This window comes from Meriones unguiculatus, chromosome 7 (assembly GCF_030254825.1).
Source record: "Meriones unguiculatus strain TT.TT164.6M chromosome 7, Bangor_MerUng_6.1, whole genome shotgun sequence".
In the NCBI taxonomy this organism is placed as follows: domain Eukaryota; kingdom Metazoa; phylum Chordata; class Mammalia; order Rodentia; family Muridae; genus Meriones; species Meriones unguiculatus.
This window is the reverse complement of record NC_083355.1, coordinates 59,994,965-60,116,860: the sequence shown is the minus strand read 5'-3', so window position 1 is coordinate 60,116,860 and position 121,896 is coordinate 59,994,965. Positions and strand designations below refer to the sequence as shown.

General features: G+C 42.8%; 2 protein-coding genes and 1 pseudogene across 5 annotated transcripts; all 3 read left to right on the top strand.

The window, feature by feature from the left end:
- The first annotated feature begins 736 nt into the window (after positions 1 to 736).
- Positions 737 to 82,927, top strand: Baz1a (bromodomain adjacent to zinc finger domain 1A). Of its 3 annotated transcripts, none has more exons than XM_060387503.1 (27): positions 737 to 751; positions 1,287 to 1,429; positions 10,582 to 10,860; positions 24,391 to 24,534; positions 30,335 to 30,436; positions 32,669 to 32,756; positions 35,245 to 35,379; positions 38,044 to 38,143; positions 38,916 to 39,082; positions 40,621 to 40,716; positions 42,071 to 42,209; positions 43,465 to 43,611; positions 48,626 to 48,721; positions 48,843 to 49,067; positions 49,501 to 49,666; positions 50,291 to 50,398; positions 54,314 to 54,438; positions 56,161 to 56,760; positions 60,595 to 60,758; positions 61,902 to 62,053; positions 63,906 to 64,054; positions 72,533 to 72,780; positions 72,861 to 73,096; positions 75,401 to 75,867; positions 78,861 to 79,003; positions 81,421 to 81,508; positions 81,996 to 82,927. In XM_060387503.1, the coding sequence occupies exons 2-27, from the start codon at positions 1,317 to 1,319 to the stop codon at positions 82,190 to 82,192; spliced, it is 4,674 nt and encodes a 1,557-aa protein (XP_060243486.1). In that variant the 5' UTR covers positions 737 to 751; positions 1,287 to 1,316; the 3' UTR covers positions 82,193 to 82,927. The 3 variants fall into 3 exon arrangements, with proteins under 3 accessions (XP_060243486.1, XP_021510903.2, XP_060243487.1); XM_021655228.2 differs by lacking the exon at positions 737 to 751 and adding an exon at positions 810 to 944; XM_060387504.1 differs by lacking the exons at positions 737 to 751; positions 48,626 to 48,721.
- On the top strand, positions 24,202 to 24,299 carry LOC132655692 (small nucleolar RNA U13; annotated as a pseudogene).
- A 20,216-nt stretch (positions 82,928 to 103,143) lies between the features above and the next one.
- Cfl2 (cofilin 2) lies at positions 103,144 to 105,722 on the top strand. Of its 2 annotated transcripts, none has more exons than XM_021655233.2 (4): positions 103,144 to 103,298; positions 104,174 to 104,481; positions 104,594 to 104,670; positions 104,772 to 105,722. In XM_021655233.2, exons 1-4 carry the CDS (start codon positions 103,296 to 103,298, stop codon positions 104,882 to 104,884), a joined length of 501 nt encoding a protein of 166 aa, XP_021510908.1. In that variant the 5' UTR covers positions 103,144 to 103,295; the 3' UTR covers positions 104,885 to 105,722. The 2 variants fall into 2 exon arrangements, with proteins under 2 accessions (XP_021510908.1, XP_021510909.1); XM_021655234.2 differs by lacking the exon at positions 103,144 to 103,298 and adding an exon at positions 103,483 to 103,591.
- The last annotated feature ends 16,174 nt before the right edge of the window (positions 105,723 to 121,896 follow it).

Below are 121,896 nucleotides of genomic sequence, written 5' to 3'. Positions count from 1 at the left end.
TAACATTTTATTGGATGAATATTCTTCAGGATTAGACTCATCCTCACGTTAATATGCAAATAAGCAAAGAGCAGAGTGATGGCAAAAAAAGATTATCAAAGCAAAGCTGGTGAACATTTTGAACGATTCCTAATATAGAATAGTTTTTAATTCAAAAGTTCCAGGTCTCATAAGTATTAAAATTGTTTTCAAAAGTGAAAATTACTGACACGGGGAAATTGTTTTATGAGATATTTCAGCGGTAAGTTCGACAGTGCTAAGATTCTAATTGAACTAAACATTTTCCTTAAGTTACTTACAGAGGCGTATATATTACTTTTTAAAGTGTGTGCTTAGTTTTAAATGTGTTGGGGATCCTGTAAGTGTGGTGACATTTCAGACTCTTGTCTTTACCTGAGCTGTCCAGGTATTTGAGTTGTTTTCAGTATTAAGACAGACTGGTGTGTCAGAAAAGATATTTTCTTCAAGATGGATGTTGACGCGTGTTTGAGCAGTTTCGTTTGCCGCGCTTCCTGAGGCGCAGTTAGGTCGGAGCGGCAGCCGTCCCCGGCGCGGTGGCCGAGCGGGGCGGTGCCGGGCAGCGCCGCGTGCGGGCCCCCGCCGGCCCGAGGTGCGGCCCACGACCGCCAACATGGAGGCCCCCGGCGCCGCGCGAGGGGCCGCTCTATTAATTAATAACGCAGCTCCGCCGGGCTCGTCTCTTCCTGCGTCGGTGACAGGCCGTGAAAGTCACCCGGGAGCCAATAAAAAGGTAGAGGCGAGGAGCGCCAGGCTCCTCCCCGCCGCTCTTCCTCCTTCGGGGCCCGGGGGAGCTCACAAACTTCCCGGGAGCGCCGAGAGGCGGGGAGCGCCGGCGGGACGCGATCCCCGCGCGGAGCGGCGGCGGCGAGAGGCTCGGGCGGGCCTCGCGGGGAGCGCGGCGGCGGGCGGGCGGGCGTCCGCAGGTGAGGGCTCCGGGCAGCCGGGGACAAAGCGCGCCGGCGCCCGGGACCAGCGGGCGCCGGACCCCGGGACGCGCCGGGCCGGCTCGGCGGCAGCCACGCCGCGGCTCCCGGAGCGGCGCCCGGGGAGGGGGCCGCGCTCCGCCCGCCCCATTGTGAGGCGCCCGCCCGCCCGCCCGCGGGGCGCGCCGGGGCCGCCCGGCGAGGGAGTGGGCAGGCGGCGGCGGCGGCGGCGGCGGCGGCGGCGGGGAGGACGGGGGCTCGCCGCTCACACAAAAGGCGGCAGCCGGGCGGCCCCGGCGCTTCCCCACCTTACCGGCTTCTCCTTTCCCTCCCATTTGCCAGGGACGCGGGGCGGACGCGCGCAGCCGGGAGATGCCGCTGCTTCACCGAAAGCCGTTCGTGAGGCAGAAGCCACCCGCGGACCTGCGGCCGGACGAGGAAGTTTTCTACTGTAAAGTCACCAACGAGATCTTCCGCCACTACGAGTAAGGCCGGCCGCGGCGCGGGCGCCGGGGCGGCGGGCACGGCTTTTGTCTGTCCGTGTCCCCCTGTCCTCGGCCGGGGGCGGGTGGCCGGGCCGCCCCTCCCCCGCGGCGCTGGAGCGCGTGGGCCGGCGGGGCCGGCGGAGGCCGGGGCAGCGCTGGGGGCGCCGCCGCTGCCGCCGCCGCGCTCGCCGGGCGGAAACTCCGCGCCGCGCCCCTCCCCGCCGGGCCCGCACGCGCTCGGCCGCCGGTTCCGGGATCCCTGCCGGGCCGCCGCGCGCCGCCGCGGGAGGGGGGAGTCCCTGCCCCCCGGGGGCCGGGAACGGGCGGACGGTGGGGACTCGGTGTCCGCGGTCGCGCGTGGCTCCTGACGTTGAGCGGGGGCGGCCTGCCGGGTGGGCGCTGGCCGGGGCGCGGGCAGGGAGGCTCGTTCCGCGGACGGCGGAGGGGGCTCGTCGCCCGCGGCCGGGCCGGGCCGGGGCCGTCGGGGCACGGGCGTCCGGAGCGGCGGCCTCGCCGGCGTCCCGCGCCGCCTAGGCCCGGGGAGCGTGCGACGCCGCGAGCCGCGCTCTGTCACCGCCTCTTGTCGATGACTAACTCCCGTCCCTGGGGCGCTCGGCGTCTCCGCCCCCGGGAGACCGGCGAGGAAGAAGCCGGGACGAGCGTGGGGAGAGGCGCGGGGCACGGCCCGGGCGACGGGAGAAGGAGACGGTACTGAGCAGACAAGTTCAACTCCAGCTTCAGTCTGCCGCCTCCTTATCGCCCGCACCCGCCACCCTCCGGCTCGCGCGTGTGAGCCGCCTGACATGTGCCACTGCTTTTGTTTTGATAAGAACCCGAAGCTGCTGCCGAGGAAGCTTCAACTCTCAGATTTTCAGCTCATTGCTTGGTACATCCAAGAGCTTCCCTGGCTCAGGGGTAGGGAGCCCTGGGGTACGTTTCAGCGACCCGTGTTTAAACAGGGTCTCTAAGAGAGACCCTTAATCAATCAGTCACAGGGACAGCCTCATCCTCCCCACTTTTTCTCCTCCTTTATCCTCCACGCAGACTCTTCTTTGTGGCTTAGAAACCATGAGTTAAAAGCAACCAAATAGGTTGTGTGTAGGAGGATTTCTGAATGGGGCCTGGAAGAAAGGCTTGATCCTGGGAGGTCTTTAGGTAAACTGCAGCTGCTTGAGAAAGGAGTAGCGAGAGGAGAAAAGTCAGTTCAAAGTAAGACCCCACCCCACCCCTTCAGCGCCCTAGAAGGGGGGTTACAGGTATAGATCTAGAGAAGTAGATAGGACTTTTCATCAAACAGTACCTTTAAGTAGGAGCGGCTATCTCGCTGGGCTTCTGTTCAGACTTGTTTTATTACTTTAAGTGCACTCTTGTAACTTCTTAAGTGGATCTGAGTTGGGTAACTGTGCAAGGGTGATGTCTTCATATTGTCTTCCTAAGTTTAAGCTGAAGTCCTTAGCAACATTTCTGATTGTTTTTGAACTTAAAGAGTACCAAGGAAATAGTAAAGAGGCTTAGATCACAAACTCTTCTTTGATAAAAGCAGTCTTTTGAAAAGGCTTTTCTGTCACAGCACTGGGGAGACTGCAGCAGAAGGTCTGCAAGTTCAAGGCTAGTCTGGGCCAGTCTGGATGACGAAGTAAAGACTCTAAAACAAACAATGCCTCCAACCCACACAACAAAAGGGGCTGTCCTCACTGTAGAGGGCAAGGAAAATTTATCTTTTATCCCTTGTGAATTAAAAACCCTTGGTGTGCTTTGATTCTAATCATGGAGAAATCTGAAATGCTGAAATAAAGATTTTTGGCCTCTGGGTTCCAGGCCAGGCTGGTCTACAAAGTGAGAGTTCAGGACAACTAAGGCTACACAGAGAAACCCTGTCTTGAAAAACAAAACAAACAAACAAGATTTTTGGCATCCCAACACAAAGGGAGGAGTTGTGTGCTTTGTAGTCTTAAGATATTAAGACATTTTAAGAAGCTTAAAATAAAACAAAATAACCCTCTATTTTCTCCCCAGTGCTGAGGCATTTGAGGTTTTGGAAGTCACAGTTTAATAGAGATGATTAATTTGGTTACAGATATTTGATCATTTTCCTTAAACAAAATTGTATTATGTCCTTACATATTTAATCCTTATTATTTTTGAATTGGCTGTGAAATAGAAGAATGCCATTTAGTTGTGTTAAATTTTGAATTATCTCTCCATTTCCTTGATTGGTAAAAAGTCATCTTTCCAAAAATGCATTTAGAGTGGATGGTATATGATGATCTGTAGAAATAGAAGGAAACCTGTTTCAACACATCTTAAATAGGTTTATATGGCTTCGAAGATTATCTTATTTTTTTGAAAAACAATCTTGTATTTGAATATTTATCTCTGCTCACCCAATTACTTTAGTTTTCTTTTTATTTCTTGAATGTAAATTTCTGCCTTAATTAATGTTAGAGAGGTTTTTTTTTCCAGCTTCTAGCCTTGCTCACTCCCTAACAAACCTTACTGGTTAGTGGTTTGTCAGAAACCTTTTCTTGTGGAACAGTGTTCTGTCTCTGTCATTGTTAAAGTCTCTCATCATCTCCTTCTGGAGAGTGTGCTTGGTTTCTCTCTCAGCTCTTTTTCTGTGAGACCTCATGTTCCTGAAGACAGAGAGCATGATGACCTGGACGGATTGTAGTGGATGTACAGCATAATTTCCTCTGCTGAGATGGTGTAGACTGCATGTTTCTGAACTAATTGCTGGCTCATTTGACCTGCTCTCTGAAAACCTATTATAAATGGCACATTAACCGTGGCAAATGTACGCGTTAAAACACATGATTTAGTTTCAAGTCAGATAAAGAGTTGTACTATAATTTTGATTGGCTCAAAATTTTTACTTTTGGTTGTGAATTGTTAAAAAAAAACACAGTTGGCTCTGAATACTAGAAATTATACATCTTAAATATAATGTAATTTGTTGTATTAGCCAGTAACTTAATATCTTTGGTTTTTTCTGTTTGGAATTGAAATTTTACATCTTTGAATCCATGTAAAGTTTAAGAATCTCTTCCACCTCAGACTGAGGAGGCAGTCCAGCTTATTTCAATGTGGAACAAAGTGAGATTTCCAATAAAAAAAATCTATGGTGAAAAAGATTTGACTAACTTATATAGTACAGTGTTTGTATTGTTCACCAGCTCTTTCCTGTTAATTCAGCCCTTTTCATAAATGAGGGAAGGTTTCGGGGTATTGATTGAGCTTCAGGATTGCAATTATAATCACATAGTTAGCACTTGACGACACTAGAATTTCAATACATGTGTCTAAGGCCCTTGACTCTGTTTTTTTTTTGCCATTTACCATCATAGTGCTTGTATGAAGAATAATTTCTGTTGTCAAAGTTGTAGAAATATGCACAAAGAAACTAGAATTACAAGCTATTGGAGTCAGCTTCCTAGGTGTTTTTAGGTGACTCATCTCTTGCCAGCTCAGCCTTGACCTTTACTGTACCCCTAGATGATTAAGCTCTAGGTAGTAAGTGGACAAATCAAAGTGCTATGTGTTTGTCTATGAATGACAAGGTTTTGCAGTGTAGCCCAAGCTGGCCAGGAGCTTGAGATCCTCTTGCACTTGAGTGCTGGGATTACAGACATGCCACTACACCTGGCGCCATCAGTTTATCGTGGGGTAAAATGCTTTTCATACCAGCCAGTTCCCACATTGGTGAGAGGACATATAAAATCTAGTTGTAGTCAAAAGCTATTTGGTGAGCATGTGCTTTTCAAGGGAATGTGGATAGTCTTTCAAGCTAATGTCTTCAAATTAGGTGTGTTTAGCCCTTTTTTGGGAATAAGTTGGCCACATGTTCCTGATTGTTGCCTTCACAAGTCATTTTTCCTAGGGTAGAACAGATTCATAAATGCTTTTTCAGCTTTCTTTCTTTTTTTGTTTTTGTTTTTCTTTGTTTGCTTGTTTGTTTTTTGAGACAGGGTTTCTCTGCCTTAGCTGTCCTAGAACTCAATTTGTAGACTAGCTGGATTTGAACTTAAGAGATCCACCTGTCTCTGCCTCCAGAGTGCTGGCATTAAAGGCCTGTGCCACCATGCTCAGCTTTCAGCCTTGTCTTTCCTGTGCTTAGCAGGCTATGCTATTTTATGGAAACACATAGCTTTCTTCAGTCAAAATGTGTGTGTCAGTCATTGTAGCGTAATGGCCTGCACTAACACTTAGTGAAGTAGTAGTCCATTTTGGCTCACTGTTGTATGGCTTCTCAGTTTGGTTTTGCTGTTGTTCCCTGGGCTCATCCACTTAATATGGAGGCAAAGCTCGTCTTGAGTAGAGTAAGCAACGAGCTCTGACACATTTGTGGGGTTTTGAAGGGATGATTTTTCTCATCTTAAGAGTAAGAGGGTACCCTGAGGTACTTGAGAAGGGAGAGGTCTCTGGGTCATCTTTGTTACGTTGATGAGCGCACTCCTGGATTCGAGGAGTGATGAACTCAGACTCTGGCTAAGAAGACCAGTGTTGGGCCTGGGGAGCTAGTATAGTTAAGAGCATTGGCTGCTCCTCTAGAGGCCCTGGCTTTAATTCTGCTTACTCACATTGTGGCTCAGAACTGCGTGGAACGCTGGCCAGTGCCCTCTTCTTCTGGCCGATATGGGCACCAGGCACACACATGAAAAGCAAAATATCCACTTACATATTTAAAAAAATAAAGTCATAGTTCAAAGGATCAGCACATCTTTAGCTTCCTTTGCCAATGAGTTTTAGGTTATTTTTTATAATCTGATGTTATTAATCAAAATACAGTGAAAGTTGGGCTGGCGATATGGCTCAGCACTTGCAATGTGAGCCAGAGGACCCAAGTTTGATTTGATCCCTGGAACCCAGAGTAGAAGGAAAGAGCTGACCTCGACACATGCTTGATGCGGCATTTGCTCGAGTGTGCTTACACTGTCAATACACGGAACACACACACACACACACACACACACACGCACGCTACAGATTTGTAAAAATTCATCCGAAAAACTTGTGGATGTAGTTTATTGTTTGTCCTTGTCCTTTCCATAATGATTGTGGCTCTGCCGCTTCTTTAAAATTTGTCACTCCTGTACCTGCCCTCCAGGAGCTGTAGGATGAAATTCCTCAGACACTCAGGCCAGTTAATCCCCACTCCTCCTCCCAGCGCTGGACTTTCTCTCTTTATGTGTTCTCTGGCATGGTTCCTTTACTGTCCCAGAGATCTTGTTAGGACAGTGGTGCTCAACCCCTTAGGGGGATGGATGACCCTTTCACAGGGGTCACCTAAGACCATCACAGATATTCACATTAGTGTTCATACCAGTAGCAAAATTACGTTTATGAGGGAGCAGGAAAATAATGCTATGATTGGGGGTTGGCACAATATAAGGAACTGTATTAAGGGGTCGCAGCATTAGGAAGGTTGAGAACCACTGGCTTAGGATCTTGTTTGCACATACAATCCTTGAACAATAAAAAATCCACACTCGTTTTTAATGCACATATCCCATGGACATTTTTTAGAATTACCTCATTTATTTTTTATATAAAAAATTTTATGAAACGTATCTCCATTTTATAGAAGGTTCAGAGAGATTATGTAACTTACCCAAAGAAAAGTACGAAAGCTAGGTTCAGACATTTCCCCTCTTCTGCCTAAATGCATATAAAAATGAATGTGGACCATCCATTGATAGTATAGTACGTGTGTTTACTCTTGATATTTTTCTTTGGAGAGACTTTGAAAATGCTGAGATAATCTGTCTCCCTAGGGAGCAATGTCTACAATATAAGATGCTATTAGTTACGTGTTTCTTAGGAGGCCAGCACAATGGACAATGGAAATGTCGAAGAGGACGCTGGTTCCTGTTTGCTGGAGTTGGGGAAGCCCTCAAACAGGAGAATGTCTAAACTGGATCCTGAAGGATGAAGCTTGTAGGACAAGTAGTGGAGCAGAGAGAGATTCTAGGCAGGAGACCTAAAGGACTCCTTTAAAGCAAGGGTCAGCACACCGATTCGTTAGGGAATAAGAAAACTAAAAGCCTGGTGGATTTAAGAATTAGGGAACAGCACGTACAATTCAGGTGAGCACAAAGTTGCTTTACTTAAGGACTGAAACTTTACTAGCCAGATACAAAATGTGAAGAGCTCCAGAACAATCCAATAACAAAGATCTAAAGCACTGCCCTGCCAATAATAATAATAATAATAACAGTAATAAAATGTTCTTCACTGAGAGGGTCATAAGAGCAGATTAGAACATGGGCATGACAGAGTTAACATGCCTTATATTATAAAGATGCCAGAAAGATGTAAAATGTATTTTATGTCATGTATAAATAGCCACGGATAAAATAAAATTTCACTAAAGTTGTTACATCAAAACATACTTCAAAAAAAGGTTCTTCATATAGACTCAAGGTCGTCCAAGTTGGCATGTGTAGTTTTTTTGTTTGTTTGTTTGTTTGTTTACTTTAATTTTACTTACATGTATGTATGAGGGTAAATGCACATGAGTGCAAGAACCTGAGGGGCCAGAGGCTACTGGTTCCTGGGAGCTGGAGTTACAGACAATTGTGAGCTGTTGATGTGGGTGCTAGGATTCAAACTCAGGTCCGTTGCAAAAGCAGTAAGTTCTCTCTCTTTTTCTCTCTCTCTGTCTCTCTGTCTCTGTCTCTCTGTCTCTCTCTCTCTCTCTCTCTCTCTCTCTAGGTTTCTTTGTGTAGCTTTGGTTGTCCTGGAACTCACTTTGTAGACCAGGCTGGCCTCAAACCAAACCACCTGACCTTCCCTCCCAAGTGCTGGGACTAAAGGTGTGTGCCACCACTAACCAGCTCACAGCAAGTGCTCTTACCTCCAAGTCAGCTTTCCAACCTCATGTATCATCATCATCATCACGTTGTTATTATCATCAGCATTGCCTTTCTCTCTCTCTCTCTTTCTCTCTCTCTGTCTTTACTTCTTCCCTCCCTCCCTTCTTTCTTTCCTTCCTTTCTTCCTTTCTGACAAGGTTTCCCTGTAGCCTTGGCTGTCCTGGACTTGCTTTGTAGACTAGGCTGGCGTCAAACTCACAGAGATCCTTCTGCCTCTGCCTCCCTGAGTGCTGGGATTACAGGCGTGTGCCACTGCACCCAACATTATTGTTATTGTTTTCTTTATTTTATTCTGATTGGTTTCTCTTGGTTTTCATAGCTTTCTTTCTTTTTAAAAAAATTTTGTTGCTATCTTGAAATGTATAAATGAAACAGCCTTAATAGATATGCCTCAAATGATCTTTGAAGATCTGAGTGTTTTTAGGGATAATATGTAAGATAGATACACTTGCCAAGAAGTAGACACAGATCGCTTAAAATACTTTGAGAATGATAGGAGAAGAGTTCAGGAAGGTGAAAGTTAAAAAGAATGACTTCATACTGATTACATAGTTACTGAAAAGTAGACCAGCGTATATTTTTACTCTACAGAGGACCAAAGTTTACCATGGCTCTTCCAGTTGGGTGCCTGTTACTAACTTTTTGCATATGTCTAATAGTTTATATTTAGAACCTCCTTATAAAATAATTCATGAATACATGCTTAAATAACAATTCAAACAATGTGGAAATGTTTAGAACCATGCACATTTTTCTTTTCTTTCCATAGGAACATTTATTCTTATAGTGTGTCTATAAAGACACTTTTTTGTGGTTATAATGTGTGTATGTGGGCTTTTTTTTATTCAGTGTATTTTTTCTCCTAATCTTTTTTTTAAAGTTTTTCTATTTTATAGGTTTCTTGCACTTTAAAAGAAAGTAGGTAGACTTTTAGATAATAAAGGCTCATCTTAAGAAATTACTGCAGTTCAAAAGTTACTGTATATAGAATGGTGGTTTTTATCCCTGTCCCTAGCTGTTACCCTGGGCTGTTTGTGTTTCTTAGCTAGGATCCCAGGTAGCTTAGACTAGCCTTGATCCTCCTGTCTCTACCTCCCACACGTTACATTTGCATTTGCTGGCATATGCCAGCACTCCTAGTACCTTGGTTTATTTTTTGAGACAGTCTTAAACTGTAGCTTAGGCTGAACTAGAGCTCACTTTGGAGGCCTTGAAATAGTTGGGATCTCCTGCTTCAGCTGTCTGTGTGCTGGGATGATTACTCATGAGTGAGCCGTGTATGCTGATTTTTGTTGACCACTCAAAATCTCTGCTTCTGCAAGTTCTCTCCTCCTCACCCTCTCTCACCTTCCCTTCCTTTCTTCTGTATTGTTGTTGCTTCTTTTCTTTTTATAGTTTGGTTTTCTACAAACGTAAAGTCATTGTTTGCTGTAAAAGGAAAATAAAGGAAGGCTCAAGCTTGAAATAAGTTTGCCCTTCCTAGATTAAGAATTCTTGCACTGCTTACTGTCTTTTCATCACATAAAATACTTAAAGTTTTCTTTTATTGTTAGGTGCCTAGATTTATTAGTTTTTCCACTATTAAGGCCTTTTATAAAGCTATGGTTGATTGACATTAGTGTTGTGAGCACTTTTCAGCAAAATAGCTTAAAAGTTGAAAGGAGACCGGGCCTCGGTGGTGCACGCCTTTAATCCCTGCCTCCAGAGGCAGAGGCAGGTGGATCTTTGTGAGTTTGAGGACAGCCAGGGCTATTAGAGAAAACCTGTCTGGAAAACAAGAAAGAAAAGAAAAAGTTGAAAGGAAAGGTTGAATCTGCTTTCAGCTGGGTTTCAGATTTCAGAACTGCAAGGAGAGCAACAGAACCAGAAAATTTGAACACAGATTTCAGAACTGGCACAGTTTGTCCAACTTTAGCTGATATGACGTATAAGTTGAAGTGTAATCATCTAGCTTAAAGACTTTTTCTTTTTTTATTTATTTATTTATTTAATTTTTTATTTTATGTGCATTTAGTGTGAAGGTGTCAGATTCCTTGAAATTGGCATTACAGACAGTTGTGAACTGCCATGTGGGTGCTGGGAATTGAACCCTTGTCCTTTGGAAAAGCAGACAGCACTCTTAACCACTGAGCCATCTCTCCAGCCCCAAGACTTTTTCTTAATTTGTATTATGAGCAAGTTGATGAGGTGGCGTAGGGGAAGAGATCATAAAGGTGTCAATTTTAATGTATAGTTTATGCAATGATGGGTAATGGGATTTTGTTTTTGTTTCTTAACCAGTGACTTTTTTGAACGAACCATTCTCTGCAACAGCCTTGTATGGAGTTGTGCTGTGACGGGTAGACCTGGACTGACATATCAGGAAGCACTTGAATCAGAAAAAAAAGCAAGACAGAATCTTCAGAGTTTCCCAGAACCACTAATTATTCCAGTGTTATACTTGACCAACCTTACTCATCGTTCACGCTTACATGAAATTTGTGACGATATCTTTGCGTATGTCAAGGACCGATACTTTGTTGAAGAAATTGTGGAAGTCATTAGGAACAATGGTACAAGGTAAAGTACTTTTGATTTTTCTTCTTGATAAGCATAAATTGCTTAGAAGTCAAAATATAGCCAGGTGTGATGCTACATGGTATAATATCAGCATTTGGAAAACTAAGGCAGGAGGTCTGTGAATTCTAGGTTAGCTGGGGCCACAAAGCAAGATTGTCTAAAAACAAACCACTTTCCAAATGTGAAATATGGAAAAAGCGATCTGAGAATATCTTTCCTTTTGCTTTCTTCTAGCTACCCTGTTAGCCCACAGATTGCCCTGTGGTAACTACTTTTTACATATCTTTTCATTTATGTGCCACCAAAAATACTTACATGTACCTATGCAAACATACATTGGCATAACCTTCTCTTTTTAATATAATAGGTAATGTTCTTTATAAACTTTTACTTAAATATATTTGAGATCATATTGCATAAACGGCTTCTCTTTAACTTACTATAAATGAACTCCCTTACATGGACATTCCATATTAACAAGGCCTGAAATACTGATATCTACCATAGCCTCATACTAAACAATAGTTTAAATATACTTGTAGATATTGATGGCTTTCAGTATTTTATTTAACAAAACTAGAATTACAGTCCACCTTTTTGTATTTCTGTCCCTTAAAAAAGCTTTCCCATACTTTATAGAGACGCTAGTATACACAGAGCCCCGGGTTTGCCCCCAAGCACTCCATAGCTGTGTGTGGTGGTACTTACCCAACGTCTCACACTCCTGTCTTGTAAGGTAAAGTCAGGAGAACAAGTTCAGGGTCATGCTTTGCCACAAAGAAATCTCAAGGTCAACTTGGGATAGATGAGACCCTATTTCAATAAATAGAATAAGGGGGGAAAGCCAATTATTTTTAGAAGGCTCCTATTGCTAGCCCTGCTAATACCATGTTGTGTAATACTCAAGAGACAGGAGGGTTGCCATTAGGTCAGCCTTATCTACATAGTACCAGGCCAGCTAGGGCTACATAGGAAGATTTTTGTCTCAAAACAAAGATAGAAAAAGCAGGCCATGGTGGTAAATGCCTATAATTCCAACACTTGATTGGAGGAGACAAGGGCATTAAAGGTTGAAGGTTATCCTCAGCTACATACTGAGTTTGAGGCTAGCCTGCACTGTAGAAGAACTTGTCTTCACAGGGAAAGGGCCAGAGCAACGGCTTAGTTGGTCAGTTGCCTGCCTCCTAAGCATGAGGGCCTGAGTCCAGTCCCTCAGAACCTGTAAAACCAGGCCAGGCATGGCGGCATGGGTTTATAATCCCAGCCAGAATGAGTGGGCAGCAAGCAGAGTCCTGGCTTGTTGCTGAACCAGCATAGCCTACTGGACAAGTCCCAGACCAATGAGAGAGCCTGTCTTAAAAAAACAAGGTGGATACCATCTGAGGAAGGTCAGCTGAAGTTGGTGCTTCGGCCTCCACACACATACACACACACACACACACACACACACCAGGACGCACAGGTGCAGATGTATACATACAGTAATGAGTAAATGAGGGCTCATGCTTATGATCCCAGCACTTGGAAAACTGAGGTTAGGAGGATTGCTGTGAGTTTAAGGCCAGCCTGGCCTATGTTGTGAATTCCAGGTCAACCTGAACTACCAACTAAGACTGGCTCAAAAAAATAAAAAAGGTCATTTTGTAAATATGATTTTGGAGCCTATTTAATGGTTCATGGTTGAAGTGATACCCTGAAAAGATAGATTATTGTGTTTTGATCTATATCACCATAGGAATAATGGACACATATTTGAGGACTGATTTTTTTTTTTCTTATGGCTACTTATTTTATTAGGATAGATGTGCTCTACAATTTATAAATTATTGTGAAATATAAATTTAACAATGTGGCTTACATATAAAAATACAGTAATTTTTCTATGTTTTGTCTTAACATTGGGAATATACATGCATATATACATATGTATGTTTTCAACAGTACTGAGTTGGGATCCTTTGTAGAAGGGGGAAATTTAGTGGTAAACATTTTATTGAAACTCATTAGGAAAACGCCTGTTCTTGTTGAACAGTCTGTGAAATACAAGAAATTGTTTCTCTAGGGGCTGGAGAGATGTCTGGGTGTTAAGAACTTATACTGTTCTTCCAGAGAACCTAGGTTCAGGTCCTAGCATCTACATCAGGAAGCTCACAGTCTCCTGTTAACAGCAGCTCCAGGGTGTCTGGCTTCCATGGGCACCTGCACACATGTAACATACACTCACAGACACATAAATGAAAAAATCTTTAAAAAATGATTGTCCCTGAGTGAGCTGTCCCAGAAGCAGAAAGACACACATGGTATGTACTCACTCATATAGACATATAATATAGGATAAACCTACTAAAACCTGTACATCTAAAGAAATTAATTAAGAGGGAGGACCCTGACTAAAATGCTCAATCCCCATCCCGAAGGGCAAAGAGGATGGACATCAGAAGAAGAAGAAAACAGGAAACAAGCTAGGAACCTGCCACAGAAGGCCTCTGAAAGGCTCTGCCCTGCAGACTATCAAAGCAGACTTATGGCCAACTGTTGGGCAGAGTGCATGGAATCTTATGTAAGAAGTGGGAAATAGTAAGATCTGGAGAGGACAGGAACTCCACAAGGAGAGCAACAGAACCAGAAAATTTGAACACAGGGGTCTTTCCAGAGACTCATACTCTAACCAAGGACTATCCATGGAGATAACCTAGAACCCCTGCATAGATGTAGTCCATGGCAGTTCAGTGTCCAAGTGGGTTCCATAGTAATGGGAAGAGGGACTGTCTCTGACATAATCTGATTGGCCTGCTCTTTGATCACCTCCCGCTGAGGGGGGAGCAGCCTTACCAGGCCACAGAGGAAGACAATGCAGCCATTCTTGATGAGATCTCATAGACTAAGATCAGAAGGAAGGAGAGGAGGACCTCCCCTATCAGTGGACTTGGGGAGGGGTATGCATGAAGAAGTGGGAGGGAAGGTGGGATCAGCAGGAGAGAAGAGAAGGGAGGGACTTATGGGGGGATACAAAGTGAATAAAGTGTAATTAATAAAAGTTAAAAAAAATAAGTAAAATGTAATAATAAAAGAATAATAATACTGAAAAAAATGATTGTCTTTCTGAACAATAGTAAATCTTAAGTTCCCTTATATGTTGGCCATTCTGTAGTCTAGTCTGGCCTTGAACTCAACACAGTCTGCCTGCCTCAGTCTCCCATATTTCCTGGCCTTTTTGTTGTTGTTGTTGTTATTGTTGTTTTGAGACAGGCTTTCACTATGTGCTGGGACTATATAGAACAGGCTGGCCTTGAATTCACAGCGATCTGCCTGCCTCCCAAGTGCTGGGGATTAAAGGTGGCCTTTTCTTATTAAACTCCCCTGTCCCTACCCCACCCAAGACAGAGTTTTACAAGATAGGGATTCATTATGTAGACCAGGCTGCCCTTGAACTCACATAGACACACGTGTCACTGCCTCCCATGGACCACCATAAAACACAGTTTTTTGTTACATTTATTTATTCAGTTTGTGTGTGGATGTTGGTTTTATGCACACGTGTGGGAGTGAGAGAGATAGGATCTTTATTCTGCCGTGTAGGTCCTGGGTATCTTCAGGTGGTCAGGCTTGGCAGGCAAGCACTTTTACACACTGAGCCATCGTGCTAGCACCCTAGAGGTTATTTTATTTTAAGTGTTATTCATTTTATGTATATGAGTGCTTTGCCTGCATATATATACCTGTGCTATGTGCATGTTTGGTGCCCACAGAGGTCGAGAGGGCTTCATTTCCCTTGGAGCTGGAATTACAGATGGCAGTTGGAGACCATGTGGGTGCTAACAATCGAACTGGGGCCTCTTTAAGAACAGAAGTGCTCTTCACCAACCGCTGTTATTTTTTCAGCCTCTTTTTTTTTTATTTTTATTTTTTTTTTGAGGCAGGGTCTTGAATATATCAGGTGGGCCTTGAACCTGGGATATAGCCAAAGATGACCTTTTATTCCTCATTTTGCCCTGTCCCCCAGTGCTGGGTTTGGCCATTCTTGAGATATCCCTAAAGTTTTCCCTCTGTTAGATACAACATTCCAGTTATGGGCATTCCAGCTGTTCATGGTTGCATGCATCGGTATTCTCCACTACTCAGTAGACTGAGGCTAGGAGACCATGAGGGCAAGTCCATAGAGATACCCAGGGCATAACTTTCATTTGAAAGGCGGATGCCTAACAGGTTAGAACCTTCAGGGCATCCTGCTAGAAAGCAGCTGCTTAGGTCAAGGAATAGTGAGTGCATTTGAAAGGAGAATGCTTCAGTAGGTAGAGCTGTGGGGTATTTTGCTGGAAAACAGCTGTCTAGGAAGTGTCAGCTGCCTAGGTCAAGGAATAGTAAGTGCATTTGAAAGGAGAATGCTTCAGTAGGTAGCCGTGGGGTATTTTGCTGGAAAACAGCTGTCTAGGAAGTGTTTCCCTAAGTTTAGCTGTAGAGGCCACTGCAGCTGTGGTCCAAAGGGTCCAGGCTGTATTTTGCACTGGCAGCCAAACCTGTGGCAGCTTCTCCTTTCTGTTGGTTTTACAGGTGTGTAAGATGTGAGGTGGTGAGGGTCATGGTGGCTTCATCAGCATTCCAGAAACCACCAGGGTCAGGTAATTTACAACAGGATCAGATTTCCTGCTTGGAGGGCAGAAGAAAGCTGTCATTCTCTCTCTGCTTTTGGTCAGCTGGCTTACAAGTAAACTGTTGCCATCCACTGTGCTGCCATGCCTTCTCCACGACGTCCTCAAAGGTTGCTTCCCATCAGATGTCACAATAAGAGAAAGTAACTAACACGCATGGAAAGGGAGGCTAATTGGAGAAGAAGTGATGGAAGCCCTGATTTTAAAGAGGATTGGTGATGGTTAAGTAGAGAAGGACCGTAAGAAGCCAGTGTTTAAATGTTTTAAGATAACTTTTAAATTTTTATTTATTTACTGTGCGCGTGTGTGCATGTGTGTGTGTGTGTTCTCGCGTGTACTAGGTCTGAAGACAATCTTTGGAGTTGGCTCTCTCCTTTTACTCTGGAGGATCAAACTCAGGTCCTCAGGCTTGGCCGCAGGTGCCTTTAGTTGCTTGACCGGCTCCCTGGCTTTCTACTTTTTCTGTTCCAAAGCTCAACCATAGTTCTCTAAGAGGTGTGAAATAGCATGATGTCCTTTATATGCATGCCCTGCTTCTGTATAGCAGGACGCAGAGCTCCTCCTTTGTGCCAGATGCTGTCTGGGCTATGGATGTAGCAGTGAACAGTCTGCTGTTTACCTTGGGGCCTTTGTACTCATTCAACTTGAAAATTTTTCCCATATATCAAAAATGAAGAATTCTTTACTTTCTTCATGTTTTTCCTCACACTCTGCTTTTGGAGCCTTTTCTCTTTCCCTCTGAAATTCAGCATTTCTTTGTCCCAACACTTTAAACTTTGATTATTTAAAATGATGATGAGGAAGATGTGAGAAAAGAAAAATGGTGATCTTCTTGATTCTCTGCCTTCAGGGAGTAGTAAGACATAGAAGTCTGGCCACCTATGCTGTCACATCAGGCCCAGCTTGCACTGCTCTGTTTCATGGACATATTGCTTGTTTTCATGAGGACCCTATAGGCCAAATCCTAGGCAGGGTTTTGTAGATACTAAGATTCACTTGGTCAGTTGAAGAGAGAGGGAGAGAGAGAAAAGTGTGTGGGTGGGTGCATGCATGTGTGCCTGTAGCTTGTGAGAGTTTTTTTTTTTTTTTTTTTTTTTCCTACCATGTAAACCCAGAGGACTGGACTGGCTTGGTTAGCAAGTCCCTTTACCCACCACCTTACCTTGTTGACCCTAAATTTTTAGTTTCACTGGGAGGCAGATATTAATAGTGGGAGGTTAAGGCTTTGGAATTACAAGACTTTTTTGCAAGTCATCTCAAAGGTAAAAATGAAAAAGAAAATATCAGAGTGTGTTTTGCATACATACCGAATCTTCATGTAAATAGATAACACAGGAAATTACGTTGCTTTAAACTCAACAGACTGTATCTGCTAATGTTTTTCTCTATCATTGGGTAAATTTTTCTTTTTAAGCAAAGGTTGTAACTTACTTTGTAGAGTGCTTCCTGGCATGTGGGAAGCCTGTGTTTCATTATTAGCAAGGTAGAGGTAGAGCCATCAGAGTTCAAGGTGATCCTTGGCGACATGAGTCTGGGCTACCATGACTTGAAGCATGAACTATTTAACATTAGACTCACCTAGAGTGAGCATCTATCCATGGAAATAGTAATTGAAGAATAGATTTGCTTAAGAATAAGTTAGTAATTTCAGGCTGTGAAAACACTTTATTTTTGTGTTTAAGATAGTAATTCTAATAACCAGGGGTGGAGGCACACGCCTATAATCCCAGTACTCTGGGGGGCAGAGGCAGGCAGATCTCGGTGAGTTTGAGGCCAATCTGGTCTACAAAGTGAGTCTAGGACAGCCGAGGCTATACACAGAAACCCTGTCTTGGGGGGGGGAGCTAGTAATTGTACAGGTGGTGTCTTTTAGAACGGACAATCGCACTTCTTTGGATATGAGCTTCAAGTGAACTGAAGATCCGAGTTGGCTAGAAAGGCACTGCTTGGTGTTCATCCATGTGCCTTATCTCTGACCCCACTGTCCATATACCACTCAAGAACTTTTGAATCTTCTGCCTCAGCCTCTGAGGTGCTAAGAATTATAGGCATCCACCATAGTTTTTGTTTCATTTTGTTGTTTAGATTTACTTATATGTACACATGTTTTGGCTGCACATATGTTTCTGCATACCACTTGCATATCTGGTGCCTTTTGGAAGTCCGAAGGTGGTAGTGGATTTCCTGGAACTGGAATTATGAATGGTTGTGAGCTGCCATGTTGGTGCTGTGACTCGAACCTTGGTCCTCTGCAAGAGTATCAAGGGCACTTAGCATATGAGCCATTTTCTAGCCCCTACCTTCCAGTTTTGTTTGTTTGTTTGCTTGCTTTTAGACAAATTCTGTCTATGAAGCCTCTGGCTGGCCTGAACTTACTTTGTAGACCAGGCTGGCCTTGAACTCACAATTACCTGCCTCTGCCTCCCAACTGCTGAGACTAAAGGTATGCACCATGCCCGCCCCAACTACGAAGTTTTGTAGGATGGTTTTGAAGTTGGTTCTTTGGGGATTTTTTTGTTTGTTTGTTTGTTTGGTTGGTTGGTTGGTTGGTTTGGGGGTTTTGGTTAGGGAGTGTGCAGAGGTCAACTTCTAGTACTATTATTATTATTATTATTATTATCATTATATTTTTAAGACAGCTTACACTGTCCTGTAACTTCCTGCCAAGCTGATCCTGAGCCCCTGGTGCTTTCATTTTAATTCTCACAGTCAGATTGGTAACTCAGAGTTTTTAGAAAATGTTAAATGCTTTACTTGTTCAGAGTGTGGATCTTTAAAATCTGCTTTTTCTTTTTTAAAATAAGATCTTAAGATCTCTTCATGCCCCCTTCTCCACACACACAATGATTGTAAATCAAAGTATAGGTGCTAATTATATTTCTGCTATATAATTTTGCCTATTAAAATAATATGTCATAAATGCAAAAGGTTTAGAGCCCGTTTCTCAAATGCTCCCTTCAGAAAAAGCACTGTGAAAGTGAATATATAGTTTACTTTTTTCTGTATTATTGTACTAATTTCAAAAAGAGCAAGCCAGTGTTTTACTTAGGAATGGTGTGGACAACATTCTTGTGTCAGAATATTGGTGTGGTAGCACCTGTGTTATCCCAGCACTTTGAAAGCTGGGCAACCTAGGGAGGAAACAAAAAGCAAACAAACCTATCAGGGCACACAAATGTATGCTGTTTCTAATTGGTTTTGTAGAAACTGACTAAACCATTGGCTTCTTACGACTGTCATTGGATCTTGCCCTTCTCTGGGGCTACAGAAAAGTATTCCTTTTACTAACCTGCTGTGATTTCTTTGAAAATAACTTCTTTCCTTTCCTGCATGCTTGCTTTATTTTTAGGGAAAGTCTCACTGTATTGTCCACGCTGGCCTGGAACCCATGAGCTCACGTGCTTCCTCCACTTAGCCTTCTGAGTTTCGGGGACTGTGTACATACACTGCCATACCAGGCTTAACGGCATTTTCTTTCATTAATGTCAGACTTTTAATGCCCGACAGAGTGGCCTAACCTAGGTTAAATAAGTAACATAGCAGATTTAAATTTGTAACAGAGTTTAATTGATATCTAGGGATCTCCTAAATATGATTTCTGTATTATTTGGGCTTAAGTTTTTAAAGAATTTAAAAAGATTTTATGTATATGTTTGCTTGCATGTATGAGCATTTACTATATGTGGGGGCCAGATTCCCTGGGACTGGGCAGTTGTGAGCTGCCTGTGGGTACTGGGAACCAAACTTGGGTCCTCTACAAAAGTAGTATGCATCCTTGAGCCATTTCTCCAGCCCCATGGAGTTAACTTAATATATATATACATATACATATATATGTATATATAAAATTTAGTAAAGAGAGCATAAGTTGTTATACTTCAATATTGTTTTCAAACTACCTTGGAAAATAAATATTGTAGAATTCTTTTTAACATTGTAAGTATATCAGTTTTAGCATTAAATGGTGACCTACAGGCTGAAAATAGTGGTGCTTGCCTGTAATCTCAGAACTTGAGAGGCATAGGTCAGAGGATCACTGTAAAATAAGGCTTGGTCTATGTTGTGAATTCCAGGACTACCTCAGCTCTACATCATGAGGCTTTGTTTCAAAAAAGGAAAAGGAAAAGAAAAAGGTGACCAACACACTAAAATTCTTTTTTTTTTTATTTTATTTTTTTCTTCACAGTTTATTCATTATATATCCGGATTGAAGCCCCCTTCCTTTTTCCCCACCCCCTTCCCCTAGTTTACTGAAAGGGAGAGTTCTGCACTATTGCCATCTGCCCATAGCTTGTTAAGTCTCATCAGGACTGCCTGGATCCTCTTCCTCCGTAGCCTAGCAAGGCTGCATCATCAGGGGCAAGCTTAAATCTCATTCAGAGTGACAGACAGAATAAACACCAGAAGCAGTGGAAGAGAGGAAACAGGAAGGGAGTCTACTATAGAGGGTTCTCTGAAAGGATTTACCCAACAGGGGATCGAAGCAGACGCTGAGACTCATGGTCACTCTTTGGGCAGAGTGCAGGAAGTCTTATAGAGGAAGAAAGGGGTGGGATTAGAGGGACATGGAGGGGACAGGAGCCCCACAAGGAGACCAGCAAAGCTAAAGGATCTGGCAACCTTGGAGAAAGTATTCCACTGTCTGTCTCTATCTTCCCTTCCCTCAGTTGGTTTTTTTGGTCAGGGTATTTGTCATGGCAACAGAAATGAGATACTAGTTCCTGGCCAAGAAATATCCTAAACAACATTCTAAAATTTTTTGCATTCCTTGTTTCTTGAAGACCCTAAGATAGTGATAGTTTTCTTTGTTTATTTGCTTGCTTTGTTTCCTGGGCTAGTCTTGAGCTCATGATCCTACCACTTCTTCAGCATCCTGAGTTGCTGGGATTAAAGGCATATAACAGTGCCTGATAAAAATAATTTTTAATTAAAAAAACTACTCAGGATAGTTTTTATTTTTCCACTCATGTACTTATGGGGTGGGAGTCCTGGAAAGGATAACTTGTAGCAGTTGGTGCTCCTCTTCCACTGTGTGGGTTCTGGGGAGCTCAGTCAGGTTATTGGGCTTGGCAGGTGCTTCCACCTGCTGAGCTTTCCTACTGCCCCTTATTTTTAGTTTTTTTTGAGATAGATTCTTGCTATGTTACCTAGGCCAGCCTCAACACTATGTAGCCCAGGCTGGCCTTGACTTTGGGGTTATATTCTAAAAGTAACACAAATCATATCCATTATTTTCATTCCTTATTGATTCATTTCTCCTATATGGAATGAACATCTGTAATCAAAATTAATATTTTTATATTTATCATTAGCATCTTAAAATTAAAAATCACTATTTTGAGATAATTATTGTTTCCCTTAAGGTTGTAAAAGACTAACATTTTTCCCAATGGTGTTATCTTGCAAAATTATGATAACTGTAGTGCAGAGTTGACATTGATAGAGTTTGGATATAGAACATTTCTGTTACTACAAGCCACCCCTCCCCCAAATGCTATCATGTAAAGCTACATCAACTTGTCTCTTATCCCTTAAATGAGTAAGTAATAGATCTCTTGAGGTGCTAGAGATTGCCACTTTTTAGGTCATGGCTGTTAAGCTAATTTTCAATTTTCAATTTTCTGAAACAAATACTACTTGAGATTCCAGAGTCTCATCAGTAGACTATACCACTACATAGCAAGCTTTGATAAGACTTCTTGCAGTTTTTCCTTTCCTCTTCAGAAACTTTGCTTTATTTCTATCAGCTTGCAGATATTTAGACATCATTTTGATTTGCTGGCAACGTGGGTGTGTTCCTAGGCTTTTCTGTTAGGACAGTAGCTCATTTCATTTGTTGTTGTGTAAAAATATATTACCATTTTAAACATTTTTATTGTGAAATTCAGTGGTGTTCAGTGTTGTATAACCATCACCACTATTTCCAGAACATTTTCATCATTCCAAACAGAAACTCTGTATTCATTAGGCAATAACTTCCCTTCTACCTTTCCTCTGGCCCCAGGTAACCTTTTTTTTCTATTTTGTCTTTTTGAACTTGCTTATTTTATAAACTTCTTTGTATTGTAGAGTTGTTAGAATGTCATTCTTTTTATATCAGAATGCTCTGTTGTGTTTATATATCCACTTTGTTTATCCGTTCATCTGTCTGTGGACTCTTTGGTTGATTTCATGTTTCTTCTGCTGGCAACACTGTTTAAGTGTCTAAATTCTTTTTTTTCAATTTTTGTTAATTTTTTTAAGTGGAGTTGATGGGTTATATGATAATTCTGTTTGACTTTGGTGAGGAAATGGAAATGCTGTTTCCCGTAACAGTCCCGGGTGTCAGTTCTCTCCCCACCCCCAAAACAGGGTTTCTCTGTGTAGCCTTGGCTGGCCTGGACTCACTTTATAGACCAGGCTGGCCTTGAACTCACAGAGATCCACCTGAGTGCTAGGATTAAAGGCGTGTGCCCCTGCACCTGGCCTGAATCAGTTCTTATTTCTCTACAGTCTTACTAATACTTGTTAGTTTCTATGTTAGACTTTGCTTTTGAGATAAATGCACCCTCACTGGATATGGTCTGTTGCTGTGATTTTGATTCTGTGCTTTACAGATGAGACAAGTATCTTTTTTTGTTCTTTGTCATTTATATCTTCTCTGGAGAAGTGTCTACTCAGACCTACTAATTTTTTAAAAAAACATTGTTTTTCTTTCAGTTGTAAGAATTCTTCATGTATTTACTCTATCTCAGATTTTATAGAATGAGTCAGGAAGTACTTTCTGTTCTTCAATTTTTAAAAATATTTATTTACTATGTTTATGCATGGTTGCCTGTATGTGCTCATGGCCACTGCATGCATGAGATTCCTAGGAACTAGTGTTAAGCTGCAATGTGGATCCTGGGCACTGACCTCCAGTCCTCTGCAGGAGCAGCAATTGTTCCTAACCATTGAGATGGCTCAGTGATTTAAGATTTTAAAGTTTTTAAAGAATTGTGTGTGTGCGTGCATGCATGTTTTTGTGTGCGTACAGATGAGTGCAGATGCCTGAGGAAGCCACAGGTGTTGGATCTCTTTGAAGCTGGAATTACTGGCAGCTGTGAGCCTCCTGATGTGGGTGTTGGAATTGAACTCAGGACCTCTGCAAGAGCAGTAAGTGCTCTTAACTACTGAGCCATTTTCCCAGTTCTTTTAAAAGGTTTATTTACTTTTTATCATTTTAAATTATGAGTGTATGTGGGTTTGCGTACATGCATGCAGGTTTGTGCAGAGCGCAGAGGTGTTGGGTCCCTCTGGAACTTGAGTTATAGGTACCCAGCTGGTGCCAGTGCTGGGAACTGAGCCTGGTTCTACTGGAAGAGCAGTGTGCACTGTTAGCTGATGAACCATCTCTCCAAATTTATTTTTTTATTATTTATTCATTTATCCATTCATTCATTTACTTGTTTATTATCATTATTTCTAGGAGAAGAGCTGGCAAATAAATAGTCCTATGAATGCTGACACAAACCAGTACACACACGCACACACACCATGCACAGCCTTGTTCATTGAATGAGACAGTCAAATGAATGGCACAGTATCTAACATGGACCCATCTTTTTCTCAAAGAACAGAGATTTAGCTCATTGCTAGAAATTTATATGCTTAGGTTATTCTTAGTAAGACCTCCCCTAGACTGCCTGAGAGTTGTAGAAGGATAGTAGGTATAATTCCTCCATTGCTTGCTGTTGCTTCTTAAAGTACTATGTTCCACGTTTCTGGTTTGCATGTTTTATTTTATGTATATGGGTATTTTCCCTACATTCCTGTCTGTGCACCATGTTACAGATGGTTGTGAGCTGACCTGTAAGTGCTGGGACTTGAACCCCAGTTTTTTTAGAAGAATAGCAAGTGCTCTTAACCACTGGCCCATCTCTCCAGCCCTACATGTTAATATTTTAGGAACTTGAGTATAGATTTTACTTGTCATAAAGTTAGCCTATCTGAACTGTTTTACAACCATCACCACAGTCTAATTTTAGAGAACTTTCAACACCTAGAAAGAAACCTGTGTGTAGTCGCAATCATCACCTGTTTCCACTACACCCTTCTCCTTCCTGGCTTCTGCTCATCTGTTTCTTTTCTCTGTGGATTTTCTCATTCTGGAAACCAGTCGAAGCAGAGTCCTGCATTTTGTTGTATTTTGTGCCTAACCTTGTCATTTAGCATAATGTTTCAAGATTCATCCATATTGCGGTTCCTTTTGAGACAGATTATCTGTATGTAGCTCAGGCGAGCATTAAACTCAGCCTTCTGTGCTTCATTTTCCTGGAGATGGGATTATGGCCATGAGACTCAATGTCCACTTCGTTTTTTTTGTTGTTGTTATTGTTATTGTTTCCTAAATAATAGTTATCTAGCAGTTGATGGACATTTGAGTTGTTTCTGTATTTTAGCTTTTATGTGCGTGTGTGTACAAATGTGTGTGTGTGTTTGTGTCCCTTTGTCCATGCCACATGCACATGTGAAGTCAGTGGACAGCTTCACCCAGAAGCCATGCTGTTGTTACTGTTCTTACGTGTAGGACTGAGGATTGGGCCCAGTTATGCTGGCAGCACTGTACCGGCTGAGCCATACCACCAGCCCAAGAATCCTGGCCAATCGGGTTTTCAACTAGATGTCAAGTTTCCTTTTTAATTGAATTATTTAGTCAGCCAGTCTTCAAAACATCCTACTGTAGTTTATGAATGAATTTTGTCTTCGATTGCTGGTAAGATGTGTCTTATTCAGACCTTGTTACAACATGGGCACATTACTCATCTGACATGAAAATAAGTAATGAGTTATTCAGAATAACAGACTTGGGAAATGTTGAGTTGTAAAATGTCTTATGACTTGCATTTTGTGATTGTTTCAGACTGCAGTGCAGAATCTTGGAAGTCCTCCCTCCATTACACCAAAATGGCTTTGCTAATGGACATGTGGGCAGTGTTGATGGAGAGACTATTGTCATCAGTGACAGTGATGATTCGGAAACACAAGGCGGCTCTTTTCAGCATGGGTAAGTAGCTTCTACTTCAGCTCTCAGATTGGTGGTCATCCACTGAAATATGTTTTTCTTTCTTGCCTCTCCTTTTCCAGACAGACTGAGGTTACTATCCATAAAAAATATTTCAAATAACAGATGTTAGAATTTTAAAGATGTAAACCTAGTTAACTCTCTAATTAGCTGCTTAAGAACAACTGCCCCTCCACCCCCATCCCAGCACACCTTTGGGCTACATAATGAGACCCTGTCTTGAAAAAACAAAAGCAAAACAGTTTGTTTCTTGTGGTGCTGGTGGTTGAACCTAGCGCTTCAGCCTGACCTCTCACTAAGATGGATTTCCATCTCTCTGCGGCTCCTGGCACCCACTCACTCTGCTGTTGTTTCCATACTTTTACCCATTCCAGAGCACCCTTTCCAGACTGGCTTCTTTCACTAGAGTCTATGCACTTACGTTCTCACCATGTTTCTTTGATATGAGCTTTATAGCTCGTTTCCTTTTCGCATGGAATAACACTGCATTATCTTCAATGATTACATTTATTTGGTTTAGGTGTGTCAGTGCATATGTACTAGAGCATACATGGAGGTCACAGGGTACATGGGAGCTAGTTTTTCCTTCCATGTGGGTTCTGGGTGTAGAAAAGTGTAAAAAAGTCTTTATACACTATAGTCTTTATGCACTATTTTTACTTCCCTCCTGAAGGACATTTTTGTTGCTTCTATGTGTTGGCAATTTCAAATAAAATCTGATATGAACATATATGGCAGGCTTCTGTGTAGATGCAAGCTTTTTGCACATTTGGGTAAATATTAAGGAGGATAAATGCTAGATCACAAAAGAATGTGTTTAGGTTTTTTTTGTTGCTAATTTTTTTTAAAATTCATTTTGTAAGTACATATGGTACGCTGTATCTGTATGTCTGTGCGGATGTTTGTTCACACGATGTTTGGAGGCCAGAGGACATGTCATCTGTCTTATTCTCACTGGGCAGAGAGCCGTGGAGGCTTGCCCTGCCTTGCCTCCCCAGCACTGGGACTACAAGTGCAGGCCACCATATCTCGCTGTGCTATGTGGGTGTTGGGGCCAAATGCAGGCCTTCGCCCTTGTACAGCAAGCCCCTCCCCCTGTGCTAGCTCCCATCTCCTAGACTCAGCTCCAGTCTTCCAGGCAGCCAGACGACTTGCATTTCCTCACCAGTGAGAGGGGCTCTGCTCTGCATCCTTGCTGTGCCAGGTGTTCTCACTGGGTCCTGGTCCTGTTTCTGTTTTCTCTTTCCTAGTTACAATTGACGTAGAACATCTTCTCGTCCATCTGTGTGGTATCATTGGAGAGGTGTCTGTTCGGGTCTTGACATACTTAAATTGAGTTGTCTATTTCCTTATTGAATTTTAAAATCTATGTTATTTTGGCTAACACTTTTTACAGATATTTTTTTCTTCTGATATAATATTTAGAACTTTTTTTTTTGAGACAGGGTCTCACTATGTAGTTCTGGCTGTGTTTCTCAACTGCTGTGTCATTTTATGTTCTCACCTAGCAGTTTGCAAGCCTTATGATTTTGCTGCATCTTTGTCAGCCCTTAATCTTTTCTCTTTTAAAAATCATGCCCATCCAAGCAAAGTGTAAAGTGACACCTGCTGTTTTGATTGGAATTTCTAATGATGATGTGATTATCCTCGCCATAATTTTATTTAAAATATTGTTTATTGGTCACTTGTATATCTTCTTTCTTTGGAGAAATGTCCATTTTTTTGCCCATTATTCTTTTTTTTCCGTTTTTCCTTTCTTACTCTAGGATTGAACCTGGGGCTTTGCACACGCTGAACATATCTGTGCTCTGGACCACACCCCCGACTCCTCTGTTACCTATTTTTAAATTGCAAAAATTTTTTATTTTTTAGAAATTTTTTAAAAGGTTCTGATTATTGGGGTTTTAAAATAGAATGTTAAATGTTTTGGGGGAACATATTGATTGCCTGTTGCAAAACCGAATGCCACATCATTTTAAAATTGCATTCTGGGGCTGGAGAAATGGATCAGTTATTAAGAAGTCGCTGGCTGCTCTTCCAGAAAACTTGGGTTCAGTTCCAAGCAATTCAAAGCACCTACGTGGTGGCTCATAGCCATCTATAATGGGATTCAATGCCCTCTTCTGGTGTGCAGTTGTACATGCAGACAAAGCACCCATATTCATTCATTCATTCATTCAATCAATCAATTAATAGTTGATGGTTTTCTTCACTTGGCTATCCTAGAACTCTGTAGACCAGGCTGTCCTCAGACTCCAAGATCTGTCTTCTGGTGCTGGAATAAAAGATGTGCAGCTAGCTTTTCTTTAACTGCTTTCATAAGCTGGAAGCATAGCTGGACGGGGCCTTCCTTGAAGTCGCCACTCCTTTCTTCCATGTAATGTTGGGCTTTCTTTAATCTGTTTGTCTCCTTGAACACAAGACTTAGCTACGCTCCACTTCCTGTGCTCCTTTTGCTGAGCTTGCTTCTTTTCATTCTAGATCTTCATAAGAGTGAGTACTAGTAACCATATGACAGAGTCCATATTAGGCTGTTTTGAGATTTCCTTAATCTGTAGCTCTTCAACTTAGCCTCAGGGAGACTTTTCGAACAAGGGCAGAAAGCAGCCACATTCTTCACCAAAATACCACAAGAACAGTCTCTAGGCCACATGCTAAAATTCTCTAAAACTTCTTGAGCCAAGTCCCCATAGTTTAAATCACCTTCAGCACCACTGTCTTCCAAGATGGGCCATTAAGCCCCACATAAAGCATTCAGATGCTTTTCTAATCCAAAATCCCATGGTCTGCATTCCTCCGGACAAAAGCACGGTCAGTCCTTTCAGAGCAATGCCCGAGTTCTGGTACAACTTCTGTCTTAGGGTTTTATTGCTGCGAGGAGACACCATAACTGTGGCAACTCTTATAAAGGAGAACATTTAATTGTATTTATAGAGTTGCATTCCTGCAGAACATACTAGCTTATCAGTTTGGGCATTGACAGGAGATTGATCATTCAAACATTCTTTTGTAGATCAGCTTTTAGATTTTGGAGAGCAGATCACTTAATATTTTTAAGCAACCCCGCCCCTGATACACACAAACATGCTTTTTTATTTTTTATTTTTAGAAATTATTTATTTCATATGTAGGGGTGTTTTGTCTGCATGTATGCTTAAGAGAGCATCTGATTCTCTGGAGCCGATGGCTGTGAACTGCCACGTTGGTGCTAGCATTTGAACCTGGCTTCTCTGAGAGTGCAGCCAGTGTTCTTAACTCCTGAGCTCTCTATCTAGCCTTGCACACATGGTTCTTAAACTACATTTCTCAAAGAATCCCTGCCAATCCTTCCCATCACAAAGCACAATTTGTGTATAGTTAAGCTTTGGACATCTTCATATTCTTTGACTCTTTATTTCATTTGTTTCTGTTTTTAAGACAGGAACTCCCTTTGTAGCTCTGGTTGGCCTGGAACTCACAGAGATCCCCTCCTGTGGCTGCCTCCCAAGTGCTGAAATTACAAATATGTACCACCATGCCTGGCTCATGGCCTTTAAGATGTTAAAATAGGATGGAGATAACACCAGGGTCCTTCTTGTAACATATACAAGTAATGCCATGAGTTTAGAATTAATTCATCTTAGGTATCTGAAAGCCTTTTTATGAAAGTTGACTTCTTGGCTATTATTTATAGTGTTAGATAAACATTTGAATTGTGTTTTAGAGGTGGTGAGACCAGTGTGTAATTGTTACACAGTGGGCCTAGCGATCTGTCAATAGCCAAATGTGAAATTTATCTATAACCACGAGGCCTCTGAAAACTGAACTAAATTGATAAGGTTGACTGAAATGCTCACAGCTCACTATGAGTAAGGTGTGGAAAGTATGGATGAATTTATTCAGGAATGTTAGGTATTTTCTGTGCCATTAAATGTTCTACAAGGTGGTGGGCTGCTCAGCACAGACGCCCACCCTAAGATACCAGCCCCTTCTTATGGTTATCCTCAGGCTCTTCCTTGGGTAGGGGCTCTTATGATCTTATTTCTGGAATTGGTGACTTATGGCCTAGTTCCTGGTGACCTTTGTGGGTGTCAGGCCTGGTTCTCTCACTATATTTCTATTTGATAGGTTAGTCCATATTCTGTTGGCCTCTGGTTGGTGATCATGCTTCCTCAGAAAGAAAATGGTTCTAGAAGCCAAGCTCAGTGGTACATGCCTATAATCCCAGCAGAGACAGAGGCAGGTGGATCTCTATGAGTTTGAGGCCAGCCTGGTCTACAAAGCAAATCCAGGACAGCCAGGGCTACATTACACAAGAGAAACCTTGTCTTGGAAAAAAAAAGAAAGGAAAGAAAGAAAGAAGAAAGAGAAAGAAAGGAAGGTAGGAAGGAAAGAAAGTAGGATTTTATCCCAAATAGTTTTATATAGGGGCTACAGCAAAGCTTTATTAATGATATTGTCACTGCTTCTGACCAAATGAATGTTTTTTTCTCCTCATGTTCCTGCTTCTTGTGCTAAATATGCACTATTTTACCTCAGGTTTTTTTAGTATTCTTTCTTCCTCTGAACTTATTCTGAGATTTACTCATGGTTGCTTCTCGTTCCCCACCGTCACCACCACACATACCACACACACACCAACTTCCTGGAAGGCCTACTGGTCAATTTATCAAGTATCACCGACTGCCCCTAAGGCAGTGGGTATGTGGTTTTTGTTTTTGCTTGCCTGACATACTGTAGGCTTTCAACTGCTGAGTGAATGGTCAATGAGTCGGCACACCCTTACAGGTCACTGAGAAGTTAGTCGGAGCGAGGATTGACTGTGTAGCCTCTTTGCCTTTTGTGTGTGTGCTGGAACCAGACAAGTATTCCACCACTGACCTATGTTTCCATCCCCTTTTACTTCTGAGGTAGGATTTCACTAAATTACACAAGATATGGCCGTGATTCCATTTGTAGCCTTGATCTTATGCCTCAGCCTCAACCACCAGGCCCAACTTGCTGCTGTGAAGAAAGTTTAAAATCATTTCCAATAACCTTATTTTTTTTTTTTTTCATTTTGAGATTTCTAGGTTAGCTTGCAACTTTCTGTGCAGTTTAGGATGACATTGAATTTCTGATCCTCATACCTGTATTTCCCAAGTGCTGGGATTATAGGCAATGTGCCTGTATGCTCATTTTCCGTTTATTTTTCTTCAACATTTTCCCCTCTCATTTTCTGATGTAGGGGCTGGGGATTGGTAGAAGACTTAACCTAGAGTGCACGAAGATGTGTTCAATTCCCCAAACAAACATAAGATGGGAGTGGGGCACAGGCCTGCAGTGCTGCATTGAAAAGGGGAAGGAGCTCAAAGCCAGCCCAGATTATCTGATGCCCTGTCTCAAATAAACAAATTAAAAAAAAAACCCTAAACAGTACTAAGTACTAATTTATTTCCAGCGACTTTATTCACCCATAGAAATTTTATTGGATGAATAATTAAAATTCTTAAATTAGGCCTTATAGTGCTTGTGTTTTGGCTAATACCATGGGAAAGGGTATCTAACTTAGAAAAATCTTAGTTAAAATAAAGCCACATAAGATTGTATTATAGCTGGTGTAGTAGAGCACACCTTCAATCCCAGCACTTAGGAGGCAGAGGCAGGCTGTTCTCTGTGAGTTCAAGGCCAGCTAGAGCTACATAGTGAGACCCTTTTTCAAAAGAAAAAGAAAAGATTGTTACTACAATGTGCAAGGAAATGAAGGTTTATAATGTCACGTTTTCAAATAATTAGCTGATTTGGCTCTTTTCCTTCATTTTAGGAAGAAAAAAGATGCAGTTGATCCTTTATTATTCAGGTACAAGGTGCAGCCCACTAAAAAGGAAATGTATGAGTCTGCTGTCGTTAAAGCAACACAAATCAGGTAAAACTCAGCATGTGACATTGCTGTAGGGGTGTGGGGGTGGGTGCAGTTCCAGACAGCGGTTCTCTGTGTAACAGCCCTGGCTGTCCTGGACCTCCGTTTGTAGCCCAGGCCTGGAACTCAAAAAAGATCCACCTGCTTCTGCCTCCTGAGTGCTGGGATTAAGTATGTGTGCCACCACATCCGGCTTGGGGTACCACTTTCTTTAAAAACAAAAACAAAAAACCTTCTCAACATTGTGTTTGTGTGTACGCTTACACATGTGCCTGCACGTGCCGAGTAACACATGGAAAGCAGAGGCTATCTGTAGGAGTTACTTTGTCATGTTGAATTCCAGGATCAAAATGAGGTCCCTCAGCTTGGCATCCACTGCTGTGGCCTGCCGAGCTACGTTACCAGCCCAGATGTATCACCTGTAGTTACCGTGAGGCGTGGGATTGGTTTCTTTGGGAGGCCCCACCATTAGTTTAAGATGGCCAGCAGGCCTACCCAGCCTCTAGCCAGTGAGCCACACATCCAGCAATTAGCCAACTCAAAACTTACCTAAAGTGTTATTTTTTAATTTAAAGTATTTATTTTAGAATCAATTGTGTGGTTCCCTGGGATGAACTTTGTAGCTGTCAGTGTTGTGTAACAGCGTGGAACATGACTCCACGGCAGTTATCCGAGTACTCGTTTTACTGTCTATTGACTTAACGCCCCGAGGAACCGAGATCCAGTGTATGGTTGCTCCTTTGTCTCTAGTTCAAAGTGCAGATAGCAGTTACCGTTTCGTTTCCTAGTTAATATTATTCATTTGTCTATTCACTTTTTGGCTTCTACTTTATAATTGTACTAGACTTTGGTTATACCCTCATTTGCTCATTTGCCTCATTTTCATTGATGAGCTAAAGAATTACAGAGTTAAGAAAGTTATGTTTGAAAATAAAACAGTGAAATAACTCTTAATTTTTTTTTCCTTTTTCGATTTATATTTTTATTTTATGTGTATTAATGTTTTGCCAGCATGATATGCCTAGTCTTCACAGAGAGCAGAGAGAGGGCATTGGATCTCCTGGATCTGCAGTTAGAGTTATGGGCTGTCACATGGGTACTGGGAACCCAGGCTCTCTTCAAGGAAGCAAGTGCCTGAGCCTTCTAACTTACAGCTCTTGTTGGCCTCAAAAGTACTGTTTTGTTTGCTGTCTCCTGTAAGAGACTTGCTACACTAGAGAAACAGTAACAAGTAGAACTTCCTGTTAATGAAATGTCCTGTGTACTGACCAATGATAACTAATTGTCACTTATGGGTTTTGAGCCCTTATTTAACTAGTAAAAGTGAGGAACTGATTTTTTTAGCATATTTATAAAAAGAAAACCCATTTGCGGCCACTAGCCACATAACAGACAATGCAGATTCTACCAATTTGTTCATTGTCAGCAAATTACTACCTTCTGTTTGCCAGCTGCTCCGCAGTGCTGGACAGCAACTTAGCAAAACCTTTAAAGACTAGGAAACGAAGACAAGTTTGAGGAGGGCCGCTGCCTTATGCCCCAGTGAGGCCTATTGACAAGGAAACTTTCTACCTTTATTTGAAAGACATGCACTGAAGTTAATGAAAACATTCATATTTTACCAGGACTGTTGTGCTGGTGCGTTTCCTTTTGTTTTTTAACTGTTTTGGTTTTATTGGTAGTAGCCTTGTTGCTGCTATTGTTGCTTTTGAGGAAAATTAAAGGGAAAAATAAAATTGTATGTTTGAAACTTGATTTTAATTCTCTTTAACTTTTATCTCTTAATTTGTTGGATAGTGTATGAAATTAAATACAAAGGGTTAAAATATGCTAAGATCTCTGTTCAGTTTTGCTTACAATAGCCATGTTTACTGGTTAATGTTTCAGTTAATGTTGTGTCACAGCTAATTATTTTATTTTAATTTTTCTACTAATTTTAATTTTTGAATATTTTTAAAACAATTTTCTTATTTACTTTATTCTCTGTGTTTTTAAACAATAAATGCATGTGCTGTTTTTGTAATAGGCTTTTTTATAATGATCCACTCAGGTTTTTCTAAGTTCTAGCATAATCCCTCTGTGGAGCTTCTAATAAGGTCTATTAAGTATTTTTGGAGAATGAACATTCTCCACTGTGTAAGTCCATTCCTGGGTTTAACAGTCACATTTTGTGTTTATAGCAATTATGGGCTCAGATTAAATTGCTAGCACTAATACTACCTTCTTCCCCATCGTTAGCCGGAGAAAACACCTATTTTCTCGTGATAAACTAAAGCTTTTTCTGAAGCAGCACTGTGAACCACAAGATGGAGTCATTAAAATTAAGGTAATGAGAATAGTGAAATTATTTATTGGGAGGAAATAATAACAAATGTATACATAAATTTATAACATTGATAAAATGATATTTCAAAGATGGCTTAAATAGCTCTCACTTTATCTGGGGGGAGCTAATTTTTAGTACCTTTTAAAAGTATTGTTGAATTGGATACTGTTTTAGGATTACTGAGTGGCTTACTTAAAACCACTTTATTAGATAGGTGATCAGCCAAAACAGATGAAAACAGGTGGAGAGAGTGAAAAGTTGTGTAGTGACTTAACTATTTTCTGACAACGTGAATCTGCCTTTCAGAGAGCAGATGGATTCAGAATAGTGCTAAATAAGTGCTCAAGTAAGAGAACTAAACAAAGGCATCCTAGACCAAATACTAAGCTTAGATTTTGCTGTGACCGTTAAGGCGGAGAATAAAGTTGTATGTATCTGAGGCTGGCCTTGAACTATGATTCTCCTGCCTCCTCCTAAATGCTGTATTATAGATGTGTATCCAGGTGTGATGCTGGGCATTAGATTTAGGGCTTCGTCTATGCTAAGCAAGCACATTAGCAACTGAACTACATCCTCAGCCCTGAAAATCAAGATTTTAATGATCTTCCATTGTGCGTTAAATAAAAACCCAAAAATGGAAAAATTAGTTTTGAATGTGAACTGTTTAAATCAACATTAGAATGTAGAAGCATACAAAATAGAGAATCAGACATAGTGGGTTATGCCTGTAATCCCAACGCTTGAAGGGACAGAGGAAGAAGGAGCACAGTTTTGAGGCAAGTCTGAGACGCTGAGCAACCCTGGGAAACTGGGTGTACAGCGTGTGTCCGTAACCCCAGTTCTGGGGTAGAGGCAGGGGTTCCAAGACTCCCTGGCTCCCTGGTCTCACTGAAGGGCAAGACCGGGGTTCAGCAAGAGGCCCTGTCTCAAAGCTAAGATGACACCCATTGTCAACTCCGGTCCACACGTGCACAGGCGAGAACACCTCATGTGCACAAGAACAGATTAGAAACCTTCGTCTAAACCAGCTACGGGTGCGGACGATGTTCACGCTCACTGTGTGTGCATGTAAACCACAAAAGAACTGAAAAAAGACAAATATGTCTAAAAATGACATTTTATATTTTTAGGGACAAAACAAGTTATTTATTAAAATAAAATTAAGACATTTGGCTAGCCATTTGAAGAAATAGTCCTGCATGCCTGTGTACATGAAATAAAACAAGTGCTGATGTATGTGTGCTAAAGAGCTGCAGAGAACAGCAACTGCAATGCCATTGAGAGACTGCATTGACAGTGAAAATACAGGTTAAAAATGCTGTCAGGTAGCTTTTAAGGGCAAGCACTGGATGGAAAACACCTGCAGTGGGTACAATAAAGAATTCAAAGTTATTAGAATACATAAGTGTCCTAGTGGGATCTGGGCAAGTAGACATGATGAAAATTTAATGTTATATAAAAACTTGAAAGCATTGGTACAGTCTATTTTTGGCCTTTTCTGAGTAAGTATACAAATTGTGTATGTGTAAGTATACAAATTAGCCTGGACTTGACAGAGAGACTGTCCTAAAAAGCAAGCAGAACAAAACAAAACAAAGGAGAAAGATATTTATTGGATACTGAAACATTCTGTTTCATAAATAATATGTTATTATTATCTGCCAAGTAAAAACAAAATACAGAGGTTTCTTCATGTCAAGTGAATGACTTGAATATTATCAAGCCAGGCCTGGTCGTGTATATCTATAATTCCAGCACTTAGGTGGCACAGGCAGGTTAATGCCCGAATTCAAGACCAAGCTGGTCTAAATAGCAGGTCAAAGCTAGTTAGAGCTACATGGTGTATTCCTATCTCAAAAAATAAAATAAAAATATATATTTACTTAGACAAATTGGTCAAAACAAAATAAGAGTACGTTATCTATAGAGATGTTTCATTGTTAAGAGCTAATTACTGCTCTTGCAGAGGACCTGAATTTGGTTCTCAGCACCTATAACCGCCTATATAAAATTCCAGCACCTGCCCTTATGTTTGCCCATACCCACACACATACAACACATACCTCAATATTAAAAACAAATCTTAAAAACATTATATTGGAATAGCTTTTAGTGTTGAAGCGTCTGTAGAAACATGGTTGATATTCTGTGGTAAGGGTGTTTGGCTAGTTAGGCTGAATCTCTGTAAGCAGACCTTCAAGCTACTGCTGTGCAGCCAGGAATGAGCGTGAGCTCCTGATCTTCTTGTCCTGCCTTGCACATGCTGGGATTACAGGCATGTGTCACAGTAAACTTTAATTAACTTTCTATCTGGTATGTTTCTGATGAATTATTTTTAATATAGAAAAGGATCACATAAACCACATAGAGCATATGAAAGAATGTTTTTTGGCTTAGTCTTTAATAGCAATAATAGTGTCATATGACATTTGAACATATTGTATATGGTCCACTAATGTATTCTCACTATACCCTGTTTTTAATTAAGGCATCATCCCTTTCAACATATAACATAGCAGAGCAAGATTTTTCTTATTTCTTCCCTGATGATCCACCTACATTTATCCTCAGTCCTGCTAACAGACGAAGAGGAAGACCTCCCAAACGAATATCTCTTGGTCAGGTAGGCAAAGAGAAAGCTAAACTATCCTTTCACCGTTAATAAAGCAGTATTTGCAGTCGAGAAGATGTTTAGTTCCTATCACCCCTATACTCTGTAAGAAGAGAACTCGTTACTCTCGTTTTTCATGTAAGAAAATTTGAGTGCATGCTCCCTTGGCAGCTGCTCAGCATTAAGATCTATGAAGTTTCCAGTGCGGATTAAGCATTCTCGGGAGACAGATTCATACCAAGGTAGGAATAAGCATACAGGCAATTACTAGAAACAAATAGGATGAAGAACTCAGGAAATAAGCAAGAACACTGAAGTATCCAGAACAATTCTGACTAGAGGACTTTAAGAAAGGCCTGACTTTAACAGAAAAGTTGAGGTTTGAACAAGAATAGCCACCATAGGATCATACTTTGAATGCGTAGTGTGTCTCTTTGTACCTATGGATCAGGATGGAGCTCTGAGCTGCTGCTCCAGACTGTACGTGCATACCGCCATGATGATAATGGACCAAACCTGCAACTGTAAGCTAGCCCTCAACTCAATACTTTCTCTTACAGTAGTTGTCTTGGTCATGGTGTCTCTTCACAGCAATAGAACAGTGGCTAAGACACTCAGCATAGGGCAAAAAGGTATAGGGTACTTGAGACTTGAACACGGTTATAAGGGCAGGCATTGGTTTGCAGAGTGTGCTAGTATGTGGCAGATCTGTAAATAGACAGAGGTCTAATAGGCTATGATGCAGATTCTAATGGGATATGGAACAGAATGTGTATTCTTCAGGCTGCAATTTGTAAATCAAATGGATCTAATATTCTTTCTATAATAATATCCAATTTGCTTGTTTAGTTACTAAAATAGACTTTAACCAAAAAGTGGTGGCCTAAGTCCAAGCAAATAGCAATCTACTGCTGACTCAGGGTATGTAATGAGGGGCCTAAAATGCAAGGTAAATAAATCTCTTAAGAAATTTTAGAGTGGAAAGAGAAGGGCAGCGTGGGGTGAAAAGTATGTCAATTCTGTGCTTATTTCCCAATTTACGTTTACTTCTTTTAGCAAAAGAGTTTTTCTTCATCAGATCATTGTCATTTTCTAACTTGGACACCTGGAAGAGTGTGGAAGTGGGCAAACGAGTAATCTGTGCAGCTCTCAGAATTGAAGAAACATATTTGGAGTCTCCTGATCCTAGATTCTCTTTCCTTTTACGTTTCTATTTTCCTCTTACCCTCATCCTATGCATGCTGCCTCCATCTTTTCTATTGCCTAGAGATTGCTGATGGCTATAATAATTTGCAAGCAAGCTCTACTGCTTCTAATGCCAGTTTGGAGGGTATTCTGTATAATTTGTAATTTGTTGAAGAATCTTAGTCATTTCTAGGCCCTTGTTATGTGTTCATTGAAAGAATTGCTTGTGTTAAAATAAATAAATAAATAAATAGCAAAGTAGGGCAGATCCTCTTTCTTCTGTTGCTCCCTCCTTGGTTCCACACCCTTGCCGCTCTCCAGTCCTTCTGGAGGAAAGGTGTTTCTTCTTCCATATAGCCTTCAACTTAGGGACCAATTAAGTACTTTTATTTCCCAGCTCTAGTTCAGTTGTAATTATCTTTTTTCAGCTGTTTGAAATTTCTACTTCAGAATCTAGCCAAATACTGAGATTTGAAAGATGTTTACTTAGAATATTGAACTTTGTTTTTTTTAAAAATCTAACAAACTGGGCTCTGACTTGCCTGGTAAACTATCCCTGAGGGAAGGAACTATGTCTCCCTTGTCTATCACTATGATTTAGCACTGGCCAGGTACTTAAATATTAAAATATATGCTTTTTTATATTACAAATAATATGAAGTAATACATGCATATTAAGAAGCCAGCTATGGTACAAGGCAAAGGCAGGATGATTGCAGCAGCTCTGAGGTTATCCTGGTCTATATAGAGAGTTCTAAGACAACCAAGGAGCTACACAATAAAAATGCTGTTCCAAAATAGAATAAAAATTTGGCAAAAAAAAAAAAGAAAAAAATCCTTCTGACATGTGTTTCATATTTTATACTTAGTCATCTATTTACAAAGTAATCTTGAGGATTTGTTATTATTTTTCTAATGTATAATTTTTATTGTTTTGCTTTTCCAAGGCAGGATTTCTCTATATATATCCTTACCTGTCCCAGACTGGCTTTGTAGACCAGGCTAGCCTTGAACTCACAGAGATCTACCTGCCTCTGCCTCCCTGGGCGCTTAGGATCACAGGTGTGTGCCAATGCGCCCAGCCATTTTTATGGCTCTTGATCTAGTACTAAAAATGTTGGGTGCTTTTCTAATTTATGTAAGTATTGGGATTGACCCATGTTCTACCTATCACTGTGATTAGGATTCCTACTTTTATTTTACAAGCAGATCTCATTTTAGTATTTACAAAAAGGTGTAATTGTTGTGTGGGGTTGTTGTATTTTTCCGTGCTGGGCGTTTGAACTCAGAGTTTTGGGTTGCATACTCAGCAGTATATAGCTCTACTACTGAGCTATACCTGAGTCCTGGGGGTGGGGGTGGGGCAGCAGGGGGGCTTTTGATGGGTTTTGTTTTCCTTACTAGGTAGGAGAGCTTGGCAGAGCATGAGTTTATATAGTTTGTGATTTCCCACTTTAGTTCACTTTAGTTTCTTGGTTTATGTTTTTTTAGGAGGACAGCATGGCTAGTAAACAGGCTATTGCAGGATGCCGGAGCAAAGCTATTAAAGAGAGAGATAAGCTTTTGAAACAAGAAGAAATGAAGGCACTAGGTGAGTTTTAACGTTCTCTCCAAACTCTGTTTAATGATAAGAAAGAATATTTCTCTGGGACCAAGTGAGGAATATTTCTGAATGATATACCTATTTTTCTATTTGTAGAAATCTAAACCCTCTTCCCACAGATAACTGCCATTTTTTTTTCTGAATGGAACTTATCTCTTCCAAGTGACATATATATATATATGTATCGTCATTCCCTAGGAGACTGCCCAGTGCTAGATTGAACTGAACTTGTATTCAGAGAGTCCACTATCTAGGTTACATGGCCTTTACTGACACTGCCTCCTAGTTTGAGTGCATCTGAATCTAGTTCACATGTGGAGTCTAGACTCATTCACATGGTTTGAGAGGGGTGTGAGTCTATATCTTTTTTCCTCGGAACATGGATTCTCCATGTAGTCATTCTGTCCTGGAACTCTCTATGTAGATCAGGCTGGCCTCGAACTCATAGAAATCTGCCTATCTCTTCCTCCTGAGTGCTGGAATTAAAGGCATGAGCCAACACTGCCCAGAAGTGATCCTGTATCTTAACAAGTAGATTGTGTGTATGTTTTAGTATCTTTACTTTCAAAGGCAGGATATGTTTGTTCTGTTGTGGGTAGCTTACTGGTTAATCAGTTACCTGCTAGCTCCTCAAGAACTTGAATCTCTGCTAATCTCATTTAACCTAAATTATTAAGAGTGTCTTTTGTTAGATTAAAAAAAAAAAGCTGAATGTCTGTTTTTGTCTGTATTACAATTTTAAATTTGACCTTCCTCATAGCTTTTGAAAAGGCTAAACTAAAACGAGAAAAAGCAGATGCTTTGGAAGCAAGAAAAAGAGAAAAGGAAGATAAAGAGAAAAAGAGGGAAGAATTGAAGAAAATTGTAGAAGAAGAGCGACTAAAGAAAAAAGAAGAAAAAGAGAGACTTAAAATAGAAAGAGAAAAGGTACTTGCTTGAGTATACATTAGCAGTAATTCTTACATATAATATAAATATAATATAAATTTACATATTTAAATGCATGGCTAATTCTTTAAATTAAATGCTTTTACCATTTTCATTCATATTTCTGAGTCTGTACATAAAATATTGATAAAAAATTAGCTTATCTCTTTTTTGCTTCAGAAAATGTATTAATTATTTTAAGGTTCAACATATTTGTGTACTTTTACACGTCACAAATTTAAAATGCTGGAGATGTGGCTCAATGGGTAAGAGCACTGGCTGCGCTTCAGAGGACTTGTGTTCAGTTCTTAGCACCCACATGGCAGCTCACAACCATAACTCCAGCTCCAGGGCCTCTCATCCTCTTCTGTCCTCACAGGTGTCAGGCATGTATGTGCTGCACAGACAGACACACCGGCAAAACATCCAGTGGGCTAGAGAGACGGATCAATAGTTGAGAGCACTTGCTGGTTTTTTATGTGCATTAGTGTTTTGCCTTGTATGTGTGTCTGTGTGAGGCTGTTGGATCCCCTGGAACTGCTGTTGGCATTCAGTTGTGAGCTGCCATGTGGGTTCTGGGAACTGAGCCCATGTCCTCTGGAGAAACAGCCAGTCGTCTTAACTCTTGAGCCATTTCTCCAGCCCTATACTTCCCCCCTCCCCCCGAGACAGGGTTTCTCTGTGTAGCCTTGGCTGTCCTGAAACACACTATGTAGGCTGGCCTCCAACTCACAGAGATGTGCTTGCCCTGGCCTCCCTAGAGCTGGGTACCCAGAACCCTTGCTGTTTTTACAGAGGACTTGATCTTGGTTCCTATCACCCACATTGTGCAACTCATAGCCATCTTTAACTCTAGTTTTAGGGGATCTGATGCTCTGGTCTGTGGACACTGCACACATGTGATATATTACATAGAGAAGCAGGCACATACACATGTTTTTTTTTTATTACAAGGTAGAAAGTGATAGAGGAAGACACTGATACTGATCTCTGCCTCCCTCCTTTTACATACATACACCATACACAAAAAAATAATATTAATAATAACACTTTGATTTGCTTGTTTCTAGTCTTCATTCTTGGCCTTAAAAAACAAACAAACAAACAAAAAAACATAGGGCTGGAGAGATGGTTCAGTGGATGGGGATGCTGGCCACTTTCCCAGAGAACCCAGGTTTGATTCCCAGCACCCACATGGCAGCTTACAACTATCTTCATGGAACTCCAGTTCTGGGGAATTTTTGTTTGTATTTAATTGAGACACAGTCTCATATAACTTAGGCTGGACCCACATTTGTTCTGTAGCCAAGGATGATCTTGAATTCTTGGCAGCAACTTCCAGGTACTGGAATTACAAGTGTATGCCGCCAGGCCTCAGTTTATATGGTCTTGAGGATCAAACCCAGGATTCTTGACTATTGGGCAAGCACTCTCCTAGCTGAACTGCTCAGCTCCAGTGTTTATTAACAATTTTGTGCTGATGTTGATATTAACTAATACATTTATTTCTTCTAAAAAATTTTATTACCCTTTGTTAGGAAAGAGAGAAATTACGTGAAGAAAAGCGAAAATATATGGAATACTTAAAGCAGTGGAGTAAACCCAGAGAAGATATGGAATGTGATGACCTTAAGGTATGAGCATGCAGTGTTTGACACAGTTGTGTTTCATTTGGCCTACATGGTTTTGCTGATAAAATGGTTGGGCTGGACATGGTGACACATTCATTTATTTAATCCGGCAATTGGTAGTCAGAGACAGGTAGATGGATCTCTTGAGTTCAAGGCCAGCCTGGTCTAAAATATATATTTCTTTTTATTTTTTATTTTTGGTTGGCTTATTTTTTTCCTTTTTGGGGGAGGTGGGGTGGGGTAGGGTGGGCAGTGAGTTAGGCCTCACTCTGTAGTCCAGGCAGCCTGAAGCTTCCACTCACCTGCATCACTCTTCTGGGCCCTGAGATTGGAAGCCTGTAGTAGACATGCAGGTGAAATGTTTATTTCTTGATAGGAGCACATTTTCCTCGTGTTATATGAGGAAAATATTATAAGCGTGTTTCTTAGCTTTCCGGGGTTGCATTGTTACTGTAGTGGTGGTTATTCTGCTGAAATAATTGATCTTTCTTTGTGATACCTGACTTAGAATAACAGCTGTAGTCAGACATGCATTTACATTTATTTGGGGTAAGAGAGTAAGGATTTTGCTTATTTCCGGAAATAATGTGAAGATATCTAAACCTTACTCATTCATTTAAATTTATACAGAGCCATTTTTTTTATTACAATTGATTCACTTTGTATCCCAGTTGTAGCCCCCTCTGTCTTCCCCTCCCAATCCCGCCTTCCCTCCCTTTTCTCCACCCATTCCCCTCCCCAAGTCCACTGATAGGGGAGGTCTTCCTCCCCTTCCATCTGACCCTAGCCTATCAGGTCTCATCAGGACTGGCTATCTTCCTCTGTGGCCTGGTAAGGCTGCTCCCCCCGTCAGGGAGAGGCAATCAAAGAGCCAGCCACTGAGTTCATGTCAGAGACAGACCCTGTTCCCCTTACTGGGGAACCCACTTGGATACTGAGCTGCCATGGGCTACATCTGTGCAGGTGTTCTATGTTGGAATATCAGTCTCAGAAAAAGACTCCTGGGCCTAGATTTTTTTGGTTCTGTTGCTCAGAGCCATTTCTAAATCAGTAAGCAGTCAATTATCCCCTGTTCTATAAGGTTCACATTGAAAATACAAACAATTTTAGAATTTGAGCTTGATAGAAGATCTTTGAATAGGAGATTAAGTCAGAAATGCACTTCAGCCTGTCTTCTTTGGTAAAGGAAATGCCTTTTCTTCATAGTTTGTTTCTATGGACTGTGGTTTAATAAAACTGAATCAGTTCCTAAGGTACTGGAACCTGGGACAGTTTACTAGTTAAGAATACGTTAGGGTGTGCTCCTGCAGCTTTCCTGCTCTTCATTCAGATATTCATGGACTGCTTAACCTTGCAGGAACTTCCAGAACCCACACCAGTGAAAACTAGACTACCTCCTGAAGTCTTTGGTGATGCTCTGATGGTTTTGGAGTTCCTTAATGCATTCGGGGAACTTTTTGATCTTCAAGATGAGTTTCCAGAGGGCGTAACCCTAGGCAAGTACTCAAGTTACCTGTTGCTGTGGGACAGTTTACTCTGACATTTAGAGGCTTTAAAAAGCAAGTGATCTCTCACAGTTCTGTAGGGTCTGTCAACATAACTTTTCTCTTTGGAGTCTCCTGTATGAGTGCACCCAAAGAGTGGCTAGATCTGCGATCATACGAAGGCTTGATTGGCTAGTTGTTGGAGATGCTTTTTCACCACATGCTCTTCACGTGACCTCCCACAGGAAACAGAAACTGTGACTGTTAGGCTTGGAACTTGTACATCCTTACCTCTGTGCACTCACAAGAACAGTTACAGACCTAGGACTCAAGGGCTGGAGAGTAGACCTGCTTGAGTGAGGAACAGGGTGTAAGGGTTTACAGACAAATATTTTCCACTTGTAATTTACCTGTGTGTTTACAAACTTTGTATAAACCTTTATAATAGAGTCCAATGTGAGGAGGAATTTGAATCAAATTTTAAATTTTTATTCAATAAATTTTAAGGTACTTATAGAAAGCCTCCAATACAGATTTGCACTGTCATTTTTATTTTAATAAGATAAAGAGTTCATTGACCAACAGTGCTTTCAGATTCTTCAGTTTCTCCTTATGGGCTAGGTTTAAGGCATGAAGTGCTATGCTTTATGAACCAAGAGCATCTAAACAATGCTATTTAGGTAAAATAAATTAGAAAAGAAACATTTAACACCTACACAATGTTAGGATTAAAACATGATATATCTCTCCTGTGCACTGTTTGGTAAACAACATCCCACATAACACTCAAGAGCACTGGGACAATAATAACCAATTTATGTCTCTTATTTATTTGAGAAAAGGGTGTTACTATATAGCTCTTTCTGACCCGGAACTTGCTATGTAGACTGGTCCAACAATCTGCCTTCATCTGTGGCAATCCTGACTCTGCCTCTGAACTTTAGGAATTGGCATATGTCACCACATCTGTCTAAAGTTGTATGTTTTTAAATGTACCTAAATTTGTGCCTCAGCTTTAAATTTAGATATTATATTTATTGGTCCAGTGAAGCTATTTAGACTTCCTTTGTGCACTGACTTTGACTTTTTTTTTTTTTTTTGCTGTGTTGAAATCATAATTTATTTTGGTTTAGATAATATGTGGATCTACTTTCATAAACAGACACTTACACAGGCTGATGTTGATTGAATGTTTGTTATTTTCCAATGGAGTTGTTTCCTCAGTCATGACAGAAGTTTAAATTCCTTTTAAACGTTTTATCCACAGAAGTGTTAGAGGAAGCTCTTGTAGGAAATGACAGTGAAGGCCCACTGTGTGAATTGCTTTTTTTCTTCCTGACTGCAATCTTCCAGGCGATGGCTGAAGAAGAGGAGGAAGTAGCCAAAGAGCAGATAACTGATGCTGACACCAAAGGTCAGAGTTCAACATCATTGGTGATTGAACTAGCAGCTTTGTAGTAAAACTGGTTTTTGATGATTATTTTTACACTACCTTTTCTTTTGCAGTTAGAAAATAGAGGTATTCCGTTTATCTGATGCTAAGTATGTTATGCTAATAACGTATTGCCAGTTGTCTGGGGAAACTTAACGTTGGTATGACCTTTTTCTGACAGCCTGTGAGACATTTCTCCTGAGTTGTCTTTCTTTTATATCTTTGCATTTTCCCTTGTTACTTTGAAACATCTCACTGGCTGGTATCTGAAATGCCAAGACATTCTGCTAAATAGCCTTTTTCCTCTGCCCTTCATTGGAAAAGCTTAAAAACCTCTTATTGCTATCTTCAGCTCAAATTCTATTGCTGATTTATTGTAGATTTGACACCTTTTACACTAACATTTAGAAATTTTTTTTATCTTGATAGTTTGATCTAGAAATTTTGTTCTTTAAATTCTAAGCTCTTAAATATCCAAGGTCAGTAGTTAATATGTTAACACAGCAAAAAATTTTTGGAGGAACCTTTGAAGAGCTTCTGAAAATATGTTCATGAGTCTTTTGAGCCGCTGGACTTGGTCCAGCCAACTAGTCTACTTCCATCCTCAGATGTGCCTTTCCTTTCACTTTCTTCATAAACTGTCTCTACTTCTGAACAGCTGTGTGTGGACATGCTTACCTGCACACAGAGAGCCCTGGCTTCGTTCCCCAGCACCTCATAAAACTGGCCATGGAAGGGCATACCATGTCTCCAACACTTGGGAGGCAGAGGCAGAAAGATCATCAGGGTCATCCTCAGCAATACACCCAATTCAAGTCCAGCCTAAGACACATGAGACTTCTCAAAATGACATGCTCACTGTTTACCCCCTGTAGTCAGAGGAAGTGTTGAACATTTTGTATGTTATTGATGTGTTTGACTAAGTAATGCTTTAGTCTGTTATGTAAAAATCTCAATAAGAAAATCATGCTGGGAGGTGTCTTAACAGCAGATTGTTCATTCACAAAGATGGGACTTCTCCAGTCTGCCAGTTTTTAGCCCTAGACAGTTTGAGCTCTATGCCTGGTTCCTGAATTGAGATACTGATAAGTCTGCAGAGCTTTGGTCTGAGTTGAAGTGAAATGTATTCTCCAGCTTATGTGCTAATACCATAGGTTCCATATCAAGGTCGTTTTAGCAATGTGACTGTCCCATTTTCATTTTAGATAATTAAGACAATCAAATGGAAGTATTTATATAGCCATTGTGTTGTGTTAGCCAGTAACATTCTAGAGTTATTGGTAAAGTTACGACCTTAACACAAGACATAAGTTGTGTTTAATTCCATATTTAAAACAGATGGGTTTAAAACATTTTAAAATATTTAAAACATTTTAGAAGTTCTAGTACAAAAAGAAAAGTGAGTCCAGCAAGATAGCTTAGGTATTCATAGAACCAACATCTGAAGGACTTGTCCTCTGACCTCTACATGTGTGCCTGCTCACACAAGCACACACATGCATGTGATAAGTACAATGATTTTTTTTTCAAAGAATGAGAAGGAACTTGTGTGAGAAAATCATTTAATAAAAAGACAAAAATTAGAAAGCTGTTGGTGTTTGAATTACCAGTTTTTTATATTCAGGATTTGCTTGATCTGTACTTTCTAAATCTTTGTTCCTATTAGAACAATCTCAAATATAGAAATACAGAGTTGATCCCTGTAAAGTGCTTGCTACAAAATAAAGGGTTTAGTGTTCTCTTTGTAAATATGAATGTTAGAAATTGGAAAACAAAGCATGGCATTTTTCCCCCAGCTCCCACTTTGCTGTCAAGTTCACTGATGGCGGCTACCCCAAAAGTAACTTTATTTTTTTCCTCCCATCTCAATAACAGAAAAGTTTTTTACAATCTTCCTGGAAATGATAGGATTGATTTTTTTTTAATTTTATTATTTATTATTTTTTATTATCATTTATTACAACTTACTCAATTTGTATCCCAACTGTGTCCCTCTCCCTTATCTCCTCTTGATCCCACACTTTCTCCCTCTTCTCCCCTTATGCCCCTCCCCTAGTCCACTGATAGGTGAGGTCTTCCTCCCCTTCTATTTGATCCTAGTCTATCAAGTCTCATCAGGACTAGTTGCATTGTCTTCCTGTGTAGCCTGGCAAGGCTGCACCCCTAGGGGGAGGTGATCATAGAGCCAGCCACTGAGTTCATGTCAGAGACAGTCCCTGCTCCCCTTACTAGGGAACCACTTGGAGACTGAGTCTATGGGCTGGGGTTTTAGGTCCTCTCCCTGCAGAGACTGATACCCCAGCCAAGGACAATGCATGGAGAGGACCTAAAAACCTCAGCTCAGATGTAGCCCGTAGAATTAGTCTCCAAGTGGGCTTCCTAATAAGGGGCTTTTGTTTTGTTTAACTTCCACTTTGACTGGTTCTGTTTTTCATTCAAAGAAACAGAAATTTAGCTAAAAGAAACATGGCTAATAAGGAGGTTATAGGCTACAAATTTAGACAGTCTGGACTATAACCCTATGTGATGTGATGTGATGTGATGTGATGTGATGTGATGTGATGTGATGTGATGCTATCTTTATCTCAAATTAGGCAACAAAGTTAAAAAGCTAGTCATCTGTCTTCTTACCTACCATATATAATTTTGTTTGTTTGTTTGTTTTGTTTTTCGAGACAGGGTTTCTCTTTTTAGCCTTGGCTGCCTGGACTAGCTTTGTAGATCAAACTCAAAGAGATCCACCTGCCTCTGCCTCCCTGAGCATTGAGATTAAAGGTGTGCACCACCACACCGAAGTCTTGAACTCCTGCCTCTTTACTCCAAGTGCTTTCTAAGTTGCTGGGATCACAATCATGTTTTACCATAACCAGTTTCCTGTCTTTAGTTTTAGAGCATCTCCTTAAATAGAACAATTTTAAGCTTTTTTCTGGGATGTCATTACTGAGTGTTGGAATTGTATGTACCTCTTTATACATTAAAATGATCTAATAAAGCCAGGCTTGGTGGAGCACACTTTTAATCTCGGCACCTGCAATAATAATGAGGGAGGCAGAGACAGGAGGATCTCTGTGAGTTTGAGGCTGGCCTGGTCTATATAGCTCAGCGCTGGGATTATATAGAGAGACCCTGTAACAAAAGAAAACAAAAAAATTAATATATATATAACTTTCATACAGTTATACTGGATACAGTTGAGCCATACTCTCTTGAAAGAAGGAATACTGAGCAAATTCTAAAGATGTACTTGGAATTTAAGTGCCATATGGTAGATAATGCAGTTTAAGAATACATATTTTGAGCTGGAGAGATGGCTCAGCAGCTAAGAGCACAGGCTGCTTTTGCAGAGGACCCTGGTCTGAATCATAGCACCCACATAGACACAACTGTAGCTCCTGTTCCAGAGGATCTGACACCCTCTTTTGGCCTTCTTCAGCACCTGCTTATACATGGTACACAGACATACACTAAGGTAAACACACAAATGTAATTTTTAATGTAAAAGAATATATTTTAACATGTCATTTTATATAATACAGTAAAAACAATCATTCTGTTAATGGTTCATTTCTTAGGCCCTCTGTGGCCTTTGTTCTGAAATGATGCTTTCCTCCAGATGGTAGAGGTTGGACACGATAATGTCTACTGAGGAAGAGATCTAGCACAGTGGTATGGCTGTGTCTAGCAGTGTGGGTAATCATAGTGCTTATCAGAATTAGTATTGGTTGTGGCTTTATATGTAAATTGAAAAATGTGAAGTTTTAGGTTTAGTATTTGCCTGGTAGGAAAAATATATTGTCTGTCACTTGAGTTAGGTCTGGTGTGTGACCTACGCATTTGTACTAAATTTAATCAGGTTAACTTCTGTGTGGTCCTGTGTACACTTGATATCCTAACGTCATCAGTAATTGTGATCAGACTTGACCCCAGAGTTGCCTTTTTCTTTGAAAAGTTACTCACTTCATTCTTTGAGGTTCATTTTGTCAACCTGGAAATTTTACCAACTGAATCACATGTTAGAACATTATGGAAGCTCAAACCCAGACTAGCCTGAGATCCTTGATGGCAGTGCAGGAGAGGTGACAAGATGGATGGACAGGATCCTCACCTTCTACCCACTTTAAATGCTTCTCTTATATTGAGTTGCTAATAAATATTTGAAGAACCTACAAATTGCTTATCTAGACAAACCCTTTTAAGAAAAATAAAGCCCAAATTAATTGATTTGTCTAAAGGATGTATACTAGTTACTGGCAGTACTAAAACCAGAACATGACCTGTTGCTTAGAGTAACTTGTAAACATTTGTAATACAGCAGCAAGTTGGTTTGTTTGGTTTTTGTTTCTGGCAAGCATAAGGGGTACGGTTGGCACTTGAGTTTTCATCTCTGTTGTTTACATGATGCTTATATATTTGTACCAGTAGATTCGCTGTTTTGTTCTACTGTCACTAATGGTTTTCAAAGCTAAAGCAATTCTTTGAGAAAATAAAGAGAAATATTCCCCATGGTTTTTAGATTGAAAAATTTTGAAAGTGAAGAAATTTTAATGAAAAGTATAAATAATTGATAACAATGCTGGCTTTAAAGGTTGGCAATTTGGGGGGCCAATTTTGAGATAATTACAACCTATGTTGTGTCATGATTCAATCTTGAGATGTTTATAAGATTGGGTATCTTTACTCAACTTTCAAAATAGACTTTCTAAGGTTATACTAAATGAGTGATTTAATTCTAAAATGCATTTTGCCATTTTTTTGAAAAAAATGGCATCTTGCTGGTAATTTGGAATTTTTTTGTGTGCTCTGTAAGGAAATGTTAGTGTAAAGTCTGTGTTCTAGGATCTGTTGCTTTGGTGGAGACCAAGAGAATGTGAATAACGCTGTGCTGGGTGTTGGTCCTTCTGAGGTCCCTGAACATTAAGCTGTTTCGTTCATCGTTTTAAAAGGGCATTCTTCCCAAGTATTCCTGCACTAGAATAAAGTATTTATCTCCTTAAAGATCTAACAGAGGCTTTGGATGAGGACGCAGACCCCACAAAATCTGCACTGTCTGCAGTTGCATCCTTGGCCGCTGCATGGCCACAGTTACACCAGGGTATGTGTGGGCTTTATTTCTTGTTGTTGTTTGGCATTTTATTTTAATTTATAAAGGTACATACATTGCTGAGTATTTATTGTCTATTTTTAAAATGACTGTTTCATTTTTAACAATATAGGCTGCAGTTTGAAAAGCTTGGATCTTGATAGCTGCACTCTTTCTGAAATCCTAAGACTGCACATCTTAGCTTCAGGTGCTGATGTAACATCAGCAAATGCAAAGTACCGGTACCAGAAAAGAGGAGGATTCGATGCTACAGATGATGCCTGCATGGAGCTACGATTAAGCAATCCCAGTCTGGTGAAAAAACTGTCCAGCACTTCTGTATATGATTTGACACCAGGTAAACTGCACATTGGAATTTTTCTAACCTGTTTATTTCCTACCCATCCATCTCTTTTATCCAGAAAAGTAACAAGCTGACAAACTCCAGATGAAGAATCAGTTGTTAAAGAAAATAAGAAAAAGTGGCTTATTATTGATGGTAGAGCTGCTTGGTTGATTGGTTTTGGTTTGTTTGTTTGTTTGTTTGTTTGTTTTAAGGCAGGGCCTCACTATGTCTCTGGATGTCCTGAAACTCACTATGTAGACCAAGCTGGCCTTAAACTCACAAAGATCTGCCTGCCTTGGCCTCCCAAATGCTGGCATTAAACAAATGTGCCACTATGTCTGCTACTCATTTGTTCTTTATTAGGCATTTTGTCATTGAGTTACAAATTGTCAAACACTGTTCCTTTTTTTCTCATTGATAACACAGAAATTATCCATTTTGGCAGGAGAAAAAATGAAGATACTTCATGCTCTCTGTGGGAAGCTACTGACCCTAGTTTCTACTAGAGATTTCATTGAAGATTATGTTGATGTACTACGACAGGCCAAGCAGGAGTTCCGAGAGCTCAAAGCAGAACAACACCGGAAAGAGAGAGAAGCCACCGCTGCTAGGTAAGCAGCACTCACGCTGCTTAATAGCAATATTAAAGCTTGTGTTGCCGACACAGTGCCACCTTGTGCTCATGTTGGGGATTTCTTTTTTAATTTATTTATTTTTATTAATTATAATTTATTCACTTTGTATCCCAGCTGTAGCCCCCTCCCTCATCCCTTCCCAATCCCACCCTTCCTCCCTTTTCTCCTCCCATACCCCTTCCCCAGTCCATTGATAGGGGAGGACCTCCTCCCCTTCCATCTGACCCCAGCCTATCAGGTCTCATTAGGACTGGCTGCATTGTCTTCCTTTGTGGTCTGGTAAGGCTGATCGCCCCTCGGGTTGGTGATCAAAGAGCCAGCCACTGCATTCACATCAGAGACAGTCCCTGTTCCTAGTACTAGGGAACCCACTTGGATTCTGAGCTGCCATGGGCTACATCTGTGCAGGGGTTCTAGGTTATCTCCATGCGTGGTCCTGGGTCTGAGTATCAGTCTAAAGAGCGTGTGGTAGGATTCCCCAACGTACATTCTGAGTTTTTAACAACATTCTGAGTTCTTTCTATAGCTTGATAAAGGAAAGATACTAAGTGAAAAGCATCTTTGTGTCAGATGAACTGTACTCTTTTATTTGACTTTCAGAATACGTAGAAGGAAGGAAGAAAAACTTAAGGAACAAGAACAGAAAATGAAAGAGAAACAAGAAAAACTGAAAGAGGATGAGCAGCGAAATTCAGCTGCAGATCTAGGGTATGGTTTGAACTTCAGTCCTTATTTGGCTTTATTTATTCACCTCATATACATAAATAATAAAAATAAAAGACATCTGAAACTTAAAAAATCCCAGAGTTTAAAAAATAATTTTCTATAATTATACTTAAAAGCCTATGAAATTTACATGTATTTAATCAAGTATACATGTGTTAATTTTTTAGCCTAACCTTTGAAAATAACTCATTTTCTCTTAAAGTTTTCATGTTGTAAATGGTAACTTTCCAAAAGCTTTCAATGGTTTTTACTTATTTTTTTCTTCACAATTTATTCATTATATATCCTGATTGAAGCCCCCTCCCTCAACTCCCCCAGTCTCACCCTCCCTTCCTCTTCCCCTCATCCCCTTCCCCTGGTCCACTGAAAGGGGGCGTTCTCCACTATTGCCATCTGCCCATAGCTTCTTAAGTCTCAGCAGGACTGCCTGGATCCTCTTCCTCTGTGCCCTGGCAAGGCTGCATCATCAGGGGCGAGTGATCAGAGAGCAGTCAGCTGAGCTCATGATAGAGGCAGCTCCTGCTCCCCTCACTCAGATCCATATGGAGACTGAGCTGCCAATTGGCCATACCTGAGCAGGGGGTCAACGTCCTCTCCATGCATGGTCCTCCATTGGTGCATCAGTCTCTGCAGGACCCCCTAGGCTCAGATTTTTTAGTTTTGTTGGTCTCCTGTGGGGCTCCTGTCCCCTCCATGTCCCTCTATTCCTGCCCTTCTCTTCCACCATAAGACTCGCTGTGCTCTGCCCAAAGTTTGGCCCTGAGTCTCAGCATCTGCTTCAATCCCCTGCTGGTTGGAGCCTTTCAGAAAACCCTATATAGTATACTCCCATCTGATTCCTCTCTTCCACTGCTTCAGGTGTCTATTCTGTTTGCCATTCTGAATGAGATTTAAGCATCCTCCCTAGGGTCCTCCTTAGTGTTTAGCTTCTTAAGGTCTGTAGATGGCTGTCCTATATTATACAGCTAATATCCACTTACTAGTCAATGTATACCATGCCTGTCTTTCTGTTTCTGGGTTACCTCACTCAGGATGTTCTCTTCTAGTTCCCTCAATTTGCCTGCAAATTTCTCAATGAGTTATTTTTAACCAGTGAAATTTTTTTGCCTAAATAGTTTATTTCCTTCTCCCCTCCACAGCCACCACCCACATAGGTACAGTGTTTCACAGTGCCTCTGAGCCTTACAGAGAAACGGGGCTTAAACTGGAAGGTTGATTTCTGCCATCCTTTTCATATACCAGTATAGCCTCAAACATGAGTCTTCCTACCTCTGTTTTCCAAATCTTAAGAGTATAAGGTACATACCACCACAACTAGATTGGTATTATTCCTTACAGTAATTGGTAAATTGTAAAAAGTAACAAGCTAAATGTTCATCAATTGATGAAAGTATAAACAAATAGGTATATGTCTTGCTCATCTCTAAAGAGAAAAAAACTGTGGCTGGCTGGTCTCTTGAAACCTCAAAGGCCACCCCCAGTGACACACCAACTCTAACAATGCTACACCTCCTCATCTTTTCCTAAAGAGACCAGACTAGACTAGACATTCAAACATATGAGCTTATGGTGGCCATTCTCATTCAAACCATGCAATCTTGCTAATATGCTAAAAACATCACTAAGTTACTTGCTTCGAAATGGTGAATTTTTTTAATAAAAGAAGTTTGTTTATTCTTTTTTTTTTTTTTTTTTGTAACTGGGTCTTTCTACATAGTTCTGGCTGTCCTGGACTATATAGACTAGGCTGCCCTTGAAGATAGAGAGATCTGCCTCCCGAGTGCTGGGATTAAAGGCATGATATTCATAGTATGTAGATTGTTGGTTTTATTTTTTTTTTGGACTGAGCACTAAACCCAGGTTCTGGAAGGTGTTAAGCATGTGATCTCCCACTGCTACAGTCCAGCATCCTCTCAGTTTTTTTGTTTTTTCTTTTCAAAAAGAAATATCAAAGCCAGGCATGGTGGCTTATATGTGTAATCTCACTCTGGAGGCCGAAGAAGGATGGTTGCTGTGAGCCCAGGTCAGCCTGAGCTACAAGTGAGATACAGCTCATGTGTCTGAACAAACAAATAAGAAAAGTAAGCATGGAGTAAATAATTCACTTTTCTCTATTTTTGTCTTTTTGGCAGGGTTTCATGAAGCCTTAGCTAGCCTGGGACTCCTGCTTCAACTTTGCCAAGCGCTAGAATTATAGGCATACATCGACACATTTAAATGTATTGTTGTTAAATGTGTGACTTACATGGATTCTGGGGCTTGTACTCAGCTCATTGCACTTACATAACAAGCACCTTTACCCCCTGAACCAGCTCCTTCATTTTTTTATACTCATACTGCCTCCCTCCTTTGCCTTTTCCCTGTTTCCTCAATGCATAAAAATGTGTGTGGTATTATAAGAACGAAAATCCCAACTGTTCTAATTTACTAATGAAGACTTAGGAGCCAGATGCTGGAGTGAAAGCCTGCTAGCTCATAGAGGCAGAGAAAGCACCCAGCTGACCTTCCTTCTCAGCTCACATCTCAGATGGAAAAAGCCCAAAAGGCTCACTAGCTCAGTTGACAGCCCAAGAGGAAAAGGCCAAAACCCCAAGGGCAAAGGCTTGCTAGCTCAAAGCCCAAAAAGCCAGAGAGCTACAGCTCAAGAGCTAGAGAGCAAAAAGCTTCTTCTACAACACTGTGTCCTAAATACCCCTCAACTCAAAGTCCCTCCTACTCTTTGATCCCTGTCAGCTGGTGTCTTGCTCTGCCTCTTGACCTAGGGTTAACTTTATTAAATCCTGTGTACAGAAAGCTCTTGAATTAAAGGTGTGTGCTAGAGATGGATGAACTACACCTGTTTATAATAAGCAGAAAGTTCTCAGATTAAAAGTGTGTTATGGGGCTCAATCACACTAAACAAGAAACAGGGTTTTACAGTTCACAATTTGGGGGTTCACAATGGATCAAATATCCTGCAGCAGATGTGAGCCTGCCAGACTTCACTTTGGATGTAGAAACTAAAATGATATCGTATGTTTGTTTATGTGAGAGTCTTGCTTTTTACTGGCCTGATACTCCCTATGAGGCCAAGGCTGACCTCAGTCAGATTTGAGGCAGTCTCTCTGCCTTAGCCTCTGGTGTGCTGGAATCATGGGCACACGGCATGACACCGCAGTTCACATGATTTTAGTTAAAATTTGAACAGCATAATGGAATAGATTATGTTCGTCCCACATACTTACTGTATCTGAAGTGTGACTGCTTCTTTCCCTTGCTGTATGTCTCCCTATCTTTTTGTTTGTTTGTTTGTTTCCAGACAGGGTTTCTGTGTGTAGCCCTGGCTGTCCTGGACTCACGCTGTAGGCCAGGCTGGCCTCGAACTCACAGAGATCCTCCTGCCTCTGCCTCCCTGAGTGCTGGGATTTCAGGTGCGACATCATGCCTAGGCTGTCTCCCTATCTTTTCTTTCCTACCCCCAGACATTGTCACCCCATGACCAGCCCCCTGAACCTTTAGAGGGACTTCTCTACACCATTCACTTTCTCACCTACATTTCAGTCAGTCATGCTTTCAAGTCACCTTTCCACCTCAGCAGTTAAGAGCACTCTGCTCTTGCAGAGAGGACCCAGGTTCAGTTCCCAGCAGCCGCTTGTCTCACTACCATCTGTAGCTTCAGTTCTAAGGGATCCAAACCCCTCTTGTGGCCTCCGCAGGCACCAGGAGCATAGCATACCTGGTGCCTGTATATACATGCAGGCAAAACACACATGCACAAAAGTAACTCTAAGCTCCTCACTTTTCCTTTATTGCTTTTAGAGCCAAGTATGGTTTAACTCTGTATTTTTCCTCATCCATATCTTGGATCACTCCTCTTATACTTTCTCAAGATTTTAAGATCATTTCTTTTCCTTTCAGGGAAGAAGGAAGAGAAGATTTTGATACTAGTACTGAGAGCAAAGAAATAGAGCGGAAGGATCTGGACCCTGATGTGGTCACTGAAGATGAAGATGATCCAGGATCACATAAGAGGAGCAGAAGAGGTATCTGTTGGCTCACTTAATGGCAGGATTGTACTTCATGGCTAGGTCTTGATTCAGGACTGACCTTGAACTCCTGACTTTCCTGCCTTTACCTCTGAGTGATGGGATTATGGGTATAGGCCACCATGTTTGTCTTTTCGGTACGTTAAATATCTGCCTTGATGACTTGTAAAAACAGTGACCAATTATAAAATGATGTGGAAAACATTACTGTATTTAGGGGATTGTTTTGTTTGCACTGCATCAAGACAAGGCCTCACTACATGGCCCAGACTTGCCTGGAACTTTCTTGGTAGCTGAGGCAGGCCTCAAACTTGAAGTACTCCTAAGTAAAGGGATTACAACTGACATGGTGTATTTATGAAAGTTCTTTATTCATATGTCATTCTTTAAAGAAGAGAGACAATATTCTTTATCCCTTTCATAGGTCAGTTTCATACTCTTCTTTTCCCTCTTGCAATTTATCTGAAACACTGAACATGCTATGTAGCCCAGGATGGCCTTAATTGAAGTCCTCCTCCTCCTCCTCCCAAGTGCTAGGATTATAGGCATGACCCACCGTGCCAGTCATGGATCTTTGCCTCCTAAACTTCACACTGGGGAAGTGGTGGGGCTAGTTTGAGACAGGTGTGGAACTCATTGTGTAGACGAGGCTGGCCTCACCTTCCTCTGCCTCCTGAGTAACTTCAGATTTTAGTTAGCAAGTTTTTAAAGATTTATTTTTTTGTTTTGTTTTATGTGCATTGGTGTCTTGCCTTTGTGCATGTGTGTGTGAGGGTGCCGGGTTTCCTGGAACTGGAGTTGCTGTGAACTCTGTGGGTGCTGGGAATTGAACCTGGGACCTCTGGAAGAGCAGTCAGTGCTCTTAACTGCTAAGCCACCTCTCCAGCCCCTAGCAAGTTTTATTGCATCTGGTTTTACTAGTTTTTACTCTTTACTGTATTAAAGCAATGTGCAAGCCTACATACAAAGAACTTTCATTGTGTCTTCACACAGCTTGTTCCCTGCATGCCAGAGAGATCTAGTTGTCCTGTTCTTTCTTTTATATGTGTGTGTAACTTATTCAACTTTATTTTATGTTCATTGCTGTGAAGTGTGTCAGATCCATTGGAACTGGAGTTACAGATAGCTGTGAGCTGCCATGTGGGTGCTGGAAATTGAACCCAGGTCCTTTGGAAGATCAGACGGTGCTCTTAACCACTGAACCATCTCTCTGGCCCATGATAGTCCTGTTCTTAGAACACCAATCCTGGCCAGTTAAGGCCCCAGCTTCAAATGCAGTTGCAGTAAAACAAATTCAGTGGATAATACAATAAATCACGGTTAGCTTTGTGTCTCATATTTCTTTCTTTTTGTTGTTGTTTTGTTTTGTATTATTTTTTGAGACAGGGCTTTTCTGTGTAGCCTTGGTTGTCCTGGAACTCACTCGGTAGACTAGACTGGCCTTAAATGCAGAAACTTACCTGCCTCTGCCTCCCAAATTCTGGGATTAAAGGTGTGCACCACCACTGCCTGGTGTGTCTCATATTCTTTAGTTAAATTTAAAATATAACGAGGTTGAGTATGATAGCAGAGGCCTTTAAGAACTAAAGGCAGGTGGATCTCTGTGAGCTCCAGGGTAACTGGGTGTCCATAATGAGACCCTGTCTCAAACAATATCAATAACAAAACCCAAAAAAATTTTTATCTATAATGATGATGATGAGTCCTATTTCAACACAGGGAAAGCGGGACAAAATGGAGTTAAGCAATGTATAAAGCAAGAAGAGATCAACGACTGTGTAAAACAGGGGCCTCTGGCTGCCGATGAGGAAGACAGTCTGAGACAGGAGCACCAGCGGAAGGAGAGGGAGCTCCTAGACAAAATCCAGAGTGCCATTGCCTGTACCAATATCTTCCCTCTGGGGCGAGACCGCTTGTACAGGCGGTACTGGATCTTCCCTTCTATTCCTGGCTTGTTTATAGAAGAGGATTTTTCGGGTCTCACTGAAGACATGCTGCTGCCTAGACCATCATCATTTCACAGCAATGCACCGTCTCATGATCCTCAGGTATCAGTTAAAACTGAAGAGTCCTTCATGTCTGAATCTACCTCCAGCCTTGACCAAGGTCCATTCGACGATTCTATACTGCTGCCAAAACCAGTGCATAAGCCAAACCGGTGGTGCTTTTACAGTTCTTGTGAACAGCTGGACCAGCTTATTGAAGCTCTCAATTCCAGAGGACACAGAGAAAGTGCCTTAAAAGAAACCTTGTTGCAGGAGAAGAGTAGAATATGTGCACAGCTGGCTCACTTTTCTGAAGAGAAATTCCATTTTTCAGGTAATTTTTTATTTGCTTTGTTTTTTGAGTCAGGGTCTCTCTATACATCTCTGTGTCCTAGAGCTCACTTTAGAACAGGATGGCCTTAAACTCACAGAGATCCTCCTGCCTCTGCCTCCCGAATACTAGGATTAAAGTATTAAACCATGCCTGGATCAAACCTATTTCGAGCTGTTAACACGTGTTAAAATGTTAGCTTTCATTCTGACCTTCTCTTAGTTTGCAAATTAGACAGTGGGCATATATTTGTTCATACAGACAAGGTTCTCAGAATGCCTCTGTGTTGTCTGGATTGTGAGGGACTTTACACTGTGTGAGCAGGTCTCCTTGACAATGGACTGACTAGTTGTGTCATTCAGCTTTGCTTCTTGTACCTACACAACAACTTGAGGGGAACTGCATGAGGCTGGGCGTTGGCAGGAGTGGGCAAGCATCCCAGTGGTCACTTGGAAACAGAAGACCTGCCCTGGCTGGTTCATCTCCCTCCCCACTTTTATTTCACCTGGGCCTCCATCTATTTGGATGGTGCCACCTCATTCAAGGTGGTTCTTTCACCCTCTGGGACTGTCTCTGTCAAGCATATCACTGGAGCCTAGAGACTCCCTCACTGGCACACCCTTTAACTAAGCTCCTACATTATCTCTTAGGTGCCAGCAGTTATGAAGACACTACAGTAAGTGGGATTAAGGTTTTGACTGAGTCCCAGCTAGAAGCATGAGTGGTCTCTGGAGATAAAAAGTGGCTGCCAGGGCAGATCAGGGAGCAGTACTTTGGGAGGCTGACTCACTGATGGCAGATGAGAGAAAGAAAAGCATCTCTTGGTATGAGTTTCAGCAATAAGAGTCTTGAAAAACTGCTTAAATTTGTGTCACACGTTTTATATTTTTTCTTTTTTCCTTTTTGTGTATTATTCTTTTATACAATATACCCCGACCATTGTCTAGTATGTTGGTGCATGCCTTGTAATCCCAGCACCCAGAGAGACAGAGGCAGGCAGATCTCTTTGAGTTTGAGACCAGTCTGGTCTATACAGAGTCCAGGACATCCAAGGCTACACAGAGAAACCCTGTCTCAAAAATCAAAACAAAAACAACAAAACATTCTGATCATGGGTTTCGCCTTCCTTCACTCCTCTCTATTCCCCTCCCACCTCCCTCTCCCCCAGATCCATTCCTCCATCATTTCCCTTCAGAAAAGAGCATGCCTCCCAGGGATATCAACACAGCATAACAAGCTGTAATAAGACTAGGCACAAACCTGCAGAGCAAAGCTGCATTAGGCAGCTCAGTAGGAAGAAAAGGGTCCCAGGAGCAGGCAGAAGAGCAAGAGACAGCCCCCATTCCCTCTCCTGTTAAGAGTCCCAAAAAAACCTCAAGCTAAAAAACCACAACAAATAGTAGAGGACCTAGCACAGATCCATGCAGTCTCTATTCAGTCTCTGTGAACCTTGCATAGTTGATTCTGTGGCCATGTTCTCCTGCTGTCCTCAACCCCTGCGCTTTCTCCCCCTTGGGTCTCTGCATCTGCTCCAATCAGCTGCTGGAGGAAGACTTTCTTTTGTTGATGATGTTTATTTTGATCTGCCTGCCTCTGTGTACCCCAGCCCCACCACCCCAGTGCTGGGATTAAAGGTGTGTACCACTATACCTGAGGAAAGCCTTTCTGATAGTGATTGGGCTAGGTATTCATCTGAGATAGCAGAATATCACTAGAAATCATTTCATTGTCTTTTTTGGCCAAGAGGGGGAGGGGGAATGGTTGTGTTTGGTTTCATCGTAGGACTGTGGGCCATCCAGCTTCCAGTTCCTGGCCATCCAAACAGTGTTGGATGTGGGTACCCTCTCCTGATGTGGGCCTCAAGTTAGACTATTTTATATATTTTTTCAACAGGTCAGACACTCACCAATTGAAAGTATACAATTCAGTGGTTTTCAGTATATTCACAAATATGGACAATCATCCCCACAGTACATCTCAAAACATTTGTGTTGCCTTAATCTTTTGGGGCCAGGGAATTAGCTCAGTAGGCTAAAAATGCTTATCTTGTAAGCCTGATGGCTGGGGATCAATTCCCTGAACCTATAAGAAGCCAGATGAGGTGATGTGAGTCTGTCATGCCACTCTTGCAGTAAGACTGGAGGTGGAGACAGGACAGTCAGTTGGCGGTTTACATATACAGCACAGTGTCAGAGCACACACTGCCTCTAACTTTGGACAGCCACAAGTCTTTTGGGCTTTGTGAAAGTTTCCTCTCACATTCCTTTTTAACTTTTTAATTTTTATATTCATTTATTTATCCATTCATTCATTCATTCATTTTGTTTTTTGTTTTTTGTTTTTTTGGGTTTTTTTGAGACAGGCTTTCAGTCTAGCCATAGCTGTCCTGGGATCACTCTGTAGACCAAACTGCCTCCTTAGTGTGGAATTACAGGCAAGAGTCACAACCACCACCCTGCACTCCTGACATTTCTTGTGAATGAAATCCATCTTTTGTGGCTACATTCTAAGTATAAAGCTTCTAATGTTCTCAAAACTTCATTACTTTTTGTGGCCAAATAATATTCCATTGTGTACATATACTACATTTTATTTATCAATTTGTGGATAGATATTTGGTTTGCATCCACGTTTTAACCATTACGAAAATGCTGCTATAACTATTTACATACAAGTTTTTGTGTCGATGTTTTCATTTGCTAAGTATATACCCAGGAATAAAACCACTTTATCATGTAATAACTTTAATACTCAAGGGACTGCTAGTTTGTTTTTCAAAGCAGATATACATTTATTTTCCCACCCTTGGTGTATGAAGGTTCTATTTTATTTCTTTGTAAATTATCTAACTTTCCATTTTAGCCACCTTCATAAGGAGTATGAAGCCTCACTGGAGAGGATCCATTGCTGTATCTTCCTTAAAGAAATGTCTATATAAATCTTTTGTCCATTTCTATAAATGGATTGTTTGTCTTTTTATGGAGTTGCAAGAGTTCTTTGTATGTTCTGAATACAAGGCTGTGATGACTGGTTTTATGTCAACTTGACACAAGCAAAGGTCATCTGGGAAGAAAGATTCTTAATTGAGAAAATGCCTCCTTGGGATAAGCCTGTAGGGAAGTAGGGCTTCTTAAATGATGATTGGAAGTGGGAGGACCCATCTTACTGTGGTCTGTGCCATGCCTGAGGCTGTGCCACGTCTGAGTGGGTGGTCCTGGGGAGGGTATAAGAAAAGAGGTTAAGCAAAGCATGAGGAGCAAGCCCGCAAGCAGCACTCCTCCATGATCTCTTCAGTTCCTGCCTCCAGGACCCTTGAGTTCCTGCCCTGCCCTTCTTCTGTGATGGACTATGAGCTGCGAGTTGTTAGCTGAAATAAACTCTTTCCTTCGCAAGTTGCTGTTGGCCATGGTGTTATAGCACAGCAATAGAAGCCCTAAGACAAAGGCCTTTACCAGATCTATGATTGTAACTTAAGGATTTACGATGCTTTCATGTTGATTATCTCAAAATCATGTAATGTTCTCATGGTTGTAACTGCTGAGAATTTGTGGTTCTTTTAGGTCAACTATCTCAAAATGTTGAGACATAACATATCTCGTTATGTTTTTTTGTTTGGTTGCTTTTTTTGTTTGGTTTTTTGTTTGGTTGGTTGTTTTTGGCTTTTGGTCTTTCAAGACAGGGTTTCTCTGTGCAGCCCTGGCTGTCCTGGACTTGCTTTGTAGACCAGGCTACTTCTGCCTCCCGAGTACCAGGATTAAAGGCACTCACCACCATGTCCAGCTCATGTGATGTTTTTATGGAGAAAATGTTCATAAAGATGCTTGATGCTTCTTTCAGATAAACCTCAGGCTGATGGCAAGCCTGTTTCTTCTCGGGGACGCTCTTCCAGTGCATGCGACACAGCACCGATGTCTGCAGAGAGGCAGCTGGAGCTCAGGCTCAGGGACTTTCTTTTGGATATTGAAGACAGAATCTATCAAGGGACATTAGGAGCAATTAAGGTTTGTCCTCATATTTGTAGCTTGGCTGGTATGTGTAACTATTCCTAAATGTTTTATATTTTCATCTTGCTTGACCTGCCTTCTCTGCTTGTCTTGTTGGTTGGGTGGTTGGTTGTCCCCTCAACCCCCACTGATAGGACCACACACTAGATACTAGGAACTTCCCCAGTGAAGTCCATCTCCAGCTGTTGGTTTCTCTATCTTTGAGACATGAACTAATACTAGCCCTGATTGCCTGGAATTCTCCATCTTAGTGCTAGAGTTACAGGTACAGGCTTGCACCGCCATGCCTATTACATGTTATGCTCGTGCCTTTACCATCATTTGTCATTTTCACTATGGCCAACTTGAAATCTATAAAGGGGCTGTGGAGATGGCTCAGTGCTTAAGAGCATTGGATGCTCCTCGAGAGGATGCAGGTTCAACTAGTGGTAGCTCATGGCCTTCTGTACCTCTGACCCCAATCTGACACTCTCTTGGCTGCCATAGGCATTCGACACTTACATGGTATATAGCCTTATATGCATATAAAATACTCATACACATAGACTTAAATTTAATTTAAAATTTTTAAAAAATTGTTTATAGCTGTACATGGTGGCAAATGCCTTTAGTCCCAGCACTCAGGAGGCTGAGGCAGTTGAATCTCTGAATTTGAGGCCAGCCTGATCTACAAAGCAAGCTCTAGGATAAGCCTAAGCTACTATTTGATTATAAAGTTGTGCAAGATGGCTCATACCTGTAATCCCAGCATTTTAGAGATTGATACAGAAGGATCACCATGAGTTCAAGGCTAGCTTGGGCTACATGGTAAGACCACAAACGCAAAATATGATCTTTAAAAATAGACCAAAGTACTAAAGATTTTATTTATATATTATATAAATTTCATTATGTCATTGAGTAACTTTATTTTTATTTACTTATTTATTTTGGGCTTTAAGGTAATTTTTTTTATATAACTCTGCTTGCCTGCCATTCCTCCTGCCTCCGCCTCCTGAGTGCAGCAACTGTATTTTTTAGATAACTTTTTGATTCCTCTGTTCTAGAATGGACATGAATTAATCTTACCTTATGCACACACACCTGTTAAGGGTAACGTACCCTGTACTTCAGGGTGGGTAAATTTGGATTTCGTTACAGGTTACAGATCGAAACATCTGGAGATCAGCCTTAGAGAGTGGACAATATGAGCTGTTAAATGAGGAAAACAAGGAAAATGGAGTAATTAAAACTGTGAATGAAGAGGTAGAGGAGATAGAAATTGAACCAGCAAGGGTCATAGTAAGAGACAGGTAAGAGGGCTTTTGCAGTGATCCTCAGCCCAGCTTGCTGCTGTGGTCTTCGTCTTTGGCTTCTTTTGTTTGGGTCTGTTAGGAAGTGTGTTTGGTTTCATTCCGTTATTATTGGGTGGGTGCATGTGCATGGAGAATAGAAGTCAGGTATCCCTTACCCTTCACTAAAGCTGGCCTCGCCTGAGCCTGGAGTTCATGAATTCAGCCAAGTAGCTGGCCAGTGAGCTGCAGGGAGTTCCCTGTCTCACACTGCCATGCCTACCGCTTGATGTGGGTCTGAACTGTGGTCCCCCTCACTTGCACGGCAGGTAAAAGTGCTTGTTCACAGTATAAGCTTGATGACCTGAGTTTGTACCCCAGGACCCATTTAAAGATAATCATGCCATGTATCTGCAAAACCAGTCCTCCTGTGTGGAGACAGAAATGGGTACAGAAGAATTGGCCAGACACTTACAGGCCAGCCTGCCCTGAGTACACAGCAGGCCAGAAAACAAGAGGGAGCTTGTCTCAACAAGGTGGAAGGAGAGAAGTGACTGTCAAAAGTTATCCTCTGACTTCTGTATGTGCACTGTGGTATATGCATACCCACACGACATACAAAAGTTCAGTCACTAAATAAATGAATACATTCTGAGGTGGGCTGGAATTTAGCTAAGTTATGGGACATTTGCCTAGCATACCTGAGGTGCTGGGTTTGACCCCCAGAAATGCATAACACGCACACATACACACAAAGAGAGAGAAAGAGAAGAGACAGAAAGATCCTTAATAACTCTCCCTTTAGGTCATTTTCTATACTTCACTCTGGCTTCACTTTGTACTTGATGCAACCAAAAGACACGTCCCTAAAGTCCACTTCTGTGTCAGCTAGGTCCTTCTGGCTGGTACATCCTTCTAAGCAGTTTCTCCTCTAGAGGAGGGTGTTGGAGAAACATGAAACTGTGATATATAGGAGGCTTCATGTCTTGAAGGAACATGATGACAGTGAAGGAAGTGCCAGAGTAGGCGGTGCACACCAGTGATCCCCAAACTTGAGGACAGGCCGCAGGACTATGAATTCAGAACCAACCTAGAGCTATATAGAAGCCTCCAAGGATACCCTAGGCTATACAGTGAGACCCAGGTGTTTAAAAAAAAGTACTATAGGACATTTCCTGTGGGGAAGAAGATGTGAAAAGGCTTTGTAAGTGATCGCATTACACGGTGAAGGTGTTAAGTCTGGAGGCTTACATCTAGTAAGGGGGAAGGGCGTTACAAGGTGCTTACCTACCAGTTGGAGCAAAAGCAATAGTGAGAAACTGCCCAAAATCTGCAGGCCTTCAGGTCTGTCACACTTCCTTCTCTGAAGTCTTTCCCAGAAGCCTTCCCCGCTCAGCCTTCTCTTTTTGGCGAGGTGCCCTTCTATCCTAGATGAACCTCTGCTATCCGTTCACTTGTAATAGCTCTTTGAGACTGGGACCTCTCTCACATAGGTGTGGATAAACCTTTGAGGTCTGGGGAGATGGCACAGTGGATAAAGTACTTCCCACACAAGCGGGGACCTAAGTTTTAGAATCTGCAGAACGCACATAAAGCCAGGCACATGCTCCCAGTGTTCTCCCGGGCAAGATGAGAGGCAGAGACAGAACCCCTGGGAGTTAAGGCCAGCTAGCCTGCCATCTGCAGTGGCAAGAAACGAGAGACTTTATCTCAAAGAAGGTGGAAGGCAACAGCTGGCACCTGAGGTTGTCCTCTGACCTTTACAGAGCAGGCACACATGTGCATTCACACTTTTAGAAGAATAATAAATAGGTCCAAGTTTCACCTGTTTGTGATTTTTCAGTATCATAAACTGTTTTTATTTTAATTATAGACTATTGGGGATTAAAACAGAGGCTCCAAGTACCATCTCCACTAACACCAGTACACCACAGTCTGTGAGCAATGTGGTCCATTATCTGGCCACGGCCCTCTTTCAGATAGAACAGGGCATTGAACGGCGTTTCCTCAAAGCTCCACTTGGTGAGTATGTTCTTATTTCAGAATACTAGCTACATTTTAAATGATTTAAAATTACCTCTTATTGGAACTTTAAGGAGTGCTAATGCAATTGATAAGCTCATAGAAAGAGCTCGAATTTTTTTTTCAAGATGAGCTTTTCAGGTAAGATGTATTTTAAGTAATGCATAGATACTGCTTCCTGGCTTATTTTAGACATTTGTTCTACTGAATGTTTTTTTCAAAGATTTATTTATTATTTATACAACATTCTGCCTGTACACCAGATCTTACTACATGGTTACAAGCCACCATGTGGTTGCTGGGAATTGAACTGAGGACCTTTGAAACAACAGTGAGTGTTCTCAACCTCTGAGCCATCACTCTATCCCTCTACTGAATGTTTTAAAAACTTTCTTTTTGTGTGATGTTTCAAAAAAAATTATCAAAATGTATTACTATCCAGACTCTTTATAAATTGTGTAAAAACAAGATTTTTTAAAGTGATTTAAATTTTTTTTTTTGTTAGGGATTTAAGTCTCAATCATCTGGAGATTTGGTTTAAAAATATGTTATTACCCAAGAAATGTTAAGTCAGAAATATAAAGTGTTAGGACTATATAGATGAGGAAATTTTCTACCATTTGGGTGCTGGGGATTACCCAGGACTTCATGCATGCTAGGCAAATGCTATCACTGAGCTACAATTTGTGGTTAGAATAAAAGACAAAATACTATCTACCACTTTAGGCAATTTATACACTTAATAGGCTTTTGAGGACCAAGCAACCTAAGAACCTAATTATATGTCTTAAGAAATAAGAATTTCAGAATCAAATCAATTTTGTTATACTTGCTTCTAATTCCCTGTTGTCTTCAGATTTTCATCATGCTAGCTAGATGTGGTAGCATGCACCTTTAATCCCTGTACTAGAGAGGCGGTCAGGTGGATCTCTTGAGTTTAAGGCCAGCCTGGTCTACATAGCCTGTTCCGGGCCAGTCAGGGCTGCATAGTGAAGCCTTGTCTTTAATTTAAAAAGAAAGAAGGAAGGAAGGAAGGAAGGAGGGAGGGAGGGAGAAAGGAAGGAAGGAAGGAAGGAAGGAAGGAAGGAAGGAAGGAAGGAAAGAGAAAGAAAGAAAGAAATTTGAATACTAATTTCTTAAATAATTAATATTAATGTAAAGAGTAATAAAACGAAGTGTCAGAGCTGGAGAGATGGCTTATTGGTTAAGAGCACGTATGTTCACAAAGAGGCCCCAGGCTTGGTTCCCAGCACAGTAGCCCACAACCAACTGGAACTCCAGATCCAGGGATGCAGCAGCCCTCTCCTGGCCTCTGTGGGCATCAGAAGTGCTTGTGGTGCACATACATGCAGGCAAGTACTCATACACGGAAAATAAAAATTTAAGTTCCTGAAAACCAGCGGTTCTCAACCTTCCTACTGCTGCGACCCTTCAATACAGTTCTTTATGTTGTGGTGACCCCAACCATAAAATTATTTTGTTGCTACTTCAAAACTGTAATTTTGCAACTGTAATGAATCATGATGTAAATATCTGTATTTTCTGATGGTCTTAGGTAAAAGGTTGTTCATCCTCCTCCCCAAAAGGGGCCATGACCTACAGGTTGAGAACCACTGTTACAGACAGTATCGTCTAGTTTCAGAATGTCAATATATTCATATAATGTACTTGGATTGAAGAATTTATATCTAATAGCCTATTGTTGTAAACATTTTCGTGTTTTCGTAAATTGATAGTTCTGTTATAACCTAAAATCACATCATATTGAAGGCAGCAGTTGTGGGCCTTTCTCCTCTTAGGATCCGGTCTAATGAATTCTTTGTTTGCTGGGGTTTGAATCTTGGGGATTCAGTCTTGAGGATTGAATCTTGGGCTTCACTCATGCTAGGCAAACATTATCATTGAGCTGTAGCCCAGCCATCCTTCTACTCTCCATTTCAAGATCTCATTAAATGGCCCAGGATGATCTTCCAAACTCTTCTGTAGCCCAGGTGGGCCCTGAACTTGGTGTCCTCCTGCCTTAGCCTTTCCACTCACAGATGGTATCACAGATGCCATCAGACCAAAAGTCTCTCATGTTCCTTAGAACTGCCTTATCAAAAAAGAAAGCGCAGATGCTACCCAATGTATCCAGATCACTTTCAAGATAAGGGGATGGCCTCTCATTGCTGAACTATTTGCTGTTGATAGATTCAGGGAGAGCTAAGATAATAGCCTTAGGCTGTGTGCCCATAGGCAGCAGTGGGTTGTAAGCACAGCCGCTCCAGTGCTTACACAGATGCCCCTAGTTAAGTTAAATGGATCACAAAGCCAAACCAAAAGTCATGAGCCTGGAAAAGACTGCATGTGTGCACGTGTGTGGTGTTGATAGGGATGGAAGGGAGGAGTTAAGAGATCTGGAGGAGGGCATAAGTTAGTGGTAAAACACTTATTTGCTTAGCCTGTGTGCTCAGAGCTTATGGGACTTCCCAGTGGGTATGTACAGTATAAGAATGCTGAGAGAAACACACACAGTGGAGCCTTGGCCAAGGTCTCAGGGGCAAACAAAGATCCTCTTGACACTTGGAATAGGGGTTGTTTGTGGTATTTTGGACTATGGGTCTCTGTGTGCCAAACTGAAGAATCAACTGTGATTAATAAGAGACCAGCACCATTGAGGTGCAAATATCTAGTACCATTGTGATAAGAGGAAATTATTTTCTCGGGGTCAGCACACAGAGGCCATGTCCAGAAAGTCTGAGGCTATGTCTGGCAGCATGCCTAAGGCATAGCATCAGGGGTAGGGTCAGAGTTTCTGAGAGGGGCCATGAGAGATCATTAGTAAAGATTCAGCTTCAGTTACAGTGGAGACCCCAGATGCTGGAAATTCCAGGGCCATGGCATGTCAGGACAGCAGTGGGTGTGGAGATCAGCTTCAAGTATGGAAGTGGAGGAGAACAGGAGAATCTTCCTGCCTAGCCCAGATTCCCATCCATTTCCTCATAAGTTGTAGTGTCCTTGTAGCCCCCAGTCTTCTTGAGACTAGCCTTGAAAACTTGTTTCTTTCCACAAAAAAAAGAAATAAGCTTCTCAGTTCAAAGGGGGAAAATGAAATCTAGTTGTTTTATTAGCCTATATGTTTTATTAGCCAAGAAAAATGCTAACAATGGAAGTTGTCTCGAGGGTTATGTGAGGGCCACCGTGATTCTGGTGCTCATTTACATATAATCTCTTTAGAGCTTATCTTTCATACTGAGATAAAAGAACACAGTTTAATTTGGGGTGGTAAACAAATGAAGCTCAAAAGGTGGTAGTAGAGCACATGGCTGCAATCCCAGAGCTTAGGAGGAAGAAGCAAGAGGCTTTGGAGTCAAAGCCAGCCTGGCTGAGAGGCATGCAGGGCATTTGGAAGAGAGAAAAGGAGGATCCACTTTCTGAATGTCTGAAATAGAATACATACTGCATTCTTCTAATATTTCAGCATAGGAGCTGAACCAGCTTCAGAGATTTTTCTTATTTGGTTTTTGGGAACAGTGTTTCTCTCTGTAGCAAGCTAAACAGGCATGGTGGCACTCATCTGTGGTCTTAGCTGCTACTGCATCCTGCATGGCCTGAGCCCTGGCACCCACACATAGACACACATACAGGGAGGCTAGGGTCCAGGGCACCTGCAGTCAGAAACCTCCGCCTGCTTATTAGGTATGGCATGGGGGGAGAGGAGGCGGGAAGGCATGGTTGTTAGCTAGTCTCAGTCGGAGGAGCTCTGTAGGCCAGCAGCCTTGGCTGGAAATGTTGAGGGGGGGAGGCTACAGCTGCTATTCTTTGTGCACAATGGTCACTCACTCATGCTAGGACTCAAGGAATGCTTTGCCAGTATGAGCCTCGCCAGGTAAGGCTTTGCCACTGCTCTGGGACTGACACATTGGAGTCCATGGCTTGGCCATGCTCATGGCAACGATACACATCAAGGCTTCTTCCTTCCCTATCGCTGTTGTGGAGGCTGAGGCAAGAGGATCACCAATTCAAAACCAGTCTGGGCTCTTTTGGCGGCATTTCTGGAACTAGGTTCTTCACAGCAGTCTTTTGCCTCAGCCTCCCAAGTGTTAGCATTGTAGGCATGCACTCCTGACATTGAAAATAAAATTTAAATACAGACCAGGGAGATGGCACAACAGGTAAAGGCATTGCTGTACAAGCCAACGACCTGAGTTTGGTTCTCAGAACCCACAAGGGTAGAAGGAGAAAACCAACTTCTAAAAGCTGTCCTTTGACCCTCACAGGCATGTGTGGCACATGCACACATACACACACACACACACACACACAAGTAAATACAGGTAGCTGCCAGTTGAAAACAAACAGAAAACTCCACACAGTTACAATAGAGGAGGCTAGGCACAGAGCAGATAGAGGCAGGTGGATGCCTTTGCGTTCAGACCAGCCTGGTCTATACAGTGAGTTGTAGGCAGCAAGGGCCGGATGTTAGACCCTGACTCAGCCTAGGAATGTAGCTCCGCTGAGAGTGCTTGCCTAGTATGTGTGAGGCTTTGGATTTAATCCTGAGCACACATAGAAAGAAGGAGGGCATCCCTTTTTTTTTTTTTTTTTTTTTTTTTTTTTGAGGGCATCCCTTTTATTGTGGTTAATTGCACTGATTTTTTTCAAATGGCCTTTTATTCCTTTAATTTGGGGAGGAGAATCATGTTCAGTTAATTGTCTTAGATGGCGTGAGAAGTGTTTGTGTGGGTTGGTAATTTCATCATAATGTCATGCTTATGGTTAAATCCTTAAGCTATAATAGGAATTCTCAACTAACTTTGTCAATTTGAAATTAGGTAACACAGAAATTAATAAAGATCAAAAGGGAGCTAGAAAAAAAAAGAACAAGAAAAAGAGAGAGGACGATCAATCTAGTGTGAGAGATGGTAAATTTTTAACTTTTTACAGAAATGTGTGTTTTGTCTTGTCAGAGCTATTTTACTTTCTGTATTGCTGGATACTAATGTGAATATTTAGTTTTGAAGGAAAATCTTGAATTTAATGTTTTGGAAGGGAATGGACTTGGAGACAAGCTTACGAAACAACTGTTGTCTTCCTCATAGTTGCCTGCTGCATTTTACACTTTAGCTAATCAATTTTTTTATTATTTTATTACATCCATCTGTTTATTGTGTGAATGTGTGTGCATGTGTGTGCATGCTGTGGTACATGGACAGAAGTCAGAGGACAACTGGGGAGTGGTTCTCTCGGCTCCCAGAATGGAAGTTGGATATCAAGCTTGAGGACAAGTCCCTTTGCCTGCTCAGCCATCTTAGCAGCCCCTCACAGCTCTGAGTTGACATGTGCAAAGTAAACCTCAGTGTACTTAGCTGTGAGTCCAAAGAATACACAAAGAGGGGTTATGCTTGCTTGTTTGACATAAAATGTTCTTAGCATGCTTTTCTCTTATGAACTTCAAGAGACCTTCAGGGAATCTTAATATGTAGTTTATATTAATCATTTTTGTCAATAATTTCTTGAAGAGTATATCCAGACTAGCAAATGAAAGACAAAAGAAGCAAGACATAGTCTGCCCTTGATGGTCATAGAACCTAGAGAACGACAGAGGTATAATTGGCTCGTTCAAGCGTGTTTGAGCTGGTGAGGGAAGCAAATCTCGGTGTGTTTGTGTGCAGCTGTGGCCCAGCACTTAGGAGTGAAGGCCATTCTAGGATGTGGGAGGCTTTGAGAGGGGCACCCTGAGCCACAGGAGACCCTGTCTCCATAAAGGGTGGGGAAGGGGCTTGGGGGAGATGACTCCATCGTATAAACTGAGGAGCCAAATTTGGATTGCCGGCATGCATGTAAAAAGCCTAGGATAGTGGTGTGGGCCAATCTTCCCAGTGCTAAGCTGCATAACTGAGCTCAGTCTTGCTATGTACCTGAGGCTGACACTGAACTGATTGGCCCACTTCTGCCTGCCCCCAAGAACTGGGATTATACCCACATTATGCCAGGAGTGGTTGGTACAGCCTGTAGTAATCCCAGCATTTAGGAGGCTGAGTTGAGAGGATCCTAAGTTTGAAGCCAGCCTGAACTATGTTATCTTAAAAAAAAATTTTTTAAAGTTCATGCACTAAAATCCTTCACACTGATTTAGGACTACAAAAGCCTCTCATGATTGGCCTTTCGTTTACTCTAACATGTCGGCCACTCTTCAACCTTATTTCTTGTCATTACCAAATAAGGGCTGGTGCCAGATTTGTTCAGAAAGATGTCTTCATGGTCTTTTAACTGGCAGTGCTTACTGGCCCTTCCCTGCAGACACTGTACATGCCAGAGCTTTCCATGAAGCCTTTGACAATGTCAAGTTGGAAGCTCAGAGTGAGGGACAGAGATAAAGCCATTTTGTTTAGTAGATTACACACCCCAAAGGTAGAGGTGAGCTGAAGTAAGAATTCAGAATTCAGCTAGCTTATATATTGTCTACAAAAGGTACCTTGGGGTGCAGGCTAGTTCAGGGTTGGAGTACATGTGAAATCCTTGGTCTGATCCCAAGCAGCACTGGAGACATGGAAAGATAAGGTTGGAAGGCACTTGTCTGGTCACATTCTAACTATCTTTGTGCTTAATACCTACTTCATTTTCTCAAGCTTTGAAGAGTCACTAGGAGTCACGTGATTCGATGAGCGGTGGTGTCACATGCCTTTAATCTCAGCACTCAAGGCAGGTGATTCTCTGTGAGTTTGAGGCAAGCCTGGTATACAGAATGAATTCCAGGACAGCCAGGGTCGTCACAGAGAAACCCTGTCTCAAAAGACTAAATAAATATTCGTTTGATTTATCTGTTGCTTTTCCCTTGTCCCACTCACTGAGTTATTAATTTCTGTTAATATTTACAAGTTCTCTGTAGTTTTTGTTTCTTTCTTGTTGTTTTAGCTACACTGGCAACCAAACCCTAGATATGGTGTGTGGTGGGTTCATGCTCTCATCACTGAACTTGCACACTCACCAGAGTTCTGCCTCATGTACACTTCCTGATGTACTGTTTTTAAGTGAGCAGAGAAAATGTAAATTTGTTAAGGAAAAATAAGACTTAAGTGGGAAGGGTTCTGAGAAAGGGATATTAACATAATTGTTCATATTCTGTATAGTTCTAATAGCTGAGTTCGTATTAGCCTGATTCTGCTGGTTCTCACAATATTGTTAAAACCTTGTAACTTTTTGGTTTTGTGTATGGTGGTAGATATGTATGAATGTATGCTGTTGAGGATGGAGAACCAGGGCTGCAATGCAAGACAAGGGTTCTACTTCTGAGCCACTGAAACCTTTTGTGGGGTTATCTTATCTTTTGTTTGTTTTAATTAATATTCTTGTCGGGGGAAGGGATGTTCGAGCTTGCCACAGTATGGTGTGGAGGTGGAGAATGCCCTAGTGTTGGTTCTTTCCCTTAGGTCTCAGGAGCCAACTTGGGTCATCAGGCTTGTGTGGCAAGGACATTTACCTGCTGAACCATCCTGCTGGCCTTGTTAATTTAGGATGGGCACGTGGCTCTCTCTTTTGAAATAGGGCAAAATAGCCCAGGATGGCCTTGAACTTAGTATGTTGCCCAGGCTGGCCTCTGGGTGATCCTCTTGCCTCAGTCTCTCAAGTACTGGGATAATAATAGTGTTACTGTGGTAAACTTCCCAAATTATACTAGATAGCTGTGGTTAGTATACTTACTCTCAGGAACACACTGAGCCAACACCTTTACCTAATTTCAGAACATGTACTGAAAAGAAAACCTCATGTGTGTTTGATATTGAAATTAGAAAACAATCAATCATTTAGCAATGAGGAAGTAACATATTTGATTCAAAGGAAAAGTAACTTATCCAGTTTTAAATTAGATCAAGATTCAATACAAAGACTAGATTAGGAACAGATTGCCTAAATTCTTTTTTTCTTTTAACTATTAAAATCCTCAAGCCTTCAGTTTATGGATTTAAGTAATTCCTTATGGCATTTTTTAAAATGTGGTTCAGCAGATACGTTCTTTTTGTTTGCCTGCTTGCTTGTTTGCTTGTTTGCTTCGTTTTTTGAGACAGGGTTTCTCTATGTAGCCTTGGCTGTCCAGTGTAGCTAAAGCCAGGCTGGCCTTGAACTCACAGGAATCCTCCTGCCTCTGCCTCCGGAGTGCTGGGATGACAGGCGTGTGGGCTGCACCTGGCTAGATAGGTTCTTCAATGTAGCGTGAGGTGTGGGCAGTTTGAGAGAGAGACAGTCTCAGTCTGGCAATCAGACTGATCTGGAACTCGCTGAGTGGTCCAGGCTGCCTGAAAACCATAGCAGTTGTCTTGCCCTTGACCTCCCAAGTGCTAGCATTACATGAAATTTTAGTGTTTAACATTAAGCATAGTCTTTTTGATAAACATTAGAAGAAGCATGAAATCAAAGCTATTTAAACTACCGAGAAGTAATTCTGGTAGACGTTTATGTTCACCCAGGAACTTGAATCACTCTCCCCTCTCATTTAAGATGGCAGCGACAGCGGGCGCGCTTATAAAACTGTCCTGGACCGCTGGAGAGAGTCTCTCCTTTCGTCTGCTAGTCTATCCCAGGTCTTTCTTCACTTATCAACCTTGGATCGGAGTGTGATGTGGTCTAAATCTATACTAAATGCACGTTGCAAGATCTGCAGGAAAAAGGGCGATGCTGAAAACATGGTGCTCTGCGACGGCTGTGACCGAGGGCACCACACCTACTGCGTGCGACCAAAGCTCAAGGTATCTTTATCGTTGTCTGTCACCCACACCAAAAGTGAGCTTTTGACCAGTAGATGATGACCATTTTGTGATTTGTTCAGACTGTTCCTGATGGAGATTGGTTTTGTCCAGAATGTCGACCAAAGCAACGTTCTAGAAGACTTTCCTCTAGACAGAGACCATCCTTGGAAAGTGATGAAGAAATGGAAGAGAGCATGGAGGGTGAAGATGATGAAGTTGATGATGATGATGATGATGATGGAGAGGGTCAGAGTGAGGAGGAAGAATATGAGGTGGAACAAGATGAAGAGGACTCTGAAGAGGAGGAAGAGCTCAGGTGAGTCGGTGTTCAGTGTGAGGCTCTTCCAGCTGTGTCTTTTTAACCCACACAGAGCAGCTGGGGTTGTAACTGTTCTCAGCTAGCGTGCCTGAAACTTCTGTGCTTTCTATGGATTAGAAATAGTTTGGAATATCCCCAAAGTGGGTATTTCTGACCGAGGCAGTCCACATTGTTATGTCTTGTGCTCTTGCCCCATTAGCTGCAGAGGTAACAGCTCCGCTGAGACATGGCGAGCTGGCACTCAGGCCCGGTGCTCAGGCGGCTGGGGGAGGGGCAGCCCTGCTGTGGCGGCACTGCAGGCATACTCATTTCATCTTTTTATCTCCCTTCAAACAGTCTCACACTGTAGCTCAGGCTAGCCTCAAACTTAGCCTCCTGAGTACTCGAATTACAGAAGCGCACCGCCACACCCAGACCCTTTCAGGACTAAAATGAAGGCAAAGTCATATCTATTAAGTAGATATATCCAGTGAATTTAAAGACTAGATATTTCTATCCACTAGTGTTCCATCAGTAGGCCTGGTTATACCACAACAACGGGAGGTCATATTCTCTTTTCTCGGTTTAAACATCTGCACCCAATGAAATCAAGAAGCCAAGATTGGCAACAGCAACCAAGAACTGTTGAATACAAAAAGACTGCTGTCAGAGGAGAATAATTAAAATACAGCCATCCCCTCTTTTTTTGTTATGATTAAGGTGTTTTGTTTTTTTGGGTTTTGTTTTTGTTTTTTCTCATAGACAGGCAAGGTGGCATATGCCCACAATCCCAGCACTCGGGGAGGCAGAGGCAGGTAGATCACTGTGAGTTCGAGGCCAGCCTGGTCTACAGAGTAAGTCCAGGACAGCCAGGACTGCATAGAGAAAAAACCCTGTCGCAAAATTTCTTTTCTCCTTTATTATTTGCTCTCCTATCTCTATACCACTTTTCCCTCCCAATTTATACTGTTTTTTTTTTTTTTGTTTGTTTGTTTGTTTTGTTTTTTTTGGGGGGGGGTATTGGTTTTGGGTTTTTTTTGTTTTGTTTTGTTTTGTTTTAAGAGTACCAGCTGGGGCTGGCTAGATGGCTGAGAGGTTAAGATCACTAGCTGCTCTTCCAGAGACCCTGGGTTCATTTCCAAGCACCCAGACTAAATGCCTGTAACTCTAGTTTCAGGAGATCTGAGAACTTCACACAGACATACGTGCAGGCAGAATATGAGTGCACATGAAATAAAAATAAATAAGTTATTAAAAAAAAAGTATAGCAGCTAATAGAGCCCATTTACCTTGTGTGGCTCTTGAAGGCTACTGCATAACAATTAAGCATGACAATAAAGAATCTGAAGCATAACAATATTAATAATTAATGTTATGTTTAAACATAACAGTAAGTAATCTGGAGTCCTGGAAAGATGGGCTAGTCAGTAATTGAAGAGTGTGCAAGCTCAAGGACCCACGTTTGGATCCCCAGCACCAACCTAAAAGCATACACCTGTAACCCCAGCCCTGGGAGTCGGGGGTGTGGAGAAAAGCAACCCCAGGGGGTGACTGGCCAGCCAGTCTAGCCTAATTAGCCAGTGCCAGCTTCAGTGAGAGATCCTGTCTCGGAATGTGGAGAGCAACAGAAGACACAGAGCGGTGGCCTCTGCTTCCACATGCCCATGTAGTACCAGCGCGCATGCACATGTGCATGAACTACATAGACACACAACTCAATTGGTCAATAAATTAGGAAAATTCCTGTGAATATTTCAGGTAAAGTGGAAATATGTAGAGAGATAAGTTCAATCTAGTTTTGTAATTTCAGAATCAGAAAGTAAAGAGGCTCTTGGCTTGGTCTCCATGAGCCGTAAGTTTGAGGCCTCCTTCAGTGTCAGCCATTGGCTGGACCTTCAGTTGCCTCTGTGTCAGTGGTGGTGGCACAGAGGAAAACACAATGCAGTTTTAGTCCCATGGTTCTCTGTGATTTTAAAGATTATTGATGAGGTCTGTTTACATTTCTCCTGAGGATTTTATTAGCTTATCACAATTCGATTTTCATGATGATGTCCTAGTCACCTAGAAATTAAATGTACTTCCTTGTTACAGAGAAGTACATGAAAGTACAGTTTAGACTTCCATGAGAACTTGTCTCTAAACACAAGGGATATGATATATATATATATCCTATATATAGCTTATATATAAACATAAAGGGTATAAACTATAGGATAAGGTTCTTATGCAAAAGTAACTTATGTATAACTCACTGACTGAACACAAATAGCTGCATGTTTATTGTTGTTCTGTATAATAATTGTATTTTCTAACTATTTGTAGCCCACCAAAACGAGGACGACCCCAAGTTAGATTGCCAATTAAAACAAGAGGGAGATTTGGCTCTTCTTTCTCAAGTCGCAGCCAACGACAAGACCCTGGAAGATACCCTTCAAGGAGTCAGCAGAGCACACCCAAAGCCACCGCTTCTAAAGCTGCTGGCAGAGTCCTGAGGAAAGTCAGATCCGCCCCTCCCACAGAAGCTAGGTCTCTAAGGATTGGTGGTCGGCCCACTCGCCACAGTCCTGGTGCACTGCAAGCAGATGTGTTTGTGGAACTGCTTAGTCCTCGTGGAAAGCGCAGAGTAAGGAAGAGTGCTGATAATACCCCAGAACACAGCCCCAGCTTCACTAACTTCAGAGTCAGCACCTCGAGATCAAGCGGACAGCTGATTCCTTTAAACCCTGCCGAAAGGCTCTCTCTTCAGGACAGTGACTCCAAGAGAAGAGGCAGGAAAAGACAATCCACAGGTATGAAATCTAACTTACACTCTTCCTTACCTAAGAAAATTGAATCCTTTGTTCATTTAAAAGGTGTTCCTATGATGGACAACAGTCTGACCTAAAGCATGTGTCATCGAAGAGGCAGCTGTTGCTAAGTGAAGGCAAAGTACAGTAGTGGAGGCCAGAGGAAGCATGAAACCTGGCTTTTTACATGATGCTTGGGGCCAAACAGATCCTATATTTGCACAGCAAGCACTTTACCAAAGAGCCACCTCCTTAGCCCTTACTATTCCCTGAATACAAACATATATACAGGTGCCTGCTGCGGTCAGAGGGTACCCGGGAACTGAAATTAGAGGCAGTTGAGCCACCTGATACAGCTGCTGGGGACTGAACCCAGGTCCTCTGGAGGGCAGTGAGTACTCTTAGCAAGGCACTAACAAGTATTTTCTTGTTAACAGAGGAATGCAGTCAGTGTTTGAATGCGCAGCCCAGCAAGCGCCCTTCATCGATAAGGGATAAATTCTAGTGGCCAAGTGCTTGCCTTGTGTATTTCATCCTCCCACTTTTTCCTCCCTCAGAGCACACATGATCATCACTACACAAGAACATTCCATTATGTGATAAATTACCCTCTATAGCTTGGTGTTGTATCACACGCCTTTAATCCCAGCACTCAGGAGGCAGAGACAAGAGGATCTCTGAGTTCAAGGTCTATGGAGATAGTTCCAGGATAGCCAAGAGGCACATGGGGAAACCCTGTCCTGAACAACAAAGAAAAATTACCCTTTGAAGTACCAGACGAGTGGGGCAGTCTGTTTTGAATTTTGTTCATAATAATCACTACATAATCATCTTTTCACTTGTATTGGCTCTTTGGTCTGTGTTCCTATGGTACTGGCCAGGCCCCTCTCCAGTCCCAGTTTGGGTCATTGGCCGGTTGGTTGAGACAGTGTTACACTGTGCAATCCAGGCTGACTTAACCCACAGTCCTCCCTGAGCCTCCAGAAGCTGAGAGCCCAGACCTTGTGCAATGCGCCGGAACTATAAGATCTCCTTTCCTTTGGTGCTGAACTTAAGCCAAGGCCTTGAGAGTTTCTTTACCACAGAGTTACATCCCTATCCCTCTTCATTCATTCTTTTTGGATTTTGGAGACAAGATCTTTCAGTGTAGCCCAGGCTAGCCTGCAACAGTTTATAGCCCATGCTGGCCTTGAATTCATGGTCATCCTGCCTTGGACTCCTCCCAAGGACTCAGATTACAGGCATGTCCACCACATCCTGTTTATTAATTCCTTTTGATTCATCCTATTTCCCTTTTCTGTTCATAGTAATAGAACATTCTGCATTTTTATGCCTTTAGTTTCTGTGTTATGGGCGTTTTGCCTGCCCCTGTGTCTGTGTATCGCATGCATCCTTGGTGTCCAAGGAGGCCAGAAGAGGCCTAGAACTGGAGGTACACATGGTTGTAAGCCACCATGTGGGTGCTCCGTCTTCTAGAGAACAGTAGTCTTACCCCTGAGCAGTCTCCCTAGCCCCTAAGGTCTAGAGTTGTTATTTTTAAAGAAGTTATACAAGTTGGCTTGTATAATCGAATAAGCATGACAGAATCAGGGAATTCATTGTTGGATTGGTGTATAACACGGGGTGGGGGGGTTGTTAGTTTTGGGAGAGAAATTCTAAATGACTTTGCACCAAGGAGATTCTTATTCCTCTGTCAACTTTGAACTTTTTTTAATATGAAGTAGCCTCATGTGGTGGTGCATACATTTTATCCCAGCACGAGACAGAGGCAGGTGCGTGTCTGTGAGTTCAAGGCCAGTCTGTTACACATATTCCATATACATAGCAAGAGATGCATGTGAGACCCTGTGTCCAAAACAACAGACAACCCTGTGTGAGATGCCTCACTAGTGTGTCGCCCTTGCACAGGGGCCATGCAACATCTGTATATGTGCTACTGAGGCGACTGTGGAATGTGTTTCAATGTTTTTATTTTGTAAAATCTGCAGAAAGGGGCAGATGAGGTGGCTCAATGGATAAAGGTGCTTGCTGACAAGCCTGACGACTTAAGTTCAATCCCTAGAGCCTACATGTGAAAACAATTGAAAGTTGTTCTCTGACTTCTATCCATGCACCATGGCATGGCACATGTGCACACATACACACATACACACTAACATGTAAAAATAAAAGTAAATATTTTTTAAAATTCTGTAAAACTTTTTTGTTTGTTTAATGTCAAACTATAGCTGAAATGAGAGCAATGTGTATATTTACACAAAAGGGATTTAAACTCCTGAATTCATGTTTGAGCCATATTGTACCCTAGATTTCACTGACCATTTAATTTTTTTTGTTTGTTGTTTTTGGTTATGGCATTTTTTTTGTTTGTTTGTTTGTTTGTTTTTAAGACAAGGTTTCACTGTGTAGCCCTAGCTGGCCTGGAACCCCCAGAAACTGGCTTGCATTTGCCTCCTGAATGCTGAGATTAAATGTGTGACCACACACTACCAGATGCTTCTTCAAGGTGTGTTCAAGAGCTACTAGAGAAGTGCTTGGCTTTCTTTTTTTTTTTTTAGTTTGAAAATATTTTTAGTAAAACTGAGTAAGAATCCCAAAACCCTTGTTTGGAAATTGTTTAGATCAAAAAGAAAATTAAGAATATTTGGCCCAGATTTCCATGTCTTTCAGAATAAGTTAGGTAGGCTGAGGAGATGGCTCACCTGCAGGTTAGTAGGAGCTGAGAGCCCATGTAAATAGCGGGTGGGGGTGGCAGGCCCGCCCGCCCGCTGGCCCTGTCAGTGAAACCCTGCCTCAGTGAATAAACCTCAGGCCTCCACCGGCACCTGGACTCCCGTTCAGACATGCATGCATACATTCAGACCATGGACACATGAAAAGCAAAATCCCAGTGTAAAGTGCCCATTTTCTATTGTAATTTGGCTTGTATTTCTGTGACCAGCTTAATACCAATATTTTGCTTTGTAGTGCCTAAAATTTCTCTCCTTTTTATTCAGAGTCATCTCCTGTACCACTAAATCGAAGAAGTTCTGGCCGGCAAGGAGGAGTTCATGAACTGTCGGCTTTTGAACAGCTTGTTGTGGAATTGGTGCGGCATGATGATAGCTGGCCCTTTTTGAAACTTGTTTCTAAAATTCAGGTAATAATAGTAATGTAGCTGGACTTCATACAATCTGTTCATATATTACCTGATTTACATTCATGTTATATGATTTAGTCTCTATGGTAACTCTGAAATTATCAGAGCACCTCTTCTCTGCTGACTCTTCAAAAGCACACCACTGGAAGGTTGCTCTCTACATTGAAAAAACACTAAGGCCAAACAGCATTGCTTCTTTAGTCCCTCCTGATCCTGTGGCTATTTTGTTTGTTTTTAGACTCATCCCCTATGGCCAGATTAGTCCCAGACTCTTAACATTTATTGACTTTTAGTTTTTATGTGTGTGTTTGCATGTGTGGGCAGTGCCTGCAGAGGCCAGGAGAGGCCATCGGATCCTCTGGAACGTGGTTGTGAGCCACCATGTGGGTGCCGAGAACTCGAATACAGGTCTCTTGCAAGAGCGGTAAATGCTCTTAACCAGTCCCATAGCTGATTCTTTGTAAGAATGTTCTTTTTCAGACATTATCTGAAAATAATTTTTGTTCTATATAATAGGTATTCATGGAGTGAATTCAATGAAATGTTATTAATGGGATTTCTCTCATAAGCTAAGTTAGTCGTCATGGTACAGCATACCTCAGAGTCATTTTCGGGGGTATCTTAAACACACCTGAGAGCCAGATGTGATAGCTGCAGGCCTTTGATCTCAGCACTGGGGAGGCAGAGGCAGGTGGACCTCTCAGTTCAAGGCCAGCCTGGCCTACAAAGTGAGTCCAGGACAGGCAGGGCTACACAGAGAAAAAACAAAACAGAAATTAAATAATAATAGGAGCCATAGTCGCACGTGCTTGAGATCCTAGTGCTTGAGATCCTAGTGCTTGGGTAGGAGAGCTGTGAATTAGAGGCCAACTTCAAAAAGAGAGATTAGTAGCTTCAGGGGGCCTGACAGTATTTTAGCATGAAGGGAGTGTAGGTAAGTGCTGAGAAAGATGGTGATGTGGGGGCGGGAGAGATGGCTCAGAGGTTAAGAGCACTGGCTGCTCTTCCAGAGGTCCTGAGTTCAATTCCAGCAACCACATGGTGGCTCACAACCATCTATAATGAGATCTGGTGCCCTCTTCTGGGGTGCAGGCATAGAAGCAGGCATAATACTATATAAATAATAAACTAATTAATTTTAAAAAAAAAGATGATGATGGGGAAAATGGATAGCTTCAATGAAGCAGAGGCTCTGGCACAATATACTAGAAGACTTAGGCTGTACGGAGGTTTCTCAGCCATCAGGGACTAGAGAGAATGTGCCTGTGGAGCACACAGCCTGGAGCTGAACTCACAGTAATCTGACAAGCTGGGTATCCCACACATGCCTCTTTCTCCAGTTCCAAGAAGAGTGGAGATGGCAGTTGCTGAGGCTTGTTGGTTGCCAGCCCAGCAGAGAAGACAGGAACCTCCTTCAGAAGAACAGAACAAGACACCAAATTCTCTTCCGACCTTAGTGCTCATGCACACACACACATTTTCTTAAAATGTCTTTTTCTGTATATGCGTGTTTTGCTTACATGTATGTCTGTGCATCGCATGCATTTGGTGTCCTTAGAGGCAGAACTTGTCAAATTCTTGGGGCTAGAGGTATAGAAAAATGATTGTGATATCTGGGTACTAGGAATTTAACCCAAGGTCCTTTGGAAGAACAGCCAGTAAGTACCCTTCTACTTTGATTCCCAGAGCAAGAATCTAAAGGATTAATTACTATAGAATAACGTCTAGTTATTTTTAAAATTATGTTTTGAAATTAGTTTGTTTTGGGGGCCAGAGAGATAGCTCAGAGGTTAAGAGCACTGGCTGCCTTTCCAGAGGTCCTGAGTTCAATTCCCAGCAACCACATGGTGGCTCCCAACCATCTAGAGTGAGATCTGGCGCCCTCTGCTGGTGTGCAGGCCCACATGCAGGCAGAACACTGTATACACAATAAATAAATAAATCTTTTTTAAAAGGTTTGTTTTGTGTGTGTGGGTGCACACCTCACCAGTTTGAGAGGGGAAGACAGGACAGATTGACCCCCCTCCACCGTGAGTCACCTCACTGGACTAGTTTTTTTGGTTCTTTCAAACAGGATCTCAGCCCTGTTTATCCAGGTTTGCTCTGTAGCTGAAGATGGCCTTGAATTCTAGCTTTTTTAACTTATTTTTCATAAGTGGTTTTTGTTATCAATAATTAAACATGCATATATATCAGTTTATAGGAAAAACCATGAGCAAAACTGTTCTTTCTTTTCACAATGCATTTCTTATGGTATCAAGCAGGCTTTCACATAATGACTCAAAATATTTGACATATTTTAATGGAATAATAGTATTGAGAAGGTTGATATTAAGTTGTTTTTCAGATATAAAATTTATTTAACCCTATGTGTCCAATAATCTTTTTGTGCTGTGAAATATTGAATTACTTTACAGGTCCCGGACTACTATGACATCATTAAGAAGCCTATTGCCTTAAATATAATTCGAGAAAAAGTAAATAAATGTGAATATAAATTAGCATGTGAGTAACTTACAATTTCCTTTTATTGCTTTTAAGAGCTGTTGCTATTTTTGTTTTGTTTAAAATGATGTACATTAGTATAATTAGAGAGATGGCAGCCAGCGGGGTCTCCCGGGTGCTTATCACTACATACTGAGACGAAAGATGGATTGCATTAGATATTTAGAGGCATTTTATACAGTCTGGTCTTAGGGGAAGAAGTGGTTTTTCTGGTTTTTGGTGCTGGAGATTGAACACAGTGCTCTTGAAAAGCTAAGCCAGCGCTGCCTCTCCAGCCAGGGCCGTGTAATCACATAGTGTATATAAGCATAGTTTCACCGCAACAATTGGCAACTGCGTAATTAAACAATCTTAAGTCAAGGCTCTGCTACCTTGTTTCAGTCTCTGTTTTTCTGGCTTCCGTCTTCTGAAGTTTTTCAGCATGCAAACATAATTTGTTTCTGAGGTGTGTACTTTCATTCCTAATTTTGTTTGTTTTTCTTTGTAGCTGAGTTTATTGATGATATTGAGTTAATGTTTTCGAACTGCTTTGAGTACAATCCTCGGAACACAAGTGAAGCAAAAGCTGGAACTCGGCTTCAAGCATTTTTTCATATCCAAGCTCAAAAGCTTGGCCTGCATGTCTCACCCAGTAATGTGGACCAGGTTAGCGTGCCACTAGCTGCAAAAAAGTCACGGATCTAATTTTGTCCTTCTAAAGGCTGTATGTGAAGAAAACATGAATCGTTCATGAAAATGGAACCTTAAATCATGCTCTAAAGCAGATATGTATAAAGCAATAACAGCTGGTTGACCACATCCAAGTGTGGCCTGCACTATGTCCTCGACTCCAATATTAAACTCTCAGGAGAATGTAGGAAAGAGCTCCTTTGCTGCAGTTTGTTCAGCACCTACGAAGTTTAATAAATAGATGTATTGGATACAGTACTGGTTTACAGAGGTTTTTGTACATTTTGAGATCATTCATGTGTTCAGGTATCTTGGAAACTATTTCTCCTCTAGGATTTATTTTGTATTGAGGAGGATTGCCCTCCACAGCGGAGCCTTCTAGAGCACAGTTTAGAGAATGTGTGTGTCTTACGACTTGTTTAACAAGCACATTGTTTCAACACTACACATGAATGAATCCAATTTTCTAGCCCCAACGTACTGTAGCCAGTGCCGACTGAATTTATTAACTAGATATTTATTTAGCATTCAAAGTCATTTGTGAATTTGTTTTGTATTTATAAAATTTATACTTGGAAAATGTTCTTTAATTTTTTAAACATTTTACTATGTTTTTATTTTATTCTCAAACATTCTTAATGATTAAAAAAGAAAAAGTCACCCTCCTTCTCCCTAACAGTGCTGTTTTACAACAATAAGTTTTTATGTACAACTTTTCTAAGTGTACAAATAAAATAATACATTTTTCAAGTTTTCTGAGTTCTGAAGTTTTTCCAGATTAAAACCAAACTTTTGTATATCAACACATGCAGATCATAGAAAGCGCACAGTGTTTCATTGCCTGGGTTAGGAGCCTCTGTTGGGGGCAGGAGTATTCTTGCACAGATTCCCATTAAGAGGATAGAAGCATGTTGAATCCTGGGAGTGCAGGCATGAATCCAAACAAACCCTTGATTTTAACCTATGATTGTAGCACTTGGTATGCTGAAGCAAGAAGACCACAAGTTCAGGGCTAGCCTGGGCTACACAGTAAGAACCTGTCTGTGGTCATTTGAATGTGAACATCCCCCATAGGCTCTGAATTTGAACACTAGGTTCCCTTAGCTGGGAAGTGGTGGCACATTCCAGCATTCCAGAGATAGAAGCACTCGAATCTCTGAGTTCAAGGCCAGCCTGGTCTACAGAGTTCTGGGATGATTAGGGGTACACAGAGAAATCTTGTCTCAGAAAATAAGAAAGAAAATGTGGCCTTGATGGAGGAGGAACTTTATTCCTTGGGGCGGGAGTTACGCCTTTGCCTTCCTCTGCTTTGCTGCTGCTCATGCCTTCATGTGAGGTAAGCTCCGCCTCCTATCCTGCTGCCAAAATTCCCTGTCTCGATGGATAAGTCCAGACAAACTTTTGTATCTGTTGCTTTGGTCATGGTGTTTAGCACAGCAGTAGAAAAGTAACGACTAATACATGGCGTTTTAAATTGTTTGCACGAGCAATGCTGAGTGGGAAAGAAGCCAAACATCCTTCTGTGTTTGCCTGGCCCCTTAATGTCCTTAATGTCAAAGCTTTTAGTCTTTGCTCCTAATAACTGTGAAATATTTTTGTTAAATCCAGTTCTGTAAGATTTTTTTTTTTTTTTTTTTGTAATATCTCCATTTTTCAGATGAGGTTAAAACTCAGGTCAACTTTTTTTTTTAATTCACTCAGGTGCTTTCAGGGAGATGTAAATACACAGTCTTACTCTTGTGGACAGCATAAAAGGTCAAATGGATCAAAAAATGAGCTGTCTCACTGTACAAAACAGTGGCAGGCATATAGTCATGAGCTGGTGTTTCAGTCTGCACCCCGGCCCCCTTTTAAGCACTAGAGACCAAACTTGGGCCTGTACCTACTAGGCAAACATCACTGAGCGACATCCCAGACCCTCTCTGCCTCGTTAATTGGTAGTTTTCAGGGTGCAGCTGTCACATCACTACCAAGTGTTTTCAGAATGTGTGCTGAAGGTGAGTCCTGGAGAGGTGCTGGCTGCTGAGCAGTGCATCACACCTCTGAGTCCCCGGCTCCCAGCATAATATGCTAATAACAGCTAAGCATGTTTGAAACCGTGACAGCAAAGTTGGGGTGCTTGTTTGTCGCTCCGTCCTGCTGTATGGGTGGGTATAAGTGACAGCACAGGTGGATGTCAGAGGACATGAGTTCCAAAGAGTGCAGGCTTGCCTCTCAACTACGTCACCGGTCCTGTCTCTCTTCGTTATTTGAGACAAGGTCTTACTCTTCAGCTGAGGCTGTCCTGGAATTTACTATAGGTAGACTAAGCAGGCCTCAAATTCATGGCAGTCCTCCTGCCTCAGCCTCCTGAGTGCCGGGATTGCAGGAGAAAGTCATCAGACTAGTAGGAAACAGAAATTTAATACCCAAGTGATCTTGGAAGGCATGAGTCCTCCCGATCTAAATCTGTTCTCTCATTCACTGTCAGGGTTAAGAATATCCTGCTGGGGACTGTGGAGATGGCTCAATGGTTACGAGCACTGGCTACTCTTTCAGAGGACCCAGGTTCAATTTCCAGTGCCCACATGGCAACTACAACTGTCTGTAACTCTAGTTCTAAGCGATATGACACCCTCACGGAGACTTAACACAGAGGCAGAGCGAAACGCACATAAAATAAAATGCACATAAAATCTTTAGGGGGAAAAAAAAGAATATTTTGCCAGCTGGGCAATAGTGGCACATGACTTTAATGTCAGTTAGAGGCAGCCTCAACTATAGAGTGAGTTCCGGGACAGCCAGGGCTACACAAAGCCTGTCTGGAGAAAGACAATGACAATAATACCTGTCTGCTTTGGAGAAAGAAGGGGGAAATGGTCACATGCACACCCTGAGTACATTGATTTCAGAAGAATGGCAGAATTCTTCAGTTAGCGTCAGGAACAGCATGAGGAAGGTTACCCTTAACCTATTTCCCACTTTAGCCATTTGTGCTTGCCATCCAAGAGCGTGTGGTAGTGACGGAAGAGCAGAAAAAAAGCTGGACCATCAGTGTACAAGCAGTGTGCCAGTATGTGAGGTGACAGTGATCACATCATTATTATTTTTCTTGGTAACAATTCTTAGAAGATTGAAACTCTTGCTACAAAAAAAAAAAAAGTTTGAGAAAACATATTAAGAATATGAATAAATGAATATCTGCAAATTGGAAAGCCGTGGGCAGTGAGAGGGCCCAGTAGAAAAAGCAGTTGCCTCTGCCTGATGACCTGAATTCAATCTCTAGGCCGAAACCAGGTCCTCTGACCTCCACGTGTGCACAATAACCATTGAGTGAGTCATTTAATGGTAAAATTGTGTGACGTGGTCGTGGTCGAGCACGCCTTTAAGCCCAGCGCTCAGGAGGCAGACAGAGGCAGATCTCTAAGTCTGATCTGCCTAGCAACTTTCAAGCCAACCACGTCTACACAGGTGAGATGCTAAGGAATTGGTAACATTGTGTGTGGGCTGGAGAAATGTCTATGCAGCTAAGAGCTCTAGTAAAAGGACCCAAATTTAGTTCCTAGCACCTAGATCAGGCATTTCACAACTGTGTAACTCCAGCTCCAGGGGATCCAGTGCAACCTTCTGGCCTCCAAGAGCGCCTGGACCTAGCATTCACATAGCCCAAGCCACATGCTCATATACACAAAAGTAAAAATAAATCTTTTTTAGAAGTAAGATTATTTAGGGGTTCAAGTTTATTTGTGTGTGTTTTTAAGTAGGACTTTTGTTGTTTTGCTTTGCTTTTTGAATTGGTTTCTCTGTGTAGCTTTGGCTGTCCTGGAACTTTGTAGACTAGGCTCGCCTCAAACTCAGCAAATTTCCCTCCTGCCTGACAATCCAGGCGTAGCACTCTTGGCTTCTCCAGCACCACGTCTGCCTGCACACCCCCATGCTTCCTGCCATGACGATCCTAGCCTAAAACTCTGAATGGAAGCAAGCCCCAGTGAAGCGCTTTCTTCTCAGCCAGGCGCCGTGGCATGCCTGTGATCCCAGCACTCTAGGAAACAAGAGCAGGTGGGTTACTGTGAGTTCAAAGCCAGCCTGGCCTACAAAGCGAGTCCAGGACAGCCAAGGCTACACAGAGAAACCCTGTCTGGAGTTTTTGGGTTTTGGGTTGGTTTAGTTTTGGGTTTGTTTGTTTTTTTTGTTTTTGTTTTTGTGTAGCCCTGGCCATCCTAGAATTTGCTCTGTAGACCAGTCTGGCCTCCAACTCATAGAGCTCCGCCTGCCTCTCCTGAGTGCTGGGGTTAAAGGGTTATAAGAGCTGCTGTGGTCACTGTGTCTCTTCACAGCAGTAGAACCCTGACTGAGACACTGCCCTGGACTCTTGTGACCCCATGCCACCTCACTCCTCTGAGTGCTGGAGTCACAGGCATGCCACCATACCCAGCTTTACCTCTATTTCTTAGCAGAATCTCAAAGCAGGAAATCAGCAAAAATATAGAACTGAGCAACTTCAACCAAGTGACACTCCAGTCCCAGGGAGTCTCGGGATCTCTTCTGGCCTCTGTAGCCAACAGGCACATACACTGTGCATAGACATGCAGGCAAAACACTCATAAGGTAAAATGTCTCTCAGGCATGGCGGTGCATACCTTCAACCATAGCACTCAGGCAGAGGCAGGCGCATCTCTGAGTGGAAAGTGGCCTGGGCAGGGCTGGAGAGACGGTTCAGCAGTTAAGAACGCTGGCTGCTCTTCCAGAGGACCTGGGTTCAATTTCACACAACACGGCAGCTCACACCAGTCTGTAGCTCCAGTTCCAGAGGCTCAGACACCCTCACAGAGACATACAGGCAGGCAAACCACCAATGAGCATAAACCATAAACAAAGCTGGGCGTGGTAGCGCACGCCTTTACTCTCTGCACTCGGGAGGCAGAGGCAGGTGGATCTCTCTGAGTTCAAGGGCAGCCTGGTCTACAGAGCGAGTGAGTTCCAGGATTGCAAACAGAAACCTTGGGGGTGGGGAGAGACAAGCCTGATCTCCGTAGTGAGTTCCAGGCCAGCCAACCTACATAGATTTTTTGTCTCAAAATCCATTAGTTAATTAATTATATTATACTGTCATATGTTTTCAAGCCCTATGCTTCTCCCCTAACACTTCCGCCATTTCCTCTCAGCTTCCTCAAAGTGCTATGTTCCTTTTCCTGGATGGAGTCACACCACCATTTCTTAGGACAAAAAAGCAGGTCATCTAGACCTGTGGGCTCAAGGCCCCTTCGAGGTAAACCGACCCTTTCATAGCAGTCACATATCAGATGTCCTGCAGATCAGATATTTGCATTACGATTCGTAACCAGCAGCAAAATTATGAAAGTAGCAACAGAAATAATTTTATGGCTGGGGATCACCACAACATGAGGAGCTGTATTAAAGGGCCACAGCGTTAGGAAGGCTGAGAACCACTGCTCTAGACAAACCAAAAATCAAAGGATCTGGGAATCTGCTCTGTACAAGGTTTTGAGTTGCTGGACTCTCTAAGAACACGTGGCGGAACTGGGAGGAGCAGGAAGTGTTCCTGCAGGCTAGGAATTCCAACAGAGCAGGGACGCTAGCTCACTTTTTCAGGTGGGGCTAAAATCATCTGCCACACCAAGAGTCAGAACCAGCCCTGCCCCTGCCGGCACGTGCAGGCTACTTTGAGGGAAGGAGTTCCTTTAACTTGTTTTTTTTAATGCATATGTATCTATGATCTGCAAATACGTGCATGCATTACCTATGCTACAGAACATGCAACTGCCACAGTTACTACTTTTTATGACGAGAACATTTAAAGTCGCGCTTTTTTGTGAGGCCAGAGGCTAACATCCGTGTTTTGTTTTTTTCTGGGTTTGTTTTGTGGGGACAGCATCTCAACACATAGCCCTAGCTGGGAAGGAACTCACTGTGTAGAACAGAATGGCCTCAAGCTCACAGAAATCCTCCTGCCTCTTCAGCTCTAGTGCTAGGATTGTCGCTGCAAGCTACCACGCGCAGCTATTGGAAATTCTTGAGAATATGTAAGTGATACGCTGTACAGTAGTTGTCTGAGCTTACTCTAACTGAGATGATGTGTCCTTTGATAAAAATCTCCCCCAAACCTGCATGCCTGGTCCCCCAAACACTGAGGAATCGTCCTTCTGCTCCCCTGATGCTGCAGATCAGAGGATCGGATGAGATCTGTGGTATCTACGTCTCCCTGCACCTGCCCGTCTTACCTAAGCACGCACACCATTTATTGCAAATGACGGGATTGCCTTTGTCTCTAAATAGTTATCATAGAGGTTTGTGGTGGCCAGATCACAACTTTCAGGATTGACTCTCTTCTGCCCTGTGGGCCTCAGAGGTCAAACTGAGGTCGGCAAGCTCAGTGGGAAGTGCCTTTACACACTGAGCCATCTTGTTGGTCCTTCTTTTTCTGTAAGACTAAACAATATTCCAGTGTGCACACGTGTGCATGCAGAAGAGGGGTGCACACGTGTTCTTAGGCAGGTGGAAGCCAGAGGTTGCTGTCAGTGTCTTCAGTATTTCACCTTATTTTCTTTTGAGACAGTTCTCACCAAACCTGGAGAGCAGGCACTCGGCTAGCCTGAGCGGCTCGTGAGCTCCGGCAGGCTGCCTGGCTCTGCTTCCCTGACTCTGCAATCACAGGCGTGAACACTTAGCCCATCTTTTCACATAGGTGCTGGGCACCCAAACTCAGATCACGCTTGCCTGCTGAAGCCTTATGAATCTTTATTTTTGTAAAGGTCATTGTATGTCTTTTTAAAATGATTTATTTATTTTTATATTTTGTTTTATGTGTATTGGTGTTTGCCTGCATGTATGTCTGTGTGAGGGTGACAGTGCCCTAGAACTGGAGTTACAGAAAGGTGTGAGCTGCCATGTGAGTGCTGGGAATTGAACTCAGGACCTCTGGAAGAGCAGCCAGTGCTCTTAACCTCTGAGCCGTCTCTCCAACTCTATAAATCTTTAATGAACATCAAATACTTCCTTTACTATTTTCTTCATAGCTCAAATTTGGCTTACGAAGTACAATTCCTTGGGGTTGGAGAGATGGCTCAGTGCTTAGGAGCACTTGCTGGAAAGACACTTGTCCACATTCAATTAAGTATTTTTTTAAAGTGGCACATGCGTTTAACCCCAGAGACAGGGGGTCCCTATGACTTCAAGGCCAGCCTGGTCTACAAAATGAATTCAGTGCAGCCAAGGCTACATAGTGAGACCCTTCTGGAAAAGCGAAAACAAAACCTAAGACAAAGTCTCACGGTGTAGTCCTGGCTGGCCTAGGGCTCAAAGGCTGCACCTGCCTCTGCCTCCCAAATGCCCAGAGTGAAGGCGTGCATCACCACACCTAACCTAAAAAATTAACCTTTTTGTTGCTGTTTTAAAGACAGGTTTCTCTGTGTAGACTTAGCTGTTCTGGACTCACTTTGCAAACCAGGCTGGCCTCGAACTCCCAGAGATCCAGCTGCCTCTGCCTCCCTGAGTGCTGGGATTACAGGTGTGCACCACCGCACCCAGCTTAAAAATTCATCTTGAAGAAAAAAGAAAGTGTGATTTCACACAGCTCGAAGCAATTTTACCTTGAGAAGGGGTTTTCTAGGACAAAGATTTTCATAGGATTTGGCCAGTCATGCAGACAATTCTGCTTTTAAAACACCCTTCTGATAAATCATCAAGAAATGCGCTCTCAGCCAGACGTGGTGATATACGCCTTTAGCCCTAGCTCTCAGGAGGCAGAGGCAGGGGATTTCTGTAAGTTTGAATTCAACCTGGTCTATAAAGTGAGTCTATAAAGGACAGCTATGTAGAGAGACCATATTTTAAACAACAATAAACCAAACAGAAAAATGTGTCCTCTGGTCTTCTATGATGTTCCTTCAAGAGCTTAGAGAGGTACAAAAACAAGACAAAAAATTAAATAAATAAATAAATAAATAAATAAACCATTTTTGAGGACATGGCAACATGGCAGAAGAGATGGCTTGGGAGCTAAAGGAACACACTGTTCTTGCAGAAAACACACCTTGACATTTTTCTCTGTGTGTGTGCCTCTTTGAGCGTGCTCCCGTGTGCATGCAGTACTCTCCATGGCCAGAAGAAGGCACCAGATCCCATGTAGCTACAGCCACGGTGAGCCACCATCTGGGTGCTGGCAACCCAACCCAAGTAAGTCCTCTGCCCTTGGCACTGAGGGGGCATCTCCCCAGCACTCCCTGCCGACACGTGCACTTTAAATAAATAAATAAATAATAGCCGAGTAAGACGGGGCTGGAGAGAGGGCTCAGCAGCTCAGTTCCCAGCAGCCATGTAAGACGGCTCACCAGCACCTGTCTCCATCTTCAAAGGGCTCTGACACCTGTTTTACACTTCTAGGGCACCTTCATTCAGACAGGCACATGCTCCCTTACAGACAAACATCTGCACATAAAACATGAGAAAATAGCAGAATACTTATCTCCTCACATATACAAAATCAGTCAGATGAAATAACCGCCCCCCCCCCGTGTCCATCACCCCATCTTAGATAATTACCAGTTTCCCACCAGCATTGCTCTCTTGCCACTCCTTTTCCGGGTGGTTATGGGAAAACCCCCATGCATTCCTCTACTTCTTCTGTAGTACCTCAATATTCATCACTAAAAGAAAGGGGAATCCAAACAAAAACGCCCACAGTGCTGTTAGAGCATGGGAATAGTTAAACTGACTTCAGTTTATGTGCATTGGTGTTCTGCATGTGTGTGTGTGTGTGTGTGTGTGTGTGTCAAATCCCCTGGAACTGGAGCTATAGACAGTTGCTAGCTAGCTGCCATGTAGGTGCTGAGAATTCAACATGGGTCCTTGGGAAGAGCCATCTCTCCAACCCCAACTTAATTTCTTATTATTGTCTAATATGTTAATCGTCATTCAGATGGGAAAGGAATAGAAAGAGGGAAGCTGGGCATGGTGACACAGCCTTTAGTCAGGAGGCAGAGACAGGCAGATCTCTGAGTTCAAGGCCGGCCTGCTCCACAGAGTGAGCGCCAGGACAGCCAAGGCTACATACTGAGACCCTGATTGAAAATAAATTAGTAAATAAATAATAGAGAATTGACAATGTAGCTCAGTGATGGAGTGCTTGCCTAGCATAGGTAAGGCCCTGGGCTCAATCTCAAAAATATAGAGAGAAAGGGAGGGTGGGGAAGAGAGTGGAGAGAGAGAGAAAGGGGATGGGGAGAAATTCAACAAGCCAAATGGGAACCAGAATTTGGAGAAAGATAATGGCAAATACAGTGTGGAATTTCGTTTTTGAAACAAGGTCTCATGTAGCCCAAGCTGGGCTCAATCTGATCCTCCTGTCTCCATCTCTAAGTTCTCTAAGTGAACCACATCTCCAGAGATCCGCCTGCCTCTGCCTCCTGAGCGCTGAGATTAAAGGCGTGTGCCACCCCCACCTGCCAAGGGCTTTATTAGCTGAAGTTTCTGGCGAGAGAACTTGTAGCAGATGAACAGCCCGGTTTGAAAACGAATCTCTTGTTGGCAGCATGGCTCAGGGTGTAGAACTTGCTTACTGTGCGAGCCTGATGGCCGGAGTGACCGAGCTGCCTTCCCAGAACCCACATAATGACGGAAGAAGAGAACCAATATTCAGAAGCCGCCCCTGACCGCCACACGACACAGTTATAACTAAACACACAATAAAACTTTAAACCTTAACTAAAATGTGAGAAGATAGGACTGGAGAGATGTCCTCCAGGTAAGGGCCTTTGCTGCTCTTCCAGAGAACTTGGATTCAGATCCCAGCACTCATGATGAGTGTAATGCCAGTTCCAGGGGATCTGGTACCCTCTTCTGGCCTCTGAAAGCACCTGCACGCGTGCACATAGCACACATGCACGAAGAGACATATACAAGTAAAAGTAAAATCTTCAATAAAACATAGGAAAATGCATGCTTTGATTCTGGGTTCAGTACACAGTCTCTCAATGCCAGGGAGATGTACTTTGACACACAATCCATGAGCACTGAGCTCAAGCTAGTCAGTGTGAGACACTGTGAAGATGATGATTCAATGATGATTCATGCTCACTCTCCAGCTCTCTGACACCATCAGTTCCCACAGCTGACGAATAATGCGCATTTCATAACTTTCCTACTGGAAAACTAAAAACCCTTGGAAGGCTCCCTGAAACCCAGGACACTTGCAAAATCTGAGGAACCAATGGCTGTAGGCTCCTTTTGCTCTTGGGATGCAGCTATACGAGGAACTATGAAGCAATGGCATTGCAGTAAAGGCCACCAAAAAGGAGTATGTGGTTTCTAAATCAAGGAAGTTCCCACCCCATGTTTATGACTCAAGCCCTGGCTGTTCCAGCTCAGAGGGTCACCTGCCTCTGCTTCCCAGGCTGAGATTAAAGGTGGGCGCCAGCTGTCTATTAGTGGGCCCAGCTACCATGTAACGTGCTGATTTCTTGTCAAGAAAGTATTTACTAATTTTCTTTTTAAAGAAACATTTGCTGGAGAAACTCCAATGAGGTGATTCAATTTCTTCCATACATCCCTGTATCAGAGAGAATACAGTGTTTGTTTTTCTGTGTCTGGGTTACCTCACTATTTTCTAAGTCCATCTATTTTCCCAAAAAGTTCATAAATTCCCTTTTCTTTATAGCTTACTAGAATTGTACCGTGTGTGCCCTGTTTTAGTTATTCAGCCACCAGCTGGAAAGACACCTCGGCCATCCGTATTTCCTAGCCACTGTGCCTAGCACAGCAATGAACACAAACATGCAAGCTGGATTTCTTCCACTTTTCTTTGTCTAACAAAACTCGTTTCCGTAAGATCTATTTTTTGACTTGTGAGTTTGATTTTTTGTAATTTTGTTTTTATCTCATGTGTATGAGTGTTTTATCGGCGTGTTTGTGTACCACATCTATGTCTAGTGACCGCACAGGTCAACAGCAGACACAGAAGCTGGAACTGGAGTTACTGATGGCTGTGAGCTACCACGTGGGTGCTGGAAACTGAACCCTGTCCTCTGCAGGAACAAGTGCTCTTGACCACTGAGCCATCTCTCTAGCGTAAGGTTTTTGCCCTGTTTTGTTTTTTAAAGCAGGAGTTCCAGGGCACCAAGCTCTAAATACCCTTTCAAAACAAACCTGTAAATATTGTATTAGCAGAGGCTGTAGAATGCCTAAGGTCCTAGGTTCATTCCACACCACATCAATAAAAAATGTCCGTGTCTTGTCAGCCATGGTGGCTGAGGCCAAGGCGGAAGACTCTGGAGACCTCACAGAATGAGTAGCAGGCTGATCTGGGCTGAATAATGATATTCTTTCTTAAATTTAACTAACTAACTAACTAAGTAAGTAAGTAATTTAATAAATGTTTGTTGTTTTCACACTGAATAACTTCTCAAATCCTGGAACTAGAGTGGACAGAGGCCTCATCTCTCAATGCTGGTTTCCCCAAATGACCTGCCTTTCCCCACAAAGAACAAAAAATCACGTGACTTCAAGTGCAAAACAGATCAAGTGACACAACAGATCAAGCTGTTGAGGATGTGGAGAAAGGGGAACACTCTGCCATTCCTGGTGGGAGTGCAAACTTGTACAGCTACTTTGGAAATCAATTATGTGGTTTCTCAGAAAATTAGATTTACCTCAAGACGCAGCTATAGCACTTCTGGACATATAGGCAAAGGATGTTCCACCATACAAGGACATTTGCTCAACTATGTTCATAGCAGCTTTATTTGTAGCGGTCAGAAACTGGAAACAACCTAGATGTCCCTCAACCAAAGAATGGGTAAAGAGAATGTGGTACATTTACACAATGGAATTATTACGCAGCTATTAATCCCAGCACTTAGGAGGCAGAGGCAGGTAGACTTTGATGCCAGCCTGGTCTATAGAGTGAGTTCTAGGACAGCCCAGGCTACACAGAGAAACCCTGTCTCAAAAAAAAAATTATGAAATTTGCCTGCAAATGGATGTAACTAGAAAAGATCATCCTGAGTGAGATTACCCAGACCAAGAAAGACAAACATGGTATGTACTCACTTATAAGTGGACATTAGCTGTAAAGTACAGGATAACCAGAGACCCAGACCCAGAGAAGCTAAGTAACAAGGAGGGTCTAAGGTGTTGGGGGGGAGGGGTCACAAGAATCTCACTGATAAACAGGAGGAGGGGACTGGAAAGGGATTGGGGGTGGGGATGGAAACAGGAAGGATCAGATGTGGGGAGGGGGGAGGGAGAGAGTCCTGGGAGAGACAGCTAGAATGGGGACGGGCATCTCTGAAATGAGTTAGAAACCTACAACAATGGAAACTCCCAGGAATCTATGAGGGTGACCCTAGCTAAGACTCCCAGCAATGGGGGCCATGTAGCCTGAGCCAGCCATCTCCGTAACCAGGCAAGACTCTCAACTTACACTGCCTACAAGATGTGCAGGGGTAAAGATGGAACAGAATGGCCAACCAAAGACTGGTCCAGCTTGAGACCCATGCCATGAGAGGGAGCCCATCGCTGACACTGTCACGATGCTCTGCAGTACTTGCAGACAGGCGCCTAGCACAACCACCGTCAGAGAGGTTTCACCCAGCAACTGGTGGAAACAGACGCAGAGACCCACAGTCAAACCTTAGGTGGAGCTTAGGGAATCTTGCCAAAGAGGGGCACCAAAGGATTGTAGGAGCCAGACGAGTCAAGGATACCTCAAGAAAACCTAAAGAACCAGCTAACTTGGGCCCAGAGGCGCTCACAGAGAAGAACCACCAACCAGGGAGCTTCCAAGGGACTGACCTAGACCTTCTGCACATAGGTAACAGTTGTGCAGCTTGGTCTTCATGCAGGACTCCTAACAGGGGGAGCACGGGCTGTCTCTGACTCTGTTGCCCGCCTGTACACTGGGAGGCCTTGTCTAGCCTCACCATGAGAAGATGCACAGTCTTACTGCAACTTGAAATGCCAAGGCTGATTGATAGCCACAGAAGGCCTCCCCTTCTCTGAAGAGAAAGGGGGGAGGAGTGGATGGGGGAGAGAAGCGGCAGAAGGACTGGGAGAAGAGGAGGAGACTTTGGTCAGGATGTAAAGTTAATTGATTAATTAAAAAATATATTTAAGGATTCAAAAAACAAAAAAAAGTAAACAAAAAAAAAAAACCAGATCAAATTCCTATAATGACCAACAGATGTCGCTGTGCTTCCCTTAAAATGTAAAAGATAGGGCTGGGAAGCTGTGTCAGGGTTTAGAGCGAGTACTGCCCTCACAGAGGACCAGCATTCAGTCCCCACCACCCACCTAGGACGGCTCACGGGTCATTCCAGCTCCAGGGGACCCGACCTTTGTGACCACCCATGTGCATACACATACACAGAAATACAAATAAAATGCATCTTTAGAAAAGATTTAAACTAGCTCAAGGCGCAGGGAACAGTTTAGTGAAGAATCCGAAGCAGCTGGACTTGGAAGTCAACCTTCCATGCTAGGCATGGTGGAACATGCCTTTAAGCCCAGCCCTCAGGAGGCAGAGGCAGGAAGGTTATCGTATGTATGAGTTTGGTTTACAGAGTTCCAGGCCAGCACGTATTTGGGAGGAGGAGGCAGGAGCATTGTGAGGCCAGCCTAGGCTATACAGTGATACCCTTTTAGAAAACAACAAAAAACTAAAATCTTTGTGTTGCAAAGGACACTATAAAGAAAACTAAAAGCCCACAGGATGAATGTTTTCAAACAATGTATCTGGTCTTGTAACCACAATATATCAAGAATTCTTATATAAATCAATTAAAAGATAATCCAGGGATCTGGAGAAATGGCTCAGCAGTTACAAGCTCTGGTTTTCCTGCAGAGGACCACAGTTAGGTTCCCAGAACCACATCAGGTGGCTCACAGCAGTACGCTTCTACAGTTCCAGGGGTCCAGCGCCCCTTCGAAACTTCATAGGTTCACACACACACACACAGGAGTATACATGTGTGCACGTGTGTGCGTGCTGTCAAAGGTGCACATGCGCACACACACACATATATTAAAATCTGTAAAATCTGCTTAATTTTTTAAAAAAGATAATCCATTATTATGGCTGCGGATAATTCTCAAACAAAAAAACAAAAGTACGTGCAGAGAGGCAGAGCAATGGCTCATATTTATAACTCCTGTACTCGGGAAGCAGAGAAAGGAGGATCACAAGTTGGCAGCTAGCCTGGGCTGCATGTTTCAGACAGCCCAGACTGTGCCGTGAGACCTTATCTCCAGAGATAAGGCAGAACACAAGGCTATGAAGGGGACCTGGAAAGGAGGGAAGCTCCAAGAAGTGGGGAAGGAGGAGAAGACGGGAGGAGGACAAGATAGGAGGAGGACAAGATAGGAGGAGGGAAAAGGAAATGGGATCAATAACACTAACGATGCTGGAAAAAGCCAGAAGGCATCATCTTATTTTATATTTACTTAAAATTACATAAATTTAAATGAAACTAAATTACACATTTGTAGCCTAAATGAAGTTGTGCCACTTGGGGTGACAGTGTTCCTCCAGAAGCCACAGACTAATAAAATCCCAGCCAGTTGTGGTGGCTCACACCTTTAGTCCCGGCATTTGGGAAGCAGAGGCAGAAAGGTCTCTGTGAGTTCCAGGACAGCCAGAGTTGTTATACAGAGAAACCCTGTCTCAAAAAACCAAAACAAATAAACAACAAAAAATCGGAAGGAGCAGCCAAGGGAGGAAAGCAATCAGTCCGAACCAGCTGTGATGCCGACCAGCAACAACAATGACCAAATGGCAAGACAGCCCGAAAGGAGCAGTAATGGCACTGGTGTCCTGGGACTCACCACTCAGCCAACAGGAGGGAAATTCATGTTCTGTAAGAGGCACAGCTGCTGAGGCCGGGAAGTCGGAGAACTAATACTGCCGATTTCCTAAACCAGTGTAATTCCCAGCCGCATTTTAAATACTGATCCATAAAACCACAGAGGAGTTTAGCTCTCAACTCCCATCAAAGAAGCTTTTTGCTTGTTTTTGTTTGTTTGTTTTGTTTTTCAATACAGGGTTTCTCTGGGTAGCTTTGGCTGTCCTGGACTCACTCTGTAGACCAGGCTGACCAGGAACTCACAGAGACCCAGTTGCCTCTGCCTCCCAGAGCGCTGGGGTTCCAGGAGCGAGCCACCGCACCTGGCTGAAGCTTCTTTATAACAAAAACCAAACAAAAGCCACAGCTGGTCAAAATGCAGAGACCAACAACTGTGGGATGCCAGCCCTGTCATCAGTTGATACACTTGAGGGTCAGGGAACAAAGGAAGGGGTGGGGAGGATTGCCAGAGATAGCGAAATAGCTTCTGTTTGACCTGGGACCTGCTCCCCGGGAACCCCAGCAATCTAGTTCCTAAGCAAGACCCAAAGAGTGGCCACACGGATGACATGGCAACCTAGATGAGGATTCTCACAAGCCTTCTGCCCTAGAGAAGAACACAGGCTGCCGAGAGAGGAGGAGTCATCTTCCTCAGATAGGTTAGCCAACTCCAAGAGGTCAGTCGTAAAAACAAATTATCTCAGCAGACTGTATCTATGAATACATATGTAACAATTATACTTAAAGAGAAAGAGGCCATGAGAAGTTGCTGAGAGGAGGAGGACCTGGAGGGAAGGGAGACACGGAGAAATGATGGAAATGCAGTACTCACACATAAAATCTTCAAGAAAAACGAGCAACAGAAAATAAAACACCAACAAGAACTCTCTCCCACATGAACTGATTGGCCTGCTCTATGATCACCTCCCCCTGAGGGGGAGCAGCCTTACCAGGCCACAGAGGAAGACAATGCAGCCAGTCCTGATAAGACCTGATAGAATAGGATCAGAAGGAAGGAGAGGAGGACCTCCCCTATTAGTGGACTTGGGGAGGGGCATGGGTGGAGAAGGGGGAAGGAGTGTGGGATTAGAAGGGGAGGAGGGAGGGAGCTACAGGGAGGATACAAAGTGAATAAACTGTAATTAATAAAAATAAAAAGTAAAACACAAAGCCAGGTGGTGGAGGCACATGCCTTCAATCCCAGCATTCAGGAAGCAGAGGCAGGCGGATCTGAGTTCGAGGCCAGCCTGATCTACAGAGTGAGTCCCAGCACAGCCAAGGCTACACAGAGAAAACATGCCTCAAACAAACAAACAAAAAATAACACACACACACACACACACACACACTGAAGCACTAGAATGACTAAAACAGACACATAGACCATCCGATTGGTAAGAACCGGAGAAACTGGAGCCTGTCATCCTACCTTGTGGAAAGGATTATAAAATGGTACAAACTCTTGTCTTTAAAATTTATTTTTATTTATTTTTGACTTTTGTGTGTATGAGTGTCTGCATGGGACTGAGATGATGGAGGTCAGGTGCCTGCAGAATGTAGAGGTTCTGGTCCTCTGGGAGAGCAGTATGTGCTCTTGACCACTGACTGAGCCACGTCTCCCAACCCTGTCACACGCTTCATTTTTGTTTGTTTTTCCAGACAGGCTTTCTCTGTGTAGCCCTGGCTGCCCTGGCACTTGCTCTGTAGACCAGGCTGGCCTTGAACTCTGGGATCTGCCTGCCTCTGCCTCCTGGGAGCTGGAAATAAGAGGCACCAGCAGCAGCAGCCTGGCTGTTTCTCAACCCCTATACTGCTGGCAAACTCTTGCTCTTCTACTTTCAGGTTGAACTTAGAGCTAGAGAATAAAGAGCACTGGTCGTGTGCTCTGGTCTGAGAGCTGTGAATCACTCTGATCGGGTCTTACACATCTCGTTGGTTCTAACCTAAGAGCATGAGCTCACAGTGGAGAAACTTTGTAGTCTGACTCACACAGAGGCTTGACAGAGGCAGCAGTTCAGAAATGCTGTTCCGAGTCGGCATGTGCCCGCTGGTTTCAATGCTGTAACTACACACCAGCTGCAAGTTATTAACGGAGTAGCTCACTGACACTGTTCCCAGTCAAAGGCCGCTTAGCATAAAACCTCAACCGGACAGATGTGGTGGCCCATGGGTGTGGTCTTCTCACTGAGACAGGAGGATTGCCATGAACTCAAGACCAGCCTGGGGTAGGTAGTGAGTTCCAAGCCAGGGCTTGGAAAACAATCTACCACCAAGCAATACTGTCTTCGTGTTTCCGTTACTGTGAAGAGACACCATGACCTCCTCGGCAACTCTGTCAAGGAGAACCCTTAACTGGGGCTGGTGTACAGCTCAGGGGTTAGCTCACCGTCCCGTTAGGAAACAGGTATGGTAGTGCTCCCGGCGCCACACATGGCCGCGCACAGGCAGACACAGCGATGGAGAGGGAGCTGGAAGGTCTTTGGCTGGATTGGCAGGCAGCAGAAAGAGCGAGAGCGGGCCCCACAGTGGACCCCACAGTGACACACCCCTCCTAATGCCACTCCCTAAGCATTAATAGATGGGTCTGTGGAGGCCGGTCTTAATTCAAACCATCACAAACACCCTTGAACCTTGGTGTCCTTGTGCACATGATAAGCGCTGGAGAAGCCAGGAAAGTTAACTGTGCAGGCTTTCTTGTCAAAGAAGGAAATGTTTACCTGTCTTCCTCCTGGAATGCTGGGGGCGGGGAGGGGGGATGTCAATCCAACCCTTTGCTATCTGCGGGGCCTGGCTTCACCTGAACCCCCCAGAACATTACGTTTATTTGTCTCAGAGCCCGTTTCCCCTTCAGATCGTGAGCATTGCTTCTTAGTCCACAAGCCATCCTTCTAGAAGACATCGTTGCTCTCTACAACAGCCCGAGTAACTCGTGCACTAGCTATCTCGGGCCAGGTCAGTCCTGACGCCCACAGGCATTATGGGAGGGCATTCCCTCAGCTCTTCTCCCTAGAACCTTATCTTGAGCACTGTTTCTGCATCAACAGAACCCATCTTTATGGAAAAGGCCATCTGCACTTTGTAAAGAGTTTCAATGTAAACGTGTCTTAAGAACACTTGGGTACGCTTAGACTGAGTTCACCGTCATCAGGAAACCTTTTTCCAAAGTTGTGCTGTGCTTAAATATGGCTAAAATAACCCCCCCTGGAGTCAGACTCCAGAAGTCTGACCAGCAGCAGCTCAGTCAGCTGGACTGAGCTCATTCTTACCTCTAGCCGCGCTGCTGGCAGGTCTGTGCATCACAGCTGTGTGTGGTGCCCGAGACAGTGTTGGGCAGAAGACAGTGTTGGCGTTACAGACAGCTATGAGCAACCATGTGAGTACCGGGACGTGAACGTGGCTCCTCTGGAAGAAGACCAAGTGCTCTGGGCTGCTGGCCCATCCCTTCAGCCCCTCGAATGGAGTTTTAAATGAAACCTACATGGAGATATCCACAGGCCATGAAATCCACCCTTTTCACATGTTCCATCCTGTTTTCACTCTATGTGGTTGTCTGACGTTACCACTATCTAATTTTAGAACCTTTTTACCTCCCCAAAAGAGGAAAGCCCATACTCAGTGCAGGCTCCTACAGTCTCCCGCACCCCAGAGAACCACTAGTCCACTGCGTCTGCGGGTTCTCTGGTTCCGATCCATTACGTAGTATGTGGCCTTTGGGAATTGGCTTCTTTCCGTTTGAACAGCATTTTTAGGTTAATCCGGGTCACGACCTTTGAGACCTTCACTCCTTTTATGGTTCATCAGATTCTGTGGCATAACAACATTTCCCTTATGCCTTCACCAGTCAGGGGACATTTCAGTTGCTTGCAGTTTGGGGCCATTATAAATAATATTTCCATGAATTTTCACATACAAGTTTTTGTGTTAACATCTGCTTTAATGTCTTTGGGATATACTCATAGACATGAATTTATTGGGTTTTATGGTTTTTACTGGATTTGGCGGTGCATGGTTTTGATTCCAGCACTCAGGAGGAGTTCTGAGATTCAAGGCCAGCCTGACATACACAGCAAGTTCCAGGTCAGCCACAGCTACCTAGCCAGACACTGTCTCAAAACCTTTTTTTTTTTTTTTTTTTTAAGTTATCAAACTACTTTTCAGAGTGGTTTTTACCAAAGCTGGGCATTGTCATTTATGGTCCTAGCACTTGGAAGGCAAAGGCAGAAAGATCAGGAGTTAAAGGCCAGCCTGAGCTACAAGAGACCTTGTCTCAAAAAACAAAACTTAAACTCAAATCAGAAGGGGGTCTGGAGAGATTGCTGATTGGATATAAACACTCACTTCTCTTGCAAAGGACCTGAGGTCAGTTCCTAGCACCCATGTCAGGCAGCTCACAATCATCTGCTACTCCAACTCTAGGGCTTCAACACAATTCTCACCTCTGTATGTTGTTTTTAACAAAATCTCAGACTTTCAATTTTACCAACAAAGACTTGGGAGCCAGATGGTGGGGTAAAACCAGGCTAGCTCAGAAAGGTGGAGAAAGCACCCAGCTGACTTTTCTCCTCAGTTGGTGTCCCAAAAAGATTTTATGTGTACCTGATGCCCAAGGTCAGAAGAGGCATCAGCTCGTCTGCAACTGGAGTTACAAATAGTTGTGAACCACCATATGGGTGCTGGGAATTGAACCTGGGTCTGTATGAGCAGCAAGTGCTCTTAACCACTGAGCCATTTCTCCAGTAATCCCCTACCCACCACCCTTTTTTTGAAGCAGAGTTTCACAAAGCCCAGGATAGCCTTAAACTCACTCTCTACGTAACTGAGAATGACCTTGAACATCTGATCTTTCTGCCTCTGCCTCCCCAGTGCTGGGATTGTAGTTATATGCCACCATACCTGGTTCATGTGATACTGGGGCTCAAACCAGGACCTTGTATATACTAGGCAAGCAGTCTACCAAACGAGGTGCATCTCCAGTCCCAGCTTCCCTCTTTACGGCACTAAAATAGTGAAAACTGATTATTTCAGCATCTCCTGAGCACTTACTGTGAGCCAGCCTCTAGAAACTCAAAGATGAGAAGGATTCAAATCCTTAAGTAGCTTATAGTCAATGGTCTGGCAGAACTACTGTAACAAGTTAGCGTAATACAAAATACATGCAGCGACAAAGCTGCATTCAGGGAAATGAACATAGAGCCTGGGAGATGGAAACTACACTAAGGGAGCCGGGGACAGGTTTGCATAATAGTTAATGCCATCGTGGGGGTCGTTAACACCTTTGGGGTCTCAGCTTCTGCATCACCAGACCTGTTCTTCCCAAGGCTACTCAAACCTTTCTGGGCTAGAACAGAAGGGGACCCTAAAAGGAACTGCTCAAAAACAGAGACCCACCTAGGAGTGCTGGCACTCAATGCACCCCAGTTACGGGGGAAAAGAAATGTAACCTCAGTAGATTCTGGGTTTACCTGGATCGTAATTCTGTCCAAGGCATCTCCAGAACATTTTGGAACTGTGGCCTTGGAGTCTCTGCCTCTCCCTCTTCTCGCAGGATTACAGGCGGGAGCCAACCTTCCTGCTTATCATTCTGCCTTTGCTTAGTACTTCAATCAACTGAGGTTACACAGTGTTCGTTCTCGTTGTAGTGGGGAGTGGGGTCTCAACCCAGGCAGTACTGGCAGCCCCCGCGGGATGGAGGCGGGACGACCAGTTCAAGGTCATCTGCAGCCGCCCCGTGAACCAAGAGGCCGGCAAAGGCTCCCGAGGAGAGCCTGTCGCAAACCAAACACACAGGGAAGGCGCCGACCGAGTTCCGCAAAGCTGGGCTCTTCCAACAAGGCCGCGCGTCCTAATCCCGACCCTTTCGGAGGAAAGCGCGGGTGGAAGAAGCACAGAGCTCCAGCCCACCACCGCCGTTTCCTGGCGTCCCCACGCGGGAGCGGCGCCGGGAGCCCTCGAGCCGCCGGCTGGGAGCGCGGCGGCCCCCGCGACGGCCCTCGGCTCGTCGCGACCCTGGCTGCGGGCCCCGGGGCTCCCGCCGCCTCCACGCCGCGCCGCGCGGGGGTCAGGCGGAGGACAGCGGCGCGGGCGGGGGGAGGCGGGCGGGGGCGGGGCCGGGCCACGTGACCGGCGCGCCCGCCCCGCGGCCCCCGAGCCCGCCGCCCGCCCGGCTGCCGCTCCCGGCGTGCCCCGCACTCCCCGCCGCCCGCCGCCGGCCCCTCCTTCTTTCTCGTCCCAGTGCACCGAGCCGGAGCCGAGCCGCCGCCGCCGCAGCCTCAGCCGCGGGCACTATGGTAAGGCGGGCGCGCCGGCGGGCGAGGGGATGCCGGGCGCGGCGCGGGCCCCCGCGGCCGCCATCTTCCCGCCGCGGCCTGGGCGGCGGGCGCTCCCGCGCTGCGGCCCCGCCGCTCGAGGCCTGCGGCCGCCCGCACTCCCGGGGCGGGAGGGCCCGGCGCGAGAGGGCCGCTCGGCGGGGCCCGGCGCCGCCGGGGGCTGCTCACCGGAGCGTGGTAAGGTCGGTGCGTGCCCGGGAGCCGGCGAGGCTCCAGGCGGCCGCCCGTGCGACCGTCGTGAGGACCTTGAGCAGGTGGGACGCCCGCGCCTCCCCGCCTCCCCGCCCGGGCAGCTCCCCGCCGCACCCGTTACTTTGGAAGCGGCTGCCAATGGGCGGTGGTGCGTTTTTGCTGTAACCGCGCAGCGGTTGGAGTTTACGCACTGATTCTCTTTCCTTATGAGGAAGCATCAGTGGCTGAGACGACTTTAAAGAAAAAGCAGTAGAAGCATTAGCCGAAATCCTGGGGTGTGTGTGTGTGTGTGTGTTTAAGGCCTGCAGCGTTGACACAATACAGAAGGTATTTTTTGCTGCTGCTCCTGAAGCTCTGACATCACCCAGTGAAATAGGAAACATTTCAGGCATGGCTTAACTCGTATTTGTCCCTTCCCACCCTCCCGTTAGCCTTTTTTCTCCGTACTCCTTTAAGAAGGATGAATGGGCAGCATGAGTTGGGCATTTTAGGTGTGTCTTCTGATAGTTAAATGGGACAGATCTAATAGGACTGCTTACTCTGTTTGGTGCAGTTTTTGAAATAGTCCGGCCATACTGTTAGTCAGTGATTCTGGCTAAAGCCAAAATACTTGTTCTAAATTTCCGTCCTTTGTTTGTTTTCAGGCATCTGGAGTTACAGTGAATGATGAAGTCATCAAAGTTTTTAATGATATGAAAGTAAGAAAATCTTCTACACAAGAGGAGATCAAAAAAAGAAAGAAAGCAGTTCTCTTCTGTTTAAGCGATGACAAAAGACAAATAATTGTAGAGGAAGCGAAGCAGATCCTGGTGGGTGACATTGGTGATACTGTAGAGGACCCCTACACATCTTTTGTGAAGTTGCTCCCTCTGAACGATTGCCGATATGCTTTGTACGATGCCACATACGAAACAAAAGAGTCTAAGAAAGAAGACCTAGTATTTATATTCTGGTGTGTAAAAACAAAAGAAAAAAGTACTTTTTAAAATGCAAGGATTGTTTTTATCATAGTCAGTTTTTGCCTTTGTTTTTCTTTTGAAATTCAACATTTTCTCCCCCCGTAGGGCTCCTGAAAGTGCTCCGTTAAAAAGCAAGATGATTTATGCTAGCTCTAAAGATGCCATTAAAAAGAAATTTACAGGTATAAACGTTGACTGTTTTGTGCAGAAAAAAAAGATTATTATTTTTTTTTTTTAAATCATAGTAAGGTTAATGGGATGTGTTTTTTCTTTTTTCTTTTAGGTATTAAACATGAGTGGCAAGTAAATGGCCTGGACGATATTAAAGACCGCTCGACACTGGGAGAGAAACTGGGAGGCAGTGTGGTCGTTTCTCTCGAAGGAAAGCCACTATAAAATAATAGCCAAGTGCCATTTGATCTTAAGGGGCTTACATTTCTCCAGCTCAGTCCACTGGAATCGTATTAGGTTCTGTTTTTTTGTTTATTCCCTTTCCACTGGTCCCTTTCAACACAATGAATGAATGAATGAGTTTAAGAAGCCTGTCAGTGATTGCCATTAGACTGTTTAATGCGGCTACTTTTATGTAGAACCCGAGGAATGCCTTCCCCGTCTTATTTTAGCCAAAACAGCTGGTTCCATGCCTTCCTTGCAGTGAGCACAGTAGCGGATGTGACTGTCAATGTGAATGGCTTAGAGTGCTGCAGGGGTGGATGCTACAAGCTAAGTGAATGCCTTGGAAGTATTATCCCCTGCTCAGATGGGAAACTCTTCAGTATTATTTATAGTTGCACTTGATTACAGTTCTCTGAGGTGCTGGAGCATTCATACGCCTCACCTGCCTTGGCAAGCCTGTTTTTATGACATGGTAGCACAGATTTAACACTATGCGCTAAAAGCACTTTTTTTTTGTAATTCATTTAATCCCTTAAAAAGAATGCCAATTAAGTTTCATTACCCGTCATTAATTCATCATAGTATCTCAGAGTTCATTCCTCTTACCTGCCTATTTTCTTCAGTGTTGATGTCTTTGGTTTCCCATTGAGTGTACGCTACTGAATAAATGTAGGAGTTTTATGTTTACCGTATGAGTCTTGAAACCCGATGTTTTGAATATCAGTCATGATGGCAATTTCTGTACAAAAGAGCCTTAAATGGAACATTGTTTTGAGATCAGACCTCTGCCCTCACGAAAGTGGCCACGTTGCAATAAAAATTGTGGCATATTACAGAATGTTGCCTTGTTTTCCTTGGAAATTTTTGCAAATTATTATGTGAAATTTTAGGGTAAACAGTGATTAAGCCTAACACTGATATTTGGAATTTTTTTTCCTTTCAATACAGCACTCATGTCTTTTTCCAAATTGTTGGATTTCTTTGGTTTAAAAATATCTTAAAATCACTTACCTACAATCATAAAAAGAGTGGTACTTTTATAAATATGTTGATGTTCTACTGTGGAAAGCAGGATTTTTTTTTTTTTAACTTTGACATACTTCAGTATCTTATTTTCTAGATAAATTAGGATATTAATTCACAGTTACATTACTGAATAATTGAGTAGTAGAAGGATGTTTTTATTACTTGGTTAAATGAAATTAATTTGTAAAATGTCATTCAAAGGATTAATAATGATTTTGGTGTTTAGGAATGCTCATTTCAGCTAGATTCCTTAATATCTTTTCCAGATTGAATTGGAAAAAGGAAAATGGCATAGCAGTCTTAAACATTAGTAAGGTTTTGGCTGTGGTCCAGAGAGTTCTCCTTATAGAGAATCTGATCTGCTCAATGTGCGCACTTTGCTATTAGCCAGAGCTATTTATGGCAGACACATGCTTTTGTATCTTGTCATAGTCATCCACAGAAGGCAAAACTGGACTTGATTCTCCGGTATGCAAGACAGGCACGCTAGCGAACAGTCATTTGTGGCTCTGAACTTTTATGCCATAACTCTGCAGAATGCTTTTGTCAGAATATAGGAAACGAAAATATTTTTTTTTAAATATATGGAAGTAATTTAAGTATAATTAATTTTTTTTCTACCTTTTTGAAAGTTTTTGGTTTTTTTTTTTTTTTTTTTCAGATGAGAACATTAAAACATAGCTGTTAAATATCTAGGCTGCCATTTAAAATTGTACGACTAACTTGGGGTGTTTTTAGCACAAAGCAATTTTGTTTCAGCCTTCCAGCTGTCCCTGTGAGTTCCTGATCTTTCCGTGGCTTTTTGGTAAGGCTGCTAATAAGCGAAGCATGAGAATGGTAGTATGTACTAAACTGTATGTTTAACTGATCTTTGCACCAAAGGACTTTTCGCCAAGTTATTTCATTATTCTCCCAACATTAAGAGGTTTCTAAAAAGTGAAGGAGTGACCTTTTGTTCTTATAGCTGACTCCTCAATTTCTTCATGTGCTTTTTAAGAATAATTTCAGAGGTTACATACTGCTTTAAACCATTATCCTTTTATACTTTAATTTTGTTAGATTGGCAAATATATTAATGTAGTTAAATTCATCTTTAAAGTACACATATGTGCCTACAGCCAAAAAATAATGATTTAATTCAATTTTATCTTATGTTGAGACAATTTGACATCTTACTTTGCAATCATTTACAGTGAAACAATGTTCCAGTTAGCTTTAAAAGGCATACGGTGCTAATTAGTAAAATATTAAGGGCAATATTTTACTGCTAGCTTGCAAAATTATAAGTGTTTTAAAAATAAAATACATGAAAAATATTTAAGGCTGTTGAGATGTGTTTACTTCCATTTTAAAACACTGACAATTGGAAAACTAAGATTTGTGGATTAAAGAGGCAATATTATCTGCAGCTCTTTTTTAGGCTTTTAGTTAATACGCTTCCTTTAGAGATCGTGTCTTCAGGGCAGAGTGCTGACTTCATAGGTAAAGACACTCCTGGCAGAAGCCTGGCAGTGTGAGCACAGTTCCCACTTAAAGGTGGAAGGAGAGAACTGGCCCTGCAGAGGTGTCCTCTCACCTCCACACTCTCCAGTGGCACGTACCTGTGCACACACATACCACACATACAGAGGCATGGTGATAATAGATAAGATCTTAGACATCCAAATTTCAGAATTAAGCTTGATGGCACATAGCTGAAATCCCAACACTCCAGAGGTTTCAGAAACAGGATCAGCGCTCAAGGTCATTTCCACCTACATGGTGAATTCCAAGCCAGCCTGGGCTACATGATGCACACAAAGAGTATCGCTGAGTATTCCAGCAGTCCTCTGATACAAAGCCTTTGTGGGACCTAATGTACAGGATTTTTAAAAAGATTTGTTTTTGTTTTATGTGCATGGGTGGTTTGCCTGCATCTATGTCTGTGTGCCATGTGAGTGCCTGGGGCCTGCAGAGAGGAGAAGGCAACTGATGCCCTGGAACTGGCATTATAGTTAGTTATTAGCTGCCATGTAGGCCTTAGGCCCCAGTTCTTCCAAAAGAACACGTGCTCTGAACTGCTGGGCCATCTCTTATGTGGTGTTTTAAAGGTGGTTTCTCACTAAGGAGTAATCTCAGCTGTGGTAAGTAAAATTTGAGGGTTCCCTCTGGTTAAAAAAAAAAAATCTTGAGCCAGATGTGGCACATACCTGCAATCCTAGCAGTCAGTGGCTGAAGCGGAGGGATTAAAAGGAAATTTGGGGCTAGCCTAGACTATGGAAACAGACTCTACAACAACCCTTAGGACTGGCTAAATGGCTCAGTGGATAGAGGCACTCGCCACTGAGTCTGAAGTCCTGAGGTCCACAGTAGGAGAATCAGCTCCCGAAAGGTGCACGGTGCGCTCTGACTTCCTCATATTCACACACATAAATAAATGGGAAGCAGGGACTTGTTTTTTGTTTGTTTTAGTTTGTTTTTCAAGACAGGGTTTCTCTGTATAACCTTGGCTGTCCTGGACTCACTTTGTGGACCAGGCTGGCTTCAAACCCAAGAGACCTGCCTGCCTCTGCCTCCCACAGTGCTGGGATTGCAAGTTTGTGCCACCACACCTCGAAGGACTTGTGTTCTTAGGTCCTATCTTTATTTGCAAATTTAGTATTAAGACTATACGAAATGCCATGAGCATTGACTTCTCTGGGTGTAAGAGCTATTGAGAGGCTGGTATCATGGTGCAAACCTATGATCCCAGCCCTCAGGAGGTTAAGACAGAAGGTTCAGTGCAAGTTTGAGGTCAGCCTGCGTTATCTAGCAAATTCCAGGCCAAAGCTACAAAGCAAGACCCTGTACGAACGGTAAAGGCCTCGGAATGTGACCCGCTTTTCGGATAGCATAGGTTTAAGGTTTTTAATTTTGCTTTGTTTAAGATAAGGACTCCCCATCTCACCTGGCCAGCCTGGAACTCACGGTAGACCAGGCTGACTGGTCTACCTTGAGCCTCAGACTCAAGGTTCTGCTTGCCTCTGCCTCTTGAGTGTTGGGATTAAAGATGCAAAACATCACACCTGTTGAGTTTCAGGGTTTTTTGAGCCAAATATAGGAAAAGATAGTATCTGCCATATCTGGCGTCTGAGTATCAAATGTAGAAATACTTTGTGCTTCGCAGTGCTGGGAATCAAATCCGGGGATTGTGCTACCAGACGGCCCTGGAAATGCTTTGTAAAAACAGGAAAATGCTGTGTAAATGTGAGAAGTTTTAAACCACTTACCTTTAAAGATGAATTTATTCTTCTTTCATGTGTTGGAGTGCATATATGTGTGTGTGCCGTGTGCTTGCCTCGTGTCCAGGAAAGCAGAAGAGAGTATAGGAGCAATAGGTGGCTAAGGTCCGCAGGGTGGTGCTGGGACCTGAATCCAGGTCCCCTGCAAGAGCAGCAGGCGCTCTAACAGCTGAGCTCTCTCCAGCCTCGCCACTTTCCTTTAACAGAAGATGGAAGAAGAAAAGAGGCAAACAAGGGCTGATGCGCTCCAGACATGTAATCCCAGCACTTGGGAAGCTAAGGTGGGAAGTAGGCTGCTTTATTGAAAATCATTGATTCTGTTTTTGTAAGTTACACTTGATCTCGTAGTTTAAATACTGATTAGCTGAGAGAGAGCCTCTGCTTTTAGAAGTATAGGGCTAGGGTGGCTCAGCCGGGTAGAGGGAGACAGGCCAGCCTAGCCCCGTCTGGAAACTGCAGTTTCAGTCAGAAAGCCTTAGCAGAAAAGCAGGTGAGCAATACTGGACGGTGACTCTGGACTCCACAGCCATGCGCACGCAACACTCATTTACACACAAACAGTATAGACGATAGTCAGTGTGGCTTCTGGATTAATGTCCATAACCGTTCAGTGTTTTGGGTGTCTCGTGTGTGAGCAGTGAGATCTGACCTTTTGCCTCCAAATAAAGTAAAATGAAAGCAAAGTCATAAAGTTCTTATCCATGGTGTTGAAATCTGTGATTTGGGGATTTTTTTTCTTTTTTTTTTTTTTTTTTTTCCTGTGACAAGGATCTCACATAGCTCAGGTATGTGAGATATCTGATAGCTGAGGTATCTCACATAGCCTCAGACTTACTGTATGTAGAGAGGTGTCCTTGAACCCCTGACCCTCCTGTCCCCATGGAAGTGCTAGAATTATAGGATGCAGCATCAAACCTGGACTGCTGGCATGCTCTACTCCACCAGGCCACCCTGTCAGTTCTGAGCAAAGGACATTGTAGTTTGCTGTACATGAGCATCTGTTGCCTGGATTGTCACAGACAGACCTTTAATTTTTGTTTGTTGAGACAAACCCCACTATGTACCCTTGGCAGGCCTGGAAGCTCTATAATGAGGCTGAGGCCAGTCTGGACTACATGAGACTATATTAAAAAAAATAGCTAAGCTAGCCAGGCCCAGTGGCACACGCCTGTAATCCCAGCGCCCAGCACTCGGGAGGCAGAGGCAGATGGAGCTCCCTGAGTTCGAGGCCAACCTGGTCTACAAAGAAAGTCCACGACAGCCAAGGCTACACAAAAAAACCCTGTATCAAAAAAAAAAAAAAAAAAGCTAAGAAGTAATTCTTACGGGTGCAGACTTGCACCCCTAGCCCTTGGTAGGCAGAAGCAGGACAGTCACCACGAATTCAAAGCCAGGCTTGCCTAGCTATGCAGCAAGACCGTGTCTTAAAATGCCAAAAATAGCTGCGGGTGGAGCCCTGCCGACAGAGTTCTTGCCTAGCAGGCAGAAGCCCTTGTATTCCAGTCTCCTGCTTTGGTGCATACCCTTGATCCCAACACTTAAGTTCAAGGCCATCCTGAGCTACATGGTGAATTCCAGGCTAACCTGGGCTACAAAAAAAACCCTGTTCCAAAACAAAAGGCTGAAAATAATAAGGTACAGAAATTATTTCATAAAACCAAGTAATCTTTAAAATTAACTTTTAAGAATAGAGTACAGGGGGCTGGAGAGATGGCCCAGTGGTTGAGAGCACTGTCTGTTCCTCCAAAGGTCATGAGTTCAATTCCCAGCGACCACATGGTGGCTCTCAACCATCTATAATGTGAATTCATTCCCTCTTCTGGCAGGTGTAAATGCAGATAGAACACTCACACATAAAATAAATAAATCTTATTTATAAAAAAAAAAAAAAGAGTAGAGTACAGGCTCAGCAGGTAAAGGTGCTGTTAGCAAGCCTGACAACTGAGTTTGATGCCTGGGACCCGCAGGAGAGAGCCTTTGACCTCCATAAATGTATTCAAAAAACTATATGGGGGCATATAGTACACACCTTTAATCCAGCACTTGGAAGGCAGAGGCAAGTATGTTGTATCTGTATGTGCAAGGCCAACCTGGTCTAGTTCCTGGACAGCCAGCTACCTAATGTCTTGTCTTAGAACAACAAACTATCAGCCAGGCATAGTGACTGTATCTATAGAATGTAAAGTGTTGTCTGTTTATGTTACATAGTCCCTAAAGTGAGCACTAAATAAAAAATAAACCTACACTGTGAGGACACAGAGGGTAGGCCCTTATTTATAAACTGGAGTTCAGCTATTGGGAACTGAGGCATTCATTACCTCAAGGCCAGCTTAAACACAGGGAGACTTCACCTCAAAACAACAAAGTGCCAGTCCGTGTCCTTAGGTTTCCTCATACATAGCCTGGACCTAGTCACTAGAGAGTGGCCTTAGTTACCAAGCTGGATGACTTCATTGATTTCTTTCCACCTCTGGCAGCTAATTTGGTTATATACATAAAACAACCTATAAGTTTATTAGGCAAAACAAAAACTTGAAACAATTTATTTTATGCAGATGAAGTAATTTTTCCACTGTGGAAAGGCATTTAATTAATGGTACACTATCGGGTCATATTTTCTGTTATTCCTGTGTTCCTGTGGTGGCAGAGATCTGACTGCCTCTGCCGGAGAACAAAGACACACCAAGCCCAGCCCTGGTTTTTTTTGTTTTGTTTTGTTTTTAAAGAAAGTAAAACTGTTGCTTTTCAACTTTGATACTATAACATCTTCAGTTAGTGTTCATTGAATATTTGCTACTTTATGATTATCCTAAATGTGTTTATTGATTTATTTTATGTGTGAGTGCTCTGCTGCATATATACATACTGTACACCAGAATAGGGCATCGGATCCCTTTATGGATGGTCATGGGACACTGTGTGGGTGCCAGGAATTGAACTCGGGACCTCGGGAAGAGCAGCGGGCGCTGTCAACCGCTGAGCCACCTCTCCAGCCCCTGGACTTACCTGTATTAAGAAGCCGGCTTAGCAGAGCTCTTGCCATGTATTTATTCTGTGTTATCTACTTGCCAAAGAAACATGCCTTAGTTTTTCTTTTATGTTGTTTTACTGCAGTGTTGGATGGAACCTAGAGCTTCGCCCAAGTAATCAAGGACTCTAGCATTGATGCACAGACACCCAGACCCAAAGTTCCTTTATTATGGTAGGCCAAGGTAGCTTTTTTATTTTTAATAAAAATCTGAGGATTGGAGCATTTGTGCAGAAGGCACTAATAGCTATTGCAGAGTGAGCAGGGTACTCAGAGCCAAGCTGTGCGAGCTCGAGACTCTCAGACTCCCTGAGAACTGCTGTAGCATTGCTGGGAATAGGCTGGAAAGAGAAGAAAGTACTGAACGAAATGTAAGCCCTACCATTGAGGACACAGCACCAGAGAGCAAGCTGACGGATGCTGCATCAGCCACTGTCTTGCTCATGGATTACCAGCCTCTAGAACAATGAGAAGCAAGTTGTTGGGCTTTACAAGCAGAGAAAATGGAAGGAACATAGCTAAACTGGCAATAAATAAATAACTGAATTCTGAAGCTAGATGAGGTGGCATGCTTACTCAGAGAGCAGAAGTAAGAGGCTCAACAGAAGTTCAAGGCTAGCCTGGTCTCCACTACAAGTTCCAGGCCAGACAGGACTGGAACAAAACAAAACAAAAAAATGAAAAACAGAATTCTGAAGATTTTGAACCCTAACAAACTAAATGCAACCAAATAAATTTCATTAAGTATAAATGGAATAAATATTCCAGTTATAAAGACATTCTTTTTTGGTTGGTTGGGTTGGGTTGAATTTTTCGAAACAGGGTTTCTCTGTGTAGCCTTGGCTATCCTGGGCTCCTTTGTAGACCAGGCTGGCCTCAAATTCACAGAGATCTGCCCACCTCTGCCTCCCTAAGTGCTGGGATTATAGGCATGTGCCACTGTGCCTGGGTAAAACAGATTCTTATAAATGATTAAAAAAACAATGTTCAAGCTGGAAATGGTTAAGGTATGTTCGTAATTCTAGCACTTGGAATGCAGAACAAATTCAAGGCCAGGCTGGATTCTACAGTTTCAGACCAGCCTTGGCTATATGGCAAAGCCTTGTCTTCTGAAAGAAAGCATGCCTGGGGCTGGAGAGATGGCTCAGTAGTTAAGAGTGGAAACTGCTCCTGAAGAGGACCTGGGTTTGGTTCTCAGCACCCACTTCAGGTAGCTAATAACTACCTGTCAGTCCAGCTCCCACCTTCTGACCTTCATGGGCAACTGCTCATGTACACAGACACACATGCATGCATGTAATTTAAAATCTTTTTTTAATCCCAGAATATTTTCTCTGTTGATTTTTTATTTTTCCAGACAAGGTTTCTCTGTGTAGCCTTGGCTGCTGGACTCACTTTGTAGACCAGGCTGGCCCTGAACTCACAGAGATCTGCCTGCCTCTGCCTTCCAGAGTGCTGGGATTACAAGCATGCACCATTGTGCCCGGGTAGAAAAAATTTTGAGACAGTATTTCACTATTTAGACTTGGCTGTCCTAGACTCACTCTGTAGACCAGGCTGGCCTCAAATTCACAGAGATCCGCCTAACTCTGCTTTCCCAAGTGCTGGTATTAAAACACACACACACACACACACACACGAAAACCACAACCATACCTGCTATCCATAGAAATTTTAAATTAAAAAGAAATTACAGATAAAAAATTAAGACCAGACAGTTGTGGCCCACACCTTTAATTCTAGCACTCAGGAGGCAGGTGAATCTCTGTGAGTTCAAAGCCAGCCTGGTCTACAGAGCTCAGCTCCAGGACAGCCAGGGCTACACAGAGATACCCTGTCTTGAAAAACCAAAAAAAAAAAAAAAAAAAAAAAAAGGTATTAGTAATGGTAAAAGAAGGCAAGCATAACAGTAACTATGTTAAAACTTAATATATTTTTGTGTGTGATGTTTTTATTTCTAAGAATTTTTATACTAAAGTAAAAAAATAATAGACTCGAAGAGAAAGATTATTACCAAAGACAGAGGTACAGTACATAAATGAGTGAGTCAGTTCATCAGAAAGAAAAATGACCAGTAAGACATGATGGCACATGCCTTCAGTGGCAGGACTCAGGAGGCAGAGGCAGGTAGAGCTCCTGGTTTGACACCAGCTTGGTCTATGTGTTGAGTTTCAGGCCAGCCAGAGCTTCATGGTGAAATCTTGTGTCAAGGAAAGAAAATGACCATAAATACATGAGTTTACTAGCAGCTTCAGAATACTGGAGGAAAGCACAACTAAAAGGAAGAGATGATCTCACAAATCTCATGGAACTTGAGATTTCAAAAATTCAAGGCCTAGCAGCTGGGCAGTGATGGCGCACGCCTTTAATCCCAGCACTCTGGAGGCAGATGCAGGCAGATCTCTGTGAGTTTGGGGCCAGCCTGGTCTACAAAGCAAGTCTGGAAGAGGGCACCAGATCATATTATAAATGGTTGTGAGCCACCATGTCGTTGCTGGGAACTGGACTCAGGACCTCTGGAAGAGTGGCCACTGCTCTTAACCCCTGAGTCATCTCTCCAGCCCAGTAAAAGTAATTTTTAAAGTTAGTTAATTTTTAAAATTAGCACATAGCTTAACACTTTAGAGACGGTGGCAGAAAGATTGATACTAAGGCTGGCATGGCTTACGTGGCATGCACAAGAACGTGATTTGCTGTTTTTTTAAATATCTTATTATAAAAATATTTATTTGGAAAGAGCATGCATGTGCCTTTCCTGCTATCTCATCCTGCCAGTCCTAAAGGTATAGCCCAGGCTACCCTTGAACTTACAATCCTCCTGCTTCTGCTTCCTAGTCTACAGAGTTCTAAGACTGCTAGGGCTGCACAGAGAAACCTTGCCTCAAGAAGGGGTTGGGGGGCAGCAGCTCAGCACCCTGCTCATGTAGAATATCAGAGTTCAATTCCCAGTCCCCACGTGAGCAGCTCACAAACACCTGTAATTAGCAGTTGCAGGAGACCAACACCCTCTTCGCTTCCTCAGGGCGCTTGAAAGCGATTGTGAATACGTAACAGACATAAGATAAATCTTTCTTTTGAGAACAGGGTTTACCTCGTAGCTCTGGCTGTCCTGGAATTCTCTATGTAGACTAGACTGGCCTCAAAACAGAGGTGATTTTGCCTCCTGAGTTCTGGGATTAGAGCTCTGCACCAGCATACCCAACAAGGCTGTGTATTTTATGGTGTGTGTGTGTGTGTGTTTAGTTGGTTTCAGTTTCTTGAGACGACATCATAAAGCATATAGCTCAGGTTCTCATAGAACTTGATGGGTAGCAAGGATGGTCTCGAACACCTGATCTTCCCACCTCTACTTCCCTAGTTCTGGTGCTACAGGTTTGTCATCATGCCTACTTTATTTGTATTTTTACTACAAATATGTGAACCCACAAGTTTTCCTGTATTTTTTGCCTCCTACTTTTTGTTGCATTAATAATATGCACCACTTGCATGAATTATTTACAAAATAATTTAAAATGTCAGAACTCAACTTTTCTATTACTTGTATGATAAATTTTAATAGGTATTAATTCTTGCTGGAATTAAACCACCTCTATCCTGTTTATCTCTGCTAAAAGATTAAAGATGTAACAGGGTGCCTGTGTTTTGCATTAAGCAGATGCACTCTACAAAAGATAGAAAAGTAATTTTTTATTAATTTGTCTCAAATCCTGCAAGCCTAATAGTAACTCCTTTGTTTTAATTTAGCATAAGAGAGTGTTTGTTTCTTGTTTGCTGATGTTTCAAGAGGGTCTGGTAATCCCCAGGATTACAGCAACATAAGACCTATGTCTACTGTGGAGAAATTTGATCGCCCTGCAGCTGTGAATCACTCTGGAAGTGTCCCATATCTGCTTCCCAACTTCTCAGATCAGAACATCAAACTCAGTTTCATTCAGCAAACACCTGTGCCTTTTTTCATTCTCAAAAAAGTTTAATTATTTATATGTATGCCTTTTCTTCATGTGCTGTGCTAGTGCAATGATGGACTACAAGACTTGGGAGGAGAGGGAATTAGGATGAGCTATAGAAGGCCTTACAGAAGTAGTGTTCCAGCTGGGCCCTAAGGGATAGTGCTGTTCTGAGAAGGGAAAGCTGTCCATAGCCCATGTCAAGCAGCCCAGCCAGTGGAGTTAGCCAGAGAGGTGGTCCTGCAGCTTCCATGTCACAAAGTCAAATGTGAAACCTGTAGTAGTTGAAGAACCACTCCCTTCTAAAGCAGAGTGCTGGCTCTCTGACACGTACATCTGACTGATACTGTAATGAGAATGTATGGGAGGAAGAAAATAGAGGAGATGGAGAACACAAGGAAACAAGGCCTTCTGGACACAGCCAGACCACTGCACGGAACTCTCAAAGAGACTGGCAGCATGCCCAGGGCCTACACAATATGGGCCTGATGGGGTCCCAGTGCTCAGGGTGGAAGTGGACGCAAGCCCACATCCCTAACCCAGAAGCTATCTCCAATTAGTTTTCGCCAATGGAGTTTCTCTGGAAACTACTCTTAAGGCCAGGCCCCATGCCCCACCATCGATGGCCAACACAATACAAATGCAGTGGTAGTTTTGAAAGGTTAGTTGTTTTGTTTTGGTTTTGGTCTCATAATGCTTTGCCTGAACATTTAAATTTTTTTTTTCTTACCCTAAAGGTCTTTTGCTTATCTAGTATGTCTTCAGATTTTGTGTTTTTATGGGATTTCTGTGTTTGCCAATATGTCTGTCTCTGTGTCTATATGTGTTTCTTGTGGATCTTTTTTTGTTTGATTGTTTTGTCCTACTCAAGTTTATTTTTCTTATTTTATTATTACTTTTTTTCTTTTTTAGATGTCTGTTTTCTAATGAAAAGAGAGAAAGAGGATGTGGATTTGGGTGAGTAGGGAGGTGGGGAGGATATGGGAGGATTTGGGGGAGAGGAAACCATAATCAGAACATATTGTATGAAAAAAAATCCATTTTCAATTAAAAAAAGAAAGAAAAAATAAGAAGAAAATACTGGATCCCTGGATGAAAACAACAAAAAGCGCATCTAGGGTGGGTAACTGAGAGGTGGAAGGAGAAATGACACACTTCTTATTGGATTAAACTTTTCATTGCTGTATTCTGTGCCATTAGGGACTGACTTAACTGGGGTGAGGAAGGAACGAAGACGTGACAAACCTGTCGACTGGTCGCTTGCTCTGCCTTTTAATCTACGGTTGACTTTATTTAATCTTGTTTACTCAAACAGAAAGCTCTTGGATTAAAGGAGTGCGTCTCGGTTGAGCCACACCACAACAAGCACTAGAATTTCCAGTAAACAGCACAATCTCAGAGTTCACAGTGTGATCATATATTATTTGCAACCTTATTGCGTGGTCACATGACGGAGCTGCCCTGGTGGGGCAGGCTGGTAATGGGCACATTTATCTTACCCATCTGAATGGAGAAGGGGCTTACTGCAGACGCTACGCAGGGGCAGGGCGGCTCAGCAGCCTTCAGTAGGCGGCCATGCAGGGAGCAGTCTCGGGCTGAAGCCATCTAGGAGGCTGCGGTCCGCACTTCTGTACTTCTGTCCGCACATTCTTCCTTTGATAGAGATTTGCCAATGCCCTGAGCCTGGCCTGGTGAAAGAGTTGCCATTTCCATAGATCTGAGATGAGACACGGGTCCTAGACATGCCTGTGCTCATGTCAACAAAGCACATCCACTCAGGACGTCATCCATTTCCCACAGTTCACTAGCAGAGAGTGTGAGTGTGTGTGTGTTTTGCACAACTGTGTGCAAATACACTTGCCTGTGGAGACCAGTGATCAATGCCCAGGGTCTTCCTCTATCGCTCTCTACCTTATTTTTTAAGTATTATTTTATTATTGTTTTTAGACAGGGTCTTGCTACGGTAGCCCTGGCTGGCCTGGAAATTTTCATGTAGATCAGGCTAGCCTTGAACTCACAGAGATCTGACTCTACCTCCAGGATGCTGGATTAAATACATATGTATGCCACCACATCCAGCTCCCTGCCTTATTTATTTTGAAATTTGTGATTAAGGGTATTTTGCCTGCATGTATGCCTGGAGACCACATGTGTTTATTACCTGCAGAGGCCAGAAGAGGGATCTCCTGGAATTGGAGTTACAGACACTTGTTAACCATCATGTGGGTGCTGAGAATCAAACCCACTACTCTTAACCACTGAGCCATTTCCCAGCTTCTTCCCCACCTTATGTTTTTTTAAGGCAGGGTCTCTCATGGACCGTCTCAGCTAGGCTAGCTAGCCAGCAAATCCTGTCACTAGGAGCTCTGAAACTACAGATGTGTGCCTCTATGCCAAGCTCTTACGTGAGAGCTGGGAGTCAGAACTCAAGCCTTCATGTTGCCACAGCCAGCACTTCAGTCATCAAGCTACCTTCCCAGCTCCGAAATTTGATTAATTTTTAGTGTTGACCTTGAAATTTTCATTCCGTTCTACTTGTTTATCAGGGCTGGGTGGTGAGCTCATGCCAGCATGCGTTTGAAGCATACTTGTGGGCGTCAGGTATCTTCCACCATGGGCACTGGGCTCAGGCGGGCAGGCGTGGCGGCAGGTGCCTTTAACCACTAACCCATTTCGTTGCTCCCTGTGTTGACATTTGCCATCTCCCCCTCCTCCCCACACCTCCCTGACAGTGTCTTGCTATGTAGCCCATATTGGCTTGAATCCAGATCTGCCTGCTCAACTTCCCCTCCCCAGCATTAGAGTATAAGCATGCACTCCCATGCCTGATCACACCTGTGACTTTCAAACTAATGTTTTGTTTTGTTTTGTTTTGTTTTGTTTTGTTTTGTTTTGGGGGGGGGGACTGGAGAGATGGCTAAATGATTAAGAGCTGCACTGTTCTCAGTCCCCAGCACCCACATCAGGCAGTTCACAGCCACCTACACTTCCTGTTCCAGGGAGTCAGGAGGCTTCCTGCACCTGCCCTCACATACATTCACACGAACATACTTCTACAAATAATGAGTACATTTTAAAAGATTACCTATTTGTTTATCTGTGTGGATCTTAGACTGTACGGAACAGTGTTGGATGCCCTGGAAATGGAGCTACAGATAGTTGTTAGTGGAGTGTGGTTGCCAGGAACCACACCTGGGTACGCTGGAGAAGAAGCCAGTGATCGTAACTGCTGGGCCATGTCTCCAGCAAGAGTAAATGTTCTTAAGCTTTGTTTTTATTTACTGTGTGTGAGTGTTTTGCCCGTATGTCTGTCTGTGTTCCCACTTCATACAAAGCCTGTGGGGGCCAGAAGCGGGAGTGAGATCCCTGGATTACAGTTACAGACCATTGTGAGCCACCGTGTGAATGCTAGGGGTTAGACCTGGGTCCTCTGCGGGAGTGGCTGTGCTCTTGACTTACTGAGCCACCTCTCCGGCCCCAAAAGTCTGCGTGCGTGCGTGCGTGCGTGCGTGCGTGCGTGTGTGTGTGTGTGTGTGTGTGTGTTTCAAAGCAAACAAACAAGCAGCCCAGCGGCGGTAGTCACTGCCTTTAATGCCAGCACAAGAAGCAGAGGGAGACAGGCCTCTGGGTTTGAGGACAACCTGCTCCACACAGAGAAATGCCGTCTCAAAAACAAAACCACCAAAGAGTTGTGCATGTGGCTCATGCCTTTAATCCCGTCCAGGGGGACAGAGACCGGAGCACCTCTGTGAGTTCAAGGCATGACTGATGATCGACACAGCCACTTCCAGGTCAGGCAGGGCTGCCTAATGAGATCTGGTCTCCAAAAGAAGAAAAAAAAGATTATTGACACATAGTCACTTCTGCTCCCTGCAGATCTAGAGGTAGAGAGCTTAGCTCCTTCTCCAGCGCCATGTACGCATGCACGCTGTGATGATAGTGGGCTAAACCTCTGAAACGGTGGCCAGCCTCAGTGAAAGGTTTTCTTTATAAGAGCTTCTGTGGCCATGGTGTTTCTTCACAGCGATGGAGACGCTAAGACATTCTGGTATTTGTATATTTTTAAAACGTATTAATTGGGTATTGAATTTTTAAAAGTTTCTTAAATTTTTTGAAGTGTGGATTTATGAGTGTGTGTGCGTGCCACATATGTGTGGGCGCCCACACAGACAAAGGCATTATCCGATTCCTTGGAACTGGAGTTACAGGCTGTTGTAGCTGCCTGGAACCAAACTCTGCAAGAGGCAGACAGACACATATACATAAACATAAAATAAATCTGAACAATGATAGAAAGATTTTAGATCTTAATTTTTCAGTGTTCTTTGTCATCTGTTTGTAGGATGTGCTCACTAGTGAAAGTTTGCCCCACTCTTTGTCAGTGATAAAGAAGCCCAGGATTGGGGCTGGAGAAATGGCTCAGTGGTTAAAAGCACTGTCCGTTCTTCCGAAGGACCTGGGTTCAATCCCCAGCACCCACAAGGCAGCCCACAACTGTCTGTAATGCCAATTCTAATGGCTCTGACACCTTCACACTAAAGGTATCTAAACAAGTACTTGATTTGGTTTTCGAGACAAGGTTTCCCTGTGTAGCCTTAGCCATCCTGTCTTCCTAGAACTTGCTCTGTAGATACACTGGCCTCTGCCTCCCAAGTGCTGAGATTAAACAGCTAGAGCAACCACTTTCTTTCCTTTTCTTTTGATTTATTTATTATATATATACAATGCTCTGCCTACATGTGTGCCTGTATGCCAGAAAAAGGCATAAGATCATAGTTATGACCCACCTTGTGTTTGTTAGGATTTGAACTCAGGACCAGCCAGTGCTCTTAACCTCTGAACCATCTCTCCAGCCTATAAAATCAAACACAAACTCTTTTTTTGGGGGGGGGTTGTTTGTTTGTTTGTTTTTTGTTGTTGTTGTTGTTTTTCTCTGTGTAGCCTTGGCTGCTTGGCTGTCCTGGACTTGCTTTGTATACCAGGCTGGCCTCGAATTCAGAGATACTCCTGCCTCTGCCTCCCTGAGTGTGAGATTACAGGCTTGTGCCACCAAACATGGCTGAACAACAACTTTCAATTAAGGAAATAGTTAAACACCTATTAAGCCAGGTGTGGTGATGCCTACATTTGATCCCAGCACTCAGGCAGATGAATGTCTGTGAATTCCGGGCTAACCTGGTCTACATAGTGAGTTCCAGGTAAGCCAGAGATATACAGTGAGATCCTGTCTCAAACAAATAAACAAACAAAACTCCTACTAGTAAATAGAAGCTATTTAAGCGTAATTTCTTAGTCCCTTTCATGAAGAGTCAAAGGTTCCTCTTTTTCTCCTTTGTATCAAATTTCTTAATCTGTCTTTTATTGGTAAGTAAATTTGCTTTTCTGAAGTCATTAGGAAGCATTCATTGAGTGTCTATTTGTAGAACACTATTTAGGCTAGCTTAAGAAACCTGTCAAGGCCTCTTATAATCCAGCTGGAGAGACAACTAGACCTGTGAACTAATAAGCATTCAGCAATAAGCAATTGAATAGATGGGGAGAAAAAATAAAGATGCAACAAAAGCGTTGCCAGAGGTGAATTTTAAACTGTTTAAACACAATACATAAACCTGGATCGCCCTCCAAACACAGACTGTGTAAAGTGAACTTCTGATGGGCTTGCTCTGCAGAGTGGGATCCCTGGGATCAAGAAGAAAAGGGCCAGTGGGCTGGAGAGACAGCTCAGCAGTTAAGAGCACTGGCTGCTCTTCC

Excerpts from the sequence above, each read along its gene's own strand:
- Cfl2 (XM_021655233.2), top strand. Across the intron at positions 104,482-104,593 it reads GACCTAGTATTTATATTCTG|GGCTCCTGAAAGTGCTCCGT; the intron begins GTGTGTAAAAAC and ends CTCCCCCCGTAG. Across the intron at positions 104,671-104,771 it reads CATTAAAAAGAAATTTACAG|GTATTAAACATGAGTGGCAA; the intron begins GTATAAACGTTG and ends TTTTTCTTTTAG.
- Baz1a (XM_060387503.1), top strand. The coding sequence starts at position 1,317 with ATGCCGCTGCTTCACCGAAAGCCGTTCGTGAGGCAGAAGCCACCCGCG. Across the intron at positions 64,055-72,532 it reads TTTCCTCAAAGCTCCACTTG|ATGGCAGCGACAGCGGGCGC; the intron begins GTGAGTATGTTC and ends CTCTCATTTAAG. Across the intron at positions 81,509-81,995 it reads ATGTGAATATAAATTAGCAT|CTGAGTTTATTGATGATATT; the intron begins GTGAGTAACTTA and ends TTTTCTTTGTAG.